This window comes from Panthera onca, chromosome A1, assembly GCF_046562875.1.
Source record: "Panthera onca isolate mPanOnc1 chromosome A1, mPanOnc1 haplotype 2, whole genome shotgun sequence".
NCBI lineage: Eukaryota > Metazoa > Chordata > Mammalia > Carnivora > Felidae > Panthera > Panthera onca.
The window spans coordinates 174,428,468-174,572,646 of NC_138339.1; the positions used below are offsets into that span (position 1 = coordinate 174,428,468).

Consider the following 144,179-nt stretch of genomic DNA (forward strand, 5'->3'; position numbering starts at 1 on the left):
CCCAGTGAGTGATGCTGGCTCAGCTTGTACTCTCCTACCTCAGTGCACAGGGCTCTGAGTCCACGTATCTGAAGGGTCCCAAGGCCATTTGCAAATGACACCGGGTGAGGGTCTGGGCTGAACATGGACCGAGGGCTGCTGAGAGCTGGCAGGCCGTGGCAAAGGTCAAAGCCTGGTCTGGTCCTGGGTCCTCTGTGGCCACACGTCCTTCTCGTCCGGAGCGGACAGGAGGCCACACACACACAGCAGCTCCCCAGCTCGCCTCACGCACTGGGCAGGGCTGCTCTTACTCCTAGAGTCGTCCTGATGGTGCTACAGCCCGCTGCACTTCTCTGTGCTGGGTTGACCACAGCTTCTGAGAGAAGGGAGCAACTGATAGTTCTTGGTTACGTTCCCACGTTCTAGCCCCCGTCACAGCTGGTTTTGAGTTTTGCAGGTGAGGGCAGAGAGGGGCCAGTAATAAGCTCATTTTACTGAATTTAAATCCACAGACGGATTTCCAACCCCTTTTTTTTCTCCCCCTCTCCCTAAATCTCTTCGAGATTTTGTATACACGTCCGCATGCACTAGAGTCGGGTTCCTGAAAGATTATTGTTAACAAATCGCTTTGATTTAGGCTTGGAGGGAAATACAAAAATGATTAAAAACTAAAGTGCTCAGGATGTCTTCTGAAAAGTAAAATAATTTGGGGTCATTTCTCCCCGGCTGAAGGAGCAGGGCAGTTTAAACAACAGGAGGGAGCCAGCTCTTATACCCATTTGCAGCAGAGCATACAGGGTTCACCTGGGGGTTTCAGTACAGAAGGAAGTGTTCCTTCTCCCATCAGTCCAGGGCCAGTGCGTCTCTGGTCACAGTGGTGATGCTTAGAAATGGCATTGGTGTAAAGCCGCAGCCAGGCACTCAGCCAGGGGGGTGGGAAGACAGAATACTTAACAAGGCTACTGTTGTTTTGCTTCTCCGGGAACGGGTCAACTCCAGTAGTAGCTGTGATATGAGAAGTGATAAATTCACTTGGAAGTTGCACAGCCAAGATCCCCTCCCCCTGGCAATGTAGTTGCCGCTGACTACATCTGGGGAGCAAGCGGAGGTCATGGAAAAGAGCTCTTATTTATTACCTTCTCTCAGCTCCCTCCAAGGCACTGAAAGTGTACCCTGAAGCTGTGACCTTCCCCTACCCTCGTTGTTTGATAGGCTGACGTTCATTGTAGCTCAGCTGTATCAGGAAACGTGTGGGCTCTACCCAGAAGGTCTGAGTTTGAGCCCCAGCTCCCATAACCGTGTGGCTGTGTAATCTCTGCTAAGATGTATAATTTCTTTGGGCTCATCTATGAAATGTGTCGCAACACCTGTTGTGAGCTGCAAATAACATTGTGCATGCTCAGGGGCCCCCGGGTGGCTCGGTCAGTTGAGCGTCTGACTTTGGCTCAGGTCATGATCTTACAGCTCGTGAGTTCAAGCCCCCCGTCGGGCTCTGTGCTGCCAGCACAGAGCCTGGAGCCTACTTCGGATTCTGTGTCTCCCTCTCTCTCTGCCCCTCCCCTGCTCACTCTCTCTCTCTCTCAAAAATAAACATTAAAAAAAGTTAAAAACAAATTGTGCATGCTCAAATGAAATCACATCTGTCAACACACTTGGTAGGCTAGAAAGCAGCTCTATATGGATAAAGATTCATATTATATGTCATATAATATATACATATAATAGATTTATAGATATGTATATATTTATGCGTAAACATATATTTATGCATAAATATATGTTTATGCATAAATATACATATTTATGCATAAATGTATTTATTTATATAATTATAAATAAATATATTTATACATATAAATATATTTTACATATATTTATACGTATAAATATATTTTACATATATTTATACGTATAAATATATTTTACATATATCTATACATATAAATATATTTTACATATATTTATACATATAATATATACATATTTAGCATTGAATTTACAATTACTCTATCAAGGAAAAATAGCAATGGATAAGCAAAATGTACATATATTCTTGTAATAAAATAATGTTCAACTGTGAAAAGGAATGGAGTCCTGCTATGTGCTGTAGCCTGGACGAACCTAGAAAACATAATGCTGAGTGAAAGAAATCATTCACGGAGAGACTACATATCCTATGATTCGATTCATATGAAATGTCCCAGATAGGCAAAACTACAGAGACAGAAAGTGGATCAGTCGTTGCTTAAGGTTGGGACAAAGTAGGGATTGGGGAGTGATAATTCCCCATGAGTATGGAGTTTCTTTTTGCAGTAACGCAAGGTTCTAAACTGTGGTAATAGGGGCAACTGGGTGGCTCAGTCGGTTGAGCGACCGACTTCAGCTCAGGTCATGATCTCACGGTCAGTGAGTTCAAGCCCCGAGTTGGGCTCTGTGCTGACAGCTCAGAGCCTGGAGCCTGCTTCGGATTCTCTGCCTCCCTCTCTCGCTGCCCTTCCCCCACTCATGCTCTGTCTCTCTCTGTCTCAGAAATAAATAAACATTAAAAAAGAAATTTTTAACTGTGGTGATAGCGTGACAGCTCCGTGAACGTACTAAAAGCCACTGAAGTGGGCACTTTAAATAGGTTAATTGTACCGTATATGAGTTACAGCTCAGTAGAGCTGCTCCCTAAAAACAAACAGCAGCAATTAGAATTACCAAGGTTCTTAACATGGAACAGGATCTTTCTCTGTACTCATTAAAGATATCTGGGTTCCTCTATTGACAACAGTAGCAGCTCCTTAACGAGCACTAGTAAAGTGCCAGGTTCTGTGGCAAGCATTCTCTGTTTCATCCTCACAACGGTTTTTGTCCTCCCTTTAGAGATATGTAACAAAAGCTCAGAGAGGTTAAGCCACTTACCCTAGATCACACAGCTAAATGAGCTGCCACGGTGGGTTTTGAAGGCAAGCGGATGGACTCTACAATGTCCAGATTCCCCGTCGCCTCCAGTGTCTTCATTGAGAGCGTATGTCAAAATGTTTGGGACTCTCTTCTGTTTCCGTGAGCTTTCCACCAAGTTTAAATGGATATGGCTAATCTTATTTAAATATTTACCATCAGAAAATGAAAAAAAAGAAAAATCGAGTTTCGGGGGGGGGGAAATAATTGTTCTAGAAAAGCATAAACTCCATACCAGAAATTCCATTTGACCTTACTGCCAGCTGGATACTCTGAGCTTGAGATCATTCCAGGCAGGTGTTTGTTTCTTAGACTTTTCTTCCACCTCGATAGAAAGTCGGGCCTTCAGACATTATTTAATGCCTGTGTATCCCCATTTTCAGAGGGAAAAGGAAGGTGGGTTGGGTCGGTTAACTGGGGAATCATTCAACAGTTTTCTCAGAGTTGGGGTGCCCAATATGGTTTTGCGATGTAACTCGTCTTGCATACAAAAGGCTCTCGGCCGCGAGTCCGCTGTTTCTCCATGCACTCCGAATCGCTTTCCCTTTGACGCAGGGTCAGAGGCTGTTTTCTAGAACTGTGGAAGGCCTTGCCATCCGAATAGATTAATTTTGTCATTACCCTTTCTCAATTTCTGTCTTTAACCAGAAAAAAGAGGTTAATTGTGTGCCATTTCTCAGGAGAATGAGGTATCAGCATTTTAATTCCTGATATTTTATGAATTGTGGGCAGCTAATTAAAACTTAAAGATTAGAGGAGCTATTTTGGCTAAGAGGCCATTTGCGGGATTGTGAAATGAAGAGAACAAAGGGCGGTCTTTTCTTTTTATTCCTACAGCTTAAATGAACCTTCAGGCTGAAATAGAGCCTTGAATTGTTTTACGTCCTGGGTACTTATTGTATTGATTCTAATTTTAATTTTGCAGCCAGTGGTGCAGTATCTGAAAGCAATGGAGGGGTTAACGCTGAGATTATTGGGAATGTTAAACAGCAAGATGTGTGTTTGGAGGCTCTATTTGACCCTTCTTGACTTCGAAGAGACATCTTAAAGTCAGAGAGGAACCACTTACAGACTCTGTTAGATGTCCTTAATTGCCATCTCAGAACTCAATGCGTATTTAGATCTTCTGTTCTGCCTCCCAGTTAACTGTTTGAGTTGCTTCGTGGTAGAGTAATGGACCCGTCACAAGCACTGGGCTTTGTCTTGGCTCCTTTATTATCTGGTTGACTTTCAGGCTCTTCCCTTTCTTTGGACACCTCTGAAATGACCAAAGGGCCAGCATCTTTGGGATGTGAATCAGGTAGTCCCAACCCCACTTTGTGCAGAAAAGAAGGCACATCTTCAGCTGGTGCAGTCCCCACAGACGTGTAGTTTGGCATGTCAAGTGTGGATGGATTTTAGCTCCTACCCACCTCCTGACGCTGTTCCCTTGAGCAGGACAGAACGCACACGACAGATTGCAGCGGCCATGATTCAGACAACTCTTTCCATCTCAAATTCCTCATCCGTGTGCCTCAGTATACTCCTGCATGTAAAGTAATTTCTTCTTTCCGAGGTGGGATTAGGTTAGATGAGATTGAGCAAGTGTCCAGTGCAAACTCCTTATGTGCAAAACCAAGCTGTGCTTGTCCTTTATATCCCCAGCCTCCTAGTTTTTCCCCTTCAGTCCAAATTAAATAGGCAGTAACAAGGACTAAGAAATAACCAGGCTGGAGAGTGACAATAAAGCAATGGAGAAAGGGCATTCCATCCAAACAGAAGAGTTTGGGCAAAGACTCTGAAGCTGGAAAGAATCTAGGACATTCTAAGAATTGAAATAAGACCCATAAGACTGAAGCTTGGGGATTAAGGAGAGGCATGGGGAAAGATGTAACTGCAGGGAGGGCAAGAGGCCAAATCTCGGGGGAGCTTGAGTCCATGCTAAGAATCTGGAACCTTCCCCTATGAGGAACTGGACTCTATTCAGATGCTCAGTTTTAAGCAACAGACATAAGATGATCAAACTAGTATTTTACAGTAGCTCCAGTGGGGAGAGAGAATGGGTGTGGGAGATATACACAGGCTATGGACCCTGCTTAGGCAATGGATGACATTGAGTCAACACAGTATAGGTGAAAAGTAGAGAAAAGTGAACAGTTTTGAGACAATGTTGGGAAGTAAAATCAACAGTATTTGGTCATGGATTGGGCAAGGGCATGAGAGGAAAGTCAAGCTAGAGGAAAGAAGGAATTTATTGGAGATGAGGTCAAGGAGACGAAAGCCTAGATACTGGATGGGTGTTCACACAGACCTTGAATTGGACAAAGGCAGGGGTCAACTGTCAAAGTCTTCAGAGAATGAGGAAAAGTGATTGGAAATTGGAAGGGACAGAAAAGGAAGGGTGTTGTAGGTGGGTGGAATAAAACTTAAAGAGAGGAAGAGAATTGTCTGGAAGCTGCTTCTAGCCTATGCCATTCTCCTCAGCTCCCCTCCTTCCCCACTTGCCCTCCTGTGATTTAGCAAATGATTACATCTGGGGGAAATTGTAGAAATTACATATTTAGTATGCCTTGAGATATCTTAGTTGCAATGGGGAATGTTTGTACAAACTTTGTTTTTTTGGAACACGCTTTTGATATTGGTTTATTTTGCCTTTCCTTGAATGATCTTATACGTTACCTGGTTGGTAAACATGGATTGCTTTCAAAAGTTTATTCTTTTAAAATGTTTTCTCCTCCTATTACAAATGAGGCAAACCATGAAATCTTTAGCACAAAGAAGCATTGCTTAGTTCATTTAATTAGAATCATGTGGTTTTCATCAGATGTATTTCTCTTGAGGACTGCAGTTATAGAAAGGTTTAAGTGTAATGTAGAAAATAGCCTACCCAGCTTTGTACCTCAAGCCTTAATTCTGCCAATTTTCCTCCCCACCAAGCCACCCGCACTTGACCATCATTTCTTTCTACTTTAAGCTAATTGGGGCTTACAATACTTGCCAGCACACTGAATCAGCAGATCTGATTCCATAATCAGGTCTGGTCAATAGTGCACTAGACAACACGAGGCATGGGAGTTGCAGGGGTCACTTGAACCTGGGCCTTGAAGACTGGGTCACACGCCTCATCCTATGCTGTTAGAGTCCAGGGAATGCACAGAATCTTCCAGTGACTCAACCCAGCCAAGGGGTCCCAATGGGCCACCTCCTGGGAGCTGTGAACTTTGCTTACCTTAGATTCTGCATTGGTCAGCCCAGCCTCTGCAGGCGGGAGGGGAAACAAGACAGCGAAGTTCGGAAATTCATATTTAAGACAGCTTAAATTCATATATGGTGAACCCTATCTACCCCTCCTGTTTTAATGGTCTGTCCTGAGCACCAAAAATTTGTCCCCAGATTTGTATTTTCCTGTCTCTTCTTCCTCAGGCAGCCTGGGAGGTGGCTGTGGCGTCCTATCTGCTCTTCTAGTATTTCATCAGGAGGGAGATGGAAGCAGTAAGCGCATAGCACAGTAGGCAGCTTATATCCACCCTTGGCCTTTCAATCTAGATCAAGGGAAGAAGTAATCAAGGCCATCTTGCTTTATCCTCCAGCCCGACTCCTGGGTGAAGTCTTCAGGGTCTGCCCAGTCCCATTTGGTGGGTCTAAGGTCAGGTCTTGGCTTCCCCTGATGGTTTTATCTCCCTCTAATATACCACACCCCTATAATCTCAGGTATAGCAAATTCTACCCACAGTTTCGCATGTGAGTTCTGAAAAATAGACGGTCAGAGGTTATACAAACTGCTTGGTGTGCTAAATTTGCTCAAAGCTCAGGATTGTTCCACAGATGTCAATAAAACAGTAACAGACCTCTGTTACCTCCCCACGTGATCAATTGTGGCCATCTCTGAAGCACTTGGAGTGCAGATGGTAATTTATATGTCCGGGTGGAACAGGTGCACAAGCCCGCTAACCAGCAGCAGAACAGCGTGTGAACCGTGAAGCAGCCTGCTCTCACCTCAGAGGACTGAAGGAGTGAGACAACGTTGTTTTCGTCTCTGACAGTGCTATATCCTGGGGAGTGACTGGTCCTCATCAGAAAGGCACAGTCCTTCACCCTGCACCACAAATGAGACAAAAGCACAGACATGAGTCAGAGGAGATGAAAAAAAATAGTCTGTTGCAATGTTTAAAGACACAGGTGAGATTTAACTTCACAGAGAAGCCAAACCAGTGTTCTTAGAACATGCTCAAGGCCTCTTCCATGCTTTTGCTCAAGCTGTTTTCCTCCGCCTTGCAAAACCCCTCTTCTTGCTTACCGTGCATTCAATCTGTGTCAGCTTCCGCCTCAAATCTTACTACCTGCAGGAGGGGTCCCTGGTTACAGCAGTCCACATTTGTCTCTCTGTATTCCGAAGTTCTAATGGGCTTGGAGACCTGTTTGGCCTTTGTTGCCTTAAATGATGCATGTGTTTCTTTTCTGTCTCTTGATTATTTTCAAAGATATATATCTGTATCCCCATACATACAAAAGCATATGTTTAGAGAAATATAATATTCATCACCACACCGTGCTATACATATCACACAGATTGTTGAATGGATACACTAATAGGGATTATTTAAGATTGGGCAGAAGCATCCTATGCTTCATTAATGTTGGTGAACAAAACCGTATTCTGTGTAAGGTTTTGATTTCACTTTAATAAATTACAAGTTATTTGCATGATGTCTGTCTTTGGGTGGTGGTTTTGTCTGGAATAATCATGCACTATTGTTGTTACCCAATTATATTTTCAGGTCCTATAGAGAATATTCTCCTTAGTGGTTTTTTTGCGGTGTTTCATACAGTCCTGGGCACATGCTTAAGTTTTATTTTATTTGTTTAATATTTATTCATTTTGAGAGAGAAAGAGAGAGACAGAATCCCAAGCAGGGTCTGAGAGTGCAGAGCCCGACGGGGGGCTCGATACCATGAAGCATGAGATCATAACCTAAGCTGAAATCGGTCACTGGACGCTTAACCAACTAAGCCACCCAAGCGTCCCGTAAATTTTATTGTTTTAATAAACATGATAAACTTCTTACTGAAAATGACAACTGTGCAGAGAACAGAACACAGTTTCTGACAGGCAGCAACTGCTCAATGTCTGTGGCTATTATTATCATTGTCGTGATGATGATGATATTTTATTATCATGCACTTGGCACTAAGTGAGACGCTGGGGATACAGAGACGTACCAGGAATGGCTGTTGCCTTTCAGAAGCTCGTCGTCTGATGGGAGAGATAGACAAAAGTAAAAAGCCAATACGGCGCCCACCGAGGCATATGATGCAAGGGGACACAGGTGGCTATGAGAGCAGGCGGGGGCCTCCTTAGCCAGTCTGAGGGTTGGGTTGGTTGGGGAGGGCTTTGCAGGGAGGAGCTTGGGAGTCCTGAAGTATGAGAGCCACGCCGGCACAAGGGAACCAGAAGGACAGTCCAGGCACAGTTTGGGCAAAGATCCAGAGTCTTGGGAGAGTGGGGTACATGGCAGAATCGGTGGTTCAACACAGTTGGAGGAGCAGTGCCAGGTGGGAACTGGGAAAAGGCAGGGAAGGATAGTATCCTAAGGGCCTGGGTGACTCCTCAAGGCCACTGGAGGCAGGAAAGGACATTTGAGCGGGAGGCGATTTGCATTTTATTTTTTTTAATTTTTTTATTTTTATTTTTTTAAATTTTTTAATGTTTATTTATTTTTGAGACAGAGAGACACAGCATGAGCAGGGAAGGGGCAGAGAGAGAGGGAGACACAGAATGTGAAGCAGGCTCCAGGCTCTGAGCTGTCAGCACAGAGCCCGACGCGGGGCTCAAACCCACGAACTGTGAGATCATGACCTGAGCCAAAGTCGGACGCTTAACCGACTGAGCCACCCAGGCGCCCCATTTTAAAACACCCACCTATTGTTAGGTGTCTAGCATAGGTTAGAGGGAAGGTAAGGAGCGTGGAGAACCTGCTAAAAGTCTGTGAGGGCAGGGATAGTGGAAATGGAATGTGGTGGGAATCCTGAGGGAAAGTTAAGAAGTAGGAGGGACTAGAGTTGGTCCACAGGGTTTGGGGAAGATGTGAGGAGAGCGGGAACCAGGGAAGCACTGTAGGCTTCTGGTCTACTGACTCAGTAGGTATAGACGCGGCCCAGGCAGCTGTAGGAGGAGCAGGAACAGATTTTATGAAGGAGATGTTGTGTTTGGGTTGGGTATGTGAATCTGAGGTTCAGAAAAGAAATAAGTGCTGGAGAAACATGTTTGAGGGTGATTGGTGTACAGGTGGTAGGAGCCATGAGAAAAGATGGCACCGGGGCTCCTGGGTGGCTCAGTTGTTTGAGCGTCTGACTTGACCTCAGGGTTCGCGAGTTCGAGTCCCACATCCGGCTTGCTGCTGGGAGCCTCTCAGTGCAGAGTCCGCTTCAGATCCTCTGTCCCCCCTCTCTGCCCCTTCCCTGCTTGTGCTCTCTCAAAAATGAATACACATTAAGAAAAAAAAAAAAGATAGCGACATTCATCAAGAGTGTAAGGCAGCTCTTTCTAGTTGGAATGTAACATAAGCCAGGTACATAATTTAAAAATTTCTAACAACCACATTAAAAAGTAAAAAGAAAGAGGTAAAATTAATTTGAACGATATATTTTATTTAACTCAATTATCCAAAATGTCATCCTTCCAGCACGTGCCCAATGGAAAAATTATTAATGAACTACTTCACATGCTTCTTTCTTCATACCAGTCTTTGAAACCTGGTATGCATTTTCGGCTTAACAGCACATCCTACATAGACTTCTCGCCTTTGAAGCGCTTAATGGCTACATGTGGCAGCCGGCCACTGCGTTGGACAGGACAGATGTCAAGCACTAGTTTACTTTGGCCACACATTATAATCACTTGGTGAGCTTCTAAGTATGGTGACGCCCAGATGCTCTGAATCCAGTTACATCAGGATACCCGGGGGTGGAACCCAGGCATTAATCAGTATTTTATTAAAATCTACCCAGTGATTCCAATATGAGGGGGACCAAAGCCCTCACTCTGCAGAATGGCACTGATAGTAAGGGATAGAACGAGGATCTGGAAAAGGGGTTGCAGAGGGGCCAGAAAAATAGGGGGAAACCAGGTCAAGAGTGGTATCTTAGGAAGCAAAGGGAGAGTTTTAGGGGGGCGGCTGCCATTAGTGAGGTTTCAACTGAGTATTCTTCACCGGGTTAGCACTGGCTTACGGAGCATCACTAATGTTCTTGTCGAGAACAACTTAATTTCCATTTATGACAAATTTTCGTTGAGTGCCTGCAATGTGTCCGGCCACGTGGTTCCTGACCCAATGGAGCTTATGGGGTAGCGGTAATAGTAGACAACATTTTTGAGCACGGACTTATAAGCCGGGCACTGGATGAAGCATTTTGTGCACATTAACTTTCTCACTTGATTCCCAAAGCACTTCTATGAGGTGGAGGCTACTATTCTTCCATTTTATGGATGGGAAGCCTGAGGTCTAGAGATGTTCAGTAAGTGGCCCAGAGCTTGGGTATCACTCAGGGGAGGCCGAGTTATACTCAGGTCACATCCCCAGACCTCAGTGGGCTAAAACAACAAGGATTTGTTTTCTCACGCATGCCGCATGACCGTCAGGAGTGGCTGGGAGCTCTGTTCTGCACCGTCCTCATTTTGAGACCAGGCTACAAATCACACACTGACTTTACAGCTTTCGGGTCACGGGCCACAGTGGGTCACATGGTCACAGCAAGTGTATGGTGGGCGATGTCTAATCCTACCACATAGGAGAAAAGATCTGGAAATAGGTGGGTAAAGAATACCAGTGACTGCCCCAGTCAAGAGATGGGAACCACGATTTATACCCAGGCAGGCTAACTCCAGAGCTGATCTCTTAGCACACTGCACAGCCTTCCGCGTGTAGGTAAGGGTCGACCAGGACCATCAGGGACAGAAGTTCACAAAAGCAAGTCTTTCAAATGTTAGAACTCACTTAGATCTCTCTTGGCGATGAAAGATTCTGACATCAATGTACTGCTTGTCTAAGTCAGCCTCTTATCCCCCAACACTATTCAGTTTGCTTCTCCACAATCAGTGTGCAAATGGACTAGATTCGGGACACCATGAGCAAGGAGCTGGAAGTTGCCATCTCGCAGATGGATCCGATCCAGTGGCAAAGAGGACGCTCAGAGTTCCTCAGGGAGTTTCTTGGCTAGAAGAGACTTTTAAGGTCATCTAATTTAAGCGCCAATCCCTGCTTTTATCCTTGTTCTTTGAGGACTGGATGTCCAGAGTCCTCTGGAGCACCTCTTGGGGCCAGGAGCTCACCAAGTCCTCAGGCAGCCTCACCTGTAATTGGGCTTTGCAGCCACAAAGAGTTTCTTGATAATAAGTTGAAATATGTCTCCCTCAACTTCCTTCTCAGACCACAGTCGGATCCCACTTTCCCGAAACAGCCCTTCACATTTTTAAAGATGGCTTTCATGTTCCCCCTGAGTCCTTCTCCAGCTGGAAACTTCTCTAATTTAAAACACATCAAACTGAAAGTTTTCTTTGTTTGTGACAACATTGAGATTCTTCATACAATTTGAGATGTTTCTTTCCTACTTTCTTCCCTTTCTTCCTTCCTTTTGTCTCTCCTTCCCTCAATTCCTTCTCCCGTCTTCCTCCACCCCAGTGCTAATAGAGTAACCTGATTTAAAAGAAATAAATAAAAAGGGATCAATCAAATAAACGATGACGCCGGTGGCAACTCAGTTATTTCCCCTGCACAGAAGTTCCACAGGGCCCAATGACATCCAGCCTGGTCTTTCTCTGAAGCCAGAGATTACCAACGAATGTCTGTTTGCTGTTGCATCTATGCCTACCTCAGGGCTACTGAAGGATTAAAGGAAGTAATCCATAGAGTGATCTGCTCAGTGCCTGATACTCAGGAAGAATAAAAGGTTAGTTATTATGAGAAATAATTAAGGCAATTTTAGACAGCTTCTACTACCAACGTATACATAATGATTAGTAGAATCACTTTTTCCTCGGATCATTATGAAATGTTGCTTGCGTCATATGTTCTGAACACATTTGCAGGTAACTGAGGTTCGACTAAGTAAGCCATGTGAAAAGCACGTAAAAACATGACTAAAGAGTAGTATATAAGGGCCTTGATATGCACACTTTTGCTTTTGTTGATGATTTGTATCAACAATTCTACCATCAGTGATTTGAAGGACAAACACCTGTGGGTTCTTGACTCTGTAAAGTTAAAAGAGATCAATTAAAACTGTCTTATAGGGGTTGAAATAAAAACTGTCAATGTAGCAGAAATGCACCCCCTGCTGCCCAAAAGCAGGGTGTCTTTTGATATCGGTAGACAAATATCTCCTAAGGAGAGACTCCTTTGTAACTTAGATCAAAGGTCTTGTACCTGTTAAGTTGTGATGTGAGACCAAAGACTGTCAGGACCCCAATTTTAGGATGGTAGGTGGAGTTTCTTATTTTTAAACTCTGAATTTTGAAATAACTTTAGATTTGCAGAAAGGTTGCAAAAGAGTCAGGAGACTTCCCGCGTACCCTTCACCCTAGTTTACTCTCGTGTTACCGTCTTGTGTAAACATGGTATAGTGATCAAACCAGGACATATTGATACACTTAATTGACTTGACAATTAATAGATTATTACACTTAATTGTTACACTTAATAAATTATTTCACTTAATTATTAAACACTTAACTGACTTAATAATTAATAAACAATTGATACAAATATACTCTTGATACAATATTAGCCAATCTAAAGACCTTATTTGAATTTTACCAGTGTTCCCTGATGTCCCTTTTCTGATCCCATATGGCATTTTGTTGTCGTATCTCTAGTCTTTTCTGAACTGTGAAAATCCTGTCTTTCTTTGTCTTGCATGACTTTGACACTTTGGAAGAATACCGGCCAGTCAACCCCCTTATCGTCCAGAAAAAGAAACTAAGACCAAGAGAGTACAATACAGTAAGATAATAGTAAATCTCTCAATGCACGTCTAATTTTTTTCATAAATAAATTGAAGTTAAGCATTTTTTGGCAAGAATACTACCAAAGTAACCTTGAACTTTATTTGATGGTATGAATTCAGGAGGAGGTATGTGATGTTTCCATGTAATGTCTTCTTGTTGGTGATGTTAGATTTGATCATTTGTTAAAATGGTATCTCACAGGTTTTTTCAATTTCTCTCCACCCCCCCTTTTATAACTAATAAATATCTTATTTTTAGACTATGTCAATACATCATTTATCATACAATGACTCCTGTGGAATTTGTCTCCGGTTATTTTCTATTCGCACCATTCTTTCTTTCTTTATTTATTTTTTTAACGTTTTTTTATTTATTTTTGAGACAGGGAGAGACAGAGCATGAACAGGGGAGGGTCAGAGAGAGGGAGACACAGAATCGGAAACAGGCTCCAGGCTCTGAGCAGTCAGCACAGAGCCCGACGCGGGGCTCGAACTCACGGACCGCGAGATCATGACCTGAGCCAATGTCGGCCGCTTAACCGACTGAGCCACCCAGGCGCCCCTCTATGTTTATTAATTAAACTCTACTGTTCCTTTCCCCATGCTTATTTATGTTGTAGGGATTCATGAATATTCATTTTATTCTGTGGGCTATAATACATTACCATCACTTGTTTACTTGCTCGACTTGTTCCAGGTTGAACACTGCAGTCTCCTTCGAGTTGATTCCTCTATCCTTTTACTTTCTGGCACCACAAAATGTTTCAGCTTCTGCGTTTGCTTTTTCTGCTTCAGTGCTAGAGTCAACTATTTACCTAAGAAAGAGCTCTACTTCATTGTAATGGAAAAACCAAGATGCTGGGGACCAGATGGAGTTTTAATCAACAAAGTGACCACCAGAGAGGAGAAAAAAATAAGTCATTGGCATTTAGTGTCAGGTAACAAACTGTATGTGAATTCTTGACACCAAGTATAAGTCATCTGTTGCTGTGTAACATATCACCCCCAAATTTAGCAGCTTAAAACAACACACATTTACTATTATCTGACAGCTTTTGTGGGTCAGGGAATCTGGGCATGGCATAACTGGGTCGTCTCTTTCAGGGTTCCTATCACTCCACCATCAAGGCGTAGACCAGACTGTTGTCATCTTAAGGTTCGACTGGAGAAGGATTTGCTTCCAAGCTCACGTTTTTGTTGGCAAGATTTGCTTCTTTGTGGGTTGTTGGCCTGAGGGCCTTGGTTTCTTGCCGGCTATAGGCTGCAGACGGCCCTCAACTTTTTGCCACACGGGCCTCGCGAACAAGACTGCTTGCTTCATAAATGGTTCAAGCTGAGAAGGCAATAGAGAGTTCGTTAGCAAGATGGAAGTCAGTCTTTTACAACTGACTCACAAAGTGGCATCCTGTCATTTTTTCCATATTCTCTTCTCTCTCTGCTTTTGTGCAATACTCATTCTCTTTTGCCTTTGACTACCTAAAACGGCTCTTGGTATCCTCCTTTTCTTACTTCAGGGCTGACAAGAAAAATATTCTACCATGGAAACCAAGATGACACATGACCACATAGATCACGTTCTAGAATTAGCCACATTTTTTTTTGAAAGGTAGTTTCTACAATGGATGTTTGGCCAGATCTCTGACATTGAATGTGATAATGGCTGCCGTTAGAAGATTAGTAGAGAATTTTAAATTGTTTGCACCTGGCGATAGGGACAGGGTGTCTACTCTTGATGTGCTATTACCTTTATTTAACAAAGACGCAGAGCTTCTGAAGCTGGAGCAGACTTTAGAATAATGCAGAGACCAAACTCCAACTCTCCTTGCTCTCCAGATGAAGAAACCGAGACCTCGTAAGACAATGGTAGGACTGGTATGTCACAAACCCTAGAAAAGGATAAATCCTGTGTTCTTTCCCCCAGAGAGTACTTCTATAGCCAAAAGGATAATTTGTTCTAAACTTGTAGGTTTGCTAAGGTTTCATTCCTTCATTCATCAAACTGAATTGAGCAGTCATTCTGTTCCTAACACGTGCTGGGGATACAAAGATGAATGAAGCGGTGTCTCAATGCTGATGTAACACAGAGACTAGGGGAAGATGGACACGTGAACGCACCATCTGACAAGAAAAGGGTCTAAGGGGGTGATGCACAAGGTACCCTGGATACAAAGAGAGGAAGCCAATACAAGTCACTTTTTATTGTTTTCCTCACACCGAAAAGACAGATGGCATCTCTTTGGCATGTCACAAATGTTGCATTGGTCGCGTTGGAAGTCCCTATCAGTGGTGCTTATGGGCATTTTGAGTTGGGCAGTCTTGGCTCCTGTCTGTCGAATTCCAGTGACCGGCATCTCCTGGATCAAAAACAAAGTCCCAGCACCAGCAATGGCGTGTGCTGCATTGGCTGAGAAGCCCTGCCTAAGCTAACAGACAACAAGCGTCTACCTGCAGTAACGCGGCTGAGCTCGCTCTGAGAAACAAACAGAAGCATAATGGTGCTTTCCAAATGGTTTGAAGCCCTGAAAATAGGAGTGTAAATCTGGAGCAGATGATTTGGGCTGATGATTAACTACATTAGCCAAACACAAACACAAGCATCGCATTCTATAAAAATAGCAAAGATCTCACCGTTTTACAGTGGCATGTTCTTAATTCCCTATCTCGCAAATTTGGCTTTGGATCCGGGTAGACTGGTGTTTGTTTTTGCTTTGACTTTGATGAATGAGTTCACTAAGCAAAAACATAAACAACAGAGAAAGAAAATGTTTACCTCACTTATGCACGATCAACGTCACTCATCTTACAGGTATAAAACAAACGCGTAGCTCATGGATGATTCTAGTAGTTATGAAAGCCAGGGCCTCCGCTAGATAATTATATGAGCAATTTTATTTTATTTTATTTATTTTTTTATTTTTTAATTTTTTTTAACGTTTATTTATTTTTGAGACAGAGAGAGACAGAGCATGAACGGGGGAGGGTCAGAGAGAGGGAGACACAGAATCCAAAACGGGCTCCAGGCTCCGAGCTGTCAGCACAGAGCCCGACGCGGGGCTTGAACTCACGGACCGTGAGATCATGACCTGAGCCGAAGTCGGCCACTCAACCGACTGAGCCACCCAGGTGCCCCATATGAGCAATTTTAAAAAGGAGAATAATGAACATGTATTGTCTCCTAGGGCTGCCATACCAAATGACCACGACTAGGTGGTTTATAACAACAGAAACTTACTCTTTCCTTTTCCAGACACATTCCGATGGTCTGACTCAGGACCTTTGTAATACTGTTTCCTATGCTTGGAACACCACCTCCCTCCTCACCCCCGAGTTCTGATGTTCTTGCCATTGTTCCCACAGCCCTGTCACTTTCTTTATCTCAGTATGTCCATGTGCTGTGGATGCAGGAATCACGGCTCTCCTCTTCTTCATTACTGTGAGCCTGGTGCCTACTGCAGGTCCCAGCGTACAGCAGGTGCTTAGCAAACTCGTTTTCAAGGAATGAATCAATAAGAAGGCAGGAAAGGAATAAGGAAGGAAGAACAGATGGAGGGGCGGGAAGGTCAAGTTACTTTTATGTACTAGATGTGCTAACTTGTTTAGTTTTCCCAACTGCTGGATCAGATGGGTGTTAGGAATACTATCTTCATTTTATAGAAGGTGACAATAGAGGCTCAGGAAGATGCATGTGTCCAAACTGCTTTAAAACCTTTTTGGAACAATTATTTAGAAAGAAAGAAACTAAAAAATGAATTGTGTGAGGTTGGCCGTGGTAGAAAAGTCTGGAAGGAAAGCCATGAACTGTTACTAGGGTTATCCCTGAGTGATGGATTGTGCTACGACGTTTTTGCTCTCCTTCCTCATTTAATGATTTTTTAAATGAAAGAATATTTCACAGGTGAAAGGCAACTGCATTTGGTCTGGACCACAGTGGGGTAGAATCATCTCCTATGGAAAGGGGGCAAGTGTGGAACACAGGACAGGCCAGAGTTGCAAGGAGAGAGTAGTTTCACGTACTTTGTGTTGTGAAGTTTGAGGTTAGACCCAGGAGTCAAATGACTTGTCAGTTCATTTTTGTTTGTTTGTTTCCAGTGTAAAATAGGAATGGTGTTTAGCCACCAATGCTACTCTGTGCTTAGTTTTCAGTAAGAATCAGAAATGTTCTGTGTGTTTCTAATTCCTGCAGCCAGTTTGGCTTTTGAGCCTCCTGAAGCAAATGTTGTCCTTTCTGTTATGTTGCTATCGACAGCCCCTGTTTAGTGCTTCGGAGGGAAAAAGTCCTTCCTCAGTACCCTTCCTGCTTCTGGAATGGGAATAAGTACCTCACGCTTTTAGCTTTCTTCATGCTAAATTTTATTCAGGAGGGTAAATGTACAGCTCCCAAGATTTTCTCCTCTGATTTATTTACTTATGTTTCTTGGACAATTTTAACCAGGGGATTGAACAGATAATCAACAAAGTCCTTCTCATTATGCTGGGCCCACCTGCTCTCTCTCACTAATGGATTAAACACGGCACTTAGTGTCTGGTAGGGTTCCATATACACTCATCTACATGCAGCTCTTGATACGCCAACCTTGGTGGTCTGACTCGCCCAACATTGTTCCCTTCCTGGGGGGAAATGAGACTTGTGACTGTCTTGCTGTTGTCCTCTATCCTACGTTTGCTTCCTGAGAATGGCGGCTCTATTTAGGCCTCCAAAAGATAACCTTGTTCTTACAATTTTGGAATCTTCCCATCTGAAAAGTGTAAAGCAGGTGCATTAGTCTGGGCTCTGCAGAGAAACTGAACCAATAGAATGTGTGTGTGTGTATGTGTGTGCATTTATACATGTAGAGAGATGTGTATATTTCTCTCTATACATATACACATGCATATACAGATACACATATACATTTATCTATGTCTATATCTATATACACAGTCTCTTATCTATCTATTATCTATCTATCTATCATCTATCATCATTTGTCTATCTATCTATCTATCTATCTATCATCTATCTCCCTGCTTATCTTCCTATCTATAGAGATTGTAAGGGATTGCCTCACATGGTTATGGAGGCTGGCAAGTCTAAAATCTGTAGGGTGGGCCAACAGGCTGAAGACTCAGGAAATAACTGACGTTGCAGTTCAAGTCCAAAGGCCATCTACTGGCAGCATTCCTTCTTGCTCAGCAAAGTCAGTCTTTGTTCTATTAGGGCCTTCAGCTGATTGGATGAGGCCCACCCACACTATGGAGAATAATCTGCTTTACTCAAAGTTCACCATTTTAGTAGAGATACATATTCCTTATTTTTCCCTGGCTTATCAACTGAGGTTGTTTTGACATCTTGTGACATGCTGAAGTGAAATTTAGTTTTAATTATGTTAGCGTCTGCTGTTTCTCTTTACAATTACCAAGGGAGAAGATGGATATAATGGGGAGAAAATTACACAGGAAGCATTTTGTTAAAAGAGTAATTAGAAGGAAACAAGTGAAGCAAAAGAAAAATGCAGGCAATGTGTACATCTGCTTGGCTCCATTTTTGAGACCATTCTGGTTCTGGATAATTTTCTTGGGTTCTGGCCCCGCTGAGGTCTTTTCTTCTCTTTTCCATCAGATTTTCTAACACTTCTGCAACTTCGAATCATTCCTTGGGAGTTTTCATTTGTAAAACTTGGGCATTTAGCTTTATTTGAAATCTAGAAGGTCCACCTATGTTTTGGCAAACAACAAGCCAACATTTGGCAGAGGCGTTTTGGAGCCTGACCCACTGCCCCAAGGTACTGGGGATCATGGTGATCTGGGGTCGTCGGAAAACCAGCCTAGGGTGATTTGGCTGGCATACAACTGGCCATTCCATTGAACTGGTAACCTTTGGAAATCCGTGAGCAGTAGAAGATAGCAGTAGGACTTTGGATTTATATTGGTAACTGACTGCCAACCAGATTTCACACAACGTTGCCATCTTAATGCTTTGGAAGTTAAAAAGGGATGCTCAACACATCAAATCCAAAATACACCATATGCAAATATCTTCTCTCCTTTACGGCTACTGTTTCTATGCCTTAGCACATTCAAATTATGCACCTTACCACCAGCTCATACTTGAAGGAGATCCATGAGATCTGTACATGCCATTGTAACATCTCTGAGACGGATGAAAGTGTTGATAACATGCCAGAACCCGTTCCAAAAACAACTAGCGTAGAAAACACCTCTTAAGCCCTGATTTGATTAATCTGGATTGCACTTTACAGGGTTCAGAACAAGGTCAGAAGATAGGGTTGGGTAACAGCACCATGTCGTTGAAGGTAAGTGAAGGTTGATGACAGAATGAATGGAGAAGGAGAAAGGCAGAGAGAAGAGTTGATTGGCAATGCTCAGAGGAATGCAGGTGCGTTACACCCTTCTGGGAGAAGCATGCTATCTAGGCCTTCTTTCATACCACAGACTCACCATGCAAAAGGTCCCTGGGCCTTTCAGACTAATCTTTGCCTGGATTCTGAGAAGGTGCCATGTTACATTGTTTATAAACAGGTTTAAAAGAAAGGCTTAGACAGTGAAACCATGTTTCCCTCTTGCTTTGAGGCATGGTTACATCTTCTATTCTCTACGGCTGTAGAGTGGTTAATGTAGAGTGGCTAACAATACACATTTAATGGAAATATTATACTATCAACGTCATGACATATTCCATTAGAGTCTCATTTTATATTCTTACTTTCTCTCCAAATTTTTGCATCTTACACTTTGACAGGCACTCTCCAACGCACTGAAGTTTACACTCTGATGTGTTTTTTGAGTTTTGGCTTTAAGGATGAAATCACTTCTTGGGCACTTGTGTGCACCACTTTTGGGAGTGGAGATGATGCAATCATTCAGGATTGATTTGGAAACATATAACAAAAACATTAAAAACAAACATGCATTTCAACACAATAGTCCTACCTCTAGGCATTCAACCTTGAAAATGATCGGAGATGAATATAAAGGTTAATTGATAATGATGTTTGTTGCAGAATTATTAGTAGAGTTGAAAAACTGCAAACAATACTAAGTGTTATAGGGGAATCAATTAAAGCAATTATGATAACATCACAATTATTTATTGTACCGTGAGCTATTGCATAGTCCTTAAAATCAGATGAGAAAGTGCAAATAATATATTGTTCAGTGAAAATAGATTATACTACAGAACGTAACATGATCACAGTTTTGTTTAAAATTATGCTTATTTCCTGAAAAACGATTGAAAGTATAAATATCAAAATGTAAACCACAGTTATCTTTGAATAAAGGAATAATGGGTGAATGCCTTCTTCCTTGACTTCCTTAATACATTATAACCTTTCTATCGTGAAATGAAGCCTTCCTTCCTAAGAGGGTAAATGTGAGGTCAGTGCCAGAGAAGGCCACAAGAAGCCAGATGGCAAAAAGTTAGACAAGATTTCATACACAGATGCCTTGATTTTGCTGCACAGGGAGAGGTGGGTGTGCATGAGGAAGGGGGGAAGGAAGGGAAGATCAATGAATAATTCCAATGAGGCGTTCTTGAGTAAGATGCTGCCTAGGAAATCTCCAAATGTAAAGAGGAGAAACAAGTCTCAGGGAACCCTCAGTGAAATGCATGAGTCAGACTGCACCTAAAATAGACCTAAAAGAACCCAAACAGAAGGATGGAGCCTGGACACAGGCTGACACAGGAAGGAGACCAAATCTCCAAAATGATGTTTCCTGGGGTCTGTCAGGAGCCGGGATGCTGGGACCTCAACCCCACAAGGCAGGTGTCACGGACTGTAAGACTTACAGGGGCCGGGGGCGCAGGGTATGTGGGGCAAGAACTGGTTGTGAGAGCTTGGGGGGTTGTGGGTGGATTTAATGCAGAGTTCCTGGAGTTCCTGGTCTTTTGGGATGAGCTTGAGATTTGAACTTTGAGGTGCCATCTCCTCATTTTATACCTGTTGGCATCTTAAAATTTGATTTTTTTAAATGAATAGACTATTTGTTTAGAGTAGTTTTAGGTTTACAGAAAAATTGAGCAGAAAGTAGAGGGATTTTCCATGCACCCCTTCACCCTGGCCTCCAGTTTCCCCTATCATTCACATCTTACATTAATGAGGTACATTTATTACAATTGATGAGCCAATACTGGTACGTTAGTATGACTAATGTCCAGAGTTTACATTAAGGTCCAGTCTTTGTGTTATGCATTCTATGGGTGCTGACAAAAGTATCCGCCATCACAGCATCATTCAGAATAATTTCACTGCCCCAATGATCCTCTGTGCTCCGCCTGTATTCATCCCTCCCTCTCTTCCCCTGAGCCCCGGGGGGATCTTTTTACTGTCTCCACAGTTTTGCCTTTCCCAGAATGACATATAGTTGGAGTCATATAGTTTATAGCCTTTCAACTGACTTTGTTCACTGAGCCACATGCACTTAGGTCTCTACGTGTCTTTTCATGGCTTGATATTTTAAAAAAAATTTTGACCAAAATTTTTATGGATATAGCATGCAGTTTGTTTATGCATACATCTATTGGAGGACATTTTGGCTGTCTCTAGCACCTTTATTTGTTTCTACAGCTTTACTGAGATATAATTGATATATAATGAACTTGCACACATTTGAATCTGACATTTGATGGACTTTTGCATACCTATATACCAGCGAGACTTGCCAAAATCAAGAAAATGACTGTATCTACTACCCCAAAGTTTCCCAATGCCCTTTTTTCAAAAATTTTTTTAATGTTTATTTATTTTTGAGACAGAGAGAGACAGCATGAACGGGGGAGGGTCAGAGAGAGAGGGAGACAGAGAATCCAAAGCAGGCTCCAGGCTCTGACCTGTCAGCACAGAGCCCGACGCGGGGCTCGAACTCACGGACCGTGAGATCATGACCTGAGCCGAAGTCGGACGCTTAACCGGCTGAGCCAGACAGGCGCCCCCCCCAACGCCCTTTTATAATTCCTTCTTCACACCCTTACCTGCCACCCTGTCCCCAGACAAACACTCTGATTTCTGTCACCTGAGGATAGTTTGCATATGCTAAAAGTTTATATAAATGGGATCATACAGTATGAATCCATTTGGTCTGACTTCTTTCATTAAGCACAAGGGAGGGGGAGGCATTTCCCCTGGATTCTGTAGAAGTCTAAATTTCAAGAAGCTGGCAAGTCTCCTGAGGATGCTGACTAATATGTAGCCAGAGATTTGCCTTAATATCAACTATCCCTTCATTAAATATCTCCTTATATTCGCCTTTAGTTATGAAAATAACCCAAACTGTTTTTTCCTTCCGAGTCATGTTGCAAAAGAGTCTCCACTCTCTTTAGTACAGACACGAAGCATTTTCAGTCTAATACAATGAACCTTCCAAGCGCAGTGGACCCTCCGAATGCTGCCACTTTCTGTGACTGCCATGTTTTGATACGACTGACATGATTTTGACTGAGTGAGGCTTTCAGCCCTTCCTTAGCTCTGTACTTTGACAACTGCAAATTGTGGAAAAGCTTTTTTGTTGTATCATTAAATGGAGAATAACAACGGATTATTAAAATGTGTGTACTATAATTCCAATTTGATTAAAAAGACTATTGAGGAAATGAATAGTGATATTCATCTGGAATGATAAACAGCAAAAGATTTATTAGCATTTTTCTTAATGGTGAAAACATGAGTGATATAAATTTTCTTCTTCATCCTTTTGTGTTTTTTTTAAATTTTCAGAAATGACTGTGTGCCGTCAGAAATAGTGTGAAAAAAAATTTTATATCGAACCCCAAATTTGGGCTTTAGATTTGCAAGAAATCAGCACTTTATTTGGAATAGCTCCCATCTCCAACTAACTTGAACCCTAAGGCAATGAGAATCATTACTTATCATCCATCAGTCATTCATTCACTTACTCCTCCAACAAATATTTTTTATTCACTTGCAGGGTGCCAGGCTCTGTGTTAGATGTTGGATATAAAGATGGGGCACCTGGGTGGCTCAGTCGGTTAAGTGTCCGACTTTGGCTCAGGTCATGATCTCACGGTTCATGGGTTCAAGCTCCATATTGGGCTCAGTGCTGACAGCTCGGAGACTGGAGCCTGCTTCAGATTCTGTGTCTCCCTCTCTCTCTACCCCTCCCCCGCTCACACCTGCTCATCTCTCTATCTCTGTCAAAAACAAATAAACATTACAAAAATAAAATATAATAAAGATGAACAAAATAGCCACCCCTTTCCCTCGGAAAGATCTTTCTAGAGTTAGTCAATCAATTATCCAGGTCACATCACTGGTTTGAACAAGTCAGTCAAGAGAGGTGATTAAGATTTCAACTAGGAAGTTGGCCTTGAACGGGAAGGAGAAATGTGCTGCTCTTGGTTCCCAAGGGTGTGAAGCCATTGCGATGGCAAGTGGCGTTCTGTATGATGCTCATGCTGGTGCTTCCATCGGTCAACTGCAAACACCAGGAAGGGTCTTCACAGTGATTCAGGTCAATGGCAACTTCTGTTCTATCAGTGCGCATGCCCACTCCATTATTCTAGGGATTTTTTAAAGTTAATTTTAACTTTATGCTACTTGTGGATTCCCATGCAGTTGTAAGAAATAATACAAGGAGATTCCATGTGCCCCTTAGCCAATTTCTCCTACTGGTAACATCTTGCAGAACTCTAGTACAGTATCACACATCCTAGAGAGTTTAATGCTAGGTAAAGGGGAAAAGAGACAGCTTTGACTCCTCATCAAACTTGAAACATAGCAGGTGCCTCTTCCTTTTTTAGCAGGATTCTGCAGCACTGGCTCTTTCTCTCATACTTTAATATAAAGACCTCCCTCAAGACAGATTTTTCTTTACATCTTAAAACATTTAAATATTTCCAGGTTCTGGGGACCCTGGAAAGAAAAACTTCACCTGTGAACAGTTAGTATGTTCGAAGGAAGGAGAGTGATGGAAGGAATATTCCTGAAGGAGATCATTCAGCTGTGCACAGTCTCCAGGGAGCCTGAACAGTGGCAGCTAGAAGGGGATACAGTCTCCAGCCACTGCTGTGGGGCCATTCACAAGAGAGCGGCTCTTTCTTTTGCAAGAAGATGAGAAGCCACACTTAGAGACTCTAAAGAGTTCAGTTCCAGGCAAAAATCTAGGAGGGGAAGAGAGGGAAAGTGGTCCCAGGAGGAGGCCTACCCACCTCCCAATTCAGAAGGAAGTAAAAGGAAGTCCCTTGGTCTTTCCATAGCAGTGGAGATGAAAGCAAGTCAGGAGGCCACTTGGATGCTCAGCGGGAGTTTTAGTTTTAAAGTCACAGTGCATCTTTGTTCTCATTCACAAATGTATTTAATAAATAGTCTTGAGCAGATGCTATCCATCCATCCGTAACTGTTGAGTTGGCAGAGAGACAAGAATTAAGAGTGACTTTTAAATAGGAGATGCTTGAGACAAAGATGAGAGAGAAAAAAGTATCCCCATCAGGAAGGTGATATCTCATATTTTACTTATCCTGATTGCCTAGCGTCAGGAAAAAACACTGCACTGTGGACCAGGAGACGGAGGCTTTGTTGCTAACTAGATGGGCGGGCCTTGGTTTTCTCAATTGAGAGTCTTGGTCTATATGATTTTTAAACTTCTTATCCAAATCTATAATTTATGAGAAGATATAGGTCGGAGACCATGGGTAGCACTAACTGTAGGATAAAAGGAGCTCTTGGTACTGACTGACTCAGGTTCACCTTTACAGAAGTAGGTTCCCCTCCACCCAGTCTGGAATTTTCAATGAGACTAAGCAGAGTTCAACATGTCACTAGAAATTAGCTAAGGCTTGCATGATGGTGTCTCCCTGACTTCTCTTTAGTGTCTCTTCCCCATCCATGTGACCCACACCAACTCTCCATCTAAACCCAAAAGTTTGAGCATGTGGTAAGGGTGACCTAGTTGTGAAAAGAGAATGAGCTTATAAGCTTTGATGCCCAGTTTTACCACTGTATTGTGTCCCCTGTTACCAAACTTATATGTTGAAGTCCTAACCCCAGTACCTCAGAATACACCCCTGCTTGGAAATAGGGCCACTGCGGATCTATTGAGATGTAAGATGAAGTTGTATTCGAGTAGGGTGGGCCCCTAAGCTAATATACTGGTGTCCTTATAAATACGGGAAATGTGGATACATATGCGCCCATGAGGAGAGGGCCATGTGAAGACTGAGTTGTGTTGCCGGAAGCCAAGGAACCACCAGAAGCTGGGAGAGGGTCCCAGAGTAGATCCTTCCCCGTTGCTTTCAGAAGGAGCCTAGCTCTGCCAACAGCCCGATCTCCAACTTCCAGCCTCCAGAACTGTGAGAGAATAAACTTCTGTGAGTCGAGCCGCTCAGTCTGTGGTACTAAACTCTTAAAACTTTTTAAATGCTTCAGTTTATCTTTCAATAGTTCCTCATGACAGCCATAGCAAACTAATATACCATCTGTGCGGACTTGGGCAACTCATACAAATTCTATGAGCTCAAATTTTCTCAGTGGAAATTAAAGACAGACAGGGAGGTTGTTTTTTTCTTTCTTTCTTTTTTTAATACAAGGTGTTGTTTTTTTGAAAGAGAGAGTGCAGAGAGGGAAAGGGGGGCAGGCAGAGGGGAAGAGAGAGAGAGTCTTAAGCAGCCTCCACACTGAGTGTGGAGCCCAGTGTGGGACTAGATCCCCACGACCCTGGGATCATAACCTGATCTGAAACCAAGAGTCGGACACTCAACCCACTGAGCCACCCAGTCTTCCTGATGTAAGTATTTTTCTTCAATGTACTTTATTTACTCTTTAAGTCTTCACCCTCCATGGCTCCCAATCCCCTTATGCACCGTGACTTTGCTTGTTCAAGTGCAATTTTATATTTCCTCAGGCCTTCAGTGAGGACAACCATGTTTCCACCAACAACAGTGCTTACCCCTCCATCATTTCTGCATCTTCTGCTGAGTTCTGACCTGGCCTTCAGATCACCGCGCTCAAGATGGAATCCATTTCCATGGCATCAATTCAATAGATTTTGTGACTATAAAAATAATGCTATTATAAGCTTCTTTCATAACTAAAGTGAAACCAAAACCTCCATGAAATTATCTTGTTTTGTCTGTTTTCCTTCTTAGACCAGAACATTTTTTAGAAATGAAAACTTCATAACAGAGAAATTTACATTTAGTAGGCAGCTGTCTGCCATGATTTGCAAGAACATATATATTTTTTTATAGCTCATGAAATGAGTTGGAAGTTTAGAGTTATTCTTTTAGGCTGTGTGTGTGTGTGTGTGTGTGTGCGTGCGCACTTGGCTTATTAAAAGTAGCTGAATTCGTGCAGCTGAGATTAAATGAGGAGGTCATTTTCAAAGAGAATATCAGACAGACATCACGGTTAGATGTTTTTGACAGCAGTTATAAAATAATGAACATGGTATGAAGCACCAGATTCAGGTCAAGTATTTTTTGAAGAAGATTTATTTATTTTTCTTATTTTTAATGATAGCTCATTTTTATCAGCTCTTAAAACTAGTATGAATGGTTTCAAATTTGGTTTACCCATAGTCTATGTGGCTTATTTAAGATTTGTTCATACATATATTTGTTATAATTGATTCCTAAATTCCAAGGCTAAGAGAATTAGTATACCTATAAACACAACATATCATTTAATTACTCTTGCAGACTCTAAGAAAAAACAGTTCTGGGGCACCTGACTGGCTCAGTTGGAGGAACATGTGACTCTTGATTTCAGGGTCATGAGTTTGAGTTCCAGGCTGAGTGTAGAGATTATTTAAATAAATACAACTTAAAAAAACTTAAAAAAAAACACAGTTCGTTTCATTTCTAGGTAGTAACATTGCATTATGGATGAGAACATTTTCCATATGCCAAAGTTAGAAGCACTGATGTAGTTTCCAGAAGGAAACATATTATGAAAAGTACTTATAATTAAATTCTTGGATTAAATGTGTGTATGTGTATATGTATGAATGTGTGTATGTATATGTGTGTATTAATTGATAAATCCTGGGATAAAGATTCAGTGGGGAGGACTTTTTAGTATCCTAGTGGAATTTCCCCCCACCTTCCTGGTTGTCCATTGAAATAGAGGAATTATGGGCTATTGATTTAGAAGGTAATGGCTCTCCAAATTGAAAATGACATAATAGGTCAGACTGCAGTACAGAAATTTAAAAGGTTGACCGTGGCACCAATGGATTCTTCTATGGAAATAATAGTAATTACAGTCACTCTTTGCTGAGTACCTACTGTGTGCCAAGTTCTGCAAGGCAATTTATATGTGGGGTCACATTTAACCCTTAAAATTAAACTTGGTAGATATTATCATCTTGGATTGATGGATGAGGAAGCTGGGGCTAAGAGAAGGTAACTACGTTGTCCAAGGTCATTGAACTAGGAAGTAGCAGGGTCAAGATCAATAAAACCAATCTGGGTTGTGCCAAAGCCATAGTGCCTTTATAATACTTACAGAAAAAGTTCCTCTACATAATGCCATCCTCACAAATGCCCATCATTCTAAATTTTTTAACTTAAGATTTTTAATGTATGATTAAAAAGATAAGTACTGTATAGGCATGATTCAAAATTCAAAATGTACAAAAGAACAAAAATAAGTCTCCTTTCTTCTCTGATTTCCCAGCCTTCTAAGCTCCCTTCCCAGAGACAGCCACTCACCTTGTTTTCTGTGTTTATACACTACATTTACACACAGATAGACAGGCACAGTCTCTCTCTCTCTCTCTCTCTCTCTCTCTCTCTCTCTCTCTCTCTCTCTCTCTCTCTCTCTCTTTCTGTCTTCCCCCCAACACCTTCACATGTAAATGCCAGCACAATGAATTCATAGTTATGTACTTCATGTTTTTCACTTGACAATATATTTTGGTGATCCTTCTAGGGCCCAAACAGTCTTAGTCACACATTTATAAACTCTGGTGGATTTGTTAGTACTAGAGTTGTCCAGAAGAGTTTACATTTTCAGCCTGTATACTTTCTTGCAAATTTGTAAGTGGTATTTGCTGGGTTTGATAAGAAGTGCGCAGGAAAGGGAGTGATTCCCTTCCTTCCAGAGATCCATATTTTTATGATTTTTAGTTTATTTATTTTGAGAGAGAGCATACATGAGCGTGAGTGGAGGAGGGGCAGGGAGAGAGAGAGAAAGAGAGAGAGAGAGAGAGGATCCCAAACAGGCTCTGTACCACCAGTGCAGAGCCCAACTCGGGACTCAACCTCACAAACCACAAGATCATGACCTGAGCCGAAACCAAGAGTCAGATGCCCAACCAACTGAGCCACCCAGATCCCCCACAGATCCATATTTTGAAGGAGGAGTAGCTATATTACCTACCCAAGTAAGTCATTAAATTATACAGGTACACATTAAAAAATCGAAGTTGAATACCTGTTACCAGGGTGAAGGATAAAACCCAAAGGATAAAATAGGGCTTGGAGGGCACCAGGGTGCATAACAAATGAATATAAAGATGTGCAATGCAAAATCTGAAATGAAAAGATGTGTTTGATGTATAAAGACAGCCTTAAGGAAAGACTATCCAAAAATGCACCCAGTAGGGGAAAACTGCATCCCACTGAAATACCAGAAAGCCACACAGCTCATTCCTAACCCTTAATTCCTCTGAAGAACAATTTACACCACCAAGAAAAGGAAAGCTCTTAGATGTAGAAAGCAAAACCCTTATCAGGACAGATGCCCAGCATTTAGGAAACCATTTGGACACAGGGGAAAAAATAATCTCTTTCCTGCATGATATGGCAGCAGAGAATAGATCAAAAAGCGTTGGGCAGAGGAGTCCAGCAGGGACTACAAACTGGGAGGATTTTCACATTCGGAGACATGCCGAAAAGAGCAGGCAACTCACTGACAGGCAGAAGAAAGATGCGAGTAATTTTTCTGTCTTAGCCTTAGCAACAGCTCTAAAAACATTTACAGACCCATTGGGTTGCTTACCAGGCTTAGAGACATGTGTGTCTTCCTCCTTTGAGTGTGTGAAGCAGGCTTGCATCCTATCTTCAAAGTTTTGCAAACCCATCCTGCCCCATTCACTCACAAACTCCCCAAGCATCTGATTCAATTCACTTCCAGGAGCACACACGGAATCCTTCTCACATACAAGCAGGTTCTAGGGGCCAAAATGCAAAATGGAAATATGTAGGACATTCTTTTCATTAAGATGCTTCCCTCTACTGTAAAACAAATTGCTTTTTAATAAGGCACTTTCTACTTTCAGATTACTTAGCTCTATGATACACAGCCTCCTTCCTCTCTACTGGGTTTCAGAACGTTTCTTAGAATAGTCCTTGATTCTATGGCTTCCACTAGCTGTAAATGATCTCAATTTGCCCATGAGATATCTCCTCCTGGATTTTGCTCTTTGATTTCCAGCAAAGACTTTTCCTTTTGTAAATAAGGCAATATATAATTACAGCTATGCCCATGATGTGACAACGTCTTAGCTTATCTTGGCTTGGTCCTTAGATTTCTGATTACTTACACTAACTTCTCAGGAATTCTTGGATTCTTCTCTCACCCCTGGTTTGCTCACAAACAACAACTTGGCTGCCTGTTTATTACCTTTGGACTGACACAGGAGTATGTGTGCATCTATCTATCTATCTATCTATCTATCTATCTATCTTTTATCTCTCTCTCTCTCTTTCTGTCTCTATATCCTATATATATATATGTATATACATATGTATATATATAGTTTAATAGAGACAAAGGTGAACTCTTGCATTTGACCCTGTTACGGGCTGAATTGTGTTCTGTCGAAATTAACATGTTGCAACCCTATCCCCAGTACCGCAGAATGTGACTGTACAAGGAGTCGGGGCACTTAAAGAGGTAAAGTGAAAATGAAGATGTTGGGGAGGGTCCCAGCCCAGTCTGATGTGTGTCCTCATGAGAAAAGGAGATCTGGACACACAAGGAGACATCAGGGCCTGTGTGCACAAGGAGAGACCATGAGGCGAGACAGCGAAAGGACAGCCATTTGCATGCCAAGGAGAGAGGCTTCAGATGAAACCAGCCTGGTGGCACCTTGGTCTCGGACCTCCAGGCTCCAGCACTGTGAGAAATAAATTTCTGTTTTATCGTGCCATTGTGTTAAGGCAGGCCTAGCAAACTAATACAGACCCCAGAGGCAAGTCCATAAGAAAAGAATAGGGGGGATGGGGAGAGTGGGGGCACTTGACTTTGAAGCAGCTGCATGAAAGCTATGCAAAAGAAGTGTAGGGATTTAGGTTGATTTTAAATGCAACTAAATGCTTGCAGACCTTCCCCGTAGGGGCTCTCTTTACAGAACCCCTGTCTTTGACTGCAGCAGTCTTGGCCACGAGACTTGCTTTTGCCAATAGAAAGTGAGCAGAAATGAGGGAGGTAGTGGCCCATCACTGACTTCTTTGTCAGAATATGAACAGTATCAAGGGAGTGAGGAAAAGATTCTCCTTTACCCTGAGTCCTGTGGGGGTGGGGGGAGGGGAGGCATTGTGGAGCATAACTAGAGCTGATGGGTGGTAGACGTTGTTTCACAAGCCAATGAGATTCTTGAGGTCTTAACTGCCATGTGACTTAGCTTGGGCTAACAGATACAAAATTGATGAGCGATATGGCTGCTAAGCAAAGCTCATGAGCTATTTTTTTTACGTTTATTTATTTATTTTGAGAGAGAGAAAGTGAGAGAGCAAGTGGGAAGGGACGGAGAGAGAGGGAGACCAAGAATCCTAAGCAGGTTTCATGCTGTCAGCGCAGAGCCAAATGTGAGGCTTGAACGCGTGAACTGTGAGATCATGAGCTGAGCCAAAATCAATAGTCAGATGTTTAACCGACTGAGCTACCCAGGCGCCACCTGCCCCATGAGCTAATTTGTTAGTCGTCTTTACTCAGATTGTATCAGGAACATTGATTTAACTTACGGGAAACATGCATGAAGAGGTCAAATGGCAAACTGAATTTTCCAGAAAAAAAGAGTACAGGCTAATGGGAGGATTTAAAATTAGGTCATATGAAGGAAAAATGGAAGGAACTGAAGAAATGTGGTCTGAAAAAAGAGAAGATAGGGACAAAATTCTATGGAAAATGGACTGGACCCATTCTGGGGGAGCTGGGGGGGGTGGGTTATTTCCCAAGGGCTTTTGATGGAAACATTGGTGAAGGAAATCTTCACTGTTTATATTCAAATTCAAATTGTGTTAAATTTTAAATATGAAATAGTTATTAAAAAGGAAGAATTTCCTAACCTTTAGAACTATTTCTTCAACAGATGTTGGCGAGGATGCAGAGAAAGAGGATCTCTTTCGCATTGTTGGTGGCAATGCAAGCTGGTGCAGCCACTCTGCAAAACAGTATGGAGGTTCCTCAAAAAACTAAAAATAGAACTACCCTATGACCCAGCAATTGCGCTACTAGGCATTTATCGAAGGGATACAGGTGTGCTGTTTCGAAGGGACACATGCACCCCCATGTTTATAGCAGCACTATCAACAGTAACCAAAGTATGGAAAGAGCCCAAATGTCCATCGATGGATGAATGGATAAAGAAGATGTGGTATATTTATACAATGGAGTATTACTCAGCAATCAAAAAGAATGAAATCTTGCCATTTGCAACTATGTGGATGGAACTGGAGGGTATTATGCTAAGTGAAATTAGTCAGAGAAAGACAAAAATCATATGACTTCACTCATACGAGGACTTTAAGAGACAAAATAGATGAACATAAGGGAAGGGAAACAAAAATAATATAAAAACAGGGAGGGGGACAAAACAGAGGAGACTCATAAATATGGAGAACAAACTGAGGGTTACCGGAAAGGTTGTGGGAGGGGGGATGGGCTAAATGGGTAATGGGAATTAAGGAATCTACTCCTGAAATCATTGTTGCACTATATGCTAATTTGGATGTGAATTTAAAAAAATGAAAAATAAAACAAGTTAATAATAATAAAAAAAGAACTATTTCTTAAAGGGATTCCTTCCTAGTAGGTGTTTAACCAGACCCTGGTGATGGATATCTCATCAGAAATAGTAAGGGGGGAATTTGTTGTTGTTGGTGATGTGGTGTGGACCAGTGGTGGAGTGCTAGATCGGACATTTTTAGCAGTGTAGCAAATCTTATAAGGAACTTTTAACATGACAGTGGTATTTAGTAGTCTACATTTATTTATATAGTCATAACATGTAACTTGTATAAAGCCAGTCACTATAATGGTGAGACTCTTCTAATGAACATAAAAAAATTGAAGTGAGCATAATTACTCATCAACTGTTATCAAGTAACTTCTCTTTGCCAAGCACTGTTCTTAGCATGGGGAAAGACAACATGGCTAAGTTTCTTGCTCCCCTGGAATTTATACCAGAATAGAAGAGACAGACTGTCAGCAAGTAAACCAATAAGTTCATTTTAGATAGTGCTAAGTGCTCTGAAGGAAAACAGTGCCAGGTAGAGTAGGTGGCTGGATGTGGACACAATAGAGTGAGAGGGTCCTCTCTCACATCCTAACGTGTGAGCTGAAACCTAGGTGACAAGGAGGATTGTGAATAAGAACATTCAAGGCGGAGGGAGTGGCAGAAGAAAGACCAATGTGGAAATGAATGCAACATGGTTGAATACTAGAGTAATTGCTGCGTTCTGTGATTGCAGAACAAGAGGGAGAGAGAGGTGGGCAAGGCACAGATCGCGGAGGACCTTACAAGCCAGTTCTTCTCGAACTGTCCATGGTGAAGAACTTAAAAAATAGTTAAAAAATTTTTTCAGCCACAGGCCAACATGCAATCCAACGTGACTAGTCTGCAGCCTGTGCTACCAGATCACGTCCACGCAAGCTTGGCAACCCCCTAACTAGACCTCCTCTTCAATGAGATGAGTCCACTGATCACGTGCTTGAACGTTGTGCCAATGCCAAATTGCCATGATAGTTTCTAAATGCTGGCTCTCAATTTCTCTCCTTATTATATTTATTTTGATGCAGACCAGGAACACATGTTTGTGGATACATGGCCCACACTTTGATTAGTGCATGGAAAGGACCTTGGAGTAAAATCCTTATGATGACCTTGGATTTTACTCTAAGAATCCAGAACCACTAATGAGATGGTGGTGGTGCTCTTGACTAAGGTGAGGAGGACTAACGGGGAAGAAAATTGGGTGGAGAGAGCAAAAGTTTACTTTGAAACGTTAAGTGAGAAATGTCTAGATCTCCGAGTGAGAGGCTAAGTAGGAAGTTAGTTATATGAGCCTGGGGCTCCCAGTTGAGGTCAGGGCCAGAGTTGTAATTTTGGGGAGTCATGATAGCCTGCATTTAAAGCCACAGACTAGGTGAATTACCTAACAAACATTGTTATGAAAGAAAAGAGAGCCAAGGGCCTAGGCTTGGGGGCATTCCCACATGGGAGTTGTTGATTCCATCAGCGACATTATCTAAGAACTTTGAATCTGATATTTTTGGAGCCAAGACATCACAAAACACAGAACGGAATCTCAAAGTGGCACAATGCTGACATGAAGTGGGTCAGCAGGTACACATGGAATGAATAAATGAGTTCAACAACACCCTCCCAACTCTGAGATATTGCAATTCTTATGTTATTCAAGTTTCATATTCATGACATAGAGGGTTGAAGAGTGGCCTCCAAGAAGTTATGTCCATATCTCAGAACCTGTGAATGTGACCTTATTTGGTAAGAGGGTCTTTACTGATGTAATTAAGAATGTCAAGATGAGACCATCCTGGATTATCCAGGTGGGCTCTAAATCCAATGACAAGTGTCCTTACAGGAGACACACAGACGAGAGGCAGAGAGAAGAAGAGGGGCCACGTGACAATGGCAGAGGTTGGGGTGACGCTGCTTCGAACCAGGGAAACAAGAATGGAGGCAACTGCCAAAAGTTGGAAGAGGCAAGAAAGATTCTCCTCCGGAGTCTTCAAAGAATACAGCTTCATCAACACATTGATTTTGGACTTCTGCCCTCAGAATTATGAGAGAATAAATCTGTTATTTTAAGCCACTATGTTTGTGGTAAGGCAGCCCCAGGAAACTAACACACATGGAGTCTCTCAGCTGACTCAGTTCCAACATTTCTTCAGGAACTGTGCTTTATTCTAACCCTGCGGTTTTCTACTGTGGCTGCACATTAATACGGCTTACAGAACATATAGCAAATACTGCCCTGGCCACACCCTCAGACATTCTGCTTCCATGGGCTCGGGTGGTTGGCTGGCATTGGTGCGTAGTTAGAGATGAGAACTGCTACTTAGTCACAATGTCAAGGGCACGACACAGAAATACACAGGGGAGGAACATCTATACAAAAATTGTTTTAGGGGCCCCAGGGTGGCTTAATTGGTTATGCGTCTGACTCTTGATTTCAGCCCAGGTCATGATCCCAGGGTTGTAGGATTGAGCCCTGTGTCTGACTCTGCACTGAGTGTGGAGCCTGCTTAAGATTCTCTCTCTCTCTCTCTCTCTCTCTCTCTCTCTCTCTTTCTTGCTTGCTCGCTCCCTGCCCCTCTCCTGTGCTCTCTCCTAAAAAAAAAAAAAAAATTTAACCTTAGGAATTTTCTTCGGAACGTTCTGTATCTTTATGCCCAAATATAAAGTATTCTTAGAAACTGTCTGAAGCAGTGTCACATTGGCTGTCTACACAGACTCTTAGGGCAGTAAGTCAGTCCTGTTTCCACCACGAAGGGGTAAACAGAGGCTCTAACAGTAGCCATCATTATTGACAGGATGCTCCCCTTGTTGCCCTCAGGAGCACGGGGGAGGCATTGTGTTCTAGGTGGAAGTTTGACAATGCTTAACTTTAAGATAAATCAAAAGCTGCCCCTTGCCACCCCTGGCTCCAAATTGTTCCACTGCCTTCCTTACAATCAGATCATTATAATTTTGAATTTCTGGTGGCATGCTACTTTGTGTAATTTTTCAAAATCTGCTGCCTCGATGTGCTGAATAGGAGAATAGTACATTCTTATTTGGAGGGAAGAGGGCCCTTAATTGTGGAACAAAGCAATTCCTTGTACGTCAGCCCTAAATAAATGTTTCTTTATTTCTGAAGTTGTGTGACCTCCTGTAGTGGTCTTTCCAGCACGTCAGCGAGTAGTCAGGAGTGAATTGTAGTTAGCTATGCGCGCTTGTCTGTAAAGGCCTTTTAACAACAACGAGGAACTCACTGCATCTACTGACTCCCCGGAAGTCTGAGGTCACAAGTTTGGCCGGGGCACATGAGCCCAGATAATGAAGATGGTTTTGCCCTTTTGAGACAAAGCCAGCAACTGTATGGACTTCATTATGCACTTTGGGTCATGTGCTAACAATGAGGGTTTCTCTAATACTAATCCCCCTAATGATGGCTTCTCCCAGCCCTTACAACAAACCTCACAAGGCCCCGTGGTTTGGCAAGCCAGATAGAATAAAGGCAGCACGGTGTTTGGCTTTTGAACTGAGTTCAAGGCAATTAAAGTTATGGGCTAAAGAGGAAAGGAGGGGGTTTAGAAATACCAGTATAATAAGTAGGATGACTGCAGTACCCTGTAAATTAACTCAATTAGACAAAGCCTGATTTAACGGGGGAAAGATGGTGAGAAGCGCTACCCTCATTAAATCTGGCTGTTAGAGGTGCTCCTAATGGCTTTAAATTTGTTTTAGCCGTTTGGATCATATAAAATAGTCTGTGCGTGTGCACGTACACACGTGTACACACGTGGGCTCTGCGATTTTTGTAGGTATTTTTTAAGGAGGAGAGCACTAGAACGCCAAGCAAAACAATATCAACTCCCTCACCCTCAAAACCAAAAATCAACGGAATGAATGCTCAAGAGCTTAAGAGTGGAAGACAAGGAGAAAGGCAGAGTAGAATCAGGGAGTGGAAAGCAAGAGAGGGTTCTTCTGCTGATAAAGCCATGAGCCCCCTTGGGTGGGGGCTTTTGCTCAGTTGCCTGGGCTGTGGAATCCTGCCTGGAGCCTGGGCACAGTTCCCCAGGGTCTGCATGACCGTGAACAACCTGGTGAGCAAGGAGTGCTGCCCGCCACTGGGTGAGGACCCGGACAACATCTGTGGCTATCTGGAGGGCCGGGGCCAGTGCGTGGAGGTGCAAGCTGACACCAGGCCCTGGAGTGGTCCTTACATCCTACGGAACCAGGATGACCGAGAATGGTGGCCAAGGAAGTTCTTCCACCGGACCTGCAGATGCAGAGGTGAGGCAGGGGACAAGACGCGGGCATGCTCTGAGCCGGGTCAGGGGACCCCAGGTGGGAAGGGAGCCCCTTCTCAGAAAGAGAAGAGGCTCTTGGAAGTGTTAGACCAGGCTTTAAATGGCCAGCCAAGTTTGTTTTTCATAGGCAACGAACTGGGTAAGACTGATGTCTTGGTTATATTTTTCACACCCTCTAGGACATCTAGTTATAGAAACCAAATGAATATTCCATGGGCCAAGCCTGGTTATGTGAACTCATGCCAACATGCCATTGGCTTGTCTGTTGGAAGGGGAAGCTAACGAGCTCCAGAGTCAGCTTTGAACCTCAGAGCAAGTCCTTTCAAGATTGGTTTGGTGGCCTCTCCTTCTGAAATGGGTTTGCGCTTGTAGAAGAGGGGGTGGGTAACCTTGGCATCTAGAAGACAGGAGTCAAATGCAGGTGTTCTGCAGTCCTGGTCTCAGTGTTTCTCATGTTTTGAACGGGGCTCAAGCAGAGTACATCTTGCTAGCTAAGGTTATGCTTGGGTTGTCACTTGGGCAAAGTTGGAGGGATGTGGTGGGACCGAGCTTCAGTGAGCTGGGGAAGGAGAGTCATAAAATAACAATGGCTTTTTCTGCTGTTGTCTGGGTTGGATGTGGGCATTTCAAGATTTGCCCCGTGTCCCTCTTTCAGACCTTGGTCTCTCTTTGGACTCAATTCTTTGAAATCTCTGGGCATTTCTTATTCCTCCGGCTCTTCTGAGCCTTCCCAAATCCTTTTCAGTAGTGCCTCTCTGTGTTCAGCAGCCATGCACAGCGGTGATAAACACTCAAAGGCTGGCAGGGCATTTGAAACACAGAAAACACAAGTGGTAACTTTAGCAAAGCCCTTGGCCACTGTTCTACAGCATCCAGCTGCATAGGAAGCTTTCCTTTTTATTATTATTTTTCACTCATGTTCTCATATGATGCTGGCACATAGGAAATACAGATAATTGAGCTATGCAGGAGCATAAAAACATAAACTCAGGAAATGTACAAAGGACTGTGATGTCAATGTAGGAATGATGTTAGTTTTTCTAACTTGTAAAAAATTCTGGCTGTATACATCATTTTGTAGCCATCTTGCTAATTCTGTGATTCAAAGCAACCGTTAGGTTTGCCTCTGGTATTCATTGTGACAAAAGTTTTAAATAGCATATTGAACATATACTATCCATTTTTTTTCTAAGCTAATTGAGCATTTGCTTCTATAGACATTATTTCACGGATTCTCATGGCCTTTGTCTGAGAAGCAGTAGGTTTCATATTACCTGTGTGATTGAAACCACACTACATACTAACTTCTTTGTCTATGACTCAAAAATTCTTCTAGAATACTTATTTCTAGGCCAACCAATGATAGAGTGGCACGGCTTACAATGGTTGGGCATCCCCATTTATAGAATCTGGGAGCAGAAGATATTAGGCAATCACATATAACTCTTACTTCTTCTTATCATCATCTACTTTATATTTTTGACCTGGCTAGCAAGTGTTTTGTTTTGATTTGTTTTGTGTATTGTTTTTTGTTTTTTTAGGGGGATGGAAAGGACAGAGAATGGCAGAATAGAAGGGGTAATTTTAATTTCCCTTTCCAGAAGAAATGCCTATAACTAGTTCTCTGGAAGTGACAGGAAATTCGGGTAACAGTGACCTGCTTCCTAACATAAAAAGAGATCTCCTGCTCTGAGGAGGATGAACATATGCCTGAGAGGCAGTAGGTCAGAAACAGGGTTTGGCCTATAAGTCCAGACAATAAGGACATCACATGTCTGTAGACCAGTTCAAGGAAGCAGTTTTCTCAGTGTGTATGGTCTTTGTTTCCTCCTCCATGATTTGATCTGTGTAGACTCATTGAGGACCATAGCTCTTTCCATATGAACGTTGGATGGCTCCACTTATGTTGGCCAGGCCAAGTCCTAGTGGCTGAGCTGGAAACCAATTTCGTATAAACAGTAATCACCATTTTGTGATGTGTCATGAGTCCCAAAGCTAGCCACATGACCTTCATTCAGCTTATTCTCCCCCCAGAGTGAGTTGCTTGTCTTCCAAGGGAAGTTTTTGTGGTTTGGGAGGCAGTCTTCAGAATCTAAACCTGACCTTGAACACCCAAAAGCCCTCCTCTCTGGTATCCTCATAGCTTTTTGTAAATAGGGATCCTGGGATTCTTCTAGGTCACTCAAAGGTTATTAAAAAAAGAGACGTAGTTTAACTATGGAAAGCGGACTATTGATGACCCTGAACTTTGTTAATGCGATGGAAAATTAGATGCATCGTTTACCTGTCAATGGACATTTAGATTTTTTCCACATCTTGGCTCTTGAAAGCAGTGGTGTAATAGACATGGGGATGCTAGTATCTCTACAAGATCCTGATTTTCATTCTTTTGGATAAATACCCAGAAGTGGAATTACTGGATCGTATAGTAGTTCTGTTTTTAATTTTTTAGGAAGCTCCATATTGCTTTTTCCACAGTGGCTGCACCATTTTGCATCCCCACCAATAGTGTTCAAGGATTCCAATTTCTCTGCATTTTAGCCAAGTGGTACATACGTCCAACTGAATACTATTCCGTCTTAAAAAAGAAGGAAATCACACAATACGTGATAGCATTGATGAACCTAGGGGGCATTATACTAAGGAAATGAAGCAGTCACAGAAATACAAATGGGCTACTATTCGACTTTTGTGAGGTATCTAAAATACTCAAATTCACAGAATCAAAGAGTGGAATGCTAGTTACCAGGGGCCCGGGGAGTGAGAAACAGAGAGTTACTAGTCAACGGACACAAAGTTTCAGTTGCGCAAGATGAACAAGCTACTGTACCACATTTACCAAGGGTCAACAATAATGTACTGGACACTTAAAAATGCGGTAAAGGGTGTAGATTTCATGTTAAATATTCTTACCCCCCTAAAATAAAATTAAAAACTAAAAAATACCCCATAGTCTTCACGACCTCGTAGTTGGTAAATGATATTAACCTAGGAAAGAGAAATAAAAACAAACTCTGAAGGGGGAAAAAAAACCCTAAATTATGTGTTCGAGTTCTCTGGAGAGAACTTCTCTATTCTCCGTAGGGATACATGGAAACCAAAAAATTGCCAAATTGAGTGGTGAGGAAGAGCTGAATTTCAGGAGAAGATGGCGCTAGCTTTTCACCTTACGAGTCTTAGAACATACCAATTGCAGCCGTGTGTTTGGACTTTTGGAAAACATGCACAGCGAATAGATTTTGAACTGTTGTCTGAGAGCTTCTTGTTTGTACACGAGACTAAGTACCTCCATTTTCCAATCTCTAAAATGGGGATAATGATGAAACCACACTTGTAAAACCTTTTTGAGCTCTGTAGATGAAAGGCTGTATGTGAGCATAAAGTATTGTTATTAAAATAATAGAATCTCTAATTAAAAGGAATAGGCTATTTAGAGCTCCTTGTAAATTCACTAATCGGTGGTCTTTAAGCTTATTTAGTCTAATGGCTTTCTGAGGTTGAGCTGATACAGTTCATGTAGGAACGTGCATGGCTTGGTTTTTCTAACTCTCCATTTTTATCCCGGTCCTAAGTAGGTCTAGGACTTTGTCTTTTTAAATTTAATTTTTGCCCAAGGACGTATTCAATGGTAGATAGATTGGTATCAAGGGACCCTTTCATTTTTTTCCCCCTCTCCATTTTCCAGTAAGATAATGCAATCTTTTCTAAAAGGCCCATCTTCTTATATTTTTTGCTGCTGCTATTGGTAGATTAGGGGAAAAAATGAACTCAGGTTAAATTGATGTAAGAAACCACTAGGGAATCTAAATTAGAAACATAAATATTTTGTGTGCTGGGCTCTCCTGTTGTTTCATTTTTCAGTTGTCGTCAGCATTTTAACGAATTCTTTAGACCAGGTTTAGAAGCTCAAAACATCAAAGGGGTCTGACTGCAGAGCTTTGGGAGATATGCTGGAAAAGGAATTTTTTTACTGAATACATTTCTGGGTTATAGGTGAGCTCAGATGCAGACAGATGCTTTCTTTTTTTACTTATTGGGGTACAGTTGATATATAATATATTAGCTTTAGGTGTACAACATAGTGATCCTACAGTTGCATAGACTACAAAATGAAAGTTAATACAATAATGTTGACTATATTCCTCATGCTGTACATGACATCCCCATGACTTACTTATTTTGTAACTTGAAGTCTGTACTTCTTAATCCCCTTCACCCATCTCCCCCCTCACCCCCACCCCAATTCTTTCTTATTGGGAAAATTAGGACCTCTGTGTTGCTTTTCAGAGGCAAGTATAGCTTTGTAATAAGAAACGTCTTTGCTCAACATAATTGTGCAACAGCTCTGGTCTCCTGAGCCAGAATTCATCATTTTGTCTTTTGTGTTCTGTGGTGTTTGGGTTGTTCCTCCGTTTTCACTTTTCCTGTAGTTAGACTTGCGTTGGTGTTTCACTGCGCGCACGTCCTTCCGCTTTTTTCCCCCCTCTGTTTTATTATTTACTTATTCCAAGTTTTTGTTTAAATTCAAATTAGTTAACATACAGCGTGGTATTGGTTTCAGGAGTCCGACCAGTGATTCATCACTTACGTACGATACCCAGTGCTCATCCCAAGTGCCCTCCTTAATACCCCCCACCCATTTAGCCCATCCCCCCAATGTCCTTCATCTCCTGAATGGTGGCATTGTAGCATATTTGCATTTGTATCTCCTAGTGCCTAATGCTTTTTATGCAATTACTCATTGATTCATTCATTACCCGCCCAACTGATGTTTATTTAGCACCAGTTATGCTAGACCCTTCAGGTCCAAAGAGGGAAAAAACCCAACATGATTTTGAAGGTGTCCGTAGTGTAGCGGATGGAGAAGACAGACATGAAGACAAAGAGTTCCAATACTGCTTGTTAAGTGGCATCTACTAATAATGACACTTAATATAGAACTTACTCTGTAGCAGGCACTGTTCTAAGTGCTCGATATATTAACACGCTTGTTTCCCATAAGAACTCTATGAAGTAGAGCTCTTATCCCAATATGACAGGTCTGGAGAAGCTGAGTCCGAAGTTACAAAGCATGGCAACTTCTCTGAACATACCAAGTTGGGAGCACAGAGAGAGGCATGCTGAGTTCTGCCTGCCCTTTAGGGAGTAGGTGTTAATAAATTATCTGTTGAATGAAAAATGGGGGAGATAATTAGCTATTGATAATTTTGTTTCTAGCAACCAAAAATAATTGTGGTAAGGGAAGTGCAGGAATATTACAACTCATGGCATAAGTTATGAATTACTCAATTTCAATAAAACTCAAAGACAAGTTTTACGCATTGAAATGTAGAAATGCCTTGAATTATTAGAAAATTTAGGTGTGTTACTCCTTAGCATTTTGAAGGAGGGACTCACTCTCCTATTGTAAAGCTGTGACTATATATTCATCTCCAATCATCTGCCTGTAGGGAAACAGCTGGAAAGTTGGGTATTTGGTATTTTTTGGACGCAGTTTTTTCATTCACTCCTCAAAAGATACTCTAATCCTGTGAGTGTTGCCAGAGAAAGTGATACATTTTAATCAAAGGTGTTTTGAAACAGATCTACAATTTTAGTAGGTACCCTAGGGGAAAATAACCCTGGAATATGTTGTTTAGCATCTGGGACTATACTAGTGGCTCAATAAATATTTATAAGTAATTTGTATTTAAGAGCTTCACGCTAGTAATCCGTGTAAACTTTAACTTCACTTGACAATGTAAATTTAACTTGTAAATTTAATTGAAACCATTCAAAAACATGTTTTGGTCTTGGGACTAGTAGGATTTTTTCTTTTTAGTATTTTTTATTTATGTTCTCATACAGTATTAAAACATACAGATAACTGAACTATGCGAGTATAGACAGGATATTTTGTATGTTACAAGGAGCATAGAACCCAAATAAATTACCTTAAGAAATTCTTCCTACTTATAATATTTTTAACAACATTTTCTTTAACCATCAAAAAATGCATTGTGTAGGGGCACCTGGGTGGCTCAGTGGTTAACTGTCAGACTTCGGCTCAGGTCACAGAGCCTGCTTTGGATCCTGTCTCCGTCTCTCTCTGCCCTTCCCCCACTTGCACTCTCTGTCTCTCAAAAATAAGTAAACATTAAAAAAAATCCATTGGGTTAATAGAAAAGGAGGCCTGTGCATTTTTTTTTTATGCAGCGCAAGTGCTAATCATTTTGTTTCATGCTATTGTAAATTTTTCTTTTTCTTTAGAAATTCAAATAATCCTGTCTCTACTATGGTCATAATATTTTTTACTTACCTCTGTTTTGGTATTTATAGTTCATCCAAATGATTTACCGGACCTGCTTTTCCTTTTAATCCAGAAGGATAGGGAGAAAGAGGAAGAAGAAATTTTACTTGTATTGGATTATTTACTACATGCTTCATATGCTTTTGTTTTTAATTATTTTTCAAAAGAAATTCAGCTTTATTGAGATATGACTACAAATAAAAGTGTACAATTTTTATTTCATTTCATTTTGTTTTATTTTATCATATTTTATTTTATTTTGTTTTATTTTATTTTATTGAGAGAAAAAGAGCATGAGCTGGGGAGAGGGGCAGAGAGAGAGAAAGAAAGAGATAGAGGAGTGGGGGAGAATCTTAACCAGGCTCCACACTGAGCGTGGAGCCCAACAGAGGGCTCAACCCACAACCCTGGGATCATGACCTGAGCTGAAATCAAGAGTTGGACGCTCAACTGACTGAGCCACCCAGGTGCCCAAAAGTGTATGATTTTTAAAGTGTACATTGTGATAATTTGGCTTTATATTTTTCTTATTTATTCAACAGTCATTTTGTACAAGGCCAACCACAGGCTTAGACAGCAGGATAACTGCCTTCTAGCTGCCTGTCTCTGAAGCAAGTCAATAATTGTGATAAATGCAATGAAAGGGGAATATGTGGTACCAGGGTTGCTGAGTGCAGAAACATCTGACCTTGACGTGTAGAGTCAAGGATGACCTCGTAGACCACCTGCTGTGAGGCTGAAAACAGTAGTAGATAATCAGGCAAAGAGGAATTTAAAGAGAGGATGAGGGAAAAGTGCTGCAGGTAGGATGGGAAGCAAGTAAAAAGGTCTGGGAGGACGGGGAATAGGAGGAGAGGAGGAGTAGGGGAAAGAGGAGGGGGAGGAGGGACAGGGGAGCAGAGTTGGTCTCCCACATTAATGCTTTATCTAACCCCTCTAATGCCCTGGGAGATAAGCATTATGATCCCCTTTTGCTTCAACATTTTGCTCCAGAAATATTACAACATTCACCCTCTAATTTACCACCACCTAGGGAATGAGGTGTTGGTCATACCAAAGGCAATAATCGAGGCTAAAAAGGGCAAGGTCAAGAACAAGCTGAAATAATTTCAACTGTAGATGCTGATCAGAAAACTCTTTAGCTCATAGGACTAGTACTCATTCCCTGGGTTGATAAAGCAGAGACATTTGTGCCACAGATGGGGAGCCCTGCAGTGATTTGCACTTCTCGATATCATGGCAGCTAATTCACCTTTATGACCTGCCAGCCTCCATTGATTTTGTCTTAACTCTGTCTCCTTTGTGAAATAAACCAGCTTTGTTAATGTTAGATTTCACCTGAATTCCTGGCAACCAGCTTATTTATTTGGGTTCTGCCCTGAGCTTGGTGTATATTCCCTTCCTTCTCTAAATCAGTGAACCACTCTGGGTCGGCCCATCTGTGTGTGCCATAGGATAGCGGGAGTCAGCAGCATGCACGTGTAAGGCGGGGTTCAGTAGTGTGCATGTCCGAGATGGCTGTGCAGCCTGGGGGTGGGGGCGTGGGGGGGACACGGGGTTGGGGGATGCCTGCATGAGGGGAAGGAGAGCTTGGAAGGTGGCACATGTGTATTAGTTTGTTAGGACTGCAGTAACAGAGTGCCACGGACTGGGTGGCAAACAGAAACTCTCCGTCCCTCTGTCTGGAGGCCCAAAGTCCCAGGCGTTGTCAGGGTTAGATTCTTCTGAGGTCTCTCTCCTGTTTTGTACGCAGCTGTCTTTTCCCTGTGTCTTCATATGGTCTCTCTGTACCTATTGCCGTCTGAATTTCCTCTTCTTACAAGGACACTAGTCGTGTTGGAATAGGGGCCACCTAATGACCTCATTTTAACTTAATTACCTCTTTGGAGACTCTAGCTCCAAATACAGTCATCACTGAGGAACTGGGGGTGAGGACTTCAACTTATGGATTTTGAAGGGACACAGTCCACCTGTAACAGCATGTGATGCCTTTCATATTGTTTCTTTGCTGGGAGTATTTCTTTTTGTTTGTTTGTTTTGAGAGAGAGAGAGAGAGAGAGAGAGAGAGAGAGAGAGTGCACGAGCACACATGTGAGACGGGGAGAGGAAGAGACAGAATCCCAAGCAGGCTCCACGATGTCAGGGCACAGAGCCCCACTTGGGGCTTGAACTCACGAACCGTGAGATCATGACCTGAGACGAAACCAAGAGTCAGAGGCTTAACTGACTGAGCCACCCAGGCGCCCCTGCGGGGGCTATTTCTACAAAACTCTCTAGCACTCGGTTCACTTAGAGATAGCAACATTTCAAGAGGAGAATAAGGGAAGGAAATCGGTTTTCCTTGCCTTCTTGTAAACACCTTCAGTTTCTCCTCACTATCCCAGTGTTCAGATTCAGAAATTTCTTCCATGTTACATAAACTGACTTCCTCTTCTGTCTCTCCTTTTTCTTTTTTTCTTTTGAATATAAACCAGGACATTTTTATGGGTACCACTGTGGATTCTGCAGGTTTGGCTGGACCGGCCATGATTGCAATGAAAGGAAACCCCTGGTTGTTCGGAAGAATATCCATTCCTTGACTCTTCAGGAGAGAGAGCAGTTCTTGGACGCCTTAGACCTCGCAAAGAACACCACACACCCTGACTATGTGATCACCACACAACACTGGCTCAGCCTCCTGGGGCCCAACGGGACCCAGCCACAGATCGCCAACTCCAGCATTTATGATTTCTTTGTGTGGCTCCATTATTATTCTGTGAGAGATACATTATTAGGTGGGTTTTCCCCTTAGCTTAGGGTATATTCCTATAGGTTTGGGGCTGGGGGTGGATGGGCGGGAAGTAATCAGGCAGGTGAATTAACAAGAGAACAACCTTTAGGGAAGGGTTAGGCTTATGAAAGTCATCAGATTATCAAAATGCTGCCCGAAGTTGGGATGGAGCAGTTTCTACCAGTACGTTGGCTGACTTTCGAAAATGTTTTCTCCTGGAGTTCGTGTTTTGGGTTCAAAGTCTAAACTCTCCTCTGTGAAGCTATTTCCCCTCAAAGGCAAGAGTTGGTGGAGAGGAGGAGGCAAATTCCTTTTGATTCCAGAAGAAAACATTCTAAATCTGGCCATGGAAGCCCTCTCTGACCTTTTTCTTCAAATTAGAGGAATTAACTGAACATGTGCTAAAGCACATGATGCTTCTCTGTGCAGAATTAGAGTGTGCGGAGAGAGTGCGTTTCATTAAACTCGCATGTGTTAGTCTTTAGACTTTCGGATCATCATCATTCATGGTGCCCATAATATGGTGTACTCCAGCTGGGATTGAGTCAGTGAATGCCGCAGACATCAGTACATTCCAGGGGGGTGTGAATCCATTCTGGGTTCTGCTCGGTGCAGTTCTGAAACATTGGCTCTACCTATCACCCCCACTTTTGGGGTCCCTGGTTAAGGTCAGGGCACATGAAGACATCAAGTTCACTTTGCATAGTCAGATTCCCATGGGAATTGCCTGTCTTTGGGTTTATCACTGGTTCCCTATTGCTGGATTTTGCGTCATTAGTTTGTTTGGGGAATATTAAACTGCGTTCTGAATTGAAACATTTAAAAAGGATGATGTAGCCATCATCCGTGACAACCATTCTTTCCTCAGTGTGAGTCCCTTAAAATCTGCTCTCGGGTAAGCATTTGTCTTTCTTTATCGATAGATAAGGAGGCTCTTCTGGCTATAAACCTGTGTAGTTTTCCTGTCATCACTCTGAGGAATTTTTGCTTTATGAAAGAGTAGTCTCTCTGGAGGGACAGAAGACTATAATTTCTGGTTGGATCTAGGAATTAAATTTATATTTGTGTCTGTTCAGCTTTCTGAAGTTATGATAGGCACTTTGAAAAAGAACTAAAGTTAGCTAAAGTTTCTACATAACCACTAAAAGCTGTTACGAAAGAGGAAGAAGCATAGAACAGGCAGTAAGGAGGTCATTAAATTGCCCACAGCTTTTCACTACAATTGGCAGTTCCAATGGCCAGCCAAATTGGTTTGGATGTATTTCTCTCTCTTCTAGTCTTGGCGACCATGCTTGTCAGCTAGTGGTTTTAACTGATCAATGGCTGAGGCAAAACCCAAAAGAACGGAAAGTTCTTCCCAGTTTCATAAATGCCTGAATTAGGACTAAGTGCAGTTGAAGTTACTTTACTATTAATTAATCCCTCCCTTATGAATGTGTGCGTTTATAAGGAACAGGTTGATAAATGTCTTTTGAAAATGTATTTCATTGAGGGCTTCGTGGTCTATCCTTTGGATACCTTTATTTCATCTTAATGAAATGCTGCTTAAAAATATGTCAGGGCTCTCAAAGCTGAAAGTGACCTGAATTTCTCTCGATCTCTGTTGACAATCAAACTTCTGAGAGATGAAGGAGAATTTATCCTAAAAGTGTTAGTTGCTTCCGAAATTGTTCTGTTGTTGCTGTTGTTGGTTTCAGAGGGACAATGAAAAACCAAAAAAAAATGACAAAACCAAAAAAAAATTTTTTTTCAATTAAAACAGCATGGACTTATTGGCTCTGTAGACCCATCCCAATGGGGTAAGGGTTTGACATTTGAAAAATTCTATTCCACAATCTTTAGCATGTTTCCCAATTGCTTTAGGACCAGGGCGCCCATACAAGGCCATAGACTTCTCACACCAAGGACCCGCCTTCGTTACCTGGCACCGGTACCATTTGCTGTGGCTGGAAAGGGATCTCCAGGTTGGTCAAAACTATGCATTGGGTACTTTTAATTTTGCATTTGGTCAAGACCCATAACAGTCTTTGCTTTCCATGCTTTCTTGTTGTATTTGATATTATGAGTTAAATAACTAGGCTTGCCCTTTGCTTTTAGCGCCTTATTGGCAACGAGTCCTTTGCTTTGCCCTACTGGAACTTTGCCACTGGAAAGAACGAATGTGACGTGTGCACAGACCAGCTGTTTGGGGCAGCAAGACAAGATGATCCAACTCTAATTAGCCGGAACTCAAGATTCTCCAGCTGGGAAGTTATCTGTGATAGGTAATGGCATATATACCTGCAATGGAAATACAGAGACCACATTTTCTTGTGTCTGAGAGATGGAGAGGCACTTTATATTTCTATTTCTAATGTGTGTTGAGTTCTGTTTCCATGTTGCTGAAAATTATTTTCCTGAAGGAGGTAGGATTTTTAAAAATTCTAAGCCCCTTAATAAAAAAAAAATGCAGGTATGGAATTGAATGTGCTTGGTCATAATTTCTAGATCAAGTGTTTTCTTCTTTTTTTTTAATGTTTATTTATTTTGAGAGTGAGAGAAAGAGGGAGAGCACGAGCAGGAGAGAGGCCCAGAGGGAGAGACAGAACCCCAAGCAGGTTCCACACTGTCAGCGCAAAGCCAGATGCGAGGCTCAATCCCACGAACTGTGAGATCATGACCCAGGCCAAAATCAAGAGTCAGATGCTCAACCAACGGAGCCCCCCCCGCCCAGGCGCCCCTAGATCAACTGTTTTAAAATTAGAAGTAGTTTCTGCATTCATCCAAACATTCTTAAGCACTGATCATATTCCAAGCAGTGAAATAGTACTGGCAATACAAGGATGGATAAAAGAGCTTCCCACTTGACTATGGTTTTATGTTTACAAAGGCAGATTGTGTGTAAACAAATTACAATACAGCGTGAAAAGTATCATGATAGGTATAAGTGGAAAGCCAAGAAGAGAGGCAGGGAAATCCTCTAAGATGCGGAGGCACAGACCTTAAGCAGATGTAGGGTGGGGTGGTGAGTGTGTCCTAGGTGGAGGGAACATTATGTATGAAGCTATAGAAGTCTCTGGAAGCAGTCTGGTATGGCTGGACCATCGGGCGATGGTGAGCTGAGAGGGACCAGGGATGGGGCAGGGGAGAATGATCTCTGAAATACTGAAGAACACATAAGCAGATGAGCAACCTGCCGCCCATGGGGAACCTTGTCCTCCATGATCCCTTAGATTGGTTTCTTTTCCCTGGCACACATCTCAGGAAAAATTCCCCACAAGGCTCTTCTGCCTTCCTTTATTCATCTGTTTCCTCCAAATCCTCCTGTTTTTAACCAGACTGCTCTAGCTCTCCCGCCCTGTGTCTTTCTCCTGCTCCATGGCATCGAGCTTCCTTGTCAACGCCCCCAGTGTGGGTGTGCACGTGTCTGCAGGGGTGCAGGTCAAGCTGGCAGGGATCCTGTCTCCTCCATTCTGAGCTTTCCCTGCAGCCCTGTGGAGAGTGCCCTACAACATGCAGGGATGTAAGAAGTGCTTTTTGACATGATGCCATAATCCCATAAAGCCCCATTTCTCATAGCTCCTTGGGGAATTAATAGGTGGTCCAATCAAACACATTTAAGGAATGCTGAGTTACAAAGGTTTTACATTTTAGAACATCTCCGAGACTTTCCTATGGAAGTGTACTCTTAGAGGGAGCCTAAACTCACCCAACTCTGACACACTTACTTCACAGACTGTGTCACTGGCACACACTTGGGAAATGCTGCCTTGGAGGCCTTTCTGCCTTGTTTTCTGGTACTGGCCTCTTTCATCCTCACGTGTGCACTGATTCTATTCTCACAGACCCAGGACTATCCCCTTACCCATTAAAACCCACACAGAAACATCTTTGATGTTTTATCTCCTGCAGTGAAATAATGCTCTACTGGTGGAATTCTAGGCCACAACAAACTTGTAGGGTGTAATCTTTTATGGGTGTGGAACCTTCTCAGCCTCTGTGTTTACCACATAGCTATCCCTGCCATCTTGGAACACTTTCTCATGCAACTTTTTTCTTAATATCTCTCCTCTACCTAGTTTTGTCTGTTTTTACTCTGGTGCCCTTCATTTGCCTTCAGTTTGCCTAAAATGTTCTCCTAGCCTTACGCAGCCATTTCTGCCAACACTGGCTTAGCTGGGTATAAAACAGGTCACCCTGCTCTCTCTTCAGTTACTCATCATTCAAATGCACCTCCTAGGAGTCACCATCTTGCTTATAAACTTTCTTACTTTCCAACGGAATGGTACTTTATCTTCACATATATGCATATTTTATGCATCTGGTTTTTTGAAACTCTTTAATCCATAATTACTTTTGAAGATAGTACTTTTACCACATATTTTTGACCCTTGTAAGGTAACTATAATAAGATTTTATTATGACTAAGTTTTTGCTTGGTTTGCTTGGCCCAAAGTTATGATAGTAGCCACAAATTAAAACATGCTATTTTCACTCTCCTTACAACCCTTAGCCTAGATGATTATAACCGCCGGGTCACCCTGTGTAACGGAACCTCCGAAGGTCTGTTGAGAAGAAATCAAGTGGGAAGAAATAGTGAGAAACTGCCAACTTTAAAAGACGTGCAAGATTGTCTGTCTCTCAAGAAGTTTGACAATCCCCCTTTCTTCCAGAACTCTACCTTCAGCTTCAGGTTGGTGCTCTGAGCTCTGTTAGACTGGCAGTTTACAATATTTTGGATTTTCATGCCTGCGGTTGTAATGAACTGGAAGGAAATCCAGTGTTGGGAGTCATTTACAAAGCTAGGTAAGGGCTTGATGAGCAAGGATAACAAGGAGCCACTGTTAGGAAACTCATCATCCACCCACTCTAATGGGTAGTGTGGTTTTAATATCTTCTAACTTAGCTATTCAAAACCATCTTTTGTATTTCTAATTATGGCACATATATAAGCACTGTCTTCAGAACCAGGGTACTTCATTAAATATAGTATTTAAAAACATTTGCTCGTGCTCTTTCTTTTCTTTTAAATTTATCAGCCATAGACCGTAACAGTGAGGTCTAAGATCTCCGAGGAGTATTACAGACTAAATTCAACTCAAATTATAGCACAGCAATGACATTACAATACTTGAAATTTAAAGGCCAACTAATAATTCTCTCCCTCTAAAAAGACTTTAAGAATTGTAAGAAATAAGTACAGATGTAAATAAGATTTTAAACAAAGATGAATGGGGCTCCAAAAAGGCACGGTGGATAGATTCATGGTCTTCCAAACCAGAGTCTCTCTAACTGTGTGTAAATTATACAACCGATGTGTTATTTGGGGCTGGACAGGAGTAAACTGAATGTAAACGCAGAGGCTGTGCTAAGTGCAGCAGAGCTCATAGTCTGCGTTGGCATTAGACACAGACCTCAAGTAGTGTCCAAGGTCATGTAAAGGCTGACACCTAAGACGGTTTGAGAAGGAGTATGCATTCATTTTTTTACTGTAGTAAACATGCTGTTGAAATGGAGTGTAATCTTTATAGATTTGAGTTAAAGGAGTGGTTATCAAGGTGTGGTGCCTAGACCACCATAATGGGCATCACTTGGGAGCTGGTTGGAAAGACAGATTGTGAAACCCAGCCCACACCAACTGAACCAGACACTCTGAAAGTGGGGCATGAAATATGTGTTTTTCTTCAGTGATTCCCATGTACGCCTCAATCTGAGGATCCTTGAGTTAGGATGAAGACAATTTGAATTTCCTACAAAATGGGGAGGGGAAAAAGACAAGGGTAAGAAAAGTTTGGAGATATGTTTCGAAGGCTGAATATAACTGATCACAGACCATGAATCTATCCATCATGCCTTTTTGAAGCCCTATTCATCTTTGTTTAAAATATTATTTACATCCATACTTATTTCTCACTCTCAAGCCAGAGGTCTGTTTAGTTGAGAAATGGGAATATAAGATTTTATATTAATTCCAAAAATATTTCTGATCACTGGCCATGTGCTGGGCATGGTATTGATCCCTGGCAATAAAAATCACAAGAAAACACAGTCTGTGTCTTCTAAGAGTTCATAGCCTGGCATGGGAGACAGATATGAAGGTAAAAATTGGTCATACAGTACACATAAAAGAGGTGTAATCCCACTGAGCAGTGCAGTAGTAGCAGTGATCAAGAGTTCCCTCCCCTTATTAAGATCATTATTAAAGGTTGGGACTAAGTTGCAGTTAATGAGCTGTGACAGAGCTTCCCCTTTCCCTGCCCCATCTCAAGTTAGAAGACTATTATTCAGGTTGGAAACAATAAAAAGAGACCTTTATCAATCGTGACTCTCGTTGCTGACATATTGATTTCTCTCAGGAATGCCCTGGAAGGGTTTGATAAAGCAAACGGGATCCTGGACTCTCAAATGATGAGCCTGCATAACTTGGTTCATTCCTTCTTGAACGGGACAAGCGCTTTGCCACACTCTGCTGCCAATGATCCCATTTTTGTGGTATGTTCAAAGGTTCAGAATAGATGGAAAATTTTCTAGATAATACGTTGGATGTATTTGCTTTTCAGAAAGATTAAGGTTTCGTGTGTGTGTGTGTGTGTGTGTGTGTGTGTGTGTGTTTTCTCTGTGTGAACATTGGGATGTATTCATATGTGAATTCATTTTACTCTACACCACACAGGTGGTTATATAGCATTTAAAGTCCCCTCTTTAGAAACCCATGCTTTAGAGATGACTAGCTTTGGAATGACCCCAGACAGGAGTTTATAGTCCAGAGGTCGATTCATAAGTTAGCATAATGATATTATAAATCATATCACAATTTAGCATAATTTATATAATAAATTAGTAAAATGGAAATAACTTTTCAATGATCAGATGAGTGGTGTTGAAGATGAACGGTGGGACCACCATGACCCTTGCATGGAACCCAACCACTTGGCAACTTCGGAGCAGCACACAAGTCCACGGCCCTGTTTGCCGTTTGGTCCTGGGCCCCCTCGTTTTGCAAAGCATTCTGCCTATAAATGAGCTGCTCCTGCTGTCTCCATGTCATTGTGTCCGCTTTGGACTGAATCTTTCATGTCAGATACTTGCCAGAAGAGAGTGTGGGCTTCCTTCAGAGTACAAGAATAGGTTCTTTTAGGCCTTCTGTGTCTACTCGCTAATCAATGCTTGTAGGTTGACCAGAAGCTGGTCTTCACTTGCTTTCATGGTTCCACGCCACCTAGGAACACGTTCATTTGAGATGGGGAGGGCACTATGGCCACTACCTACCCCCAAACGTAGGAGGCCACTGATAGGTAAGAGAACCTGGTAGTGCTGAATGGTTTGGGTCAGTTTGCAAACTTAATTGTATATTCAGTCATTTCTTTTTGGTTGGCAAATGAAAGAGTCTACTCACATTAATTTAGAATAAGAAAATGAATATTTTGACTTAACTGGGAAACTGAGAAATGCCACCGGCTTCAGGTATGGCTGAATCTGGGGGCTCAAATGACGTCAGCTAGCTCCCTGCGTCTGTCTTCATAAACAACCTCTTCCTACGTGGTAGTTGAGCTAGCCGTTGACAGCCACAAATGTGCACTCTGCCAGCTTATCACAGGGGGAGGAAGTAGCCATGCTACCATAGTAACAGAGAACGGTTCCACGATTGGCCAGGCCAGGATAATGTGCCCTCCCTGAACCAATCAGTGTGGCAAGGGGAATGAGGTATTCTGATTGGCCAGACTAAGGTCACATGTTCACCCCTCTCCCCTTCCCACCAATGAGTGTGGGCCACTTTAGGGAGTTCCGTGCGGGAAAGAAAGTTTGTGTCAGCCAGTAGAGGGGCGGAGAGTGGAGAAGAGGTGCTGGCCACAATAGTACGACAAATGCTTTCCTTTAATACAGAAACTGCATGTGATGTTCTTTAATTTATTAGCTGGCTTCATATCTCTGAGAGGAAATACAGCAAGTACGGAGAGCTTCTGTTGATTATGGAGGAACCTCATAATTCTTTAAAATTAATGGTGTAATGAACTCCCTTGATAGGTTTGTCTCACTTTAAAACAAAAGGAAAACGGGCACCTGGGTGGCTCAGTCCGTTAAGTGTCCGACGTCGGCTCAGGTCATGATCTCACTGTCCGTGAGTTCGAGCTCTGCATCGGGCCCTGTGCTGACAGCTCGGGGCCTGGAGCCTGCTTCGGATCCCTCTCTCTCTTTCCTTTTCCCGCTCATACTGTCTCTCTCTGCCTCTCAAAAACCGAAGAAATGCTAACTAACTAACTAAATAATTAACAAAAGGTAAAACAGGAAGACACTTGATGGGATGCTAAGTGTTAGAATTCCAAGCCTTATTCGTTTTAAAAACCTGCTCACCAAGGGGCTGTCTTGAGACTGGCAAAATAAGGAGGTGCAGGTCAGGGCCACGTCACCCCAGCTGTCCTTGGGCTGTACCCTCCAGTCAAAGACGGCAAGGAACGTACCTGTTGTGGAACACTGTTGGCTTTAGTCTTTGTCGCAGCGACAGACTGGGAAACCACCGGGTGGCTCAGGTGCTGGAAGAGAATGAAGGGATCTGGGCTTGTGCTAGCGGATCTGGGGAGGGTTTAAGGAGGCAGGGCCTTGCCCTGCATCGGATGCTGTCTGGATTCTATGACTGAGTATCCCAACATTTTTTTTTTTAATTTTTTTAAATGTTTTATTTTTGAGACAGAGAGAGACAGAGCATGAACGGGGGAGGGGCAGAGAGAGAGGGAGACACAGAATCGGAAGCAGGCTCCAGGCTCTGAGCCCTCAGCCCAGAGCCCGACGCGGGGCTTGAACTCACGGACCGCGAGATCATGACCTGAGCTGAAGTCGGCCGCTTAACCGACTGAGCCACACAGGCGCCCCTCCCAACAATTGTTAGTAATTGAGAGAGCAGTGGCAGTCGCTCGTATTGGCCAGGAAAGGTCTAAAGTTCATGTTAGGTATTTTGCGGTTTGGACTCTGTTCACTTTTGTCTGCACTCCGACGCTGGTGCAGAATTGCCTTGGTTTTGTCCTGATCCATCACGGAGGGTCACAGGGTGACTTTGTCTGATGTTGATGTCCCATGATTGTTCTACCTTTGGCAGAACACCCGGGCCTACCTGATAGTGCCAGGTCAGCTCCAGGTTGTCCAGAGGCTGCTTTTCCGCCCCTCAAGTACAGCTTGCCAGCGTTGGTGTAGAAGCTTTAAGACATCTTAAACATTTGAATCTCAGCTGCTGAACCCCTAAAGCAGTGTCTCTGCTTTACAGATACTTAACTGACCATCTACTATTTTAACCCCGTCTTCAGGGTTGTGTGTCCTGGAGAGTTTCAAAGCAACTAGAAGAAGAAATTTCACCACCGTTCCTTTTTTATTTTGCCAGTGCTTTGAATTTAAACTCTTATCTAGTATAGATTGTATGTTGTAGCAATAACTTTATGTTATTTTTTTCCTAGAGTTTTTCTCACCTTAGTGTTAATCTTAACAATGGGTCTTAGTCAGCTCAGGTTGCTGAGTTCTGGAGACTGAAAGTTCAAGTTCAAGGTGCTGAATGCTTTGGTTCCTGGTGAAAGCTCTCTTCCTGGCTTATAGACCACTGCCTTCTTGGTGATGTGTACTTAAGTGGAAAGAGAAGCAGCGAGCTCTCTAGTGTTTCTTCTTATAGGAACACCAGTCCCATCCTCTCAGGGCCCCACACATATGACCTTATTTAACGCTAATTACCTGTTTATTGGTCCCATCTCTGAATACAGTCACATTGGGGGTTAGAGCTTCAACGTATGAATTTGAGGGGGCCGTAATTCAGTCCCTATCACAGTGTATCCTGAAACCATCAGTTGATAGCAGTTTGTTTTTCTGGACTCCTGGAAGGCCACATGGCATAGTCAGAAGAACAATGGATTGTAAGTCAAGTAAGTTGCCTTTAGTCCTGAATTGTGCAACCTTGGGAGTCTTACTGAATTACATGGAGCACTCTGCAAAGTGCAGGTCACGGGGCTCGATCTGGTGTCGGAGGAGGGTGTGCTCATTAATGCAACACTTAATAGATTAGAATAATATGAAGCTGCTTTAGAAACTGCCAAGTACAACACAACAGTTATTGTAAAATAACAATGTGTTTCATGGTTGTTGCTGGGAAAGAATTAGAGAACTATATGTTGGCTTTGAATTGCTAAACCTTAATTAAGGTTTTTTATCTTGTTCTCCATAGCAGACAGTTGTGCCCTAAGGCAATTTTACTGACAAGCACAAAGTCAGAGTTATTTCAGAGGTGATTTATTATTTTTACTCCACCCAAGGTACAAAAAAAAAAAAAAAGGAGATATGAAGGAGGGTAAAGGTATAGCTCACAATGCTCTAAGCTTGCATGATGGTGTGAGGGTCTAGATAGCTTTCTGGGCTCCAGGATGGATGAACTCCTGGCAAGGGTGAGTTATAGGAGATCTGGATACAGAGCAGTGGATGGAGCTGTTTCTTTTTCTCAAAAAGCGTTTCTGCCCTCATATTTGTGTGTAGGAAAACACGAAGGGGTCATCAGAAATGTGGACTCTTAGTCCCAACCTCCAGCAAGGTGGGGGCTTCTGTTTAAAGCCTCCACAGCTGTCTTCTCTCTTCTGTAGGATGCTTGCCTCATTCATGGGTTCTGACTTGATATTTCACATCATTTTTCTGGCTCTTGTCTCAGCCATCAGCCTATGCCAAGGAGTTCTTGTGTCTCCCTTCTCTGGTATATAACTTCACATCTCGTTACCGATACTGTATTTCTCTAAATAAGATTTTATAGAGCATACGTTTTCAACAATATAATGCCCACACACTGTCCCTATTCATGAGGAAAAATGTGACACCACTCCTTACCCAGTACTCCAAAATGTTAGGGGGAGAACAGCAGAATCTTCTGACTGATTACGGATTATACACCCCCACATGACCTTTCTCTCCTAGTAAAGGAAATAAAGGCGATGCTGGTAATTTGCTTTTCAGCATCCTAAGTTTCAAGGATCGTTACCTCTTATCTCCTTCTTTGGAGGATGCCTAGTAAGCACGTAGGGCTTCACTCACTTTTCTGTGAATGGCCCTATCGATTGCATATGTTTTAGGGTTTGCAGGCCAAATGATCTCTGTTGTAACTACTTCACCCCTGCCACTGCAGCGTGAAAGCAGCCATAGACAGTACATGAACAAGTGAGTGTGGTGTTCTAATAAAACTTTATTTAAAAAACAGGTGGTGAACTTTGTTTGGCCTACAGGCTTTTAGTTCGCCAACTCCTCCTCTAAGGAATTAAATGTCCCTTCTCTGTAGGACTATCTCCTTAGTCTGTTTCATTCCTGCTCTAGCTGGGAGCTCACATTATGGCTTTATGGATGAGGAATTCTAATTCTGTGACTTACATGTAGCTCAAAGTTACTAGATGTTTAATCATCCTTGTCTTCATTACTTTTACTACCTTTAATATTTAAAATTCTGTTTTTCTTTGGTATCTGTTGTCATGTGCATGTGAATAGACAGAAAGCCAAAACCTCTCTTTGCGGGCACGGAAGGAATAATGTTTGGGCATGAGTTCCAGAACTCACAGTTTCTTTAGGCTACTTACCTAGGGTTTCATGTTGAAGCCAATTCAGCCTTAAATAATTTTTTCACATATTGAGATCCAGGTTAAAGCATTTCAATTAAAAGAGTGATAGCTTCTAGAATTTCAAATTCATGAGGCAATTTATGCAAATATATTGCATACCACACTTATTAAAATTATTTTCATGAAATCTCTTCAAGCAAGAGAGGTACAAAGTTGTATGTGATCACAATAATGAGTAAAAGATCTAATGTTAAAATACAGGAAAAAACTCTGAACCAGTCTCTGAAGTTCTAATAATTCATAAGGTAATTGACAGAAATGCACACATTTATCATGGAAAATAAGATTAGGTCACGGAAATGCTAAGTAGTGCTGTCTTCAATATTGAATTTAGATATTATCTAAGCGGCAGGGTGGGGAGGGAGGAAATCCAATAGACCCTAAAGTTAAGTAGTTGAGTTAATTGCCAAGAAAGAAACTATGTCAGAGACTTAACATTTTCTTCCCAATTTCAAAGCTATTATTCGTAGGGCTGTATTTGGATGTTATCCTTTTAGAAAGGTACATTTGGCAAGCACTAATACTTTCAATTTCAAGTGGCTGGGGATTCATAGGTTGCACATACAATACTCACTGCACAGCTCATGTGTTTGTCACCTTATACACTGAAAATTCTACAGGGGATAAGATGTGTAAGTAGTCTTATAATCATTTGTGTTTCTTAACAGTGAGTAATGGTTGCGTAAGATAGCTCCATTAATTTAGGAATATAAAGCAAGAAAAGAGAAAATGAGTTTCCCCAAACAAAAATCTAATGGACTGCATGAAGTTAATCCCCTTATTAATGGGTCATTAATTAGGTCATCATGACCTAATTAATAGGTCATAATGACAAGTATAAAATGTTTCTAAGTTAGTATGCGTTTAGTTAAAAATTTAATTTATTTTTATTAAAAATTTTGTAATGTTTATTTATTCTTTAAGAGAAACAGCAAGCAGGAGCAAGGGAGGGGGAGAGAGAGAGAGAAGGGGACAGATGAACCAAAGCAGGCTCTGTGCTGACAGCACAGAGCCGGATGCAGGGCTCGAACTCACCAACTGTGAGATCATGACCTGAGCCAAAGGCAGATGCCTAACTGTCCAACTGACTGAGCCACCTAGGTGACCCTAGTTAAAAATTTTAAAAAGATGTATATAGGACATTTTGCTTCTCTCTTCCCAAGAGTGAAGCACTTAAAAATGGATCCATTTAATTTATCTTTCTTATGAAAGATAAATCATAATTAGGCTAATACCTTGAGTATTTAAGTTACTGTTGTTTTATGTCAACTTTAAATTTTTTAATAGCTTATGATTCCTAATGATTTATAGTTACAGAAATATTGGCAAAAAAGTTTTTACATGTCCATAATTCCATCTCAATTTTCTGCTTATTTCCTCTCATAGTCTATGTTTGCACAATTGCAGTTATAATGCACACATTTTAGGTTGTTACATAGTTTCCTAAATGTTTTCATTTAAAAATTTAAAAATAGATAATACTCATAAGAGGTTCAAATATAAAAGACATGAAATGAAATGAAGTCTCTCTAGGCTATCCATTATCATTTTTTCCTATTCTTCCAGATATATTTTATGAATATACAAATATGTTATCTGAATGGTAGCATACTATAGACATTCTGTGACTTCATTTTTTTGTGTTTTTTTCCTTTCCTTTTCTTTTTTTATACTTATTCTAAATTTTTCTGTATCCATTTATGAAGGGCATTCTCATTCCTTTTTTATGACTGTATTGTATTCTACAGTGCAGATTTTATCCTGAAATTTTTAACCAGCTTTTTATCGATGGGCATGTAGGTGGTTTCTAGTCCCTTGCTTTGCAAACAATGCTACAGTGCATGAACATGTAGGGTAAGTGAGAACAGAATTGCTAGGTCAAAGATTAAATAAGTGTATTTGAGGGGTGCTTGGGTGGCTCAGTCGGTTAAGCATCCGACTTCAGCTCAGGCCATGATCTCACAGTTCATGGGTTCGAGCCCCACGTCAGTCTCTGTGCTGACCGCTCAGAGCCAGGAGCCTGCTTCAGATTCTGTGTCTGCCTCTCTCTCTGCCCCTGCCCCGCTCACACTCTGTCTCTCTCTGCCTCTCAAAAATAAATAAATGTAATAAAAAATTTAAAAAAAATAAGTGTATTTGAAAGGTCACTAGGTATTGCCAAATGGCCCTCCTTAAGGTTGAATAATTTTCCCTCCAACCAGCTATGCAGCAGAGTGGCAATTCCCCAACTCTCTCTCATTAATCCAGTGTGCTATTCCACTTTTTCATCTTTGCTAATGGGATAGGTGAAAATGGTATTTCAGTGAGCTTTAATTTACATAATGAAGTTCAGAATCTTTTCATGAATTTACGTTTCCTTTTGTGATCTATCTGTTCTTGTAGGATAATGACTTTTGGAAAGACAAAAAAGAACAACTAAAGGTTCATAAGAGAATTAGTGAAAGCGATCTGTTCTCTATGTAAGTCAGTAACAAAATACCACATCTTCTTCTGACATTTTAGTTGTCCCGTAAATCGAATTCTCTGTTCATACAAAAATGTAGTTTCTAGCTTTCACTACGGTTTGGGAAGTTACTTTGATCATTGACACCACACCCAGCGTCTAGGACAGTACCTGGCACTAAGTTGGTGCTCGGTGCGTTTTGTTAGGAGACTGTTTACATTGCTAAGCATCTGTTAATGTGCCAGTCTCTATATTAGGCATCATGCAAACACAATCTCTAACTTCACAAAACTGTGTGTACTAGACTGCCCTCCTCATGTTAAATATGGGGAAAACGAAGGTCAGAGAGGCTAAAAAAATGTGTACAAGAGTGTATGAACCAGTAAGTGGCTGAACAGAGATCTTTAGATAAGTTTCCTACTCAAAAATTTCCCCATGTTCAAGGAAAAATGAGATAAAAACAGAGAAGGAGGCAGACCATAGAGATGCTTAAATATAGAGACCAAACTGAGGGTTGCTGGAGGGGTGTTGGGTGGGGGCAGGACTAAATCGGATGGGCATTGAGGAGGGCGCTTGTCAGGATGAGACTGGGCGTCATATGTCATGATGAATCACTAAATTCTCCTGAGACCATTATGACGTATTTGTTACCTAGCTTGGATTTAAATAAAATTTAAAAAATGCTATAGAAAAGAAAAAAAACTTCCCCATGTTGAGTCTTCTAGCTACAATCTGCTTTTTGTCAGTTTAGACAATCTTAATTTAATCCTTTCACAATAGCTTTTATTATAGCTGAGTAAATTTAGTCCTGTTAGATCATGTTAATAGGAATTAACACTAATTGGTGAAAGGCAAGTTTGAATAATTTTGCTTGGCTTTTGAAAAGAGAGGGCATTGGTTTTATCATGATTAAATGTTCCAGTTTTTAAAATGCTACATTTATTTATACAATACATGTATTTTTAAACGTCTCAGATAAAGTCACTAATTCTTAAGTAGTGTAACATCTTGGTAAGTTTTATGAGAGCCGAGGTATTGGTGGCTGGCCATCCGCTTGAGCTGGGTCTCCCAGGGTGGCAGGATTTCTATTCGCTCAGTCTGGGAGATAGTTTGGCTTTGGAACTTGGCAGGAGCTAAAAGGTACCTGAAGAAGTTCCTTTCAACTCTATACTTTATATGGATAAACCCATGCTCTATTGAGAACTCAACCTATACTGAGAAATGAACTATATGCACTTCATTATGGATGAAATTAAGTAGCATAATGGCAAACCACATTTCTATGTAAATCTAAGGTGGTTAGACCATTGATGTGGGTTCCTTTCTCATAGTGCTTTCGTGATCCCTCAGACACGCATGCCCTGGGAGTACCTCAGTTCTTATCTAGAATCTCTTCTAACATCCCTGTGGTTCCCTCTTTCCCACCTGCTTATGACATACAATGACTTCTTTTAAAGCTGTCGTCCTAATAGCAGAACCTCTTGTAGTCCTCTGTTTGCATGTATTCCAAGTTTAATCCTTGAAATATAAGCTTTCTTCCTCAAGGGCTCAACTGATATTTCTTTTTTCTTTAATTGAGATGTAACTGACAGGTAGAATTAAGTTCGTTTCAGGTGTTCAACCTAATGATTCAATATTTGTATATATCACAAGACAGTCACCTCAGTAAGTCTAGTTACATCTGTCACCATACATAATTGATATTTCTTTTTAAATACATGCTTTTAAATGAATTATGCTATATATATTGTAAGTATGCTTATGTATACTGTGCATACAATGCTATAATACAAGTATATGTGGACTATCTACAGGACTCCTTCAAAATGCCCGAAGATGTCTTCCATTCTGTCTGCTCAGGATGCAGTGAGAGAGTGGCTAGGGAAGGATAGGGAGAAGAAGTATGCAAAATGGAAAACACACAACATCCTGGCTGAGCACTGCCTGCAAGACTATTAGTGCTGAAATGTCCTTTTTTCTTATGACTGTTTCTTGTCTCACTAAATGTGCTGCATATGGCATATCCGTCTCCTTGTGGCACAGCGTAGTCTCAGTGGAAGCTGGGTGTTGTTGAACTATTTCATGCCTGTTACATATGGTTTCTTTAGGGAAGTGTGAAACCAACATTCTGATCGCATATTGCTTCAGATTCTTGCTAGAACAAGGCAAGAATACATACATATTATCATAAAGTCATAAGCGGGAGGAGATCTCATTTTTTTAGGAATTACAATCAGGAATTCTCTTATTTAGAAATTCCGACCTAACTTTTATTTTTTCTTAAATGTTTATTTATTTTTGAGAGAGACAGAGAGACAGAGTGTGAGCAGGGGCAGGGGGTAGGCAGAGAGAGATGGAGACACAGAATCCGAAGCGGGTTTCAGGCTCTGAGCTGTCAGCACAGAGCCCGACACGGGGCTCCAACTCATGAGCTGTGAGATCATGACCTGAGCCGAAGTCAGCTGCTCAACCGACTGAGCCACCCTGGCGCCCCCCCAACCTGACTTTTTATTTGTGCCTTCTACCCTAAGTTCTAAATTGGAACCTCCCATATGAAACTCAGGGTCTATTGTGTGACTTCCTAGGGATTACATATGAGTTCTCAGAGGAGCAGAGCATTGTCACAATAATACTCACTTTGACCATGACTGATGTCTTCTGGACATCACCAGCACCAGTGTGCTGGTCTTTGGTGATGTACCAGTGTCTTTGTGGTCATTGTGGCAGGAATCCGAACGTGTAGACATCTAAGTGAAGGTTAGGTTTGATAATAACTTTATCCTTCAGTGATCCCGAAAAAGAGAAGCTTTCCCTGTATTTTATCCCAGTTTCTTTATGTCTGTAAGCACAACAGCCGTTGATTGATTGCTTTCTTCTGCGAGGGTTGCATTTAAAAATTTTTACCTTGAAAGCCCACAAAGTCACATTTTCTTCAATACTGCCTCCAAGGTGAAACTTTTTTCTTCCTGTACCTATCCTTAGTTTGTTGGAGCAAGACAGACTAGGTTTGTGTACCAAAATTTGTAACCTCATTTCTGAAACACTCAATTAATTTTATCATTATTATTTTTTTATTTTGAGAGAGAGAGAGAGAGAGAGAGAGAGAGTGCAAGTAGGGTAGAGGGGCACAGGGAGAGAGAGAATCTTAAGCAGGCTCCACACTCAGTGAGGAGCCCAGCACAGGGCTTGATCCCATGACCCTCGGATCATGACCTGAGCTGAAATCAAGGGTCAGACAGTCAGCCAACTGAGCCGCTGAGGCTCCCCTGAAGCGCTCCATTTTTAATTCTGAAATATAGCTATGTATCTCCGTAGCAGACATAAGGCAACATCAGTGTACTGTTACTTTACTCTTGCTTTTATTTGTTACCCTCAAATTACATTTGGCCCTTAAAGAGAGATTAACCGAGCTCACTTTTAATTCGTGTCAAACAAAGATACTATTAGCTTCTCAAGAGCAATTGAAGGCATCTTGTTCAAGAACAATGTTCACAATTCTAACAAAAATACCTATGCTACAGCTTGCATGACTTCTTATTCTGGGGGATATGTTATTGCTTGTGGTATTGTGTTTATCGCATTCTTTGCATCTCGTTAGCACACACTCGCTTGTTTTTACTACATTCTATAAATTGGCTACTCTGCGTATAGCTCCTACTAGAGCATTTATTGTATAATGTTTTTATAGCCCTGCTGAGACCTATAATCTCTCCTTATTACTTTTCTCCTGTTCTTTTATCTCCCCAAATTATGAATTGCTGCAGAGTCTTGTCTCCTCCTTAATTATTTACACTTTGCACTGGGTGAATTCTGGTGCTTTCCAAGAGTTATTTGCCTCTTGCAGTACTGAATCTGGATCTTTCCATGTCTTGAGAATCCCTTCTCTCTTTTCCTAATCACAGTTTGATCTCTGACTTGAACTCAGACAGTATCTAAAAGCTCGAGATATTGTGTGGCTTTCTTTGCAAAATGCACTCTGGTACACCCTTAGATACTTTTTCTTTGTATCACGTAGGGTTTGGTTCAGCTGCTTAGAACAGAAAACCTGTTAGAGAAGTCCAAGCAAAAAAGAGGTTTATTTTTCTCTTTATGTAAAAGAGCCCCAGTGGCGGGCAGTCCAGGGCTGGTGTAGTATCTCCACAGTCATCATGGACCCTTCTGTCTTTCTGCTCTACCTTCCTTGGTGAGTGACCTCTTTTCCTAACTTTGTCAGTTGGCTGTTAAGATGCCTGCGGCAACTTCAACCATCACATCCATGTTCCATGAAGCAGCAAAGGCAAATGGAAAGGGAAAGGGGGACACTCTTAAGCTGAGACCATGACCTTTAAAGAGCTTTCCTAGAAGTCAGATCCAGAGACACCTAGTTCAATCTCAGGGATAATTTGATACATTGCTTCACTCAAAATACAAAGCAAGTTACAACGGAAGAAGAGGAGAATGGATGTTTGGTGAGCAACCAGGAGTGCTTGCAGTCTTTAGGCATTCCACCCTTACTGCGTGGGCTCCATACTTGCAGTGAAAGCTGTGTTTAAGCCTGGCAGGCTCCCCAGGTTACAGCTAGAGGAGGAAGCACAACTTCTCTCCCTGGGAACCTTCTAACCTTATCCGGAGTTCCCAGGACATGAGGAACCTTTTCAGGGACCTACACCAAAGCTAACACATAGTCCTTTTTCCAGGGCTGATGCCCCTTCTCAAAGATGACTTTTTCTAAACTCTACTTGTAGGAAACATTGATCATTTGGAATGTCACGTGTCTTCCAAAGCTGTTGCTTTAAACTTTACGCCTTTATTTCTTTGAAACTTCAACTTTGCTACTCAAAGCTGAGACTTCAGAATTCACAAAAATCTTTCATCTCTGCAAAAGCCTGGCCTGGGTCTTAACATTTGATGTTTTTGTTTTTAAGATGATTGTCTTTGCCATGAACTGTAAAAAATCCTCTCGGGGGAAAAAGCTATCCCTTGAGTAAATGACTTGATTCCTTTAACTACCCTCTGTGTATCCATGTGAGACAATACAGGCAGAAAGTTCTCGCTGTTGCCTGATAGGGACAACTAACCACCAGGAACCTTGGGTAAGATTTGAAAATGTTATTGACTAAATTAACAACAGTAACATAAGCCAGGAGGGCAATGCAGTTAAAGGTGCTAAGTGCAAAGAGCTGTGAATTCAGACTGGGAGCCATGAGGAAAGATACTCGAGGGCAGGAACCATTGCATTGGTCCTTGATGAACCGATGTCAGAAAACAGATGAAACAGCATTGCAAGCTGAGGAAACAGCACCAGCTAGAAAGGGGCCAGTTTAGTTGAATTGTACAAAAGATAAAACTACTTTGCCCGGCACAGTCTTTAGGCAACAACTCCTTATTAAACATCACCTCTGTCCAGGTTGCATGCTAAGGTCATGCTTCAAAGGTAGAAAGACCTGATCTCTGACCTTTAGGAATTAAGGGTCTTATTGAGGAAAATAGATAAATAAGTAACAACTTATAGTAAAATTTGGCTAGTGTTCTAATTGGAGTACAAGGAATAATGGTGGTTGAGTGAATGAATTCATTTAATAAGCATTTATTGGAATAAGTACCTCCCTGCGCCCATGTGACAGGTTCTCGGATGACAGTCACTTGGGACCCAGGGGAAAAGAAGGGGACAGTGTCCATAAGTCCTTGAACTTACAGTCTGAGAATAAAAAGAGGAACCCAGCATAAAGGTTGAGCTGAGCTCTCACATTTATGTCCTGTTGCAAAATTGGGGCTATAAATGTGGAAACTTTGCTACTAAATATTTTAAAACATGAAATAATTGCTGTATTTGAAAAGGACTTTAATAGCTTCCTTGAGGAAATAAAAATGAGCACTGTGCACATCACAACATTTTTTAGATTCTCTTTTGCTAGCATAACACCCAAAATCCAAATGAGAGGGTTACAAAATGAGTATATAGAAGATTGGACCTGGTGAGAATAATTTGAAAACCTATTTTGAAGATTTCCTTCCCCCCTTCCTTCCTCTCCTTCCTCCACCTCTCTCCCTCTCTCCTTTCTCTCTCTCTTCCTTCCTTCCTTCCTTCCTTCCTTCCTTCCTTCCTTCTTTCCTTCCTTTTCTTTCTTTCTTTCTTTCTTTCTTTCTTTCTTTCTTTCTTTCCTGTCTGTGTTGCAACATTGTTAAACACAGCCTCTCTCTCTTCTGTTAAAACCAAAGCTTCTGAATATTGAGTAGGATATCTATCTTGTCATACTTGCCTTTATTCTCAACTTAATAATTAACACTTATTTACTGAAGGCATCAGATGTTCCCAAATGAGTGTTAAATCTGCAAATGAACTTTCGTTTGTTCACTGACAAAGAGGTTTATGATCCTGTTTGGAGAGATGCCATGCAGCCTTGAAAACTGAATTAAAAATATCAGTGGTTATGTCACTAAGATAAAGTTGGGTATAAAGAAGTTCCTCATGTCAAGAAGAACACCATTCCATTTTAAAGAAAGCTCCAATCTGATTGGCCTGATTGGAACAGACAGGTCAATGTCAAATTCCATGTGTCCAACTGTCTTGTAGGTACTTCATTCCTTTACTGATGCCATTTTTGATGAGTGGATGAAAAGATCCAATCCTCCTGTGGATGCCTGGCCTCAGGAACTGGCGCCCATTGGCCACAATCGGATGTACAACATGGTTCCTTTCTTCCCTCCCGTGACTAATGTGGAATTCTTTTTAACTGCAGACCAACTTGGCTACAGCTATGCCATCGATCTACCAGGTAATGAATGCAACTTCTAAGTGGGTAATTCATGCATCTTCTAAAGAACTTTTCTTTCTTTTTCAAAATATAAACCAAGACCTTACACTGAAGTACTCAGGTTTGGTTAAGTCAGTTGGCAATTTTCTACTATATATATATATATATATATATATATATATATATATATATTTAGCAAAATGTGCCTTGGAACGACCAATTAACCATCAGAAAAGGGACTGGTTGGATGACTGAATTAATAAATAATAATATGTAATAAATAAGTAATCCGAATCAATAAAATACCGGCCATGGTTTGAAAGGTCTACCCAATAAAATCAAAATGCACTAGGCCCATGTGGACAGGGATTAGCAGGACTTAGCCGTCACTTAAAGAAGGGCTGAGTGCAGGGTTAGGCAAGTGCAGTACTTGCCCTGAGCACAGAGTTCAAGGGGAGACCGAAAAAATTCAGGAATTGAGATAAATAATAATGCAATGCAATATTTTTCAGAAATGAAAGTTAATGCAAAAAAGATGAATACACTATCAAAATTTTATTAAAGACAGGATTGTGTTGTTTGTTCATCCACTCCTGCATTATCTTGTGACAACACCAATTGCTTCCAGTTAGCCCATATCACCCGTGCTGGGTGGGTTTATGAGATTGATGTTGGCCTGCCAACACATTGGACTACATGGGGCTTCACCCGTGTTCTTCATCACCGTTCTTTAAGTCATGTTTTTAAGCTTCAGATTTTTTATTAGCTTTTCCCACTTGGTTCAGAATATGGGAGGATATTTTGATAAGTGTCTATACACAGGCACCTATTTTTCTATTTGCTGAGGCCCCAGTATGGCGCCATGTGCCATTTAAACCATCTTAGGACAGGCTGAGAGAGAAAAGGTAAAACAATTAAAAAATATCTTACTTTGTCAAGAATCCCCCAAAACACACAGCCCATCTGCTGGTGAGTTTTCCCTGTTTGTGTCTATTTCTCTTCCCTAAATCTCAGCCTACGATGTAATCACAATGACTTCTGAGCTCACATCTCTCTCTCTCTGACTTCAGAGTCTTTCAGGCCCTGGAACCTGTCCCTTGCTTTTCCTTCTAGTCCTGCAACTTTGCCTACTTGTTCTCCTTACTTATTTGAAGTTTCCTTTCTTTGGACAGCTGAGATATCTTTTTGAAACTTCATTTTTTTTCTCTGGAATTGAACATAGTAATAATCAAAAAGTTTGGGATGTGCATTTGCCCATTCCTCCATTTCCTCTGACATCAGCTAATTAACAGGTATAGATTGAGAGTCTAAATATGCCCAGAAGGCATTAACTCATTAGAAGACACAAATTAACGTTTCACTTAATGGTCTGACAAAGAAATTTACAATCCTCTCTGAGGAGACATAACTGTAACCTAAGGTCGGAGAAGGGAGTGGAACATTTGGGAAAGGCGTCTTGAATCAGATTCAAAGATGTGGGGGATCTTCTGAAGGTGAGGTGGAAAGAAGGGAGCATTTTAGACTGAAGAAGAGCTGGGAAAGAGCTGTGAAAGGTGCAGTCTGTATAAAGGACTGTGTGAAGACGCTTGGTCGGAGAAGAAGGTTTGGGGAGAAGATTACCCGCATTAAGTTCGGATCTGATTACTGGGGACCTTAAAAGCTAGGCAAAAACCACAATGAGATGCCACTTTCCACCCATTAGGATGGCTATTATAGACAAAGCAGTAAATAACCAGTGTCACTTAGGCTGTGTGGAGTAATTGGAACCTCCTGTACTGCTGGGGGGAATGTAATGCGGTATATAGCTTCTGCGGAAAACAATATGGCAGTTTCTCAAAAACTTAAGTATCAAATTACCATATGATCCAGCAAAGATTCGAAAGCAAATACTCCAACAGCTATTTGTAAACCTCTGTTCATAGCAGCATTACTCACAATCGACAAAAGAAAGAACTCAATGTCTACCCAGGGCTAGATGGATAAACAAATTGTAGCATATGCACGCGATGGAACACTACTCAGCCTTAAAAAGGAAGGAAATCCTGTCATATGCTATGACATGAAGGAATCTTGAAGATCTTATGCTAAATGAAATAAGCCAGTCACAAAACAGCAAAAACTGTATGATTTCACCTATATGAGGTATCTAGAGTAGTCAAATGTATAGAGACAGGGGCTGGGGGCTGGGGGATTGGGGAGATATTATTTCAGTTTTGCAAGGAGAAAAATATCCTATGGATAGATGGTGGTGCGGTCACACAACAGTGTGAATGCACTAACGCCACAGAACTGAGCATTTAAAAATAGTTGTGATGGTTAAATACATGTCATGTGTGTTTTACCACAATTTAAAAGAACGATCATTTTTTATTCATGAGCAAAGAAATGGCAGAATAAAATCTGTGTTTTAAGAATAAGGTTCTGGCAACAGATGTTGGATTGTAGCAGGAGGAGAAAAATTACAGACAATCTTCTTGGAGAAATTGCTTCAGGGTGAGTAGGGGTCGTCTGTGGAATTGGAGGAAAATCCTAGAAGGAGGATTTTACATTTAGGCAAATGCAGGATGTAGAGTAAGAACCCGGGTCAGAGAAATCGAATTTAAGAATAGCTGGCCAATGAGGTGCCTGGGTGGCTCAGTCAGTTAAGTGCCAGACTTCAACTCGGTCATGATCTCACCTTTCACAAGTTCGAGCCCTGTGTCGGGCTCTGTGCTAATGGCTCAGAGACTGGAGCCAGCTTCAGATTCTGTGTCTCCCTCTCTCTGCCCCTCCCTCCCTGTCTCTCAAAAATAAATACAAGCAATAAAAAATTAAAAAAAAAAAAAAAAGAATAGCTGGCGAAGGAGAAGGGGAGTTTTAAAGAAATGACAAACTGGCATAAGTATATTAAAATGAAATCCATTAATTTTGTGGAGAGTGCTTATAAAATAGATTTAAGTCAAGTATTAGATTTATCATGTGGAAGATTCAGATTACATTCCCAACTATTTAAATGGGCGCAAACTTCATCTGCTTCTGCTATTGAATGTCTCCTGTTGTAATAGCCAATCTGACCTGTCTCACACATTTATCATCCTATTAACAGGTAGAGAAGTAGCTGAAATTCTCCATTTGAGGGGTGTATATTTTGCAGTTCCCCAGATACTATTTTAGCATACACTTTAACAAATGAGATTCTAACTCACGAAAGTAGTTATATACTTCCTTGGAGGGTTTATTCTGTATAAATGTTTGTCGTAAGAAATTTAAAAATGCAATCACCTGTATGTAGATAATAGAATGCCATTTCCTCAAGAAAGACAATTCTGGATATGACAAAGTGTTGGTGGGGAAGGGAAAGATAAATTTTATCCTGGCCGGTAGAGTTTTGCTTTATCAACAAAAAATGCACGTGAAAAACAAATTGGTGTATTCTTTTCTTCTCTAAGAGTATTCAGCTGATGAAAATCCCCATTGTAGACCCTTCTTTTCTGCTTTTATTGCAGTTGAAGAAACTCCAGGTTGGTCCACAACCCTCTTGGTGGTTATGGGAATGTTGGTGGCTCTGGTTGGCCTTTTTGTGCTGCTGTTTTTCCTTCAGTATAGAAGACTTCGGAAAGGCTACACACCCCTAGTGGAGACACATTTAAGCAACAAGAAGTACACAGAAGAAGCCTAGAGAGCTCACGCCTTTCCCTAGAGAAGCGGCCGTAGGACCCTGCTGATGTACAAACGAATCCTCGCTGTCCCTCCTTTAGTTGAAGATGTTTGACACGGTTCTTCCTATTGTAGTGATTATCCCAAACACAGAAGACGCTTAGCTGTAGTTGCTGGTTTACTTGTTTAACAGACTCAAACTGGAATGTTTGAGGCTATTTCTCTCACCAAACTAAGGTAGAGCTAACAATTTATGGTATCTGATAATAACTTCCACACTGATTAAGCCTCCTCATGTTCTGAGAACACACACACATGCACGTGCGCGCGCACACACACAATTGATAGAGTGGGTTCATTTTAATTTGCAGGTCAGTGTAATTTGAGACCTGGGCAAGATCGTGGTTCGATTTTTTCTTAGCCCAAGTGTCTTAATTTGTGATGGGGTGGGGGTAGGGGGGGCAGGTGCTTCCTGAGTCTCCATGAGTTTAGCTCTAAACATCTATGCTTTTAGGTGCCTTCCTGATTGTCTTTCTGAGGCTTTCTGTGTCTTTTCTTCTGTAGCCTTTACAATGTGCTTGAAGATCCTATTTTCCAAATAGGATGGAGAATGACTGACTGAGTGAATGAATGATCAGTTTGATTCTCTTTCGTAAATTAGACTTTCCAGAATTTGTCAAAGCCTGCAGTTCTTAACAGTAGACATATCATGAGATTCCATAGCTGGATAAACATTGATCCTATAGTGATAAATAGATGAAGGGTTAAGTTATAGAGTTTCCTAATTAATTTACCGTTTTAAGTCTACTAACAAGTATAGAAACACTTCTTCGAGGAAAGGCTGACTGGAAAAGGCTGTGAGGCTAGAATCCTGAATATGGGACAATTTGATTAGAGTTTCATTACTCTGAGGTCTCATTTGGCTGATCCTGAATGAATTACTTTACCAAGTAGCCTCTCAGATGAGAAATTATTCATGTATAATGCCGCTGGTTTATTTTTAAGAGTTGACTTTAGATTTACTAATGCTGCACTGTACTGACAGTGACCTATGGATGCTAATCAATTAAGTCTTATCATTTTAAAAGCAAACCATTCATACAAAATGCGACAATGCAGAATTAAATGGTTGTGTTCCACTAAGTAATCATTGTATCATGAGATATAAGAATGGACAATCTTTACTAAGATACACATACTTACCAAGATGACCCCTACTTCTGAGAAGTTAACAGTTACTGAGATTTCAAGGTAAATTTCCCCTGCTCATATCTGGTACCTGTGCTTCAGGAGTGAGGCCAGAGTTCTAGAAGGTAGCCTGTGTGTCCACTCATTTCAACTCCTCTTTACTGGAATGGATGTGTGTGAAGAATGGGTGGGAAGAGGACCCTGGAGCTAGATACTTTCTACATAGGGGGTGTGTGGTGCTAAAGGGTGTAAGATTCATCAAGATGCAGTGTTATCCCCTGGAATGAGACTGTGAAAGCCAGAGAGATGGACAAGGCCCATTCTGAACTGAATTTGAGCCTGAGTGAGTCTCGTAAAGCTACAGGTATATCTGAGAGTGGGCGCAGCACATGAGAATCAATGTAGCCCAGGGTCCTTTGTGGACCTTTTCTAGCCACAGCCACACATAGATCTCATTCCTGCCTTTAACAGTATCTATGGAAAATTCAGCAAAGTTTCATGAACGTACTCTAGTCTGGAAGGTTTACTCTCCGAACTTGGGGTTGTTGAGGAACACAGTTTTACATCCTGTTTTTAAGCTAAAAGAGAAACGTTCAAATGAAGATATAATTGTGCATGGTAGGTGTGTTTCTGAAAAGTTACGTTTAAATCAATGATATGTTAAAAGTACCAGGGGAAATTACTTCTTATAGATGAACTATATGAATAATTCTACAAAGCAAATAACCACCTCTAGCTTACTTTTCAGGTACATCAGAATTTTCATTCATCATATTCCCACACGATTTATTTAAAGCAAGATCTATCTGAGGTAGAAATAGAGGGTAATCACTTACACTTAGCTACTTTTATCTATAGTGAATGCAACTTTTTACAAACATTATGTTTTATAATGTCTTCCTAAGAGAAACAATTTCCTAATTTTATAGTTCATAGAAGAGGAATAAAATTTTCTAACATTTTCTAACATCACAATAAATCAATGATGAATGCCTTTTATGAAATTTAAAGGTGGAGTGAACTTGCTGGAATGAAAAAGTTGGTATTTACTTACATTGAATATTATGCAAATAAAGTCAGAAAATACCAGGAAGCATTGTACGGTTGTATTTCTCAATGACAGTGGAAAAACTCCAACCTTGAAGAAAATGAATAGATCACTGTATATGCTTCTATCCTCAGTATTAGAAAAATTGTATGTAAATGAATTATGGTTTCGAAAGAAATGCTTTTATAAAGCAAACATTCAGAAGTGAAATTAAACCTAATAACTACCTTTCCTTTGTGAATGAAACTCTCTTCTAATTGTAAAATTCCTTGCTATTAATTTGTGTTCTGCTTAGGATTTAACATTGTTAATTGTAGTAATCCTAACGAGTAATTTTAATCTTATATTAACAAGAAGTAAAAAAAATTATTAAAAAGAAAAATGAAAAAAAACACGTTGTTTTGCAGACTTTTGTCCATCTGTTGGGGGCTATTGTTTTTTAATTTGTGAACGTCAATTCCCATCTTTTTCGCACTCAATATACATATATTGGAATATGTGTGTGAGTGTGTGTGTGTGTGTGTGTATAAAATACATAATAACTACTTCACTTTTGAAAATAAGTTCTTAAACTGATGTTTGTACTATCGTCTGAGTTTCTCAGCAATTGCTACTTCTTGGCTCTCAATTGCACAAGTAGAGAAACCAGACAGCAGCCTACTCCCAGGTGACGAGTTACTTTTGATGTCTCCACAGTCTAAAGACTGATCTTGGGGTAAGGTAGGGGAGTAGGGTGGCTACTTGAAGTCACTGACCGGGGAGGCAAGGTCCTGCAGCAGCTAACTTGCTGATCCTCTTGCAAACTTGCGATCATTTTGTTGGGGACGCAGAAGAAAGGAGTTAGAATCAGTGAAGTATGTGGTGTTCCCTTCCATGTTTAGAATCTAAGCTTCTAAAGGTCAGGTTGGATGCCTCTCTGTTCAGCTTCAGTGCCATTGTATCAAAGCACTTTAAGTGCTCAGAGAATGTGGGTGGTTAATTGATACAGGCGCATAAAGAGTCAATTCGCTCCCCAGTGGGGACGTAATTACTCTCCTCAGTGCAATGGCAAAACCCCAAGTTGACCTCTTCCTATTTCTGCAGAGTCTTGCTCATCCTGAGTGCTCTATAAGTATTTTTAATGAATAAACTGTTCTCAAAGTAGAACTGTTCATTCCGGGCCTCTGGCATCTGTTTTAACATGTGCCGGAGAAAACATAAGATAGTGGGATCTTGAATCCCTGCCATGAAATTAATAACAACCTCTCTTTCAGATTCTGAGTTGTACATACGCTGTATGGAACTTTATTCCATCCAACCCAATGCAAGGGAATACTTTCAGCTGTATTTTCTTCTCCCCACCGTTGGCAGGCCCCAATTCTACCATTTACAGGGACAAGGATAGAAAGCGAAGACTTCGTGGTATCATTTTAGGGCCTTGGACTATCTGATGTCTTAAAAGCTTTCTTTCAGCGGAAGGTGTTAGTGGCCAAATTAGTGCCTTTCTTATGCAGATAGACCCAGGAGTTTGTGCAGAAACTCCCCAAAGATGGCATGATACTTTGACTTTAGCTACAATGGCAATTCAAGCGGAAGATAACCACTGTGAATGTAATTACGCTTTGGCAGGTAGTTTAATGAAATCTTGAAAACAACATGCAAGAAAATGATGAGGAATGGGATAAGTTAAAGTTTTCTAAAAGAAAACAAAACAAAATTCAAGGTTCCTGTGGAAGACACGTATGTCTCTCCATTTTTATCAAGATTATGCCCATTTGGCAGAAACCGTTAACCCGCTTGTGTTATTTGCCCCACCGACTCAAGTCAGACTTCATGAATGTAATTAATATGACTGAATTTGGCCCTTTCTCAAGCCATTCTCTGCTATAACTATCACCTCGTCTCCCACATGGAATCGTGCTCTGTGTTGTAAACAAGGCCTCATAGAAAGACTTAAGCTTGTCCTTTATTAAAATAGTAGATATTTCACTGCCAGAGTACCCACTCTGACTACTCATTCACTTTGTATGTTATTAAGCTTTTCTGAATTTGTAATTAGCAGACCATCCTGATTAACAGCAGAGTAGAATTAGGCTGACAACAAAGCAAAAGCTGCCCTCTTGTGTTTTATTAGAAAATTGCACTGTGTGGTAAAGGCCTAGCTTTTTTTTTTTTTCTGTACTGTGGTTAATTGCCTGGGGTGGGGAAAAACAAAACAAAACAATCCAGACGCTAAAAGATTTGCCATGAATTCAGAAATCAGGACAGATAAAGCACAATATTTAGAAGGAAATTATTTCCTGTGGAGGCAGGTGATGATAATTAAGGCTCTTAGAATTTCCCTTTTAACAGATTTTGCAATGTTAAATGTTCAACAGTAAACTATAAAAGTTTCAGGGAACATTTCAGCTGCTGGGCAAAATTCTTTTATGCTTGTCAAACATACACGGGATATTTTATCATTTATCATACAATATGATTTATAGGATCATACTACAGCTGGAGGTTGGGGAAATTTCTTTTTCAATTAAAAACTGTTACCGAGAAGCTGGTAAATTTTGGAAAAGGTGTTAGGGGTCTTCTGAAAAAATACTGGATCAATGAATTGAAACCAGATGTAAATATTTGAGTTTGGGTGAGGGTGTGAACAGGGTCAGGAAATATCCTTCACTGTGGAAAATTCACTTTTCAAGACTAGACTATTGGCACTATGGCACCAACAGCAAATACTTATTTGGGTGCCCACAAGCAGCTTAGCTTATATTAGGTGATTGAAAAAGGGACTTAAGTAGTAAAGAAACAAAGCTTTCTTTAATTTTTTTGCAGTGCTTACTTATTTTTGAGAGACAGAGCGTGAGCAGGGGAGGGGCAGAGAGAGAGGGAGACACAGAATCCGAAGCAGACTCCAGGTTCCGCGCTGTCAGCACAGAACCCAACTCGGGGCTCAAACTCATGAACCATAAGATCATGACCTGAGGCAGAGTCAGACACTTAACCAACTGAGCCATCCAGGCGCCCCAAGAAACCAAGCTTTCTATCTAGTTTTGTAAAGCTTCCCCTTCCAGTATGTATACCCAGGTAAAGATTAAAGGGAGAAATACAGGGCAAGGCTTCCCCCCCACCCCACCTTATTCTGGGTTTTGTTTACATGAGAAAAGTGGGGGTTCAAAATTTTTCAGCTGAATCTACCTGTTTTCTCCATCTTTGGTGGTTCTCTCGAATGGGGATTCCAGACACAGTGATGGTAGCTGTTTTTATGGGGAGTAGGAAAAAGGCAAAAAACAAAACAAAACAAAACTGCGGAGTCAGATTTGAAACACTTAGAAAGCTGCCAGAGGATGAAGGCTTCTCTTGAAGGGCATCATTAATATGTGCCCTATTGATAAATATGTTATTATATGACACATGTTGCTGGAAACCTAATTCTCAAAGCAGCAAATTTATTATTAACGTTTCCACCGAAAGCCTCGTTTCCAATATTTTTATTTGCTTCTTTAAATAGCAAGCTTTGACTTGACTGTTGACAGTGATCCATTCTTCTCTTCTTAAAAGAGTATCTGTATTTCAAAAGTCTTGCTCTTGACACCAAAGAGGCACACTGAGCTAAAACGCATATGTGTTGAAGCTTTAAGTCACAGACCTATTTATGCAACAAGTGGCCAGCCTTGAACACAGACAGACATGTAATCTCAGTCATAATCCTACAGTACTCTCTTGTGCCCCTGTCTCTTCTTCTGCCGTGACAAGCATACAACTTCCAACCTCTACGTCTCTGAAACTCTCATTTGAGCTACACATTTTCTTTTCGTTTTGGGCATTTTACAATTCCGAGGCTTGTAACATATTATAAACTCAAGGTCGTTTTCCTTCACTCTGCGCATTTCTCTCCTCTCAATGTCCTCTTATCAAGATGCCGGCTTCTTTGTGTTTTTAGCACGTTTACTTGAGATAGTCCCAGCTCTTTGATCTTGTGCTGACTCTAAATCTTTTGCTGTCAGCCACCGGGAGAAGAGATCTGGTGCATCCCCAGTGCCCTGTCTGCCAGAGTTTGACGGCATCATCGGGAGTCTCCCACAATCAAAGGGCTCTTCCAGCCCAGGAACATGCAAATTTGTTCCTTTTCTACTTCAGTATGTCACAGTCCACATTTTGCAGCTTAGCTGCACAAGAGCAGGCATGATAAAATCATTCTGAAGTTGACACAGGGCGTAATGGATGTCAATTCATTGTTTTCGACCAACAGCCAACAGAACATCAGATTACTGTGAACTCACCTTGCAGCTAGATGGCTACCTCGGACCTTTCCTCCACTTGCTGGAGACAGGATGCACCAGCGCGTGGCTTTTATCACAGAGCAATCTGCTCACCTTTGTTGTAGCTGTCGGGAGGCAAGAACCCTGCTCTCTGGAAGGTTTGGCTGAGACTTCTGGGTATGTACCTCACTATACATAGTCACAGGACAAAACAGATGCCTCAGCTCATTCCCCGCTTATAGCTGTCACCTGCCCCCGCTGGAACTGTTCCCTTCTCTCCACACTAAAAATGCCACTGGAAAATATTTGTTAAAAAGCCCACTATTTTTTCCCATTCAAACCACCAGTCAGTGACTTGACCTTAATTATTTCCCTGCGTGAAATCTCTGGCAGTCTAAGATAAGGGTTCTCTGCTCTCATGAATAGCATGGTATTTCCGAAGCCCTGTCACAGGCTGGTGTTCAATACAATCCAAGCATAATTCCTGTGTTGACATTTGGCAGGTTTCCTTTTAGTCCATTGGGCCCCGCGCTGGTCCAGTGGGGCGGGGGGCTTCCCGACGGCTAATTTCAAAGGCAAAGGGGCACGCTGGGGATGAAATACCGACTGGCTTCAGAGGGCGTGGAAGTGAAATGCGTTAAGAAAGTTTTCTAATTTTATTTTTGAATTACTTTAGTTTTGTGTGGCAAAATATGTATAATATACAATTTGCCATTTTAACCGTTTTTAAGTGGTTCAGTGGCATTAAGCACATCCACAATGTTGTTCACCGTCTCCACCAGCTATTTCCAGAACTTTTTGGTCAGCCCACACAGACACTCTGTGCCCATTGAAAAAGAATTCCTCATTCTCCCCCTCCCCCTGGCCCCTGGAAACTTATTTCACACGGTGTTAGGAGTCTCTCCCATCTCGATCCTCAGACCCTCAGCTCTTGTGTTTCGGGTGGGAACCTTATGGTCTTAAATCAGTTACTCTATTCCATACCCCTGGCTGCAGTGTCTCAGTCATGAGTATAAATCTGAAAGTTGCAACGTTGGAAAGGAATCTTTGCTGAGGTTTCTGGGAAGTAAAGCGGGAAGACAAGGTGTCACCTTTGAGTGGCATGGTGTGAAAACACGAAGTCTGGAATCCCAACAGCCATTCTGTCTCCTTGAGGGAAAGTTTGAAGGTGAGGGGGCAGTTTTTTTTTTTCTTTTAAATTTAGGCCCATCTGAGCTGGGGTTTCTCTTTCAATATGAAGATAAATTCATCTGTGGGGAATTTTAAAATAAAGTGAGAAAACAGAGGAGCTGGTTTACTTGTTTCTTTTCAGACACAATTATCCATTCCTCTATTGAGTAAGAAAATTTTCTTTGTTCCTTAAACATTGCAAGAAAAACAGTGCTGCACAAGGAATGGCCCTCTGAAGGCAGAGGGACATCCGTGATAGTGGTTCGTTCAGTGTGTGGTCTCTGGAGCCAGAGTATACGCATTGAAATTCCAGCTCAGTCACTTATTTACCACCTAATCTTTATTTTTAACTTCTTTTTTTAAACTGTTCTGGGCTTTAGTTTCCTTGTCTGCAAAAAGGATATTAATAATGTTCCTCCAGGGGCACCTGGGTGGCTCAGTCGGTTAAGCATCAAACTTCGGCTCAGGTCATGATCTCTCGGTTGGTGAGTTCGAGCCCTGCGTGGGGCTCTGTGCTGACAGCTCGGAGCCCGGAGCCTGTTTCCGATTCTGTGTCTCCCTCTCTCTCTGCCTCTCCCCCGCTGGCACTCTGTTTCTCTCTGTCTCTCAAAAATAAATAAATGTTAACAATTAAAAAATAACAATGTTCCTCCGTCTCCACACACACACAGGTTGCTGCAGGACTGAGTTGAGTGCATATATGTATGTTCTTCAGAACACTGCCTGTATAATAGACTGGGTGGTTTACACAAGAGACGTTTTCTCAGGGCTCTGGAGGCTGGAAGCACAAGATCAAGGTGCAGGTAGAGTTGCTTTCCCCTGAGGCCCCTCTCCATGGCCGGCAGATAACTCCCCTCTTGCTTCCTCTTCACATGGGCTCGCCTCCAAGGGCACGCATCCCTGGTACTCGCCATGTGTCCAACTTCTCTCTTCTTTTAAGGACACCGGTCAGATTGGATTAGGGCCCCCCCCCCCCCCCCCGCCCCAGTTGCCTCATTGGTAACTTAATCACTCCTTTAAGGCCCCATCTCCACATATGGTTACATTCTGAGGTTGGGGGGGTGGGGTTGGGATTTCAACCACAGAAATTGGGGGCAGGGGCATAATGCGGCCGACAACAGCCTGGAACAGAGAAGCCGCTCAGTGGGTGTCGAAGTTATGTGTCAGGTCTCTATGGAACGCCTGGCATGTGACACCAGCGCTGTGGATGAGACTCCTTGATCGAGATGGGCGATCACAGCTCTGAAACTCAGAAGCAGGCTCTGCCGAGTTCGCAAAGGCATCTGCAAAGCTAACCAGGGCCCTGGTGTTGGATGGTGTCTCTTTCAGGCGGGAAGGGCGTGGGTGATTTCTTGGTGCTCCGTCTGGGGCGGGGTGTCCCTGAGCCACAGATGGTTTCCACTGGCGTGGAGTCCTCTCACCGCTGAGCCAGGAAAAGGGGGAAGGGAGACAGTGACAGAGCAAGAGAGGCACATCCGGGAGGGAGGGAAGGAACCAGGCCACTAAGCCCCAAAGGGCACCGCTGCCTTTTTCACTTGGTGGAGAGAGAACAGGAATGCAAATGGTGTGTGAAATGTTAAATGTGAGTGAACTTTAAGCAATTGACATGGTGCTTCTGCTTCATTACCAATTTCTTTCTTTCCTTCTTTCTTTCTTTCTTTTTTTTTTTTTTTTTGCTAGGGAAGCCAGAGCAAATGTTCCCGTGTTTCCTGCTCTTTCTAAGACATGAACTTTACTGTCAGGCTCAAGTTGGATTCACCACAGGTATACCTGGGAGCCTCAGATCCTGCTTTTTCCTTAGTTTGCTCCCTCGGCTTGGCTTTGAGCCAGGAGAGAAACAGAAGGGGACTGTAGAGTAGGGAGGGGAAGGGCCAACTAACTCCCCACCACTCTCAGTCTGGAGCAGGAGGCATTTACTGGCTTCCAGAACAGTCTAGAGAAATGAAGAGATTTCCCCCTGCCTAACCACATGCCTCTCTACTTAGCAGATGCCTGGATGTTTGAAGGTTTCACTTTATAATTTTAACCTTCCAGAGGTCTTTTTTGGTCCTTCCATATTTCGTCTGTTGTCTTTCACATATTTGACTGCTGTAGGACAATTCTTCCGAAAATGATGCATTGATGCCCTTAGACTGCCTTACAAACCGCACATGGGATTTGCATGTATCATCAAACCAATGAAAATTGTGCACTACACCGCATAGGAGCCACCTGCCTGGAGCCAGCTCAGTCTCCACAGAGCTGTTAGGGTTTTCTCCTTGCACTATTTGTGTACTTATTTGAATATTCTTTTTATTAACATTATTTATTTATTTATTTTTATTTCTTTAACTTAGTTTTTCAATGTTTATTTATTTTTGAGAGATAGAGAGACAGAGTGCCAGTGAGGGAGGGGCAGAGAGAGAGGGGAGACACAGAATCCGAAGCAGGCTCCAGGCTCTGAGCTGTCAGCACAGAGCCCGACGCGGGGCTCGAACTCACAGACCGTGAGGTCATGACCTGAGCCGAAGTCAGACGCTCAACTGACTGAGCCACCCAGGCGCCCCGGCCAAGGCTAATTTTAATCTGCACTCCTAACCCTGGACTATTCTGTTTCATTAGGCTATTAAACATATCAGAAAAGTACATATCTATGTACTTAAACTCTTAAATCTAAGCAAAATGAACTTTATTTCCACCCCTCCCCCTGTCCAAAAGATACACTTACTGAACAAAACTTAAACAAAGGAAATATAATTTGGCCCTTTTATCACTCATCACTGTTAACAATTCAATTAATAATGAAAATTAAGGGCGCCTAGGTGGCTCAGTCAGTCAAGCGTCTAACTCTTGATTTCAGCTCAGGTCATGATCTCACGTTTTATGGGTGGAGTCATGGTTTGTGAGATAGAACCCGGCTCCCCCCCCCCAAAAGCTCTGTGCTAACAGCGTGGGGCCTGCTTGGGATTCTCCCTTTCTCTGCTCCTCTCCCATATACACTCTCTCTCCCTCTCTCTCAAAATAAATAAATAGACATTTGAAAAAATAAACAGAAGTTATATTCCTAACCTTAATTAGAAAGTCTTTTTCTGGGGCAACGGGTGGCTCCATCCGTTAAGCTCCTATTGATTTCAGCTCAGATCATGATCTCCTGGTTGGTGAGTTCAAGCACTGCATTGGTTCCACACGTTGAGTGCACAGCCTGCTTGGGATTCTCTCTCTCCCTCTCTCTGCCTCTCCCCTGCTCATGCACGCTCTCTCTCTCTCTCTCTCTCTCTCAAAATAAATAAATAAAATGTAAAACAAACCTTTTTAAAAGTCTCTTTCCAAAAGCAGTAGGCATGACTGAGGGTGCAACCTTGGGGTCCAGAAAGGATCATGTTTCTTTTTCCCCCAGGTATATGATACACGAAAAACTAGTAAGAAATCTGGGATTTCCATCTCGGGTTTCTCTCCTTTCTGTATTGCTCAGACCTGGTGGGGCGGATGTAGTCTTCAGTCTGACTTTATCCCCAAGGGAAAAGCACTGGCAATTTGTTAACTGTTCCATTGATTCCCATGATGCCACGGGAGGAGTTTGAAAGCTGGTTGTACTAAACAGTTCAGCACACCACCGTGGTCCACCTTTTTTTTAATGTTATAAAAATATTTTTAAAGGTGTTATTAAATTTTAAAAAGTAAACACGCATTTGACTTTTATATAGTTTTAAATTTGAAATTAATCACATGTCTAATTTTAAAAATCGAGCACATTTTGAATATTCTAGAACAAAAAGTTTTTGAAGCAAAATATGAAAAAGAATTTACAATTCACACTGACTTTGCAAGTTTTATGAAAACTTATTGAAATACTGAATACTTAAAAAAATTTTTTTTAATCTTTATTTTTGAGAGAGAAAGAGACAGAGTGTGAGTGGGGGAGGGGCAAAAAGAGAGGGAGACACAGAATCTGAGGTAGGCTCCAGGCCCTGAGCTGTCAGCACAGAACGGGACATGGGGCTTGAACTCACAAACTGCGAGATCATGACCTGAGCCAAAGTCAGACACTTAATCGACTGAGCCACCCAGGAACCCCAGAAATATTGAATACTTTAACTACAATGCTATTGTATTTTTAATCCTCCAATCTTTACTATCAACATAAAGTATTATAAAGAAATCTAGATTATAAAACATATTGATTTTACTTAAATTGTGATAAAAGTTAATTTTATTAAACACATCAATGGAATATTTATGAAAAAACTTATAAACGTAATACGTCTCTATCTTATTACTCATCCAAATGTTGGTGGCCACAACCACAAGACTAATCATGCGACATAATAATTGAATTTAGTTATCTTTACTCTTTAGTTTACTTTCCATTATATAAAAGCCAGAGATTTGCACATATTTTTTAAATTTTGTGGTATTACACGTATATTTATTGTTTTGAGGCAGGGGTTTGCAAACTTTTATCTCAGGAGCCAGATGGTTATGTTAGACATTGCAGGGAAGGACAGTTTCTGTTGTAACTACTTGACTTTCTTTTTCTTTTTTCAGGCTCTACAGTTTTTTTTTTCCTTTCAGTGTATTGAGACATTATTGACATACAGCACCATATAAGTTTAAGGTGTACAGCACGATGATTTGACTTAGACATAATGTGAAATGATTACAAGTTTACTTAACACCCATCCTCTTGTATCGATGTCTAAAAAAAAGAAAAAAAAATGTCTTTTCCCTTGTAATGAGAACTTTTAGGGTTTGCTCTCTTGGCAGCTTTCAAACATAACCAGAGGGCAGTGTTAATTACAGTGATCATGTACATTTCATCCCCACCCCTTATGTATCTTTTAACTGGGGGCTTGTACCTTCCAACCACATCCTGCCTCTCGTTACTGAAACGGTCTGTGCGCTGCTGTCCTTTGAAGGATACTGTCCTATTTCCACTTCCCGCGCTGCAGTTGGGTGAAGCTCTTTCAGTGACACGTGAAGGCATCTCCCAGGGTACCACCTGCCCCGGGAACCTGGGGTTTGACATCAGACTAGCCTTGTTTCTGAACTCTCTCACTGTCTCTTTCCCTGAGGAGGAAGGAGAGTGTTCCCCTCAAGATCTGGCAGCTTTTCCTTTATAAACCTTAGAACACCAGATGTGTGATCTCACTTCTTCCCTGGGACAATGGCACTACCTTGTCCCAAAAGAAGCTAAACTTGGAACCTTTCATGGGTCCCTACATTCACTCCTGCAGAGGCCCACATTCAGGACTTGCCTTCCCTACACACCCGGGTGACCTTCAGGCATCCTTTTCTTTGAAACAGAGAACACAAAACCAACCTAACACAAGAAGACAGATTTAGCTTCTGCTGGAATATCTGATTCTGTAAGTCAACACCGATCTCGAGCCCAACTCTTCCAGGATGGCCACAGCCTTCCAGAGTTTGTGAATACTGCTTATTGACTTTCTAACAAAATTCCTTTTTTTGAATGTTTATTTATTTTTTGAGAGAGAGAGAGAGAGAGAGACAGAACACGAACAGGGGAGGGGCAGAGAGGTTTCATTCTTTTTGATCACCGAGTCATATTCCATTGTGTATATATATACCACATCTTCTTTATCCATTCATTAGTCAATGGACATTTGGGCTCCATACTCAGGCTATTGTTGGTAGTGCTGCTATAAACATCGGGGTGCATGTGCCCCTTTAAAACAGCACTCCTGTATCCTTTGGATAAATACTTAGTAGTGTAATTGCTGAGTCATAGGGTAGTTCTATTTTTAACTTTTTGAGGAACCTCCATACTGTTTTCCAGAGTGGCTGCACCAGTTTGTATTCCCACCAGCAGTGCAAAAGTGTTCCCCTTTCTCTGCATCCTTGCCAACATCTGTTGTTGCCTGAGGTGTTAATTTTAGCCATTCTGACAGGTGTGAGATTGTATCTCATTGTGGTTTCGATTTGTATTTCCTAATAATGAGTGATGTTGAGCATTTTTTCATGTGTCTGTGAGCTATCTGGATGTCTTCTTTGGAAAAGTGTCTATTCATATCTTTTGCCCATTTCTTCACTAGATGATTTGTTTTTTGGGTGTTGAGTTTGATAAGTTCTTTATAAATTTGGTATACTAACCCTTTGTCTGATATGGCATTTGTAAATATCTTCTCCCATTCCATTAGTTGCCTTTTAGTTTTGCTGATTGTTTCCTTTGCTGTGCAGAAGCTTTTTATCTTGATGAGGTCCCAATAATTCATTTTTGCTTTTATTTCCCTTGCCTCCAGAGACTTGTCAAGCTGCTGTGGCTGAGTTCGAAAAGGTTGTTGCCTGTTTTCTCCTCTAGGATTTTGATGACTTCTTGTCTTATGTTTAGGTCTTTCATCCATTTTGAGTTTATTTTTGTGTATGGTGTAAGAAAGTGGTCCAGGTTCATTCTTCTGTATATGTCGCTGTCCAGTTTTCCCAGCACCACTTGCTGAAGAGACTGTCTTTTTTCCATTGGATAGTCTTTCCTGCTTTGTCAAAGATAAGTTGGCCATATGTTTGTGGGTCCATTTCTGGGTTCTCTATTCTGTTCCATTGATCTGAGTGTCTGTTTTTGTGCCAGTTCCATATTGTCTTGATGGTTACAGCTTTGTAATACAGCTTGAAGTCTGGAATGGTGATGCCTCCAGCTTTGGTTTTCTTTTTCAGGATTGCTTTGTCTATTTGGTATATTCTCTGGTTCCATACAAATTTTAGGATTGTTTGTTCTAGCTCTGTGAAGAATGCTGCGGTTATTTTGATAGGGATTGCATTGAATGTGTCAATTGCTTTGGGTAGTGTTGACATTTTAACAATATTCGTTCTTCCCGTCCAGGAGCGTGCTCATCTCTTTCTAAAGTATTTCCAGAGCTGAACTCATCTGTGTGGTTCCTCACCCAGACCCAGACCTCAGATTTTCTTTCAGTTTTTTCTTTCTCTTTTCTTTTTTTTTCTTTTTTTTTTATAGAGGAGATCATCTCAGAGCCTCTTAAAGTAACTGCTCACAATTTGCCCAATGAACTATAAGTTAAGACCCCTGATTTGATAATCAGCACCCATCCCAGATGAACAACCACATTCACTATTTCAAGGGTTCATTATTCTCCAGGAAATGAGTCCTTATTTTCAAGACTTCCTTGTCTGGGTAGTGCATGCTTTCCATATATTACTCTAGAAGCCACACATGGGATCCAGGTGTATGGCTCACACCAGGCTGGGTGCTAGGGGTGCATCGTGGGTCTGTGACCTGTACTGTTGCACGGGGTCCCGTGCTTAGAAGGGCCCCGTGCTCACTATAGTGCTCTGTTGTTACCATCTTGAAATTCCTAGTAGTTTTACCTTTGAACCTGCACTTTGTACATAACGTCTGTTGAGACAGTGCAACATATATGTGAGAGGAGAAGATACACATAATATGTGTCTGCTGTTCCTTGCTACTGCTTTTTTTCTTTTTAAAGTTTATTTATTTATTCTGAGAGAGAGAGAAAGAGCATGTGTGCATGTGCACATGAGTGGGGGAGGGGCAGAGAGAGAGGGAGAGAAAGAATCCCAAGCAGGCTCCACACTGTCAGTGCACAGAGCCCAACATGGGGCTTGAACTCATGAACTGTGAGATCATGACCCGAGCCGAAATCAAGATTCAGACACTTAACCGACTGAGCCACCACTGCTTTTGCATATAGCACTGGGGATGCCCCATGAACACAAACCTCCCGTGGACCCATGGTGTGGGAGGGAGTTCAGCAGGACACAAGGTGGGTACCAGCAAGCATGTTGCACCTGTGACAGGTGAGTAGGAACACGGATGAGCCTAAGGGCCACACTTTCATTTGAATGAGAAGTCTCATTGAATGCAGAAAGGGGTGGATGGTGTTCCAAGTCACACAAATGGCCAGGGAACCTCATCATAGCTTTTCTCTATTAGTCAACCACTCCCTCTGACAATATGACACAGAAAGAAAAAGAAAACCCGAGCAACCCACAGCTCCTTTTCCTTCCCGGTTTTCCTTACTTGTCAGTAAGCTGAAGGTACAGAGTGTTGGTAGAATGTGTGAGAAGTGAAATGAAAACAATTCAGTTAGTGTTAGTTTGGCGCAGTGTTTTCACTGTTCTGGTAAGAACGAAACCCAAATGCATAAGCTAGGAAATACAGATTGTGTAATTTCAATGGTTTCTGCATAAGAGTTCAAAGCGCTTATATTTCCATTTAAAACTGTCAATGCACAGTATAAAGATGAGCAAGAAAATTCATGTTATAGCTTAATTTTTTAAGTGCAGTATTAAATAGCAATTTAAAAAATACCATGACAAGTTGGGAGAGAGATCATGGAAGAAAGGAAAACAGTTTATATTCTTGCACCTCGCACTATACCTTTTTCCTGGACAGGCGATCACACTTTTTCATTGTGCAGGGGATCAGGCACAGCAGCTGTGCCTGCTGGGGATGCTGGCTGAGGTCGGAGAGGGATTCCCCATCTTCTTCAAAGGCCTGCAGGGCATCTTTGGAATCTGCAGGCCAGCAAGACTCTAGAAGAATGCATTCACATATTCCTTATGATAGCTCACTTCAGTCCGTCTTATGTCAGAGCAGAGTTATAGGCAGGCCAAGATATTGATTTTTCTCCATCCTCAGGGCTGTGGGCCCAGCCAAACTTGTCAACAGCTCCAGGCAGGGCCCCTCTGCCCTCAAGTGGTCTCATGTATTGACATCAGAATGCCACACATGTGGAGGGAAAGTTGCTTTAGAGAGGTGCAGTTGTGGGCCAGATCAAAAGATTTTTTAAAAAGTCTGTATAATCTCAGATGCTAGAGAGGAGGCTAGAAGAATACCTTTTCTCTAAAATGGATGTGATTTTTTTCAAAGTGTATTTATTCTGAGAGAGAGAACACATGCAGGAGAGAGGCAGAGAGAGGGAGATAGAATCCCAAGCAGGCTCTGCACTGACAGTGCAGAACTCAAGCCCACGCATGAACCATGAGATCATGACCTGAGTTGAAACCAAGAGTCAGATGCTTAACTGACTGAGCCACCCAGCTGTCCCTAAAATGGATGTGATTTAACCGCAGGACCACTGCAGTGTTATCAGGTTTGGTTAGATTCATCTAAGAGGGAGAATACAAAGTAAGCAATTCTTTTTTGGTTTGATTTACATGTATTGTGAACTGACTACCATAATATGTACACCCATCTTGTCACACAGACACAGTAAAAAGAAAAGGATAAAGGAAACATTTTTTTCTCCTTTTGATGAGAACTCTTAGGATTTGATCTCTTAACCACCAGGCTATATCCCATGGAGCCGTGGTAGCTCTAGTCAAGTTGTCCATTCTGTCCCTTGTCCTTATAACTGGAAGGTTAGACCTTTTGACCACTTTTCCCCAATTCTGCACCCCCTCTGCTAACCACAAGTCTGAGCTCTTTTTCTATGAGTTTGTTTTTGGTGTTTTGTTTTGTTTTGTTTTAGATTCCATATACAAGTGAGATCATACAGTATTTGTCTTTGTCTGACTTATTTCACTTAGCCTCATGCCTTTGAGATCCATCCATGTTGTTGCAAATGGTAGGATTTCCTTATTTTTTTTTTTTTTTTTTAATGGCTGAACTATATCCCAGTGTGTGTGTGTGTGTGTGTGTGTGTGTGTATCACAACTTCTTTATGCATTTATCCATCAGTGGACACTTAGATTATTTTTATGTCTTGGCTATTATAAATAATGTTGCTATGAACATGTGGGTGCAGATATTCTTTGAGTTATGTTTCTGTTGCCTTTGGATATATTCCTAGAAGTGGAATTGCTGGGTTATATGGTAGTTTCATTTTTCATTTTTTGAGGATGCTTCATACTGTTTTTCATGGTGGCTGTACCAATTTATAGTTCCACCAACAGTGCACAAAGGTTTCCTTTTCTCCATATCCATGCCAGCATCTGGTATGTCTTGTCTTTTTGATGACAATCATTTCAGCAGATATTTCATTGTGGCTTTAATTTATATTTCCCTAATAACTAGTGATGCTGAGCATCTTTCCAAGTACCTGTTGGTTTTTTGTATATCTTGTTTGGAGAAACAGGTCTTTTGCCATTTTTAAATTGAATTTTGTGTGTGTGTGTGTGTGTGTGTGTGTGTGTTATTGAGTTGTATGTGTTCTTTATATGTTTTGGATACTAATCCATTATCAGCTATACAGTATTTTTTTCCCATTCTGTAAGCTAAGTTGTCTTTTAACTTTGTTAATGGTTCCTTTTGCTGTGTAGAAACTTTTTAGTTTAATGTAGTCTCACTTGTTTATTTTTGATCTTGTTGCTTGTGTTTTAGGTGTCATGTCCAAAAAATCATTCCCAAGATCCATATCAAGGAATTTTATTCCCATGTTTTCTTCTTGGAGTTTCACAGTTTCATGTTTTACATTGTCTTTTTTTTTTTTTTATTTATTTTTGGGACAGAGAGAGACAGAGCATGAACGGGGGAGGGGCAGAGAGAGAGGGAGACACAGAATCGGAAACAGGCTCCAGGCTCCGAGCCATCAGCCCAGAGCCTGACGCGGGGCTCGAACTCACGGACCGCGAGATCGTGACCTGGCTGAAGTCGGACGCTTAACCGACTGCGCCACCCAGGCGCCCCTTACATTGTCTTTTTTTAAAAATGTTTATTTATTTTGGAGAGAGAGACAGAGTGCAAGTGAGGGAGTGGCAGACAGGGAGGAAGACACAGAATCCGAATCAGACTCCAGGCTCCCAGCAGTCAGCACAGAGCCCGATGTGGGGCTTGAACTCATGAACCATGAGATCATGACCTGAGCCGAAGTTGGATGCTCAACCGACTGAGCCACCCAGGCACCCCTTACAGTAAGTCTTTAATCCATTTTGAGTTAATTTTTGTGCACGTTGCAAGATAATGGGTCCAGTTTCATTGTTTTACATGTGAATATCCAATTATCCCACCACTATTTATTAAGGAAGAAACTCTCTTTTCTTCATTGAGTGTTCCTGGTTCCCTTTAAAAATATTAGTTCACTGTATATGTTTAAATTTATTTCTGGGCTCTCAGTACTGTTCCATTGATCTATTTGTCTGTTTTTATGCCAGTGCCATACTGTTTTGATGACTATAGCTTTATAGGATAGCTTAAAATCATGAAGTGTGTTGCCTCCTGATTTGTTCTTCTTTCTTGGGATTTCTTTGGCTATTTGGGGTTTTTTAAAGTTCTATATAAGTTTTAGGAGTATTTTTCTACTTCTGTAAAAAATGCCATTGGAATCTTGATAGAGATTGCATTGAATCTATAGATGGCTTTCAGTAGTATTGACATCTTAATAATATTAATTCTTTCAATCCCTGAACACCAGATATCTTTCCATTTATTTTGTCTTCTTTGATTTCTTTCATCAATGCCTTGTAGTTTTCAGCATACAGCTCTTTCACCTTCTTAGTTAAATTTATTCCTACTTATTGCTTTTTATACTCTTATAAATGGGGTTGATTTCTTTATTTCTTTTTCAAAAATTTCATTACTAATGTATAAAAATTTTACTTATTTGTGTATGTTAATTTTGTATCCTGCAATTTTACTGAATTCATTGATTAGATCTAACAGTTTTTTTGGCTGAGTCCTTAGAAGTTTCTATGTGTAAAATCATGTCTGAAATAGAGACAGTTTCACTTCTTCTTTTCTGATACTTTTTATTTCTTTTTTCTTGCCTGATCGCTGTACCTAAGACTTCCAGTACTATGTTGAATAGGAGTGGTGAGAGCTGACATCCTTGTCTTGTTCCTGATCTTAGAGGAAAAGCTTTTGTCCTTTCACCATTGAGTATGATGTTGGCTGCGGGCTTGTCATATATGGCCTTTATTATGTTGAGATGTGTTCCTTTAGTGCCTAATTTCTGAAGAGTATTTTTTATCATGAATGGATAAATGGATGTTTGAATTTTGTCACCTGTTTTTTTTTTTTTTGCATCTTTTGAGATAATCCTATGATTCTTTTCTTTCATTCCATTAATATGGCATCACATTGATTGATTTGCATATGTTGAACCATCCTTGTATACCAGGGATAAATTTCATTTGATCACGGCAAATGATCCTTTTAATGTGCTGCTGAGTTTGGTATGCTAGTATTGTGTTGAGAATTTTTGCATCTGTATTCATCAGGATGTTGGCCTGTAGTCTTCCTGTCTAGTAGTGTTTTTTTTTTTTTTTCTGGTTTAGGTATCAGGATAATGATAGAATGATAGAATCATAGAATGAATCTGGGAGTGATCCCTCTTCTTTGATTTTCTGAAAGAGTTTCAGAAGGATGGGTGTTAACTTTTCTTTCAATGTTTGATAACATTTGCCAGTGAAACCATCTGGTCCTGGGCTGAAATAAGCAATTTTGATGATACAGTCATTTCTTGTTATTCACAGTAGTTGGGTTTTACAAAGTTGCAGCAAACACTGAATTAGCGAATACTGAATTATTGCCTCTGGGGGAATACAAGGTTAGATTCCTAGGAGCCCCTGGCCACAACATTTTCACCAGCTGACCAATATGCAGTTTTGTTTTATGTGTGTTTCTGTGTAGAGCCGTCTCATTGAATACAAGTTGTTGACTCATTAACATTGAACTCACAGTCAAGAACATTGCAACGTGTCTGAATGAAGCTTTCCTAACACATGTAATTTCTCTGCAAGACACCTCATAGACACCTTGGGTTTAGGAATGCTACACAACACTGGCCACGAGGCTGCAGAGCCATTTAAACAGCAAAATCACTGACAAAAACAACAAAAAAACGCGAAACACATAGCACTAAATAGACTGTGAAAAGGATAGTAGTTTTTAGTAGATCTGAAAGCAGAGTGTCACCTTGTTTAACCTCATCTGGGACGTGTGTGCCAAACTCCATTTTTTCACTGCTTTGTGCACACGCACATCTGTAAACAACCATAAACAACCGAAGCACTTCAGGGTTCATTCGGGGGCTCCAACAAATTTTAGCAAGTAGGCAAAGGGGCGCATGCGCAATCGGCCCATCGCGGGGATCAATCGTGCCGAGGAGAAAGCACGGAAACACCAGTTGCGCACTCGGTGCTCGTATTTGATACAGGATTCCGAGCTGACAGGCTTCGGCGTCCTCAAAGTGTCAAGTGAAAGTGAAAAGATAAACAACATGCAGTGTGAGGGCGGCCCTTATTCCATCCAGTTCTTGTGACGATGGAGTTCACGGTTAAGGCAGCAGAGCAGATAAGGGTTTAGCTGTTGCCCTTGCTGTTGTCGCTCTTGGTAACAAGCCGCTCCGTAAAGTCAGGTCTGTCGAGGCCCGGGCAGATTTTTCACAGGGGTGAGAAGCGCATGCAACAATGTGGAAGACTGTTCCAGAGTTAGTCTCGAGGGTCAGCTTCAGGCCTGAATAAACAGGAGGCAGGACTCCCGGCTTAAATGGCCTGAAGAGATAGCAGGTTGGAGTTGAGATGCTCCGCTGGTAAGCTCCGGATTTGCTGCTAAGGGCTTTGTGGGGATTCGGAATCCTGGTTTGAAAATAGGGACTAGGAAGTGGGTTTAAGAGGTTTAGGTGCTCACCTTTCCGGTGCTTTTAAAGAGAGCATTGCAAACTGGTTTGGGGGGGGAAGGAGATTTCTGCTCTCACACTGTGTTCTTCACCAGCTGTGCGCTGATGAATGCTACCTCCGAATCCCACAGCGAATTTGTTCAGGTGAGGCTGGCTCACGCTCCTCAGCTAAGCCAGCATGTCCCCTGTTGTCAGGCACCTTGCAGTTCCTCCCGTTGTTATCTCCTTCTTGGTTAAGGAGGTAGTTGTGTCCGCGACTCCCAGCAGCCGTGGGGCTAAATGATAACAGACTGAAGCCCTGCGCTGTGCCCCCTCTCCCTTCTCCTCACTCCTCTGGTCTCCAGGCCAAAGGATTTTGTTGGTCTTTTTCTGCATCACTCACAGCATGCCCTCCCCACCCCCACCCCCCCTTTCCTTGCACTTGGGCTTTTCCCCATTTGGATTTTCCCCATTTTCCTATCCTGAAATACAAAAAGGCTTCTTAATAACAGCAATAAGGCACATTCAGAGGGAAATTAGATGCCTAAGGATTTAGGGATACTTAACTCTTTTCCTTTTTTTCATGCTTTACAACTGTGATTAACTCAGCATAGACCACCCTCCACCATTTCTTATTGCTTAATTAAGAAACATCTCAGAATTTCCTCCCTATTAGTTTCAGGCAGATTAGAAGAGAAAAATATTTTAACAGATGCTAAAGCATCTTTCCAACGGTTTGAAGATTAGGAGAATGCCTTTTATAGAGCTCCCAAAGTGTTCCCTGGCTGCTTCTGCCAGAGTTGAAAAGAATTTAGTGGCTGAGTACTTAATGAAAAGCCAAGATGCTCTGACAGGGAACTCCTGGGCAAGCATTACACTGGCTCCAAAGAGTTACTGCAAATTAAATTTTATCCTTGTCCTTTATGATCTATATCAGGCAGCAGGTGTAACAACAAGATTGAAATATTCTTGTCTTACATTGTTAATAAAAGCACCCACTCATTAATATATGTGCTGCAGGAATTATGGCATGGTGTGCTCCAGTTGAAAAGCTGGGTATTGTATTGGCAACTTGGTAGGCAAAAGGCAGGGAAAATACAATTTGAGTTTGGGGACAGGGTAATTACTGTTGCCATCTGGTAACACATTCTTTATCAGAGCTCAAACCTCTTATGTGTTTTAAGGGCTTGTGGGGGCATCTTGCTAGGCAACCTAATAAAAGATTACTTTTTAAATGTTACCTTGAAACCTTTTCAGGACTGCCTTTGTCTAACAACACAGTATCACATCTGGCAGGATTGCCATCACCGGAAAGCAAAATCTTTTACTAGTGTTCATTAAGTAGTTTCTGAAGATGAATCATCACCAACATGAGTTGGTGTTAATAGAGGGTCATTAGCTAAGTCGTCAATATTTGTGGGAAAGACAGGCTCAGCAAGAAACACATAATGAATGTAAAGCAAATACAAAACACAACACCCCTGCAGCGAACTCCTTCCCCTGATGGACGAGAGCACCGCATTTCGCAGTCTAGCTGCTTGGCCATGTGCACCTGAGCACTGTCTCTAAAATATCTGGCATGAAATATCATGAGCTAAACAAGCACAAGGAACACAGCAGCTCAAGGGAGCCTTATGGGGAGAAATGGTATTTACGTTAATGACCACGGCTTAGGAAATTGCCATATTCCACACTGGGGTAACACAGGCCTGCGCGAAGCGGCGAGTGACTGGGCAGTCACGTTGACTGACAGCAGGGGAGAAATGTCAAGCACCTTCTTCTAGTTGTCACCGAAACATCAGATCTCTCCTTCCCCCACCGCACAGCCCAGGGCAGGCAAGGTAAGAAAAGAAGTGTGATTAGGGTAATTCAGCAGCTGGGAAGGCATTTTCCGACAGCACTCTAGATAATGGAGTGCTGTACATAGGGTAATAAATAGAGGGGGGAGGATTGTAAACTTGTAATTCATTCAAGACGTTAGATGATCTCATGGACAGCGCAAAGCCACTGTGGTTTATCTTGATGTCACCAAGACCTTAAGATCGAATGAGAACTCAGCCAGTCAATATCTTGCCTTGTTTGTTTCTGTGGAGTATAGGGAATTGGGGGAGAACACCCAGATCTCCATGTGATCAATTATTCTAAGCCATCTATATTTATAGGCATGTCCATATGGCTTTAAGTATATACTTCCAGAGCTATGTATGCATTTTCCCCATACCCCAGGGTATATGCAGGAAACACAATTTTTAAAATCTGGCAGAGTGAAAGCATATATGGAAATGAGATGATCGTTGACTATTTTTCATGTGTTTTGCCTGCAATGGAGCCCCCACTGGATCATTATTTCCAGAAGGTGGCCTTTCTCCTTCCTTTCTGCTACTGAATAGCAGACAGAACGTTGCCTCCATTCATTCAGAGCTATGTGCCTCTTCCAGAAACCACACAGGTTCCAGCTCTGGTGATTTCAGAGGTTTGTTTTGTTTTGTTTTGTTTTTCATTTCTCTCCCTTTTATTCTGGCTTTATTGAGATATAATTGACACATAACATTGCATAAGTCTAAGACATACAACATGTTGATATGATACAATTGTATATTACAAAATGATTACCATCATAGCCTTAGCCTACATCTCCATCAAGTCACATAATTACTTTTTTCCCATCAAGTCACATTTCTTTTTTTGTGGTGAGAACATTTAAGATTTACTCTCTTAGCACTTTCAAGTATACAATATAGTATTAACTATACTTATCATGCTCAACATTAGATTCCCAGGATTTATTTATCTTATAACTGGCTTATCTTATATCTTTGACCATCTTCCCATTTGCCCATTCCCTAGCCCTTCGTAACCACCATTCTACTCTCTGTTTCTATCAGTTCAACTTTTTTAGACTGAACATATGTGATCTCATACAGTATTTGTCTTTCTCTGACTTATGTCACTTAGCATAATGACCTTAAGGCCCATCCCCATTATCACAAATGCCAGGATTTCTTCCTTTCTCACAGCTGAATGATATTCCATTGCATAAAATATACACTACATCACCTTTATCCATTCATTTGTTGATGGGCGCATAGGTTGTTTCTGTATCTTGGCTATTATGAATAGTGACTTCAGCATTTTTTACTATCTTCTAATTTCTAGCTATACGGGACATTGGGTAGTCATTTAGCTAACCTGTGCCCTGGTTTCCTCATGTGTCTAATTAGGACAAGTAGAGTACCTACTTTTTTAAAGAATAATTTATTTTTAGATTAAAATGAATTAATATGTGGGAAAGGCTTAGGACAGTTCCTAGATATCATTGGTATCATCGGTACCAGTTCCTTGGTATCATTGGTGTTGCTTTTGTTACTATTTTTTAGTAGGTGCTATTATTTTCTCCTTGAGGAGAGGGAATAGATGTTGGTTGATTATATGTCTTCCCAATATATATCATAATATAAATGTATGAACTGAATTTAGATTTCTGGCTAGAGTTTGCAAGTCTTATATAGGCAGACAGTGCAAATCTATACATTTATGCTCAACTGCTCCTTAAAGAATATCTTTAAGAATAAGTGCTTCTGCAAAGCAGAGCTTGAAGTACCATTTGAAGGGCTGAGTGACTTAAAGAATTATGTTCCCTTCTGCCAGTGGCCTTCAATCTAAGAGGTGTCTTTTTATATGTTGAGTGTCACCAGGTGGCACTTTTTATATCATACTTTTTTCTCTTTGGCACATGGCCTCTCAGGTTAAATCGAAAAGTGCATGGTTTTATAAATCCAGTGTAAAAATTAATTGGAAAGGTTACAAGTAGTTGGTTAGAAATAAGAATTGAATGAGTTGAGTCAAACTTGTGAATGACTGAGTGGGAACAAATTCATTAGCTCCATGACAGCCTCCTTGCGTTCTTGTATGCTCATTTGAGTGGCAGAGACAGGATGGGGTTGCATTGAATGCACGGGAAATTATTGGTACCACTTGATGTGAACATCATGTGTCCTGCATGATAGGGCAGGAGAAAGGTTGAGAAAGCTGATAGAGAAAGGCCACGTAAGCAACAGCAGTCAAGACACTGACCGTGCATGCGACTCAAAACACAAAGGAAAATGATTATAGTTGTTATGGGGCAGCTAAGATTGGCAGATAAAGAAAACATGCCTCAAATCATAGCTTTCCAGCAGCAGCAAATGGAACGAAAACACACCTTCTGGGGCAGCACCAACTGACATATCTGGCAAAACTGCTAAGAAGCAAGAGAGGTCACCCGGAATCAACTTCCAAGCGTGGTCCGTCCTGAGACGAAAACTGGCCAATGTTTAGAGCTGGACACTTGTGAGTGGGATTATACAGTGTGCTTGACAATGTCAGAGTCATTTTTGGATTCTTCATTCTGATTCCAGATGTTTTTCAATACAAGTAGGCAGGGTGGATTTAAATTAGAAGTTTGGTCGTGAATAGCATTACCTAGGACTTCTTCAGCCGGGTGGGTATTTTGAAAAATTATAAGGTGTCATATACGTTTCCATGTAAAGTGATCTGGTGAATAGCCAGTATTCATAAACGGGGTGACCATATAATTTATCATTCAAACCATGGCAACCCTGGTAAAAAGGGTGCTGTTATTATACTGAGACAACAAGATCATCTTGGACAATTATTTATTTATTTATGTCTTGTGACTGGAGAAGGGTATTTATTCATTCAATGTACTGTAGTTCCTCTGTGATTTCTTTTCTCCTTTGTTAACCAGTTCTCTTTCCACTGTACCCTTTTGCCTTTCTCCTCACTTGCATGGTGCTTGCTGGAAGCCTTTATCACAACACTTATCATAGTGGTTGTACAGTCAGCTGGTATGAGTTTGCTTGGTGTTCCCACCCTTACACCAAACCCTGGGCTTTGGGGGAACAGGGCACGTGTATTCTGATTTATTTACTTATTTGTCTTTATTGTGGTAAAAAATACACAACATAAAGTTTATCATCTTAATTTTTAAGTATGCAGTAGTGTTAACTATATGGATCGTTGTGCAACAGACCCTTAGAACCTTTTCATACTGAAGGACTTGAACTCTGTGTTCATTGGATAACAACTCTCCTTTGCCCTTTCCCCAGCCCCAGGCACCCAGTATTCAATTTCCTGTTTGTAAGAGCTGGACAGAGTTAGATGCCTCCTAAAAGTAGAATCGTGTGGTATTCATCTTATTGTGACTGGCTTATTTCACCTAGCGTACTGTCCTCAAGGTTCATCCGTGTTGTATGTGCAATGGGATTCCCTTCTTTTTTAAGTCTGACTAGTATCCTGCTGTATGGATGTAACACATTTTTTAATCTGCCCACCCATTGACGAGCATTGAGGTTGCAGTTACTCTTGGCTATAGTCAATAACGCTGCAATGGACACGAGAGAGTTAATATCTCTTCACGATCCTGTTTTCAATTTTGAGTGGTGTTGCTGGAATTACCATGTTTTGTTTTTTGAGGGGAGAAAAAACCATACTTTTTTTCCATACTGTTTTCTATGGTGGCTGCATCATTTTCCATTTCCACCAACAGTGCACAACGATTCCAATTTCCCTGCATCATCACCAGCATTGTTATTTTATTTTATTTCATTTCATTTCTTTTCTTTTTGGACAGTGGCCATCCTCCTGTGTGTGAGGTGGCAGCTCATTGTGGTTTTTTAATTTCCCTGTTGATTAGTGATGTTGAGTTCCTCTTCATATGTTTGTTGGCCCTTTTCTCTGTGATTTCTTTTCAAGTTTTCCATTAAGTGTCATTATCTTATATTGTCTGTAGGGAGTCTTCCTTTCGAGAGGACACTCATAGTGAAGGTTCAGAAATGTCAGATAAATGTAGGAAGCATCATGTGTTTCAAGGGTACTGGATTTCTATTCTTTTCTCTTTCTTCATTTTACCTCCCCCACCAAGCTACACCACCCTCCCTGCTCGTGAGGCACAAGGAGGGGAAAGATCATAAGACTGCTTCAAGGGAAGAAAGATTTTGGATGTAGGAAAGTCTTTTTTATTTCTTTTCTGGAGAAATCATTTTGCTTGCACATTTCTCATGGCTCTGCTCTCCATCTATGGACACAACACTCAATGTAAAATATAGTCTTTTTAAAATTAAAACAAAGCCCCTCACGCTCAAAAACAAACAAATGCATAGAACCTGGGCTTATCTTTGGCATAGAAAAGTAGCCTTAACATGCTTATTCACGTGCAGTGGTTCAAACAAACAAAACCCAATAAAATCAGTACTATGTCACTAACAAGCTTTTAATAAAGCCGTTCCGGTGACATTTCTTTGGCTTGATATAATTTGGGGACATCTAATTTTTCACGTGCAGGGACTCAGTATGTACCAATTCACAATATGTGACTCAGGACCAGAGATGAATTAAAAGACTGTTAGGGTATCATTCTACCAGACTCAGGTTCCTGTGGCTGAGCTACTGGGCTGGTTCTATAAATTAGCAAGAGGTTGATAAAAGCTGAAATGATTTACATCAGATCCTTTAAGATTTGGGTAGACTAGGTGTGGGACAAAGTAAAAGAAAAAAGGGACAGAGTAGACATACTGAGAAGACCAAGGTAGCTTCTCTGATCTATAAAATAAGGGTAGTAATTCCTGTCTACTTCATGGAGGCATGGAAAAGATTAAAGCTGTCTTTTGGGTGAAATGCTTTATGTAAAAGTAAGGTATTTTATATCTTGAAAGAGAAACAGGGTTTGTAGACAAAACCCTCTGATTTGACATTCGCTTAGCATTATGAGATGTCGAAAAAGTACCTTTTTAAGAGACATAAAAATCTGTAATCAATAACCCCAGTTCTCTCAGATAAGGAGGGCAGTGGGAAGTGGTGGGATCCCACGATAAAAGGAGCTTCAGTTCTATGAAGAAGAAAGGCACAAGGGTATCTTGTCCATGGGTATTTCTTTCTTTCTTTTTTAAAGTTTATTTATTTATTGATTTATTGAGAGAGAGAGAGAGAGAGAGAGTGAGAGAGAGAGAGAGAACCAGCAGGGGAGGGGCAGAGAGAGAAGGGGGGACAGAGGATCTGAAGTGGGATCTCTGTGCTGAGAGCAGCGAGCCGATGCAGAGCCCTAACTCATGAATCGTGAGATCATGACCGGAGCTGAAGTCAGAGGCTTACCCGACTGAGACACCCAGGAGACCTGGTCTTCATTTTAACTGTGAAAACGATTGCCAGGACTTTGATTTGGCTGGATCTTTGATGTCATAAACTTTGCAAGATCTTTTAACAGTCAGTTTAGTGAACAAAGCAGCCGAACTGTTTGAACTAATTGTTAGATTGTTTTGATTTACGTTTAGGATTCACTTGACCGCCTACACAGATAAATAAATGGTAGACAAGGCTAATGTATGGGAGGAGGCCCTGAGAACTGGACTAAGCACTGTGGATAGTTTGCTGACTGTGAATATGATGTGTAAGCCAAACTGACAGAGTGAAAGCAGATTTGATACACGTGTTCCTGCCCTAGGCATTACACTTTGGTTCACGTGGCCTTAAGTTCACAAGAACTCCGAATCAGTATTTAACTTGGATTTTAATTTTGAAAAAATAGAAAACAGAATGCAACTCAATGGCACCGCATCTCAGCGCAAAATTTTAATATATGCCCTCCGAGCAAGTAAACATCTATGGATTCCTGTTTACACACTTGTTGCCAATTCTCAGAATACCCTTGGATAATTTTCTTGCACTTACAATAAAAAACCCAAATTGTCCTTTCATACTGCTATTTTTCTCCCTAGTTATTACAGATCTCGGTTCATATGGCCTCACCTTTGTGACTAGGCAAGTTAATTAAGCTCGCTGTGCTTCATTTTACTCAGTATAAAATGGGCATTATTATTCCTACCTCATAGAGATCCTATAAAGATCAAGTACATAAAGATCTTAGCATAGTTCCTTGCTAAAATGTGCCTTGAAATACTCGTGAGTGCCACCAGCAGGCCTGCTCTTGCAGTGACGGATCCTTGTAGGGTTTCGGTTTTACCAGGTGGTAAAGGGCCGTGACTTTGGCCATTCAGCTTAATATGGCTGCTGTTTAGCTTTTCAACCATTTCCCACCACCCGATAGCTCACTTACTAGTCCCCAGCCACGCGGAAGTACCCAAAGATCATTCCTGGCAGAGATGTTTGCCTTTGATACTTCTCTGCCTGGAACTCTCTGTACCCAGGTCTGCACGTGGCTGTCTGCCTCCTGTCATGAGATCGCAGCTTGAGTATCACCTGGGGACCCTCTCCTGGACCGCTAGGCTGCAGGAGAGTCTCCTCCTAGTCACTATCCCGTTTCCCATTCTAATTCACTTTCTGATGCCATCTTGTTACTTTCACTTACGTGTTGTCTGTCTCTCCCCTACTAGGATGTAAGTTGTGTGGGAGCAGAAGTCTTGGTGGCTTGCTCTGGCACCCAGAACCGTGTCTGGCACACAACGGATTGCTCATTACGTATCTTTTGAAAGAACGGATGACTACGACTTTCTAAGTCATTTTCCCCCTTTTTTAAAAAAAACCCCACGGATGCTTTTTCCTATTGAAAAGCAGATGGCTTCATCCAAGGTAACTATTCTAACGCTTGCCTTGAATCAGTCTGTCTGTCTTCCTGCTTCTGTCTGAACATGAGCGCTCACGGGGTACATTTCCATTTTCTTGCTCTACTTTATGTTTCGAGGTAGGCAAGTGGACGAACTCCTTAAGCAAGCTGTAAAGGCAGGCGTCTAATCCCTCCTGGCTTCACCGTGTGCTGCATTGATGAGCCAACAAAATACATTTGGCTCTCTGTTTACATAAACGAGTAAATGTGTCTACGGAATGGAAATGCATCTGTACTAAATGAAGGGTGAATGTCTGTTTGAATAGACAAACACGTGGGTGCATCTTGGTGGCTCTCGAGCTGGAAACAACCCTCCATGTCTTATTGTTAATATTTTACAAATTGGTGTTTTAAAAATCAATGCCATCTTTCATGTTGGTGAGTATATTTTGGCTATACCTCAGTCTATTTATCCAAGGAGCAAATTAAAATAAATATTGTTGGGGCACCTGGGTGGTTCAGTCATTTTAAGCATCCAACTTCAGCTCAGGTCATGATCTCAGTCTGTGGGTTTGACAGTCCGTGGGTTCAAGCCCCCGCATTGGGCTCTGTGTTAACAGCTCAGAGCCTGGAGCCTGCTTCAGATTCTCTGTCTCCCTCTCTCTGACCCTCCTCCATTCATGCTCTGTCTCTCTCTGCCTCAAAAATAAATGAGCATTAAAAAATAAAATAAAATAAAATAAAATAAAATAAATATTGTTACCTGATAAAAGTTTCTGTGGTTTTATTATTTTTTCCCCGAAACCATTAGATGTTTTTCCTTTCCATGAAATTGGATTCAATTTATTTTCAAATACAATTTGTTACATTCTGATTTTGTAGGTGGAATTATCCTAAAATTCCTTAATTCTCTGTAGAAATCACTTTTCTCGTTAGAAACCAAAATAGCAATAATGTGAGCTAAATTATAATATTGCTAACAGTTAAACATTGTAGTGTTGATAACTTTATTTATATGGTTTCCTTTATTTAAAAGAGCATTCTTAAAAGAAGTGAGGTATTCGTAGTAATCGTATTTAACTGTAGTAAAGAATGAATACTTTCCAACTGGTGTTTTTGACAACCGTGATCAGTACCTAGAGCAGGTTTAGCACAGAGTAGGAGTTTAATAAATATTTGTTAAGTGAATCTTTAGCATGTTACACAATATTTAGCATTCCTGATAGCACGGAAACTTGTAGAAATGTAAAAATCAATGCAACTTGCTGAATTTGGAAATGGTTAGTCTTTTCACATATCATCTTACTTTTCTCACCTCAGTGATAAAGTAAGTATTGACATCAGTTCTCAAGCCACTAAATTTTATCTTAGAGAAGAAACCAATACAAAAGAAGAGAGATATAGCATCTTCCATACACATTTGGAAAGCTCTTCAAAGTTCTCGAGTTCTAAAAGTTCATGATTTCAAATGCCAAGCATACTGAGGTGAGTGGTGCTGATTTCGTCGATGGTTCCTTTTCTTTCTTTTAGTATTGCAGTTTCTAAAAAGGTCTCAAGCAAAAAGAAATTCAAAAACTCTGAAATTTAGACTGTGACAATAATTAAGAAAATGCAGAAAGGGCACCGGTAGATTTTTAAAAACTATTTTAATACAAGATTAATAGCAATTTTCTATCCAAATCAGAAATGAAAAATCTTAACCCAAGTAATATTCATTTGACAGTCACATAAAATTTTAGGTTTGATTGGTGCACACATTTGTCCTGCATATATATTATGCATATGCACACAGAGACCTCACTGTTACGCACCTTCAGGTGTCTTCTCATGAAAGTACCTCATTACAAGACGATGTCAAAGATTCCAGAAACTATTCAACTCTGAATGAGGTTCAAATGGCCCCAGGCTAGGCTGAGTCCCGTGCCGTAGCAAACCGTGATGTAGCAAGGCTCCAGAATGCATACAAATCAATACTCTACTTGTATAACTTGGCCTGAAACTAAACACTGGCTAATGTCTCCGCCAAGGAGAAACACGTTGCAAATGTATAGGTTATGGTCTCCTTTACTCTTCTCTTGGCAAAGCTAAACTGCGCCCCACCCCCACCCACTTTTAAGTTGAAAGTCAGGTCTATTCGTGACTGTAGGTAATTAAAAATGAGTTTGTATTTCTGCAAGTTTTGGGTGAGTCAAAACTCACATTTGCTAACACTTCCACCTTTAATCAAACCACCTGAAAATTAGCCTTGCAAAGAGAAGCAATAAAAGAATCACAACTCAGGAATTTGCTAAGTTTTTATTCCTCCTTGGGGACTTTAGTTGGTGTTCAGTGTGTAGCCAAAACATGTATGTAATGGCTAAAGAATAAAGTAGGCTAATGTCTGCAGCAGGGAATATAAATTAAATATCAGGGCTCTGTGTCCAACAATATTTTCAATGTGTTTGATTTATAGAATGTTGCTTTTATAATGACTACTTAATAGTGTTTTTCAGTGTAGACGAAAATACTACTTTGTTAATATTGCCCCTTACAAGTAAAGCGGGTAATACCAGCTACTTATCCGGGTAAACCACCGTAAGGGAATCCGATTGCCAGTGCTGACGTCGTTCTATGATGGCTCTAATCAAAGTACTGACATGATCTCCACGAAAGTGACAGAAGGCTGTCACGGCTGTCCTTCAATACAGAACCCTAGGCAGAGCTCTACTTGGTGAATTTGCAACTCATTCTTCTCTGCTAAAGACTTTAGCCTCTGTTTAGCTTTTGTTATAACATATACAAAGTATAATATACACCAATTACAGACGTGTATTTCTGTTAGAAAAATACATATTATAACTAAAGAACATGTAAATAGAGGCACTTCAATAAGCTAAGTGTTCGCGGTTATGAGCATCACCCAACAATTTCTAGTGTCTGATTTCAGTGAGCCCATCCCTCCCTACTCATAACAGAGGTTGTGATGTGATTACAGAATTTAGGAGACATCAAAGTAAATGAGGGCAGATCGGGAGAAATCACGGAGCATTATTTCATCCCCTATCACTATAGTGAGATGAGAGAAATTAATTTGGCGGAGAAGGTGGGGAGGGCGAGGAGGAATGTCAAAATACTTACTGAAATGGGATAACCAGATTAAACCAGTTCCCTTAGGACAGAAAAAGCCTCATGTTAAATTAGTCTGAAAAAATCATACAACATAGTCGGATGATGATAAAAACTAGGAAGTACAATTTGAAGAATATTTCGACCACATCCATGCAAGTGACTGATGTTGTGGCATCATTAACTGATAGTCATTTCAGCTCTCTGCCTGGCTCTTATGGATCACTATATCTCACCAATATGGATACTATCGATATGAAGGTGTTGAAACAATTGGAGCAGGCGTTTATATATTATCTGTGTGTTTCATGTGTACAGAACATGGGTTCACATTCATTACTATAATGTGTATTCATACACATGCACAAAACCTTTCGGGGGTGAAAGCACAAAGCAAACAAGGCATTCTGATCTATTTCGTAGAAGACGATGCAGAAATATTTAAAAAAGGAAAGACCTGGAGTTTAAAGCCATAAAAACAAGTTATTACTCATATATTCTGGAAAATCAAGATTGATTTAATTTGTATTGCACCTTAATTATTGGAGAAAGACAATACTGATTTCTGAACATACGATGGAATGAGCAACTTGAATAGAGCATCCTTCATAGAGATGTTTTCTGTGTAATTGGTGATAGGAAGCTGAAGTTTGGCAGTGAAATGGATGGTTTTCTAGACGTGTGCAATGCTGAATTAGATTAGGTGTTAATTTCATAAAGATTTAAATGAAAAGATGCCACAAAGTCTCTCAGAACCCTACTTTTCATATTTCATTAGGCATAAAATAGCAATAGATGCTTCTAAATACTTTTCAGTTTTGCAAAAGTGCTCAAATATACTTAATACTATTGTGCCGCATGTGTTCTACTTAAATGTGATGACTAAATCAATAACTAATTATAATTTTGATGAGAGCGAAGATCGAAAGATACCATTTACGTGCCATTTCTGTCAATGGGTTAAATAAAATGTGACTGGCAGACGATGGTGTCTTGAAGCATTACTTTTCCCAACCCCAGATCGTCATAAAAACCAAGAAACACGTGGATAGCCAAACGTATTAACAAAGCCCCAGTTTGGTTTATTTCGCTTCTCTCTAACATGGGGAGCATAGGGCCTGGCTTTGGTACACTTGGTGGGTCAGTTAGGCTTGTGGCTCTACAGTGGCCTCTTGAGTTAGGTCGTGTGTCCAAGTGCCAAGCGGAATCCTAGGCTGAAGGCGTACATGAAAGCGATGGTTTTGTGTGTATACCACATTCCTTATGGATACGGTTCCCATCACCAGTACAGTCCTGCACACCCATGGCTCTCCCCATGAGCTCGGTACCGTCTGCAGCACCCAGGACAAAGCACGCTCATGCAAAAAGGATGTGCCCTGGCAAACTTTTAATAAACGGACAGTTAGAGACGTAAAAAGTTCTCTTTCTTGATTCTTGGTGCTCACAGACTGCTGAGGAATCCCTTCTCTGAGCAGCACAGAACAAGAAGAGCTGGTTGACAAAACATTTTCGTTACAAAGGTGTGTCAACCCTGAGCTTGGAATTAAGAAGTTAAAATCTGTGATTTATATATAGAGAGATATAAAAATAGATGATCATACTAAGACTAAAAAAGTGAAAGAAATCTCCATGTCAATACTATATATATATTTTTTTGTCTTGACTTTTTTTGTTGTTGTGAGTTATTTTGTAAGAGAATGCCCTTGTGATGCGGAAACCAATTGCCACAAAGCAAATAGTTAAAAAAACGAAAACTCACTCACAATTGGATCTAATTGCTTGTAAGTTCATGAAAAGAACTCTTACTTTGGGAGCGTAATGAGCCCAGGGGCAGAAACATCGAATTAATGTCAAACCTGTGGCTAAAGCAAAGCTCTTGTTTCATTGAAGATTATTTTCAGTTGAGACCCTTGGGGAGGATGAATTGGTGGGAGCCTCCATTAGTCACTGGAGATGAAGAGAAAAATCTGTGCCAATTGGATACAGCGGACAGACATCAAGAGAATTAAGGACAATGGTGCCATCACTGAAATTGAAATCGGGCAAGGTGGGAGAGAGGTGCTGGGTCGTGGCAATTTTGCTCTCGTATTAAAGATGGAATTCTAAATTTAGTATCAGTACCCCCAAATCAGTTTGGTATTCTGTGGACAGAGTGCAAGACGGTACCTCCAAGACAACACTGTATTTTCACCACATTAAAAAAAATTCAAACTTTCTCTCCCAAAGCATTTTGCAAACCTGATTTATCACAGAAAAGCTTACACTGGGAGTCAGCTGGCAATGCCGACCTCACAATGGTAACGCTCTTTTATTTTTCTCTCTTGTTTGCTCCTTTGTTGAAAATGCAGTTGTTTTGGGGTTTGGCCTGATTTTATGAGGAAAATTATTTTCTTCCTGACTTTTTTTTTTTAAACGGGAAAAAAAAACTCACAACGTGAGATTCCTTTACTTCTGCAGCATAAAAGCAAATGAAGGTAAGAAAATCTCCTGGTACGAAAGATTTGAGTAAGAATTCTCTAGAATAAACAAGGTCCCCACAGATAGCTGAAGGAAAGAGGAAGCAGTCCAGTCTGGCACCCGGTACTCTTTGGGCAAACAGAAAGGGAGGCAGAGTGCAGTCCTGCTCTCTTCTCATCGAAAACGGTTAAGTTGTGTGGCATGGTCCATTGTCCAAGAGTGTAAGAAAAGAAGGGAGTTGGCCGTTCAAATAGCTAAAATGCAGTTTCATTTGACCAAAAACCCAGGATTATCTGCACAGTCTTTGCAGTGCCAGGACCATGCAGACGAGAGACCCTGAGAGCAGGGAGTGGCCGAGCTGGGCTGCGGAAGAGTCTACTTCTCTCCGGTCGGGGTCCACGGCGGGGGCCTCGGTGGTGACAAACTCAAATTCCGTGGGACACACGTCGTCCATGCACCCGCTGCCACTCCCAGAGCCACTGGATTCATCACCTGGCGTGGGCAGATTGAAAAAGACAGTTAGACCACAACTTGGAAGGAGTAGGGGCACACACTAGATGTGGGGCAGGTTGTGGAAGGGCCTCCCTGCCCCCAACTGCCGCAAGGGGTTTGTTTGTAGCGGGCAGGTTGGTGGTGGGCGGGGAGACCATATGCAAGTAGATGTCTGAGACACAGGGTTGACTGATAACCAGTTACCCAACTTAAGAAACATGTGAAACCTGAACCGGACAAGAGGCCATGCCTACCCATGTTGGCTTTCGAAAGGTACTTCTTCTTCCGGCTGATGCTGGTATGTCAACCCAACTTCTCTGGGTCAGGGTTGAGGTCTATGGCTAGCTGCTTGTACGTGCGGGGCCCATAACCCAAGGATGGTGTTTATATTTTCCAGTGTTTGAAAATGAAGGATGATACTTTGGGACACATAAATAGGGTGTGTGGGAACGCTAAATCTCAGTGTCCACGTATGAGGTTATGTTGGAACATAGCCGCCCCCATTCGCTTATGCGTTCATTGTCTAATTCTACATTCATGTATGGCCCTCAAAGCTGAACGTATTTCACAACTGGCTCTTTCCAGAAAAGGTTTGCCATTCCCTGCTGGGAACTAACACCCAAGTGCCCACTGAGTATGTCATCTTAGCGTGACATCTTCCCCACTTGCCCAACATGCCTTCTGGGCCTGCTGTATTCCCACTTCTCACGGGTTGGTTCCTTCTTGTTTCACAACCCTGTGTCTCCAAACTGGGTCCCAGTTCAGTCTCCATTAATCACTAGCTGTGTGAAAGTACTTATTACCATGTGCAACTGTATCACTAACTTGCTTGTTTTCTTGTGCCTTCCATGAGAATGTACACTTGTTGAGGGTAGAGACTGTGTGCGGTGTATACGGTTCACTTCTGGATCCCCGTTGCCTTTAATTGTCCCTAGAAGGCAGCAGATGCACAAGAAATACTTGTCGAATAATTAAAGGTGCCTTGGGAAGTATCTTCAGCTTCTGTGTTTCTTCAGCTCAACAGAGACAGACAGTAACATCTGCCTCTCAGAGTTTGTGTGAAGGCACCCTGATAAAATGTGGGATGGCACCAAACCCAGTGCTTGCAAAGATGCCTGATAGAAAAAAAGTATGGTTCCTACAGCAAGAAGGACCTAGGTGTTAACCTGCCATTTTTTTTATTGAAGTGAACTAGGGCAAGCCAATTAGCTTCACTGAGACTCTCCTTTCTCACCTGTAAAAAGGAGAATATTCATTCATTATCTATTTCACAGAATCATTAGGGGGTATACGTGAGATAATGCTCCTGGAAGGACTCAGGAAACTGTAAACCTGGTCATGACATTTACTCTTTCCCCAACTTGCTCAAAGATTCATTCAATAGAGCTAAATTCCTCCCCGTTGGCCTGAACCAAGGGTGGGCGGGTTGAGCTGCTCCTGAAATGCTGGCACCATCATGACTGTTAGATGCTACATTAAGTAAAATCAGAGTAATGCAGGGACCCTTCTAATGTCCCCCTGAATAAACATGGCACAACTCACCACAAGGTTTTGTTTTTTTTTTTAATGGGACATCTAAATACCAGGTAAGATCACTTGATTACACTATACCAGGTTCTCAATATTTTCTAGGATTTATCTTTTGGCCTTTATGAGGGGGAAAATGCCCATTAATTAAACTCAGAGATATCAGAACTGCTAAGGGAATTGCTCTTAACACTGGTATTATGAACAAGAAGTAGTATAACCTTTACAAAGATATTATTAAAGTGATTTAGAATATTAAAAACGTGGTAAGCAAATAATGACAGGAGATTCCAGCTGAGAGAAATAATGGCCCCATCTCTTTCTGAAAAGGAATCAGAAACGCAGGAATTTAAGGGGCGATTTTTTAAAATGTCAGAAGCAGGAAGGGTGATGGCTATAAGATGTGATAATGGCTTATATGACAGACGCTATCCTAAAATAGGGGGCCAAATATGGGGCTTGGGTTAGAGCTAAATGATGCTCTGAACTGTTGCTAATTTTTAGTTTCTTTCAAGGGAAAGTGGGGCACGATCTCTTCTCAGGCACACTCCCTAAGCTTTGCAGATGGACATGGGCATAACCTCTTTAGGTCAGAGAGGAGAGAGAAGCAAGGGCAGCCTCAAATAATTCTTACGTTCTCTTGAATTATTTATTCCTATAGTCATTCTCCAGACAATAAAGGATTTCATAAGATAGAGAAGACGATGGATGCATTCAGAGGAGCGAAGCTAAGGAAGGAGCAAGGGAGAAGCAGCAAAGGCTCAAAACCTTGTGGAAGGTTCTCTTCTGAAGAAGAAGAGGTTTAGAGAAATAATAGGAGGATTCTCAGGGGGTTTACAGCAAGAAAGTCTCGTGGGTTGGCCATTAGCCTGCATTTAGAAAATTAATTTTTGGGTTACTTAAAATGGAATAAAGCACTACAAATTTTCTGCAGGGGACAACTCAGTAGGATGATGGCTAACACTTAGATGACTTCGTATCTTCCATCCGTAACTTGTTTCTTTCTATCTCATTAATTCAAGCACACAAGCATCATCTTTTGCTTCGGTGACCAAATTACAGAGTCACTGGTGACTCCACAGCTTATGTCCCAGAAATCTTTTCCTAAGAACTCTCTGTAAGGACACATATCTTTAAAAAAAAAAAAGCCCAAAACAATAAAACACACCCCCCCCCAATTTTTATAGTTATGCTTCTTAAAATCATTTACACAAACTCCAAATTTCACTTCATGTTCACTTATTAGTCTTTCCAATCGCTTCTGACATTTTGTGATAGCTAATAAACTAGTCATGTGTAATACTGCACTAACGTTTCATTATTTCTCTCAATATTCCAGATACAAATGTCCATGGTTCATGTATGGGAGTGACCGGACAGAGAGAGAGCTAATGCAGTTGAATCCACGGCACATGAGATATTATCTCAGTTCCTTTACAGATGGCTGCAAATGAACTTCCTGATGACCCGACCTGACACTCAAGATATAATTTTAAGACCCCAGTCAATCAGTGGTGAAACAGGGATTCCAGCCCAGCCTCGTCTGAGCAATCTTCAGGACATTCTTCTTTTGGTGGTTGGGGGAGTGGACAGGAGTTGAGATGTAAATGATGATGGGGGAAGGAGAAGATGAAAACATTACTTGGTTGCTTTATCGTTAATAGATCAACTGGCAGATGAGACTTACTTTTAGCTTAGGTAGCACTGAATGTAATGCAGCGCAACTAATCCTTAAGACCGGTTATGATTTGGGGCGCCTAGTGGCTCAGTCAGTTTAGCGTCCGACTTCAGCTCAGGTCATGATCTCATGGTTTGTGGGTTTGATCCCCGTGTCAGGCTCTGTGCTGACTGCTCAGAGACTGGAGCCTGCTTCAGATTCCGTGTCTTCCTCTCTCTGTACCCCTCCCCAACTCATGCTCTGTCTCCCTCTTTCAAAAATAAAATAAACATTTAAAAAATAAAAAAAAAGACCAGTTATGATGTTAGGATTTTAGTAGTCTCCTAAGCCCTGTGGATCAGAGCTCCCTGTCCCAAGGACCATAAACAGCTCTGCAGATCGGGCAAGAATGACATAAGATTACAGGTGTACATTGCTTTTGAAGGGCAACTGTGGCATAATCTACCCCCTATCTTCACTATGGAAGTTACTGGCACCGGTAAAGACTTCCTTACTCGTGTCCTGGAAGTTGACATCGTTGCCATTGTATGCGTTCTTTAGTTTGTTGGTCATCACGCGTAGAGCCATGATCTGCTGCCTGATGAAAGTGTCGGGCCGTGTGATGTCCACGTCTACCTCAGGGTTGTTAATCTGGTTGGTCAGCCCATCATTCATGATCTCAGGCAAGTATCTGCAGGGTCAACAGAAAGAGAACAGATTAGTGTGAGGCAAGAGGGGCTTCGGTACCAGGTTGTGCTGTGCTGTCTCTGACAGTGGGCCGGAGCTTTGGCAACAACTGGCTCTGCTCCTGCAAAAGAAAAAAAAAAAAAACAAAACCAAAAAACCAAAAAACCCAAAAAGTGAAAACAAGGAGTAACTTTTCTCAGAGGGAGATAGGGCCATAAAAAAATGGTTTCAGAGTGGTTTTTAAAATGGTACTGAATATGCAGGGAGGCTTGCCTACAAAGGAACGTTCAGTTGCGGACTTAGACAAGTTGTTTCTTAAAATTAACTACTTTCTTCCCTCCATCCCAAATGGTAGATACTGAAGTCAAGGGCTTGCTAGCTTCCTCAGCTCTCTGGTTAATTTTGCTAAGAACCGAACTTGTAAATGATACACGCTCTTTAGTTCTCTTGTACGAGGATGCTCTTTCTCAACTGAAGAGGCCTAACCTCAGACTCTAATCAGAAGATACTTCTGGATATAAAAACCCATCTTTGGAAAGTTTGAGGAGTAACCAGTGAGCACTGGAACGTTTGAAGCGTCCATCAGGGTTTTTATTTTGTAATAAAATCTTGGATCTAATGTTCGATATTGGGCAAAAGAGAAGGGTAAAATCTAATGGTTCTTTAATTCTCTCACTGGTAATAAAAGGGCATATTCCTTTTACTTGAACTAAAAATTTTAAACTGTCAATTCCTTGATGTCGACTGCCCATGCTGCCTCTGTGCATTTAGACCAGTGGAGACTAAAGGTCTCAGAAAAGTGCTTGGAGCCCTCTCTGACTCCTCACTCTCATGACCTGCCTGTTCGCAGCCCCCCTTCTCCTCTTCTCCTAGTGTTCCCTGCACCTGCTACTTCTGTCTCATTTCCTGTGTCCCTCCTCGAGTGCAGACGGTACCAGAGCCTCAGACCGACTTCCCCGCCCGCCTCTTCCTTTGTGGTGCATCTTGCACATGTGGTCTGACTAATTTTCACAAGATACTGCTTTCATGTCACTGTTCTGCTTGAAAGCTTTTGGTGACAGTAGCTGATGCCGAGCACTTACTGTCAGGCACTGTGTTAAGCCCTTCGCGTGTATTTTTTTTTTTTTTTTAGTGTTTTATATTTATTTTTGAGACAGAGAGAGACAGAGCATGCACGGGGGAGGGGCAGAGAGACAGGGAGACACAGAATCCGAAGCAGGCTCCACGCTCCAAGCTGCCGGCACAGAGCCTGATGTGGGGCTCGAACTTGTCAACTGCGAGATCGTGACCTGAGCAGAAGTCGGATGCTCAACCGACTGAGTCACCCAGGTGCCCCCCTTCATGTGTATTTTTAAATTCAGCCCCCGAGCAAATCTAAGAGGTAGGTGCTATTTTATCCCCATGTTGCAAAAGAGAAAACAGGCCTAGTGAGGATGAGTAGTTGTGCAAAGTCACAGAGTTAATGGATGGCAAAACCGCGAGTTAAGCCCACTAGGTCTAGTTTCAGAGTCCACGTGTCCCAACAGTGCACCATACTGCCTGGGTGATCACAAATGACAATTCACATTTTATAGCTCAGCAAAGCCCATTTCCATCCCGTCTCTACTCATGCTGCAACAATCCCTTCAACAATCCTTGCCTTACAGGATCTATACCTGTATACATCTTATATCTGCCCGTCCCACAGGGTTTCCTTGCCTGCGAGGCACTTTCCAATTTAAGTCCCAAATATCCTTAAAGACCCAGGTCAATCTTCACTTCTTCTTTAAGATATTTTTCAGCTTTTAGAGACCTGCTCATCCTTCCGGAGGGCTGCCAGGTTCGTCTGGGCATTTGGTGCACTGCACAAAGTCACCTGCTCAGGGAGGGAGTTGGGCTGAAATCCAGCCTGAATTCCATGCCCACAAAGCTATGCACCTGCAGGGCACCATTCACCAAAGGGACACGCTTTTCTTTTGAGGAATTGTTTTATTTTCAAACATTTCAATGCATACCAAAGCACAGACAACAGTGTAATGAACCCTCAGGTACCCATATGAATGCCTTTTTCTAATTCTTACAAAGGTGCTATATTTGTCTTTGTCCTGGTAAGAAACAGATGGCACACTCAAAGAGGTAATAAAGAGAGTTTGAAGAAGAGACGACTTATAAAGGTGGGAACAGGGAAACCAGCGCTGGCTGACAAAGGACCCCAAGGCTGCTAGCAGCAGGAGAGCCCCTGGGAAGGAACTGCCACCAGAATGAGCAAGAACTGAAGTCACAGATGGCCACCAAATGATGCAGCAACTGCCAAACCCAGGCCACTCAGGGAGGGAGCTGGGGAATGACACGCTGACCTCTCTAGTCCCTCCTTCTGACCACGTACTGCCTCCCATCAGAAGAAGCCCACTGGAAGCCAGGGGGCAAGGGCACCCAGGTGATGTGGTTTGTAGAGATTCTCATTCAGGGCACCGACCAAGATGGAGAGAGGAGGAGTAGATCTCAGGGGAATCAGGACATCTAGGACAGGGGCGCGTTGGCTGGGGCCGCCCTGCTTCGCTGCAGTCATCATCATTCCTGCACTGCCTCTACTGTGGTGCCCTGTAAGCTGGGAAGATGTCCATTCCTCTGTTTTGTCCTTCCTACTTACTTATCCCTGTACAGTATACATTCTCTTAAAATTCTTCCCCTTCCTGCAGGTGATTTTCCAAGTTCTGGAAACCAAAGGCTCTCTATCCATCAGCCTCCAAAAGAAGAAATAGAAACACACAGAGAGATTTTCATATTTAAGCCATTTTTCAGCTATTGAAATCTCATGCATGATGTATTTGTGTATGAATTGGTTTATCCATTTTAAATCAGAAGTCCTCTGAATGAGCTCCACATCTTCATCCATATTTTGAACAAAATCGACTTCACAATGTTCACCACGTAATGAATAATAAAACACACAGTGCACATTGCAAATTCTTTTCCACAAAGCTTCACAGTATTTACTGCCCTAAAAAATGCCCTAATTGAAAATTTTAAAATTTGGGGACCATTTCTCTTTATTTTTGCAGCAGAGCATAACTTCTGTATTGTCTCTCACTATATCTGGCGTATTAATAAATTCTTGTTAGATTCCGCACTTGACTCCTAAAACATAACATTGGATTGACTGTTGCTGACATCAATTATATATCCGGAGCTCCATGAGCTCTACTTAATTCCAAAGCCCACTGGAATGAATGCTAGAAAGTGCAGGCTAGCCTTTGCTGACACAGGAGTTGAGAGTGGCCGAAAGGTGACCGCCCGTTCTGGGGCTGCCCCTCGACATTTTGGACGACGGTTCCTGCAGCAGTACCTGTGCTGAGTCAGGGGAAGGCTTTGTTGCTTTCAGATGCTGTGTGCGCGCGCGGCCAGCCGAGACTCATTTATCAGCAGCCGCCTGCGATAGCTTACATGGGAATGCGACCCCCTGGGAGTCTGAGCGTCCAGGAACAATGAGACGCTGCCAAATAAACCCAGCCTCTAACTGTGCCTACCGATGCTCAGCCACTTACAATAAAAACAAGTAACAATGCCCCTGTGTCCTCAAGAACCTTTTCTCCTTTCAGTGTATTCAAAGGGTAACTTCAGATACAATGTGGAAACTTACACAGAAGGCACAGTTGAAAAAGAAAACGGCCATTTTGTCACTCCAGAGGTACCTCCTAAGGCCAAACGTATGGCTGTCCAGAGTGCAACTTGAGGGATCCAGAGAAGCCCGGAACTCAGGCTTGATCGCTTTGTGAAACACTCATAGCCCGAAGAAATGGATGCATCTTTGAATCCATACTATTCTTCCCTTTATTAGATTTGGCACCAGCTTCTTCGTGTATGACAGCATTCTATTTTTGCATCAGGACAGTATGGGGAGACATGGAAAGGAAACAGGATCTTGGTACAGATAACCCGGGCTCCAAGGCCGGATGCACATTTACCCGGCACGAGGAGAACCCAGAAATGAGGACAGATTGGAAGGTGTAACAGGGCGTCATTGTTTGTCATGTCACGCTTCTTGCTGGGTGTGGCAAGCAGGTGGCATCCGTGAACAATCAAGCATGGAGTCCCCACTCTGGGTTACCTTCTATTTTGCAAGAGCATGTAGAGGAACTCGATCTTCAGTAGTTTTGCAGAATTCGTTTTTTTTTTTTCACATCTGTTAGGGTCCGAATGTTTGTGTTCCCCTCAAATTCACATAAAAACCTAATGCCCAAAGTAATGGTTTCAGGAGGCGAGGTCTTCGGCAGGGGATTCGGTCACGAGGGCAGAGCTCATGAAGGAGGTCCCAGGGAGCTAGCTCAACCCTTCCTCTAAGTGAGGACACAACTGAAAATCTGCAACCCACAGGAGGACTCTCACCCGACCATGCTAGTGCCCCAATGATCTTGGACCCCAGCCTCCAGAAGTGTGGGAAATAAATCTCTGTTGTTTATAAGCTACCCAGATGTGTCATTTTGTTACAGCAGCTCGAATAGGCTAAGACCACATCTCATTTCATATTGTGGATACAGACCCCCTTGATTACATCCACACATGAGAGCCGATTAGGGTGAAAGAGTCCCGTAGGAATTTGGCTGGGTGGGGGGCACTTATACATTCAACCTTGTGGGTGGCTTCAGGCTCTGTGCTGGGACTTTCCTGGCAGAGGTGACACTCTCTGTCACCCTCTGTTGCCTGACACTACAGAAGGTTCCCACTGGCCAGCCACAGTGCCTGTCATTGTCACCATTCAAAATCACTCCTTTCAGTTGATATATGAATGGGCTTGCCAGGAGGACAGACATGTTAACCTACCTGTATTTGTATTTCTTATCACCTCATTAATGCCGATGGTTGTTCTGGCATAAGGAGCTGCACAGTGGGGGAAAGGGACACACAGTTCTCACCACTTAATGGGATTTGAAAGCCAGTAAAAGTCTGAGAAGGGAGACACCTGCAAGGAAGGTTAGCCTGGTGGTACCCTGTGGGGTCAGCAGGAGCCAAGTGGAAGCCAGGGCAGGAATGGGGAGACTGGGGTCCCCAGGTGCCGGCCTGGGTTTGTTTTTAAGACAGATGCTTCTTTCTCCTGCTCCTGACACAAGGGACACTGGACAGAGAAAGGTAAAAGCGGGGGCACCTGGGTGGCTCAGTCGGTTAAGCGTCTGACTTCAGCTCAGGTCATGATCTCGTGGTTCATGAGTTCGACCTGCATGTCGGGCTCTGTGATGACAGCTGGGAGCTCGGAGCCTGGAGCCTGCTTTGGATTCTGTGTCTCCCTGTCTCTCTGCCCCTCCCCCATGCATACTCTGTCTCTCTCTCAAAAAAAATAAAATAAAATAAATAAAGCATTAAAAAAATTAAAAAAGAAGAAAGGTAAAAGCGGATTCAGTCCTGCTCGCTGTCACAAATGAGCTGCATTCAATCCATGTCTCGCCAGCAAGTTCTAATTCTAAGCTACGTATTCATTTATTCCTGTGGGTTTAAGAGTCTTATGAAATAGTAGAATGTTAATACAGGTCCTTGTCTGGAAAAATTTTCTGAAGTTTTTTTTTTTTTTCTTTCTTTCCTGACATCTCCTTATTAGTAAAACTTGATCTGATCTGAAATGAGGCTGATCATACATTTCACTTATCCCACTGTAGTGGGAATAGTAATACATCTTGCTGCAGAAATTTAATGTGTTTGATTGCGAGTTGCAGCCTATGGTATATGCACTCTGATGATTTTTTTCTAAAAATCTAAAAAAAAAATTTGAGTTCAGAAACACATATGGTCACAGGGATCTCAGAGAAGGGATTGTGAACCTGTGGTACCCATAACTTCTTTCAGAGGCTTTCTTCAAATCTAAGTTTTAAATTTCACATCTGTTTGGAATGGCTATTATTTTAAAACAAAACAAAACAAAACAGAAAATAACAAGTGCTGGTGAGGATGCAGAGTGGAGCGTAAGCTTTTGATTGTCCAGGCCTCCATTTCAAAGACACGCATCTTGAGTCAACATATGGGCCACTAGCCACTAGCAAAACAACCAGGTAAGGGGCTAGACTGCTCTCACCCATGAAGGTTCCCTTTCAGGAAGCCCTCGGAAACCTGGAGAACTCACTGCTTGAGTGACCCATATCTCCCTTCCCATGCCCTAATTCCCACACATAGGTTTTACATTAGTAAATTAGCCAATCAACAGTGGACGTGAGAAACTCCAGGCACCCCACACTTAGACCCAAATGAAGGTAAAGCCCAAGGTCATCCCCGCTCCCCTTGACCTTGCTGTGTGGCCCTTGAGCGTGCCATGCCCTCTCCAGGTCGTAATACATCTTGTTCCTCAAAGTACCCTGATGGTGTATTGCTGAAGTGCATCCTGTGATCATAATAAGAACCACGAGAGCTGACCCAGCCATAAATAGGGGCGCTGGTTGCGGAAATGTCTACGGAGCCTGCGGTGAGCGATGTGTGACGAGGCCAGCAGAGCTGGCATTCCTGACTGAAGCTGCTACCATCCATAGGCTCGGGAACATGGAGAAATTGGAATTCTTGTGTTTGGTACAGGGTGTGCAAAATGGTTCAGCGCTTTGGAAAACAGTATGGCGGTTCTTTGAAAAATCAGACTTCCCATATGATCTAGAAATTCCACCTGGAATTTTCAATCTGAAAGAATTGAAAGCAAGTACTGGAACAGAGATCGCTACGCCTCTGTTCATAGCAGCATTATTTACAATAGCCAAAAGATGGATGCAACCCATGAGTGCATCAACGAATGCATGGGTACCCAGGTGTGGTCTATATGTACAGTCCACTCCACCTGAACAAGGAAGGAAATCCTGACATGCGCCACAGCATGCATGTACCTTGAAGACACGCTAAGTGAAATGATCCAGACACAAAAAGACAAATCTTGTGCAATTCCACTTCTATGTGGTAATTAGAGTAGTCAAATTCAGAGAGGCAGAAAACAGAATGGTGGCTGCCAGGAGGTGGGAGAGGGAAGAGTGGGGAACGAGTCTTTAATGGATTCAGGGTTTCAGTGTAGGAAGAGGAAAAAGTCCTGTGGATGGTTGGTGGTGATGGGGTACAACGTGAATGTACTTAATGCCACTGAACTGTTACGTTTAAAGGTGGTAAGAATGCTGCATTTTACATTATGTATATTTTACCACAATTTAAAAAAAAAAATCTCAGTTTTAAGTGTAACTTTTCTGAAGTTCTTGATATAGTTTCCTTTCCCCCTTTCCTTTTTTGTTTTTTTGTTTTTTTTGACTGGAAAGTGAAATTACTCAAAGCATACTGTGACTTTATGACTAAAGTGGGTTCAGACATTCTTAAAGGCTGCTAAGCTAGAGTTGTCTATGACATTAGGTATTTCAATGGGACGTGACCCTGAAATATGGTCAAAAGTGCAGAGACTGACCTAGGACCTGAGATCCTCTGGGACCCAGCAGTGTGATCGTGGGCAAGTGACTTAGCTACTTTATATGATTATATATTTTATATTTACATGAGCAATACTTACCTTATTTGTTCCATAAGCTGACATATTGAGCGAAAGTATATGAAAATGCTTAAAAATCTAACATACTACACAATCCTAATGCATTCTTATGAAAATTAAATTGTTAACAGGGCTTTTCCCATGCCAGGCTTGTTTCATAGGAATGTCTGATGGCAGGAGAATTTGCACTTTTAGGTTTATTTATTTACTTTGGTAATCTCTACATCCAATGTGGAGTTGGAACCCATGACTCCAAGAGCAAGAGTCACATGCTTTTCTGACTGAGTCAACCAGGGACCGTCAGAATTGGGACTTTTAAAGCCTAGACTCCTGTACAGAAGAATGATTCACTGTGGCTTTCCTCTAGCTGGAGAACACATGACACGAAACTGGGGACCCTTGAAGGACACAGAGCTCACTGATTGCAGCAGCGAGTAGAAGCTACATTCTTGGACTTGGCCTCTTTGCTCATTGGCAAGATTCCCTCTTATCCATTCTTCCTTCGTAGAACCAGAGGCAGCGGACTCCAGCGCGCACAGGACAAAAGGCCCTCGCGCCAGGTGTCAGGGCTGCTGAGCGGCTGACAGCAACATGCTCATTTCCTGGTATTTGTAGCTGCATTTTGTACCACTTGCGGGAGGTGCATGCAGCGTCCCCCTCCCCCAGGAGAGTCAGACTTCAAGGGGTCTTTCCTCCCAGGTGTGCACAGAAGGGAAGTGCATGCCCGGGAATGCTGGGTGTGACAGTCTCCAGTTCTCTCCCCAGACAGACTTCCCACCTTCCTGACGTGGTTGCCTGGCTGCGTATACATCAGATACTCACAGTTCTTTAAGATGCAGCTAGAGTGCTTTGGGACATATTCTGCAATCAGACTGAAACAATATTGTCCTGCCAGATCTGCCAGGTCACTGTCTTTGACACATTTCTCATCACCATGCATCATTTCATCCGGCTTGCATCTGCTCAAATGTACCCAGTCATGACTTGCTATTTTCTTGGCTTAGTCAACCCACTCGGTGGCTGGTGAGAGTGACTGATCTGTTTTCTAGATTTTTCTAGGTTTCCTATTTCTTACAATTTACTGTATTTACCTCCCGGCCCGAGGAAAGATTTCCTTGGGGACCCAGTTATTTTTGCGAGGACCGGGGGCCTTAAAAACCAGCACAGGCTCCCCGCGAATGCTCTGTTTTCAACTGATCCAATCAGTCCTCGTCCTCAGCCAGGATTTTGTTTGCCTCCTTCCGGAAGGCACTTTCAGGAACGCTAGACACTGAGGGCTAGACACCGGCTTACAAGGAGGGGCAGCAGGAAGCTGCGGGGTAGTTTTAAGAGGGGGCGGGGGGGCGGGAGGAATCCGGAAATGACTGCAGAAACCCTGGCGATTCTGAAATAACACGTGTCCCATCATGAACTCCATGTGCTGTTGAGACTGGCCTCTCTCACATTCTGTTGCCTTCTTCTGGCTCCTCCCACCATCTCCCATGCTAATCTTTCCTTCTTAACTCCTATGGCCTTAGAAAAACGATCCCCATGAAGCGGAAACAATCCTTAAGGAAGATACAGATGATGTAATTTGACATAGCTATGGTCTCAAAAAAGTAAGAATTTGCCTCTATAGGAGCCCAAAGTAAGAGCCTATAGGAACACCACGAGGGTTTTATTTTTTCTGTGGCTGCTACGTGGAAAGTTCCAGCCTGCATATGCTAACCATATACAAGTTTTATCGCCTGCTGAGCCCATTCTTTCCTGTCTCCATCTTGTCGTTCTCCTCCAGCTCCTGTGCCCCTAGCTCGCCCCCGCCACCCGGTTGCCCACAGTGCCCTTCTCAGGGGTGACAGATGGCCGCACATGTCCTCCCAGGGTCTCTGGGAACTTTAGGAGGCCTAGATTTGTAACCCGCACAACGACGCTTTACTGTTTTCCCCCGTGGACCTCTAGATTATTATCGATTTTCCTCCCTTACTTACTAACTTCCTTTCAATTCCTATTTGTCTGAGTTGAGTCAGTGTGGCTGCATCGTCTCTCATTTCTCTCTAGGAATTTGCTTAGGTAAGTGAGAAATGGAAGAAGTTACATTTGCACACTTGCTTTCCCATCGGTCACTGAAGATGCCTCCTAGGCTGCTTTTCTTGAGTGGCAGACACTGCTGAGAATTCTGAGGAAAATTCTTTGCTAGCCGTTCTAGCAAAGGAGGATGTGAATCTGAGGACTAACTGCTGTAGGTAGAATGCTTGTGTCCCCTCAACTCCCAAAGTGATGGTATTAGGAGGTGGGGCCTTTGGGAGGTGATTAGGTTTAGGTGCAGGTGAAGCTAGTAGAACCTCCATGATGGGATTAGTGCCCTTAGAGGAAGAAGAAAAGATCAGAACCCTCTTTCTGCCATGGGAGGGCAGAGAGAGAAAGCAGCTCTCTACAAGCCGTGAAGAGAGCTCTCACTACAACCCAACTCTGCTGGCACCCTGGTCTGGACCTATTAGCTTCCAGACTATGAGAAATAAGTTTCTGCGTCAGCCACCCAGACCATGATGTGTCTGTTTTAGCAGCATGAATGAAGGCATTAATCGAGTCAAGTACTGGCCAGGGAATCAAAGTACCCATCCTTAGCCCACAGGGCATGTCATCGGAGACCAGGGCTTTGTGTGGACAATACCCTGCATTGTGAAGGCTGTGTGGCATTTCCAACTTAAAATTCTCTCCGATGCGCAGGTTAAGCCTAAGCTATTCATTGTCGAGATGACTTCAACCTGGCCTGTGCTCCTGTTACCTTCAGCGACTGACGTTACAACTGAGCCACGTGACCTCCTTGGCCCGGTTGCTGTTGTTGTTTTTAATTTAAGGAAAGCCCCATTAAAGGAAACATCAGGGCTATGCGTGGAGGCAAAGAGAAAACAACAAATCGTAACATGCTCCCGGAGGTGTGTGCGTGAACTGAAAAAGGGAGTATCTTACATGTTAATAGGGGCTTAAAGTAGGGCTGCCAGATAAAACTACAGGATTGCCAGTTAAATCTGAATTTCAGATAAGCAGTGAATCCTTTTTTTAGTATAAGTGTATTCCATTTGGTGTCTGGTGTTCTGTGCCAAATTTGGCAACTCTGTCTTAAAGCCTCACTGCTCAAAGTGCAGTCCCTGAATCAGCAACACGGCATCCCCGGGAAGCTTGTCAGAAATGCAGAATCTCAGGTCCCAGCCCAGACTCACTGAGTCAGAATCTGCGTTTTTCCCACATGCCCCAAGAATTTTACCGGCACAGTAACATTTGAGAAGAACTGCTTTAGAATTTACAACCTGGTCTTTAAATTGTGCCGAAACATTGGCAAGGGGAAGGGAAGCAGGGAACCAGTCTTTCTGACAGGATGGAGATTTAAGTGCTGACAGGACGTTGGCACACTGGCATTTTCCTCCCCTTGAAGGGCACAGTCTCTTCCCTCTAGCTCACCTCCTGTTTCCAGACCTGTTTAGCTACTGAAGCAGAGTGAGATCTGCCAGCAATGACTCAGGGTGGGAGCAGGAAGATGAAAGGGGGGCGTTCTTATTCTAGAGGAGCCACTGCCCCCAGACCCTTGGCCATTATCTGAATACAGCAGATTCACCCAGTGGCTGCCATAGCAGCCACATCTATGTGTATCTTGCTCTCTCTATTTAAAGTCAGCATCAATGTCGGGGCACCTGGGTGGCTCATTTGGTTAAGCCCCTGACTCCTGGTTTCTGCTCAGGTCATGATCTTGCAGTCTGGTGGGTTTGAGCCTCATGTTGGGCTCTGTGATGGTGGCGTGGAGACTGCTTGGGATTCTCTCTCTTTCTTTCTCTCTCTCTCTCTCTCTCCCTCTCCCTCTCTCTGTCCCTCCTCCAACTGCACTATCTCTGTCTCTCTCAAAATAAATAAAACTTAATAAAAAATAAAGTCATCATCAATGTCAACAGGTGCCATTCATTTAGTAACGGCTATTCGGGAAAATATGACACACTGGAGGAAATGGACATATCCATGGTAGTTGTCATTTTGATTTCAGAAATGTTAACATGGGAAATAGTTATGCTCCTGAATCAGGAAGTATGGGAGAGAGCTGTGGAGTGGTGTTCAAAAACAGCCAGGAGAAATACGGGTGTTGGAAGACAAGTTGGGTCAAATACTTAGGATGAGAGGGCTAAGGAAATGGTATGCACGGAAGCATGTGGCTATAGGAGTCAGATGGACAAAACATAAAGGGTGGCTCAGTTAGTTGAGCATCCAACTTTGGCTCAGGTCATGATCTCATGGTTCGTGAATTCGAGCCCCACATCGTGCTCTCTGCTGTCAGCACAGAGCCCACTTTGGATCCTCTGTCTCCTTCTCTCTCTGCCTCTCCCCCACTTGCACTCTGTCTCTCAGAAATAAATAGAAACCATTGAAAATTTTCAGAAAAACATAAAGAGAGGAAGAAATGTCTGGGTTGCCAGTGGCCTCATGAAGCAGGCTTGAGTTAGGAGCTCAAGACCATTACCAGCTCTATCGAGGCTAATAGGCACCTCTGTTCCATAATCCATTAACACTTGTTGATAGGTTTTTTTTTAACCAAGTTCTTTGATAGGAATAACCCTTTCTTTCTCTCTTTCTTTCTTTCTTTCTTTCTTTCTTTCTTTCTTTCCTACAAAACTGTTAAGAAGCCCTATCACCTGAAAATCCATACTTCAAATGTAGGGAAAAATAGTTATTATCTGCATTACAAGTGGATTTTTCAACTTACAAAATAGTTCAGTGGAATTAAAAAAAATCTCTCATATGTTCTACATCAATTAATATTTGGGTGAGAATGAGAGCAAAGCTTCAATTAAATGTAATTCAACAAGTCTTTATGGGTTATCTACTTACTGTGGTATTAAATATAAAGTTATTAAGATTTCATTGCAGTGGAAGAATTTTTAAAAAGGAACTAAAAGAAACTATGAAATTTTAATTTTTCAATGAGAAGATAATTTGAGTCACAAATATCTGACAGCCTCATTTTTTTAAAATAGTATACTGGGTTAGGTTCTGGAATATCCTTGCAAATGATTTTATTGCATTAATTTTCACAATTTCCCTTACCTGCATACAGTCCCCTAGTGGGATCCCATTGACCTAAGGATAAAATTCAAATCTGGTCCCTAAGTACTGCTTGGGGTGGTTCTCTACCTGTGTGGTCCTTTCCCAAACCTACAGTGCAACAGTATGGTCCTTGACATTCCAAAATCCACGGTCCTGTCTCCAGCCACTGTGCTTTTCATTGGTTGACAGACATCACTGATGTCATATAACACTTAATTCACAGAGCCTTGCACAGCGCCTGGGCAGAGGGAGTGCTCAATAACATTGCTGATGGACTGAGGAAATGAATGAATGAATGAATGTAGATCCACTAAATCTTTTATAGATCTAAGGATCTGTTTCATTTGTTCTCTTAACCTGGGAGGGAGGAGAACAATATTTAGCAGCATTTTGTTTTATTTATTTTTTTTAATTTTTTTTAACGTTTATTTATTTTTGAGACAGAGACAGAGCATGAACGGGGGAGGGTCAGAGAGAGGGAGACACAGAATCCGAAACAGGCTCCAGGCCCCGAGCTGTCAGCACAGAGCCCGACGCGGGGCTCGAACTCACGGACCCCGAGATCATGACCCGAGCCGAAGTCGGCCGCTCAACCGACTGAGCCACCCAGGTGCCCCTAGCAGCCATTTGTTTTACAGGCAGGATATTGACGTGAAAAGAATACTGGGTTCGGATTTGGGAGATTTCCAGCTTTTACCCTTGCTAGTTGGGCAACCTTAGCCTAATCATTTACCCTTCTGCATTCTTGATCTGCACGAGAAATTCAGCTGAACCCGCTCTCCCCTGGCTCTAACTTTAATGGTCATCATTGTCCCCATTCATTTTCTTGATGGAGTGTATATAGTCCCCTCCCCAATTCCCACCTGTAACAGTTCTTTATATTTCTTTTTGTGGATGCACTAATAGCCAGCAACCTGTGTAACCATGGGAATGTAGTTCAAAACACAGCCTTCATTTCGGCCAAGGCTGAAAGGTAAACACAGATGGGTAACAGAGCAGTTCAGAAAATCAACCACTTTATTCATTAGGCCATCTGGTCATCCTTTACAGTGTCTTTCTGTACAATCATTAGGAAAAGACACATTAGAAACTGTTCAACTTCACAGCTGAATTTTTCGGGCCAAAGGTTTCCTTCCTACAAGGCTGGACACTGGTAAATTACTAAAGCATTTTCGAGGGGCATGTTGTTGATACTGTAGACAAATACCTGTCTACCCTCATGATCTAAGATTTGGATATTGATATTCTGGAGCAACTTGAAATGATTACGGCTCTTTCCATAGCTGTCTTGTTTTTGCCTCGCGAAGCTCTCCCTAGTATGGCTAATAATATCATTACCAATAGATGCTTAAAAAATTCCACTCAGCAGTGTGAGAAATAACACCTAATGAGCATCTCACTTGCACCCCTGCTTACCTTCTGCAGCTGCTTCTGAACTTAATATCCCTGTACCTTCCTGTTTCCTTTTGATCACAGCTGCTTCATATGCTTGAAAACACCCACGAAGGCGCAGAACAGACCCCCCTCTTAACTTCTCCACCTGCTGGTCAATCCCCAAAGATTCCTTGAGTCCAATTTACCAGCTGCTCTGCCCACCTGCAGCCCCGCTGAGGCGTGTTCCGGCAGCCTCCTCTCCTGGTGTCCTGCCCTACTTGCCAACTCCCAGCCGGTTCCCCTGTCCAACTCCTCCACCCTATGAAAACTCGGGCCAACCCTATTTCTGGCCTGAATTAAGAAATTCAGAAATTCCGTATCAAGTGGCAGCAGCATTGGGCAGCCGAGCGGCAGGATGGGAACAGAGCCATCTCTCATCAGGAGGTCCCAGTGGGACTTTTCGAGGCAGGGAACCTCTGAGGACACTTTCCTGGTTGTCTCTTGGTCATTTTCTTTTTCCCTTTCCCTTCCAAAGAGCACATCAAAAACTGTTTTTCTCCAAGGGTGAGAGACATTACAGTCGGACTTCCTGTTTAGTTTGTGATGGAAAAAACAGAAAGCCGTGCAAATTTAGCTGCAGATAAAAATAGCTCTGCTGTCTTAAAGTCATTAAGCGAACATAAAAGGCTCTTTGTGGTTTCGGGATATCTGGAACCTGGCATCTGTCACCATTCCTCTGTCCTCGTCCAGAGGCGAGGCATTCAGAACGAGGATTCCACGCTTAATGGCACCTTGAGAGTAAGGGCTCCCAGGTGCCCGTCAAACCTGTCACTCTGAACAGCTGTGGCTAAGTGACGACTTGTCCCTCCACCCTCCGTCGAGTTCTGCATAAACGGGTCTGCAGAGTTGTGCCAGGGGAGGCGTCCAGGGCTGGATGCGCACTGCCCCAGCCGTAGCACCATGAGTCACCCTCACCTGGCTTTGCTGTGTCCATTCCAGCACTCCTCTTCGTTGGACGCGCCCGCCGTCATGCTCTCATCTTTGCAGATGGTGTAGGGCAACGCCGACCAGACCTTTTTAGAGAGCTTCAGTTTCTCTTTTATGTCTGTGACCTGATCAAGAAAGCAAGGAAAGAGAGTGAATATTCTCCCCAGGCGTTGCCCATTTCTACACAAGGACACAACACAGGTGGAGGTTAGAGAATCTGTGCTAGGACTAGAATGAAACTCTATCGGTTTTAAGGGAGAGACACTGAGCCGCAGGATTTATTGCGAAGGCAAGCCTCCCTACCTCCTCCCTCAATCTTCCTCTAGCTTCTGGCAGAGAGTTCTCAGGTAATTGGCTTTTTGTTTTCCATCTTTTCTGTCCTCCCATGCTTTGAATTAAAAACTTGCGAAGCATCTCAACTGGCTCCGGGTCCCTCTCTGGCTGGGAGAAATAGGTATTCCCCCCTGCAAATTCCCTAAACATATTCTTTAGAATTCATTTGCTCGGATGTCACATAAATGCACTGAAACAATGCACCAAGAGATAAAATGCTTTTCCCAACGGTCTATTTGTTTCTGTAAGAAATAAATATTGTCACTAATTCGACTGCTGGTAACCTCCGCTCTTAACCAATTGACAGGTCCATATAGCACACTCTTGGATGGTGAGTGGCAACCCAAACCCACTTAAAAATCTCTACAGCCAGAAGAGAAGAGTCATTCCAAATACAGGTAAGTGTAAAATCCACAGCCCTATGGATGGATGGCAGGAAAAAGCTTAGTAACCCCATCTTTCCTGTTTTCAGGCTCAGCACTGACTTTCACCTGCAGAAAGGGTAAAGACAGGGATTCAGTACCATTTTGGTTCCATAATTAACATCTAGTTCATGCAGTCACACCCCTGACTTTCTATTCTGCCCATGTAAACATTAGGAAAGTCTATGGATGGTTGAAATGCATCTGTTAATGGTTGAATTATGTGCCCCCCCATTTATATGCCCAAGTTCTAACCCTCAGTTCCTGAGAATGTGACCTTGTTGGGACGTAGGTTTTTTTTTCTTTTTTCAGAGGCAAGGGAGTTACAAAGAGGTTATTAGGATGGCCCTAATCCATTATGACTGATGCTCTTGTAAAAAGGGAAACGTTGGACACAGAGATATGCCTAAAGATAAGACAATGCAGAGAGAAGTAGGAAGAAGAAACCTACCTATAACCAACGAGAGGGACCTGGAAAAGAACCTTCCCTCACAGCCTCAGGAAAATCCAATCCTTCTGCCATCTTGGTTTTGGACACCTAACCTCCAGAGCCATGACACAATAAATTACTGTTCTTTAAGCCACCTTGTCTGTGTCATGTTGATACAGCAGCTCCAGCATACACCCACACAGCATCGTAGAAGGGACAACCACTGAGATTTATATATTTGAGGTCGATAGCCTTTGGAAATAAATTATTCTATGTCTACTATGGATGGAGTATAGCGTTTTACAAAAAATTCCAAAGCTCTTTTGTCAGGTTTAAGAGTGAACACAAAGGAACATCAGATCTCTGTCCCAGTCATGTTTCTCAGTAGTTCCAGATTTATATGGTCTTTGGCCCTTGCTTATCTGTGATTCTGATGATGACTGAGGCTTCAGTACTGAGAAATGTCTGCCTATCCAGAAAGTGCTAAAGATGGCCAGAGTACTGAATCTGAGAACCCGGTACATACCCCGATGTTACTTTTGTTTTGGAGCATGAAAAGAACCCATAAGCGATGACATTCCAAGAAGTAGCTTACACACAGCCATGGTTTAGGATGGCATAAGATCTGCACTCTCTGATTTCTGCCATTCATGCTGACTTTGGTCCACGGGTTCCCCTAACCCCTGGCTCTCCTGCCAGCCAATCTGACTGGGTAAGGACATTTGCCATGAGAGCCAGTCCTTTTCTGCTGCCCTTTGGGGCACAAGTGTGGGTGCACGTTGATATTTGTTTTTTATTTTTTGTTTGAAAGATATGTGGCCATTTCTATACAGCCATAGGTGGATGTACATTCTGTTTATCGATTATATGAACACACAACCCCCAAAAGCCAACTAATAAATGTTGAAAGACTGACAGAAAAATCACCATTCTGCAACTATCAGAGTTATCATTAATCTCAGCAAGTATTATCTATAGACGCTGTTGTGGGTTGAATTTTGTCCTTCCCATAAGATGTCAAAGTCCTAACCACAGTACCTGTGAGTGTGACTTTATTTGGAAATGGGGCTGTTGCAGAATCAGGTAAAAGTGGAGTCATTAGGGTGGGCTCTAATCCAGTACGACTTTGTCCTTATAAAAAGGGGGGATTTAGGCACAGACACAGATATACACAGGAAGAACACCATGTGAAGATAAAGGCATAGATCAGGGTGATGCATCTACAATCCAAGGAATATCAACAATTGCAAGAAAACCAGTGGATGCTAGGAGAGACTCAAGGATTCCATCACGATCCCAGAAGGAACCAACCCTTCTAACACCTTGATCTTAGGCTTCTAGACCCCCAACTGTGAGACAATAAATGTCTGTTGTAAGCCACCCACTTGGTGGTACTTTGCTACAGCAGCCCTAACAAACTGGTACAAATGCAAAAAACACTGGGCGAAAGTTTGATGGAGAATAGGATGTTTACACAATCTCCAAGTATTCCCCACAGAATACTCATTATTACAAAAGGAAAACTGGTCACTCTACAGTGCAAAAACTCTGCAGGCCCCCACCTTAACCAAGTGATCAAAGTAGTGGGACACAGTGATTTTAGGTGCCTCTGGATGTGAGGTGACAAGAAGGACACATCACTTATGTAGCTAAAATTCCTAACCTGGATCCAATCATGAGGACATGTCGGACAAACACAATGTCCAAGCTGATGGACGCTATGAGACAACCAGCTTGGATCCTCCAAATATGTGAGTCATAAAAGACAAGGGAGGGCTGAAGACGTCTTCTAGATTAAGAAGAACAACAGACATGGTATTCAAATGCAGTGTCTGATTCTGGATAGGACACTCGACTGGAAAAATAATCGCCAGAAAGGATATTACGGAGATAGTTGGCAGAATTTGAATATTGACTTTGTATGACAAAATATTGTATTGGTGTTTAGTTTTCCAAATATGAGCTTATGTTGTGGTCATGTAGGCGAATGTCATGTTCTTAGGAGATACATGCTGGACTATTTAGAAATAAAGGGTTATGGTTCCCACAACTTACTCTAGAATGATTCAGGAATCATTTTCATCTTCATCATCATCATCACATAGATGTATAGAGATACAGCAAGATAGAAAATGTGGCAAATTTTTAACGGTGAATGAATCCAGATGGAAATATATAATTTTTTAAAACAGCGTTTTTTCAGTACCTTTGAATGATTTTCAAAATAAAACATGTCCAAAATAAATCCCTCACTTGATTTGTCCCACAAGGTGCCACATCGGTGTCCCTAACCTTTGCAACCTCGGACACTCCTTAGCCACTCATTCTGACTGTTCTCAAACACAAATCCCAGAAAAAGCACCAGGTATTACATACTCACCACTAATTCAGAAAACTGTCACTAGCTTCAATACTAAAGTACTGTCAGGTGTATCTGTCCCAGAATAAAGTACACCAGAAATGACCATTCTCTCCTCTGCTTACTTAATGCTAAAAATCCCTCCTTTACACTGTGGGAATCTGAACCAAACATATGTATTTTGAGACAGAGAAAGTCTAAGACGGCATGACATCCCACAGGTATCTCCTCTTTTGAGGTTTTCAAAATGTAGCCGTGTATGTTGTGCTGCTCATTCTGTAAAACCCCACTCAAGCATTGTCTCTTTCAAGGAGCAGTGTCTGGCCTCCCAGTTAGCTGGATTCAACTTTCTGTGTCCACAGTGCCCTGTTCATGATTCTAAGTACTGATTACTCCAAGCTTTTGTAATTGGCTTGCTTTTCTGACCCTAAGACCACGTGCTTCTTGATGCAAGGACGGGGCTCCAACTTGTCATCCCCAGGGCTTAGATGAACCAGGTGACCAATCACTCCAGTTTGCCTGGGACACGGGGGAATTCTAGGACACACCATATTTGCAGCGCTAAAACCGGGAGGTCCTGGCAAACCGGGATGAGTTGATCACACACATCTTAGCACAAGGTAGGTGCTCAGTGAATGCTGATCGGGAAAATAGATTTAATTGCCCCAATCTGCTACAAGGCCACAGACAGTCTAGCTAACACAAAATCGTGTGGTCCCACGACGTGCGCTCATGTCGGAAAGGCGGGAGCAGAGATGGGCTGTATCTGGCTAAGTGAGGAGCATGTGGGCCCTCTCTGAGTCGTGACAGGACATTTTGTAATCAGGTCGTGTTCACTCTGGCATTTCAGGAGCCAGGCGTTTCCACCGTGCGATCGGTGGACATAACAGCAAAACAGCAACGAGAGATGTAAATGCTATTTTAACATTCTGCACGGAAACATCAGCCAATTCACTTCCAGCCCAAGGATGCCGATGCAGACAAGTTGGAAAAAAGGGACCCTATTAGCCACCAGGGACGCACATGCCTTTGATTCCAAAGAATATCCGAATGATGGCAGTTGTTTTTTTTTTTCAGTACCAAGCAAGTGTTTCGATCCTTACACTGTTGAGAAATATTTTGTCGTCTCTTATTTTTATTTCTGAATAATGTATGTGACCACTTTGCTGTAGCTCCAGATCTGAGTCGTTTTTTAAATTTTCTTCCTGGAAATTTAAGTGCACACAACAGTGAGCGACGCTTTATGTTAGCAAGAACTGTTAGTAAAAAATGTGTTACTGAAGTAACAGTGAATCCTAATTCGTTATACAAATCTGATGGGAACAAAGGGCTGGGGTCAAATAGGGAATTTACAGCAGTGCCTTTTCTCTGCCTCCCACACGAACCATTCCAGGACAAATTAACTTTCGCACATACTTGCCAGCTATATTTACCATTTGTCCAGTGTTACATTCGTAGTGCTGTAATGTTAGTAAATACTGGTAATACCTGAGTATTAAATGTTTTGCATCTGTGCCACCGAGAGGTTTTGAAAGTTAACTTCTGTCACATTGCAGGGCTCTGATCCAAATACTCTGTTGGGGACCACAGGGAAAACATGACCCTCTTCTGGAACTTATCTGTCTGGAGTTTACTCTGATTTCTGACAATTTAACTCCTGGCACCAGTAAAAGCATAGATTCTTCATTGAAGGCTCGGCAGAAGGTCCATGAATAGGAAGACAGAGGTACTGTTTTCATACCCATCTGTACAGAATTGCCAAATTAGACAAAAGACGGAAGAAACTGACAAGATGGAATGATCGCTAAAAACAAAGGGATTAGCAAAATCAAAGAGCAGAAAGAATGATCTAAGGACTGGTGTCTGATAATTTCATTTAAAAAATGATTTTGTCCCAAATATTTAACTTGAATCCAGTTTACAGGAAATACTGGGGATACAGGGACAAAGTAAGTAACACTATAAATAAGTGGTCAGGCATATTCAGTGTGTGGGATATAATATAAGACAACCAGCCTCGACTCTTCAAAAGAGGTAAAATTGTAAAAAGCCAAGAAGACTGTTCTACATGAAAAGAAACTAAAAATGTAACAACCTAATGCTATGTGTGGACCTTTACTGAATCCATGATTTGGAAGAGGTAAGTACTCAGTTTGAGAAAGAGTTTTGAGACAATTGGTGACTTCTGAATACAAAATAGACAGTAGATGATACTATTGAATTACCAATAATATTCTTAAGTGTAATCATGGTATTGTGTTTATGTAGGAGACTATCTTTGCTTTTAAATTTCTTTTTAATGTTTATTTAGTTTTGAGACAGAGAGAGAGCATGAACGGGGGAGGGTCAGAGAGAGGGAGATACAGAATCTGAAACAGGCTCCAGGCTTTGAGCTGTCAGCACAGAGCCTGACGCGGGGCTTGAACTCACGGACCGCGAGATCATGACCTGAGCCGAAGTCAGCCACTTAACCGACTCAGCCACCCAGGCGCTCCTATCTTTGCTTTTAAAAAAGATTTATGTCAAAGCTTTTTATCATGATGAGGTCCCAATAATTCATTTTTGCTTTTATTTTCTTTGCCTTTGGAGACGTGCTGTGTAAGAAGTTGCTGTGGCTGAGGTCAAAGAGATTGCTGCCCGTTGTCTCCTCTAGGGTTTTGATAATTTCCTGTCTTACATTGAGGTCTTTCATCCATTTTGAGCTTATTTTTGTGTATGGTGTAAGAAAGTGGTCCAGGTTCATTCTTCTGCATGTTGCTGTCCAGTTCTCCCAACACCAATTGCTAAAGAGACTGTCTGTTTTCCATTGGATATTCTTTCCTGCTTTGTCGAAGATTAGTTGGCCATACATTTGTCGGTCCACTTCTGGGTTCGCTATTCTATTCCATTGTTCTTTGTGTCTGTTTTTGTGTCAATACCATACTGTCTTGATGATTACAGCTTTGTAGTAGAGGCTAAACTCTGGGATGGTGGCATCTCCCGCTTTGGTTTTCTTTTTCAACATTATTTTGGCTATTTGGAATCTTTTGTGGTTCCATACAAATTTTAGGATTGTTTGCTCTAGTTTTGAGAAGAATGCCGGTGCAATTTTGATTGGGATTTCACTGAATGTGTAGATCGCTTTGGGTAGTATTGACATTTTAACAATATTTGTTCCTCCAATACCTGAGCATGGAATGTTTTTCTATTTCTTTGTGTCTTCTTCAATTTCTTTCACAAGTTTTCTACAGCTTTCAGTATTCAGATCTTTTACATGTTTGGTTAGGTTTATTCCTACGTATTCTATGGTTCTCGGTACGATTGTAAATGGGATTTATTTCTTGATTTCTCTTTCTGTTGCTTCATCATTGGTGTATAGAAATGCAACCGATGTCTGTACACTGATTTTGTATCCTGTGACTTTGTTTTTTAACTTACTTGAAAATAGCAAAAAGAGAAAAATCAATTATCATTGAGTCCACATGAGAAACATATGGATGTTCATTTTATTTTCTTCAACCATTTCAGTATTGTTTGGAAAAGTTAAAAATAATGGAAAGTTGGGAAAAGAAGTGAGACGTTGTTGTCAGGGCACATGGTATTTAAGAGACTTGCTGAATTCAGCACAGGGCAGTGACTGACTCAAAGCAGCTGGGAGATGACTGTGAGCTTTCACTAGGCTAAGGCACTCACACGCAATCCTCAATTCTGTCAGTGCTGACATATTATCGTTACGCCCTTTTGCAAATGGGAAACGGGGTCTTTGAGAGGTGAGGAAACTTGCCCTACATGTAGTAAATGGTGGACATGAGATTCAAATTCAAGTGTAGGCTTCAGAATTGTTACTCTTCACCACCACACTCGAGAGGAACATGTCCTATAGCCATGGTCTCTGGAGCATGGATGTTGGGTTGGTAGTGGAGATATATGTACATCCCTGGGGTGTGCAAGATGATTCAATGTAATTCAGGATGAAAACATGAGAACTTCTGTCTCTGTTTTTTAAATATAAAAACATAAGAGGAATTAAGCTTTTCTAATATTCAATCTATCTACAGATTGCTAGGTCTCTTAATCAGTCCATCTGGCAATGGCCATTTCTCAATTATCCTGTGGAAAGAGTAAGAGTTTCAGAGTGGAAGGGGACTCACAGTGGTAGCTCTCTCTTCCATTATCTTATTCCTGGGGTATTGAAATCTATCACGGTTCACATGTCCTGGTTAAATGCGCTTATGGATTAGATTATGTAGTTTTAACTAATTAAATGGACAAGTGACTTAAAATGACTTTTGCGAGAAACTTTGTATCTCTTTCATTTCAAACAGTGCGAGCACAAGTGAACAATATTAAAATGGTAGGCTTACTCTTGATACATCTGCAACATTACAAGTAAAACTAATAAAGATTCTTTGTTTTACTTCTTCCTTTAAAATTTGCTACTTTTTGGGGCACCTGGGTGGCTCAGTTGGTTAAGCATCTGACTTCGGCTCAGGTCATGATCTCACGGTCCGTGAGTTCAAGCCCCGTGTCGGGATCTGTGCTGACAGCTCAGAGCCTGGAGCCCGTTTCAGATTCTGTGTCTCCCTCTCTCTGACCCTCCCCTGTTCATGCTCTGTCTCTCTCTGTCTCAAAAATAAATATACGTTAAAAAAATTTTTTTTTAAAATTTGCTACTTTTTGCATACCTTTTACAAGTTATAGAAAATATATTAGTTCAGTAGTACTTATATATAATTTATGAATAAATAGTTATTAAAGGGTGTCTATGATTCTGACTTTTGCTGATAGAGATGTGAGATCCAAAGAATTTGGAGCTTGCCAATCTATAGCCTGGGGAATGACAGGATATATTTTGAGTCATTCGATGAAATCAGTTTAACGAGGTAGGAAAGTGTATTATGATTCAGAAAAAGTTCCATTGCATTGATTAAATAAGAAAAAGGCTTTTGTTGCTAGCATTCATTCATTAAACAGTTCTAATGTGCCCTAAGTCAGGTTTTATGCTATACCCTGGGGATACAAATATGGCCAGTACCTAGTCACTACCCTTGCAAGGTTCCTAGCATCCCTGTGTAGGAAGGGGTAGAAAGACATGAAGCAAATATGATGAGGTTAAGCAAAGTGCTATGGTAGGACTCATATCAATTTTCCCGAAAATTTCTGGGGAAAACTATATTTCCTCCCAAGCAAATAAGTCTTTGCTGATATTTGCTCTTTTGTGGCCACTGAATCTTGCCATGGTGATGATGAGGAAGCTGGATAATTAGTCATTTCCGTGCAGAGGGGTTAAAAACAGAAAATGCATCATGGTCCCCCAAGTTTTCCCTTCTGACAATGGGATGCTTTCATCCATGCAGAAGCCATTGCTTTTAGCCACTGCCCTGGTCTTCAGCTCCTCCTTTTGCTACGGTGCATCTGTGATTTCCTAACTCCCAGGGAATATCTGCTCTGCAGCAGAGTCAGTAAACAGTGCTGTGCGTGTCTTGGGTACTTAAGAAATATTTGTTGAGTGAATAAATACATGAACAGTGCTGCCGATTATCTGCTAAGGGAAGTAAGATTTCAAAAATGATCGATTATCTGCCAGCTACTCCCTTCTGGACTTTCCTTTGGAGAATAAGGAAGACATGGACAAATTCTGCTGGCCTTCCAAAAAGAAGTGCTTTCCCTTGACCTGATTATCCCCTGAGTGAGAGTGGGATCTCAGATGCCCCTCCAATCCTCTAATTAGGATTCTAGTCTCTTGTCATCTCAAATGTCATTCTAGGTGTAATTTACACAGGTATGACAGAAGAGCCTTGGAGATCTCAAAGGCAATGTTGGCTTGGGGAAAAAACTATGAGAGTTTAAGTAAAAATGGAATGAATCCCATCTTAAGCAGTCTTTACAATCCTTATAAAGACACACTATTTCTAGTAACTTCCCTTTGGTTTTCTAAGCAAGTGACCTATTAAATACTGATTTGGGGTGTTTTTGAACTATTATTACCTTTGTCTCCCGTGTGGATCCTTTGATGGGGCACATTTGATCTCCCCCAAGAGACTTTTCCCATGGCCGTCCGTCTGCCTACCTGAGGCCCAAAGTCCATCTATACTGGACCTTTTCTTTCTCCTAGATCTTCCCTGTGAAGTGTGAGAAGTGAACTGTGAGAAGGCCACCTACTGTCCTCCGTCAATCATGCCCACACCAAAATTCACTTCCCTGGGTACCTGTTGTGTGCACCTGGCCCGATGCCTATTTGTTCACGATTTCAGAAAGATTCCAATGTACCTATTTCATCAGTATGAAAACATAATGTAACTGGATGTAAATAATATATACCATATCTTTAGAAAAAAGATGGTTAATATTTAAAGGGCTATACACTAAATAATACATATTGAGGGGGAAAAACAATGTGAATATTTTATAGGCTGAAGGTCATTTGTTAGCTTGGGAAAACAATCTGTTTAAAGAAACGAAGTCAGCCTCCCTTTTACCTCATGCGCAAGGCCACTTTACTTGGTCAAGTTAAGGGAAATTCACAGTGCATAATACTATTCTTGCAACCCGAGAGTTTAATAATCCAATTTCAGAGATCGTGACCTCACCCAGCTTTACTCCAGAGAAGAATGATCATTTATTACAGCACCAAGTTCAATTCACGGTGTGAGCCTGCATTAGAATTCAAGTCGTGTATGTTCCTTCAGTGATCAAACAGAGGTCTGTGAATGAACCTGTTCACAACTTCTCACACTCACTTGAAAACACATACAGACTGTCTGGAGTAGAATATTTAAACTTCTGAAGTCACGGAGGGAATACTAACTCTTCTGATGTGCCCAAACGTCTGTAAACGCAACCCCCCCCCCCAATATTCTTGAGGAAGTAGGGGTTACTAATGCCACTTGACTCAACGAGGAAGCTGAAGATGCAAGATCTGCTCAATCCAGCCACCTGATTTATGTTCAAGTCTAGACTCAAGTCCCTTCTGCTGATATCGTTTTCAGCATCCTATTCCCTACAACTTCAACTTCCCATTTCTTTTGAGTGTGTGAAAGTCTTTAGTGTTATTTTTCATGTCTCAAATTGTTTCCAGGGTAATGTTTAGGGAGGTCCTGGAATGCATGGAGAAGTCACTCACAACATGTTTCCTTTCAGGAAACTGTTAACTAAGTTTCGGGGATGACATTAGGGTCCCGTGGAACACAGTTTGTCAGTGAACCCAAAGCAGACTTTGGCCACACGACACACGAAGCATTGTCCTGAATGCCTGAGTCACTACACAACCTAAAACCAGCCTTACATTCTGGGTTTTCACAGACATTCCCAAGGAATCCAATAATAAGTTCTGGTCTATTACCATGTTTTTCAAAATATTTCAAAAATATTACCATATTTTTTGAAAAATATTACATACCTCTCCATGTGGTGTGGTACTTTTTACATTACTCCCTAAGGAGACAAACACACATGTATTTTGTAGGGAAAACTAAGAAAGATGAAAAAACCATCAGGAAGTGAGAGAATCCCTGAAGTTCAGAAAGACAATGCTTAGTTTTGTTGAGTTTCTCAGGGGATTGGGGATTGGACGAGAAATTTAGAGGCTGTGTCATCCCCTCTGGCTTCAGGATTGGAGTTTCTTGAGTACGTGATGACATGGCAGTAAGAGCATGACCCTGAGAAGACAGATGAGGTCTTTTTTCTGGCAAAGCACTGGTCTTCATGGTGGAATAAATATGGGAAAACCAGAAATAGCTTCCTATGTTGTTCAGGTCAGATTTTTACAGCCCATTTTAAGAAAACAATACATTTTCAAATACTCATGTTTATACCTCATGTTCTGATTGTGCCTCATTTCCTGCGGTATTACATTTTAGGCAAGTAGGGTAGTAAGCATTCTACATACCTTGGAGATGACAGTCTGACACTGAACTAACATTGAATTCAATAGTGAAAAGGAAAAGACAGGGAGACATTAGGTCTGCAGAAATGCATATGAATCAAAGTATTATTTTGTACAGTGCATAGTGAAATTGTGGTACTGCTTACTTCTCAAGTGTGAAAACAGAAATAATTTCAAGGAGTGGTTTTATCATTGAATCATGAAATTCGGAGGCTCGGCGGAGCTCCCATTGTCCAAAGCTTCTAGGGCATTCTTGACAGGTGCTCACCTAGACTCATATTTAAACATTTCCAAAGATAGATATCAGTGCCTAGTGTAAAGAGGACTTGAGGTTTGCTGCCTGACCCAGAGTAAGTCACTTTCCCTCTTGAGCAGTTCTGTGTATCTTTATAGACAAGGCTTGACCACAAAGCATAAGCATATTCTTGTTCTTCCTCTTGTGACTGACATTGAGACTGAGCCCCCAATCTTTTTGTTTGCTTTGCTTTGTTCTTTGTGATTTATAGCTAGTTTCAGCACCGAGAGTGGATTCTGTTTTTCTCTGACCATCACCTGGTAAATCCTCCTTTTCCTTCATTTCTGACCTTGGGGCTATCCAGTCTTTGCTCTCTCACTCTTTGCCCTTAGCTTTTGAAGTCAGCTTTTCCTTCCTTGATTGTTAACTTTGTTCTCTGTCATTTCTCAGGCATTATCTGGGTAGGGTGGGCACAGACATCCCCAAGGAGCTTTCCCTGATCCAGAGCATGTATTGTGACAAGTACTGATTCTAAACTAGGTTAATAGATATGTGGTCTTCATAAAGCAGGAAAGGAAGATCTCAGATGCAGTCTCAAAAGAAGAGAATGAATTCAGTATTTCTAGCAGTTACGTAAGGCATGTTAAAGCCATCAGGATATTTAGTAACACTGATCTGTTTCCACCACCATCTTTTCTATCGCTATGGAATGAAAACTTTTAGCAATTCTTTGTGGTTTGAAGAACAGATTTCCTCCACTTTCCCTTCATTTCCTAATGTCAATAAGATCATGACAATGGCCTGGGACTGATCCCTTTGTATAGAATTGACCTGGACAAAAGCACTGATTCAGAAAACTGTCAGATAAAGCTTATGTTTAATAGCCCAATTTTGCCTATGTGAAACAAAGATTGATGTTCTGAACATCCAGTCTTGGGAAAAAATTCTGATTCCTTGCCAACTATTACTTCCTCATAGGGTCTTTGACGATACTCAGAAAATCCATATAGAATTTCTACTTCTACTTCTGATTGACATAATGCCATGATTCAGTTAAGCACATAACCACCTGAAGTGACTCCTAAAATATGGAAATTTCATCTTCAGGGAATGAAATCCAGGACATTAAAAGAATTTCTACTACTTTAAAAAAAAAAAGGGAGGAGGTGTAGCAAAATATTACATTTTGAGTTTGGGCACTCCTGAATATTTTAGAATTCGTTATTTAATTCCAAATGATTAAGGCTGTATTCTTTCATGCCGCAGCTAAGAAACAGATGTGTATTCTTTCTCTGAAGCCACTGTAGATATTTGGAACTTCCCAGGGAATGAGAAGCTTACCCTTGCTCACCTGAGACTGCAGTAATTGTGCAGGACCTTCTTAAGAAAGTCACTGCAAATGGGATTCTACCCACCAGTGAGTGTGCTTGCAAAGATGTTCACATATTCGAAAGGTAACTCAGATACAGCACAGACAAATATTCAGAAAGTGGTAGGTGGAAATCAGACGTATTGAAATTCTAAAGTCCTTTAGGGTGGAGATGGGTCACCCTAAATGTCTTATGGAGTATGTAACAAAAGGCATATAAATCTCTTTAAGGCATGTGTGATTTCATTTATACTTAATTATGTAGACTGGTACTATGCGGTAGAACATAAATGATATTTTTTGCCCCCATTGTGTTACATTTTGATCTAACACAATGCTCTGCCTTTTCCTTCATGAATTGAATTGGGAATTGCTTCAAGTTCAATTGCCAGTGATTTGGGCTTAAGGGATTTTGAGGAACAACAAAGTGAGATACTAATAAATGCACCCAAGAACATAGATCCGAATCATTAAGACCTAAGGATGTCTATGAACTCTACTTCAAACAGAGAGTCTATACATTGGGAAGAGAAGAGCATGACTTAGTGGATAAATCTGTGAGTCTCAGCTCTAATGTCCCCCAAAGGATTCCTCCTCTGACATCCATAGTCACTCCCCAGTATGTGCTCCAAGACATCCCTCTGGTTTTTCCTGTCATAAAGATTTCCCCATTTATTGTAATGGGTCTTCCCTCCTGAACTGCAGGTGACATAGGGGTAGGACCTTTGTTTTCACCACATCCTAGGAGATGGGTGTCCCATCTGGCACAAAGCCTAGTTTATAATAGTACTGAACAGATAGCAAATGAATGAATGAATGGGTAGATAAATGAAGTAGAATAGGCAGAGGGTAAATTTAAATTCTGATACTTCAAATTAAATTGTAAGTGAAATTTAAATTCTAGATGTTCTTACTTGCAAAATAACTTATTGCCATAGGGAGGAAGGTCTTTCTTATAAACTTCCCTATTTCATGGAGAAATGGTTGCTCAGGGTCTATTTATGGGTAGTCAATTCAATTACACACACACATACACACACACACACACGTTTAGTGTCCACAATATACTGGGCACACAGTGATAGATACAAGATGGTCCTGCCTTCAAGGAACATACTACCCAGTAGGGACAGGAGATTTACATATAAATAAGCACAGTAAATCACTCATTCGTTTATGGGCTGTAGGGCAGAGTATGATCAACATTTTATTATTGAGTAGACGGAGGGATCAAGGGAAGCTCCAAGGAAGAGGTGACAGTTGAAGTGCGACTTAATGGATGAATAGCATTTTGCAGGTAGAAGACTGGGAAAGAGCTGTTTTTGGCAGAGGGACCCTGAGTGGCAAAAGCTCATAAATGTGAAGCCTCTTCAGTCAGGGAGAGAAGTGCCCAGTGCTTGGAGTTGTGTTTGCTTTAACTGTCACTTTGGCAAAGTCATAGAATTTCCCTACAAATTGGTTTCAAAATGGAGAAAGTACCACCTTCCCAACTATCTTCTTAAAGATTTAATAAAGTTTAGTAAGTTTACATATTGCTAGGGCACTTGGAGCTGGGAGTTCTTAATGCACAGAAATATCGCCATGGGGACAGATGGCATAGGGTGACTAAAGTGCACTCTTTCTTGGAAATCAAGTTCTTATCCCTGTGAGGTAAATTACCTTTTCCTGGGAGCCATCTGGTTACCTTAAAGATCCAATTTACCCCATGGAGCATCAATGAGGGGTGCCATTTACTCCTGTTATGATTAGACTCCATGATATAATTGCACTTGACTTTCACCTTTATATCTTAAGCATCCAATAACCTAAATAGGTTCTCTTAGTCTCCTACAAGCAGCAAGGATGTCAGAGATCCCCCTTTGTAGCTCTAGTGGGAGAGAAACAACCTTGTGAAATGGCAGAATGGCCTTTCTGGGCCAGAAAGCAATGAAAGTTTAAAGCAGCAATATCCAATAGAAATCGCATGCAAGTTGCATGGGTGAACTACGTATGTAATTTAAAATTTTCTAGCAGCCACATCTAACAAAAGTAGACTGAAGCTAATTTTAATAACATACTCTGTTTACCCTATATATTCAAAATATCATTTCAACATTAATAAATACGTAAAAATTTTAATGAGATATTTTACCATTTTTTGGTACTTGTCTTTCAACGTTCAGTGTGTATTGGGACACTTAGAGCACACCTCGATTCAATCTACAGATATCTGCAGTGCTCAGTAGCCACATGTGACTAGTGGCTGCCATATTGGATGGCACAGGTCTCAAAATCGAGTATGGTTTTTACATTCACAGCACATGTCAGTTCTGTCTTTAGCACATTTCAAGTGCTCAATAGCCATATGTGGTTGGTGGCTAGAATGCAGGTTTAAGGTCCTTCCTTAGCATATCTGAAGTGAGGACCAGTGATGTAAGAGGGCTGGATTGTTTGAATGAGTTGAAGACACGCTATTAGCTTAACATGAGAGCATTCTGCACATCCTGAAATTTTGGGGGTAGGTTGCACATCAGATCAGCAGAGTTCATTTGCACCTCTCTCTCTCTCTCTCTTTTTATGCCATTCTCCCATTGTCCACTGCCTCCCCTTAACCAATTGCCCAAAATGCATAGGGAAAGAACTGAATTGAAGTTAGGTCATATTTGCAATTTGGCTGAGATCCAGCATATCGCCAGAATTGTTTCCATTTATATAAATGGAAACATGTTGCGTTCAGGTTTGTGACATCTGCCAATGTCACAAAGATTTCTTGGCTTATGTTTGTTTATTTTACTGAAGTATAACAATCATCCAGAAAAATATACAAATCATATATGAAAAGTTTGAAGAATTTCTTCCAAGATACCCATAAAAAAAATCTTAAAGGTTTTTCCCCCCTTCTTTTCACAAGATTTACTCTCTTGAATATTAACTGCATCAAGCCATTGATAATGCAGAAGCTATAGGTTACCAAAGAGCAGAGAGTACCTTATTGATTTACTGTAATTTTGAGTTATAAATTGCATATTGGCTCTGGGAATGTACATGCATTTTAAAGACAGAAGCCTGTCAAAAAGTTGATACAGAAGAAATTAAGTTCAAGGCAACCCAGTATCATTCCACCTTTGCCTTCAGAGAAGTCCAGCCATACCTGTAGGTGGTTAGAGACAGTCTTCTACCATGGCCACCAGATGGCAGTGTTGTCCAATCTTTCCGCCCCTTCCGGCACTTCCCACAGGCTTCCCCGAAAATAAAATTGTAGATTGTTCCACTGCATATAAAGCTGACAACCCTGTTATTTTAAACTTGAAACTGACAGGCTGTTATTTTAATGAGGTCTGCCAGAGCCAAGGTTAACCAAAGCTTTATTTCCCTACAAAACGTTAAGGCCATGGTTCTAAAAGGGGGATGTGAAATTTTATGTTATTGATACTTTCTGTGACTGTATAAGTTTTAAGATATTTTTCGACAAGTAAAGCTACATGACGAATATGGACATATGTTTATATATATAGACAAATTATGCATGAAAACTGGTTCAAATTTCTCCCAATGTGTCCTTTTGCTCTGGTATAGTTCACAAAAATTAAAAAAAAAAAAACTTTTCTACAGTTATCCATTTCTGCCTATTTTGAAGCAAAAGTATATGTTTTTAGTACCTTGACTTTCTAGCTTAATGAGTCAAAGGAAAATTCAAAGCTATTTTAATCCTATTAATATTCCAAAATGAAATCAAGTATTTAGCATTTGATTCTTTATTTCTATGAAAAAAAAGCTTCCAGAACAGTGAAATTCAGTTAGAAAGGATTTTCTTTTATAATAGGTACTTCTATAATGTGTGGTGGTTAATGGCATTATAATTTATTTCCTTTCCCTTGAAATGCCTTTTTATGTTGATCAAGAAAGTATTTATTTATTTTTTTTTTTAAATTTTTTTTTTTCAACTTTTTTTTATTTATTTTTGGGACAGAGAGAGACAGAGCATGAACCGGGGAGGGGCAGAGAGAGAGGGAGACACAGAATCGGAAACAGGCTCCAGGCTCCGAGCCATCAGCCCAGAGCCTGACGCGGGGCTCGAACTCACGGACCGCGAGATCGTGACCTGGCTGAAGTCGGACGCTTAACCGACTGCGCCACCCAGGCGCCCCTCAAGAAAGTATTTAAAGTCAGTTGCTAACTGTGCCAATATTAAAAATATGAGTAACTACGTTTTCTCAAGTGATTTTCCTAACACTTCTTCTACCTTTTTACTTGCTCCACGAATTAATTTCTAACATTTAATGAATCGTCCTGTCTCAAGTAATGAACGTAGATCCTGCAAATAATCTAGTTCCACATTTACAGAACTTCCTTTAAATGAATATCATAAGCAGGACTCTCGTGATCGACCCAAGGCCTGTCCACGAAGAGACTTAAACTCAGGAAGAGCCATGATTTCTGAAAGCAGGCCCCAAATGAATAAATTCATGTTCAGTTAGTCGTTGGTGGCAATGTCAATTCAATTCACAGCTACTTAACGCAAACCTACCAGGTATAAAGAACTGTGCCTCGTAGACCAGGCTTACCAAACTCAGTAGGATGCTGTCTGGGTCCTCTAAACAAGCTACATAATTTGCAGAGCATGATGCAAAATAAAAATGTGGGGCTTCGTGTTAAAAAAAACTAAGAAGAATTTCAACCCGGCAGTAGCAGAGCATTAAGTCAAGTGAGGGCCCTTCTAAATGTGGGACCCTGTGCAACACCTGGGAGCTGCCTTGCTGCTCCTGGGGGAGCTGTAGTCTAGTGAGGTTTCCCTGATCTATACAACCAGGAGGTGCAACAGATGCTGATAACAATCACTGGTAACGGCTATTACATACCCAGCAATAATGTCCCTCTTACCTCCAATTTGCACAAAAATGTACAAGGGTTGTCATTGGTGCCTTCACTTCACAGCAGGATGACTGAGAACTGCAGTTCCGTTGTGACTGAGATGTGATCTCCGTGGCAGGCACCCCATCAAACCCATCACTCACACCTCATTGTGTGGTCCTCGTGACCCCACCCAGCAATCTGAAGACCGAGGCTGTGAGAGGTTAAATCACTTGGCTTCAATCACATAGCAAGGAGAAGGGCTGGGTTTGAACCTGGACAGCTGGGCTCCAGAGCCTGTGTGCTAATGCTTCAGGCCATGACAACAGAACTGACCAGCTGGACTGTTTTAATGCTTCCTAAAAGCTGTGTGGACTGTTGGTAGGTCTCACCCACTTAAAAAACGTTGGAACATATATTAGAGGCGGGGGCACAGAGCCCTGGAAATCCTTGTACTCCCCTCAAATTATTAGCCCATGAAAATTTTCTACACCTTTTCCCACACCACTATGATTTGAGCTGCCCTCCAACGAATTTCCTAATTATCAACCTTTTCTAACACTGCCATGGTTAGAGCAAGCCTGGAAGTAATTTCCTAATATTCTAGGTGTTTTAAAATAATAACCATGATTACAGTAGCCCTCCAAACAAATGCAAGACTACCCATTTTTCAGTCTAATATTTTAGACTCCCCTAGGAGGTCCAAAGACAGAGAAAGAACCAAAATGTTGTTTGCCTGTTACTCTTCCGGTTTTGCACAACAGTAGGTTATATCTCTCTCGAATATATCTATCTACCTCTCTGTCACCTATCTTAACTATCGGCTGAAAAAAATCATTTTCAGCTGGTGCTAAGATCATCTTAGATGCACACCACCACAAGATCTAGGCCATTCCTCCAATACGCAAGTGTGAAAAAAATAAAAGCCTCAAAAACTCCTCTTGGCTTTACAATGGGAAAAGTGCTCTTGTTCTGGATTTTTTATTCATAGAGCTGCATGGACCAGCCCTTCCCGTGGGTTTCCATGACAAAGGGAGAATTTCCCTATAGGGCTACATATATAGGTTGGAAATCCAGCCCTACATATTTAATGGTCTGTATCTAACAACATTGCATTTGAAATCCTCTCCTTGAGATGATTTCTCTCACGAAATGGAAAGTAGTAAAGAAAACAAAATTTTCACCACCCTGCCACAGGAATCCATGGAGACCTGCAAGAGCTTTGCCTTTTCCTATTACACTGTGCTTGGGAATAAGGTTGGAAAGCCAGACGGTAAATCTGATTCGGCCAAATCCCAAGCACTCAGAGGAATTGCCTTTTTATTGCAGATAAGTATAAAAACAGTATGGGAGGCACACTGGAATCTTAAAGATAAAATGCCAGGGGCTATCTGTTAATGGATTTGGTAGCTAAACTGTGGTACTTAGAGAATAACCCTTCATCTCCCCCCCCCCAAAAAAAAAAGATCTTAGCCAAAAGGACCTCTGAATGTAAATAATTATGATGGTGATTGTGTTGAGTTAGCCTCAATCTTAGGTTACTTTTCTGTCCTTTATTTGCAGAGTTCTGCTTTATTCCCAGAGCCCGGGGAGCCACACAGCACTATCACTCCAGCACCCTGAGTCTTTGCTAAGAGGGACGGAACCTTAACCTCTCCGGTTTTTCAGCCGAATTAATAAGATTCGCCAATTTGATTTCGGTATTTTTCTCATTAGGGGCTATTTCTGAATTTTTGTAATACGCCATCGTGATCCATCAATCACGAATTCCAACATGTTCCTTTCTCTTCATTCTTTTTACTACAATAAAGGGAAAATTAAATAGCCTTTTGAAAACAGTTTTCATTTCCCTTCAAATTATTTTCTGTGTGGAAAACCAACTTTCTTCTTCACGTCAAAGCGAATGTCTTTGACAGACATGCTAACGTCTTTTTTACAGACATTCAAAAAGGCTCAACCCAATTTCAACTGACTTCCTTTTCGAGTAGGTAGGGCTTTTCAAGTGTTTCCCCCAAGACGGCTGAAAGCGGGGTGTTATTGATGAGAGCGCCTGAATGAGGTGCGCCGCTAAGTTCCCCTTCGTCATTATTTATATAGTGGAGAGCAAAGCCCAGACTTCGAAGGAGCTTGATGTTGGTCGGAAGAAGTGACCTTTTCCACAAGATGCTGAGAAGCCTCTTCACTTTTGTTTGATAGTTTTGTTTTTTTTTTAA

General features: G+C 41.7%; 2 protein-coding genes and 1 long non-coding RNA gene across 5 annotated transcripts in view; 1 reads left to right on the forward strand and 2 right to left on the reverse strand.

Annotated features, from left to right (window-relative positions):
* Positions 1-13,762: 13,762 nt before the first annotated feature.
* Positions 13,763-52,761, reverse strand: LOC132681922 (uncharacterized). 2 transcript variants are annotated; one of them, XR_013549935.1, is made up of 6 exons: positions 52,595-52,761; positions 42,421-42,472; positions 41,216-41,286; positions 15,532-15,633; positions 14,648-14,789; positions 13,763-14,236 (listed from the first exon to the last, which is right to left on the reverse strand). It is a non-coding gene; the product is annotated as an uncharacterized LOC132681922 (long non-coding RNA). The 2 variants fall into 2 exon arrangements; XR_013549934.1 differs by lacking the exons at positions 41,216-41,286; positions 42,421-42,472.
* Positions 35,332-72,225, forward strand: DCT (dopachrome tautomerase). The gene is made up of 8 exons (XM_060636853.3): positions 35,332-36,105; positions 44,886-45,185; positions 47,045-47,145; positions 47,279-47,445; positions 49,674-49,853; positions 51,517-51,652; positions 65,781-65,982; positions 69,447-72,225. Exons 1-8 carry the CDS (start codon positions 35,715-35,717, stop codon positions 69,617-69,619), a joined length of 1,650 nt encoding a protein of 549 aa, XP_060492836.2. The 5' UTR covers positions 35,332-35,714; the 3' UTR covers positions 69,620-72,225.
* A 28,704-nt stretch (positions 72,226-100,929) lies between these two features.
* The window catches only part of GPC6 (glypican 6), a 1,113,398-nt gene continuing 1,070,148 nt past the window's right edge, over positions 100,930-144,179 (reverse strand). For both annotated transcript variants that reach the window (XM_060636854.3, XM_060636855.3), the window contains 3 exons: positions 124,113-124,249; positions 109,054-109,229; positions 100,930-105,354 (listed from right to left, as the gene is read on the reverse strand). In XM_060636854.3, coding sequence (XP_060492837.1) covers positions 105,152-105,354; positions 109,054-109,229; positions 124,113-124,249 — 516 coding nt within the window. In that variant the 3' untranslated portion in view covers positions 100,930-105,151. The remainder of the gene's footprint in view (positions 105,355-109,053; positions 109,230-124,112; positions 124,250-144,179) is intronic.

Bases quoted from the DNA above. Each gene is read 5' to 3' on its own strand.
- DCT (XM_060636853.3), top strand. From the start codon at position 35,715: ATGAATGCTCAAGAGCTTAAGAGTGGAAGACAAGGAGAAAGGCAGAGT. The intron at 36,106-44,885 runs GTGAGGCAGGGG...AATATAAACCAG, and splicing joins CCGGACCTGCAGATGCAGAG to GACATTTTTATGGGTACCAC. The intron at 65,983-69,446 runs GTAATGAATGCA...CTTTTATTGCAG, and splicing joins CTATGCCATCGATCTACCAG to TTGAAGAAACTCCAGGTTGG.